Source organism: Chiloscyllium plagiosum, unplaced genomic scaffold (genome assembly GCF_037043375.1).
Source record: "Chiloscyllium plagiosum isolate Xiang-an unplaced genomic scaffold, Cpla_swu_hap1 HiC_scaffold_42, whole genome shotgun sequence".
Taxonomy (NCBI): Eukaryota; Metazoa; Chordata; class Chondrichthyes; order Orectolobiformes; family Hemiscylliidae; genus Chiloscyllium; species Chiloscyllium plagiosum.
The window spans coordinates 44,664,081-44,804,550 of record NW_028270180.1 but is presented as its reverse complement, the minus strand read 5'-3'; the positions used below and the strand labels follow the sequence as shown (position 1 = coordinate 44,804,550).

The window sequence follows — 140,470 nt, the reverse complement described above, 5'->3', positions numbered from 1 at the left end:
ACATGAGCCACATGGATACCAACTGCGTTGGAAACCTATGTGGGAATCGACGACAAGCGACTCGATAAATTTTGTTAAATTCCATGGTGCTTTTTAGAAATGCAGTTTCTGTTCACCTCAATCAAAACGGCAGTTTCTGAACATAGTAACAGAAGTCACAAGGTAATTACCTCACCGCACCCCCCACTCCGGAAGAGGTGCTAACTGCCCTTGAGTGCTTTTTGTTCTCGATGTGAAGAGCTTTCACGCCTGAGTCACCTTCACGTCTCTGGTTGCTGAGTGAATCACAAAGAAGGAATTTCACCAGAGCTGCAACTGCCTCACTTCTCCACTCGCCCTCCCCGTTTACATTTTCCTGCTCGTCAGTAATTTAAAGAAAACCAAATGGATGCGATGTCATTCTGTAGCCTCTCTGTCGATTCCTCCGTTTCAGTTCCAACATGACTTAGATCTCGGGGCGGACCTTAATACTAGCGACGCTATGAATGCGCAAGTCGAAAGGTTCCTCTGAGAGTGCAATTTCTTTCATTGCTGTTGCTGATTGAATGAGCCACTAACGTGCGAATTGCTCCAAAACATGATTCAGGATATCTGGTGCCAATTCTCGCACGTTGAATCACGATTGACAGCTTCCAAATGAGGTCTTTCTGAGACGACCTTGGGGTACATTTGACAAACAGACAAGTTCAGGAATTCGTGGTGCGCTGTGACACCAGAGCATCTGCTTCTTTCCTGTCTTTGAACCGAGCCGCCTGCGCAAGGAAGGCAAATGCGGTACTGCTTTTCGTGGAAGGATCAGAAGGCGGTAACTACACTCTCCAACAGAATGGCATATGATCAGAACCAGGTTGGAGAAAAACTTAACAACGCTTTGCACTGGAATGAAATGGAATTGCATTACATTTCACTACCAGAGCAGATTTGTTCAAGGAAATTCGAAGGCAGGTTTGCAGATGGGAAAGCATGCAAGAAAGCTCAGCTCTTTTCCATGTAAAAGGCTGCAGTTGAAGAACAAAGCAGTTTCTGCCCAGTTTCGAACTGGGGACCTTTCGCGTGTGAGGCGAACGTGATGACCACTACACTACAGAAACAAGCCGGAGTCGGCAATGCTGCGACTCTATGGCGTCCAACACTGAAAGTTGAATCCGTTCTACGTTTCACCTTTTTGTTTCCAATAGCTCGTTGTTGTCCAGCGTAATTGACATCTTGAAAACGTAAAAAAAAAGACACGTTAAATTGATGACAAAATATAGACAAAGCTGTCGTCGATGTTTGTACCGTAGGGCGAGGTGGAATAGGCTGGGACGACTTTCCCTGCAGCGTAACAGCTGCAACATGACCTTATGGAAGGGTGGTTAACTGAGTTTTACCCAAGTTGGTGTGAGTTGAAAACTCGAGAGCATAGCTTTAAGGTGATTGGGCTGAAAGTGACAAAGGACCTGAGGCACATTTCCCACAAAGAAGGTTGTGCGTGTTTGGAATGATCTACCAGAGGAAGTGGAGGAGGCTATTACACTCAGAAAATTGCAAAGGTAATCGGGTGAGTTTCTGGATATGATGCGTTTAGAGGGATTGGGGCCAAATGCTGGGGAACGGGACTTGTTTAATTTTGGCGATGTGGTGAGCACGGATGAGGTCCACCGAAGTATCTTTTTCCACGATGTACCCCAATTACGTCATGTTACCGGCTTTAAAGGATTATTTTTTAGCGGAGTTTGCCATCGCAGTCTGTGGCACAAACATTTAGTCTGTTCGACTGCTCACGGGAGAGGTAGTATTGTGAAACACTGCAGAAACGAACGACTTCCTTACTTTAGCTCCGACTGACCATACTCTGCGAAATTTTCCCAGATCCTCTGCTGAGAATTTTTGCTGCTGGAAGTTACCTCAGAAACCCTGTTAAATCGAAATGTATTGAGCGAATCGCAAAACAGAAAGCATTTAACACGGAACACAAACAAACTGGCATATCTCATGCATTTTCAGACACAGAGATGCATGAATGCTAAATGTGATACAGTCCGAGGGCATGAGTCATAAAGTAATCTCACAACTAACAACAGGGCATTTCCAAACGACTCTTTCAAAAAGCTCAACTTGCCTGGGATGGCAGAACTGTTTGCGATTTTCCGAGCGGGAGGCGAACACGATCATGACAGTAGAGACATTTTGAAATATTTGGCAGTATCCCACACCACAGTTAGTTCCCTGGGAAGCAAACCCCTTTTACTTTTGTTTTCAACATCAATATACAGTGGGCACCGAAACAGCATTTTAACAAGCTGCAGCGTTGGAGTTGATCAGCAGAAATGGCAGTGGTGGGATTCGAACCCACGCCCCTTTCGAGACTGGAACCTGGATCCAGCGCCTTAGACCGCTCGGCCACACTACCAGCCGGCTGCGCCTTCTTATTTTCTTGTATTTCCAATTGTGCTCCTGCATAACAACAGATGCAAAGTCACATGATAAGGGTTCCATGATTCCTCTCGGACTCGCACAGCTGCTGGGATGTCCTCTCGGACTGGCACAGCTACAATGTCAATTTCGCAGCAGATATTGATAGCCCATCAATCCAGACAAAAATCAATGGTAAACTGAGTCTATCTTCTCAGACTCTTTTCAGCTACAAATGTATCTGTGAGTGCTTAAGAATATGGGTTCGCTTATGATTTGGTCAAATAACCATGAGCTGCTTGACATTACTGCAATTTCGAATCTCGCTTTGCTAAATTATTTCACCCATTGCTCGAAACAGGACGACTTTCACGTTTACACGGAACACCAAACACACCGGACTACAGGGAAAATGCACAAACCTGAGCAGGCCGTAATCCACATCATACCGTGCAGCATAGTTTCAGTCACTGTGTCTGTTTTTTTTTTCAGAATAAGAGTCCCAAAGAATGTTCTCCACCCGAAAACCGGAGGTAACATTACAATCCGAGAACGACAGATCACATTGTGAGGATGCTCTGACCTCGGAGCCAGTTCTAGAAGCGACTTTCCTTGCCTTTTACCTTAACCGTGCAATGTGCTGCAGAGATGTTCACACCTGGACATGAGCCACATGGATACCAACTGCGTTGGAAACCTATGTGGGAATCGACGACAAGCGACTCGATAAATTTTGTTAAATTCCATGGTGCTTTTTAGAAATGCAGTTTCTGTTCACCTCAATCAAAACGGCAGTTTCTGAACATAGTAACAGAAGTCACAAGGTAATTACCTCACCGCACCCCCCACTCCGGAAGAGGTGCTAACTGCCCTTGAGTGCTTTTTGTTCTCGATGTGAAGAGCTTTCACGCCTGAGTCACCTTCACGTCTCTGGTTGCTGAGTGAATCACAAAGAAGGAATTTCACCAGAGCTGCAACTGCCTCACTTCTCCACTCGCCCTCCCCGTTTACATTTTCCTGCTCGTCAGTAATTTAAAGAAAACCAAATGGATGCGATGTCATTCTGTAGCCTCTCTGTCGATTCCTCCGTTTCAGTTCCAACATGACTTAGATCTCGGGGCGGACCTTAATACTAGCGACGCTATGAATGCGCAAGTCGAAAGGTTCCTCTGAGAGTGCAATTTCTTTCATTGCTGTTGCTGATTGAATGAGCCACTAACGTGCGAATTGCTCCAAAACATGATTCAGGATATCTGGTGCCAATTCTCGCACGTTGAATCACGATTGACAGCTTCCAAATGAGGTCTTTCTGAGACGACCTTGGGGTACATTTGACAAACAGACAAGTTCAGGAATTCGTGGTGCGCTGTGACACCAGAGCATCTGCTTCTTTCCTGTCTTTGAACCGAGCCGCCTGCGCAAGGAAGGCAAATGCGGTACTGCTTTTCGTGGAAGGATCAGAAGGCGGTAACTACACTCTCCAACAGAATGGCATATGATCAGAACCAGGTTGGAGAAAAACTTAACAACGCTTTGCACTGGAATGAAATGGAATTGCATTACATTTCACTACCACAGCAGATTTGTTCAAGGAAATTCGAAGGCAGGTTTGCAGATGGGAAAGCATGCAAGAAAGCTCAGCTCTTGTCCATGTAAAAGGCTGCAGTTGAAGAACAAAGCAGTTTCGGCCCAGTTTCGAACTGGGGACCTTTCGCGTGTGAGGCGAACGTGATGACCACTACACTACAGAAACAAGTCGGAATCGGCAGTGCTGCGACTCTATGGCGTCCAACACTGAAAGTTGAATCCGTTCTACGTTTCACCTTTTTGTTTCCAATAGCTCGTTGTTGTCCAGCGTAATTGACATCTTGAAAACGTAAAAAAAAAAGACACGTTAAATTGATGACAAAATATAGACAAAGCTGTCGTCGATGTTTGTACCGTAGGGCGAGGTGGAATAGGCTGGGACGACTTTCCCTGCAGCGTAACAGCTGCAACATGACCTTATGGAAGGGTGGTTAACTGAGTTTTACCCAAGTTGGTGTGAGTTGAAAACTCGAGAGCATAGCTTTAAGGTGATTGGGCTGAAAGTGACAAAGGACCTGAGGCACATTTCCCACAAAGAAGGTTGTGCGTGTTTGGAATGATCTACCAGAGGAAGTGGAGGAGGCTATTACACTCAGAAAATTGCAAAGGTAATCGGGTGAGTTTCTGGATATGATGCGTTTAGAGGGATTGGGGCCAAATGCTGGGGAACGGGACTTGTTTAATTTTGGCGATGTGGTGAGCACGGATGAGGTCCACCGAAGTATCTTTTTCCACGATGTACCCCAATTACGTCATGTTACCGGCTTTAAAGGATTACTTTTTAGCGGAGTTTGCCATCGCAGTCTGTGGCACAAACATTTAGTCTGTTCGACTGCTCACGGGAGAGGTAGTATTGTGAAACACTGCAGAAACGAACGACTTCCTTACTTTAGCTCCGACTGACCATACTCTGCGAAATTTTCCCAGATCCTCTGCTGAGAATTTTTGCTGCTGGAAGTTACCTCAGAAACCCTGTTAAATCGAAATGTATTGAGCGAATCGCAAAACAGAAAGCATTTAACACGGAACACAAACAAACTGGCATATCTCATGCATTTTCAGACACAGAGATGCATGAATGCTAAATGTGATACAGTCCGAGGGCATGAGTCATAAAGTAATCTCACAACTAACAACAGGGCATTTCCAAACGACTCTTTCAAAAAGCTCAACTTGCCTGGGATGGCAGAACTGTTTGCGATTTTCCGAGCGGGAGGCGAACACGATCATGACAGTAGAGACATTTTGAAATATTTGGCAGTATCCCACACCACAGTTAGTTCCCTGGGAAGCAAACCCCTTTTACTTTTGTTTTCAACATCAATATACAGTGGGCACCGAAACAGCATTTTAACAAGCTGCAGCGTTGGAGTTGATCAGCAGAAATGGCAGTGGTGGGATTCGAACCCACGCCCCTTTCGAGACTGGAACCTGGATCCAGCGCCTTAGACCGCTCGGCCACACTACCAGCCGGCTGCGCCTTCTTATTTTCTTGTATTTCCAATTGTGCTCCTGCATAACAACAGATGCAAAGTCACATGATAAGGGTTCCATGATTCCTCTCGGACTCGCACAGCTGCTGGGATGTCCTCTCGGACTGGCACAGCTACAATGTCAATTTCGCAGCAGATATTGATAGCCCATCAATCCAGACAAAAATCAATGGTAAACTGAGTCTATCTTCTCAGACTCTTTTCAGCTACAAATGTATCTGTGAGTGCTTAAGAATATGGGTTCGCTTATGATTTGGTCAAATAACCATGAGCTGCTTGACATTACTGCAATTTCGAATCTCGCTTTGCTAAATTATTTCACCCATTGCTCGAAACAGGACGACTTTCACGTTTACACGGAACACCAAACACACCGGACTACAGGGAAAATGCACAAACCTGAGCAGGCCGTAATCCACATCATACCGTGCAGCATAGTTTCAGTCACTGTGTCTGTTTTTTTTTTCAGAATAAGAGTCCCAAAGAATGTTCTCCACCCGAAAACCGGAGGTAACATTACAATCCGAGAACGACAGATCACATTGTGAGGATGCTCTGACCTCGGAGCCAGTTCTAGAAGCGACTTTCCTTGCCTTTTACCTTAACCGTGCAATGTGCTGCAGAGATGTTCACACCTGGACATGAGCCACATGGATACCAACTGCGTTGGAAACCTATGTGGGAATCGACGACAAGCGACTCGATAAATTTTGTTAAATTCCATGGTGCTTTTTAGAAATGCAGTTTCTGTTCACCTCAATCAAAACGGCAGTTTCTGAACATAGTAACAGAAGTCACAAGGTAATTACCTCACCGCACCCCCCACTCCGGAAGAGGTGCTAACTGCCCTTGAGTGCTTTTTGTTCTCGATGTGAAGAGCTTTCACGCCTGAGTCACCTTCACGTCTCTGGTTGCTGAGTGAATCACAAAGAAGGAATTTCACCAGAGCTGCAACTGCCTCACTTCTCCACTCGCCCTCCCCGTTTACATTTTCCTGCTCTTCAGTAATTTAAAGAAAACCAAATGGATGCGATGTCATTCTGTAGCCTCTCTGTCGATTCCTCCGTTTCAGTTCCAACATGACTTAGATCTCGGGGCGGACCTTAATACTAGCGACGCTATGAATGCGCAAGTCGAAAGGTTCCTCTGAGAGTGCAATTTCTTTCATTGCTGTTGCTGATTGAATGAGCCACTAACGTGCGAATTGCTCCAAAACATGATTCAGGATATCTGGTGCCAATTCTCGCACGTTGAATCACGATTGACAGCTTCCAAATGAGGTCTTTCTGAGACGACCTTGGGGTACATTTGACAAACAGACAAGTTCAGGAATTCGTGGTGCGCTGTGACACCAGAGCATCTGCTTCTTTCCTGTCTTTGAACCGAGCCGCCTGCGCAAGGAAGGCAAATGCGGTACTGCTTTTCGTGGAAGGATCAGAAGGCGGTAACTACACTCTCCAACAGAATGGCATATGATCAGAACCAGGTTGGAGAAAAACTTAACAACGCTTTGCACTGGAATGAAATGGAATTGCATTACATTTCACTACCAGAGCAGATTTGTTCAAGGAAATTCGAAGACAGGTTTGCAGATGGGAAAGCATGCAAGAAAGCTCAGCTCTTGTCCATGTAAAAGGCTGCAGTTGAAGAACAAAGCAGTTTCGGCCCAGTTTCGAACTGGGGACCTTTCGCGTGTGAGGCGAACGTGATGACCACTACACTACAGAAACAAGTCGGAGTCGGCAGTGCTGCGACTCTATGGCGTCCAACACTGAAAGTTGAATCCGTTCTACGTTTCACCTTTTTGTTTCCAATAGCTCGTTGTTGTCCAGCGTAATTGACATCTTGAAAACGTAAAAAAAAAAGACACGTTAAATTGATGACAAAATATAGACAAAGCTGTCGTCGATGTTTGTACCGTAGGGCGAGGTGGAATAGGCTGGGACGACTTTCCCTGCAGCGTAACAGCTGCAACATGACCTTATGGAAGGGTGGTTAACTGAGTTTTACCCAAGTTGGTGTGAGTTGAAAACTCGAGAGCATAGCTTTAAGGTGATTGGGCTGAAAGTGACAAAGGACCTGAGGCACATTTCCCACAAAGAAGGTTGTGCGTGTTTGGAATGATCTACCAGAGGAAGTGGAGGAGGCTATTACACTCAGAAAATTGCAAAGGTAATCGGGTGAGTTTCTGGATATGATGCGTTTAGAGGGATTGGGGCCAAATGCTGGGGAACGGGACTTGTTTAATTTTGGCGATGTGGTGAGCACGGATGAGGTCCACCGAAGTATCTTTTTCCACGATGTACCCCAATTACGTCATGTTACCGGCTTTAAAGGATTACTTTTTAGCGGAGTTTGCCATCGCAGTCTGTGGCACAAACATTTAGTCTGTTCGACTGCTCACGGGAGAGGTAGTATTGTGAAACACTGCAGAAACGAACGACTTCCTTACTTTAGCTCCGACTGACCATACTCTGCGAAATTTTCCCAGATCCTCTGCTGAGAATTTTTGCTGCTGGAAGTTACCTCAGAAACCCTGTTAAATCGAAATGTATTGAGCGAATCGCAAAACAGAAAGCATTTAACACGGAACACAAACAAACTGGCATATCTCATGCATTTTCAGACACAGAGATGCATGAATGCTAAATGTGATACAGTCCGAGGGCATGAGTCATAAAGTAATCTCACAACTAACAACAGGGCATTTCCAAACGACTCTTTCAAAAAGCTCAACTTGCCTGGGATGGCAGAACTGTTTGCGATTTTCCGAGCGGGAGGCGAACACGATCATGACAGTAGAGACATTTTGAAATATTTGGCAGTATCCCACACCACAGTTAGTTCCCTGGGAAGCAAACCCCTTTTACTTTTGTTTTCAACATCAATATACAGTGGGCACCGAAACAGCATTTTAACAAGCTGCAGCGTTGGAATTGATCAGCAGAAATGGCAGTGGTGGAATTCGAACCCACGCCCCTTTCGAGACTGGAACCTGGATCCAGCGCCTTAGACCGCTCGGCCACACTACCAGCCGGCTGCGCCTTCTTATTCTCTTGTATTTCCAATTGTGCTCCTGCATAACAACAGATGCAAAGTCACATGATAAGGGTTCCATGATTCCTCTCGGACTCGCACAGCTGCTGGGATGTCCTCTCGGACTGGCACAGCTACAATGTCAATTTCGCAGCAGATATTGATAGCCCATCAATCCAGACAAAAATCAATGGTAAACTGAGTCTATCTTCTCAGACTCTTTTCAGCTACAAATGTATCTGTGAGTGCTTAAGAATATGGGTTCGCTTATGATTTGGTCAAATAACCATGAGCTGCTTGACATTACTGCAATTTCGAATCTCGCTTTGCTAAATTATTTCACCCATTGCTCGAAACAGGACGACTTTCACGTTTACACGGAACACCAAACACACCGGACTACAGGGAAAATGCACAAACCTGAGCAGGCCGTAATCCACATCATACCGTGCAGCATAGTTTCAGTCACTGTGTCTGTTTTTTTTTTCAGAATAAGAGTCCCAAAGAATGTTCTCCACCCGAAAACCGGAGGTAACATTACAATCCGAGAACGACAGATCACATTGTGAGGATGCTCTGACCTCGGAGCCAGTTCTAGAAGCGACTTTCCTTGCCTTTTACCTTAACCGTGCAATGTGCTGCAGAGATGTTCACACCTGGACATGAGCCACATGGATACCAACTGCGTTGGAAACCTATGTGGGAATCGACGACAAGCGACTCGATAAATTTTGTTAAATTCCATGGTGCTTTTTAGAAATGCAGTTTCTGTTCACCTCAATCAAAACGGCAGTTTCTGAACATAGTAACAGAAGTCACAAGGTAATTACCTCACCGCACCCCCCACTCCGGAAGAGGTGCTAACTGCCCTTGAGTGCTTTTTGTTCTCGATGTGAAGAGCTTTCACGCCTGAGTCACCTTCACGTCTCTGGTTGCTGAGTGAATCACAAAGAAGGAATTTCACCAGAGCTGCAACTGCCTCACTTCTCCACTCGCCCTCCCCGTTTACATTTTCCTGCTCTTCAGTAATTTAAAGAAAACCAAATGGATGCGATGTCATTCTGTAGCCTCTCTGTCGATTCCTCCGTTTCAGTTCCAACATGACTTAGATCTCGGGGCGGACCTTAATACTAGCGACGCTATGAATGCGCAAGTCGAAAGGTTCCTCTGAGAGTGCAATTTCTTTCATTGCTGTTGCTGATTGAATGAGCCACTAACGTGCGAATTGCTCCAAAACATGATTCAGGATATCTGGTGCCAATTCTCGCACGTTGAATCACGATTGACAGCTTCCAAATGAGGTCTTTCTGAGACGACCTTGGGGTACATTTGACAAACAGACAAGTTCAGGAATTCGTGGTGCGCTGTGACACCAGAGCATCTGCTTCTTTCCTGTCTTTGAACCGAGCCGCCTGCGCAAGGAAGGCAAATGCGGTACTGCTTTTCGTGGAAGGATCAGAAGGCGGTAACTACACTCTCCAACAGAATGGCATATGATCAGAACCAGGTTGGAGAAAAACTTAACAACGCTTTGCACTGGAATGAAATGGAATTGCATTACATTTCACTACCAGAGCAGATTTGTTCAAGGAAATTCGAAGGCAGGTTTGCAGATGGGAAAGCATGCAAGAAAGCTCAGCTCTTTTCCATGTAAAAGGCTGCAGTTGAAGAACAAAGCAGTTTCTACCCAGTTTCGAACTGGGGACCTTTCGCGTGTGAGGCGAACGTGATGACCACTACACTACAGAAACAAGCCGGAGTCGGCAGTGCTGCGACTCAATGGCGTCCAACACTGAAAGTTGAATCCGTTCTACGTTTCACCTTTTTGTTTCCAATAGCTCGTTGTTGTCCAGCGTAATTGACATCTTGAAAACGTAAAAAAAAAAGACACGTTAAATTGATGACAAAATATAGACAAAGCTGTCGTCGATGTTTGTACCGTAGGGCGAGGTGGAATAGGCTGGGACGACTTTCCCTGCAGCGTAACAGCTGCAACATGACCTTATGGAAGGGTGGTTAACTGAGTTTTACCCAGGTTGGTGTGAGTTGAAAACTCGAGAGCATAGCTTTAAGGTGATTGGGCTGAAAGTGACAAAGGACCTGAGGCACATTTCCCACAAAGAAGGTTGTGCGTGTTTGGAATGATCTACCAGAGGAAGTGGAGGAGGCTATTACACTCAGAAAATTGCAAAGGTAATCGGGTGAGTTTCTGGATATGATGCGTTTAGAGGGATTGGGGCCAAATGCTGGGGAACGGGACTTGTTTAATTTTGGCGATGTGGTGAGCACGGATGAGGTCCACCGAAGTATCTTTTTCCACGATGTACCCCAATTACGTCATGTTACCGGCTTTAAAGGATTACTTTTTAGCGGAGTTTGCCATCGCAGTCTGTGGCACAAACATTTAGTCTGTTCGACTGCTCACGGGAGAGGTAGTATTGTGAAACACTGCAGAAACGAACGACTTCCTTACTTTAGCTCCGACTGACCATACTCTGCGAAATTTTCCCAGATCCTCTGCTGAGAATTTTTGCTGCTGGAAGTTACCTCAGAAACCCTGTTAAATCGAAATGTATTGAGCGAATCGCAAAACAGAAAGCATTTAACACGGAACACAAACAAACTGGCATATCTCATGCATTTTCAGACACAGAGATGCATGAATGCTAAATGTGATACAGTCCGAGGGCATGAGTCATAAAGTAATCTCACAACTAACAACAGGGCATTTCCAAACGACTCTTTCAAAAAGCTCAACTTGCCTGGGATGGCAGAACTGTTTGCGATTTTCCGAGCGGGAGGCGAACACGATCATGACAGTAGAGACATTTTGAAATATTTGGCAGTTTCCCACACCACAGTTAGTTCCCTGGGAAGCAAACCCCTTTTACTTTTGTTTTCAACATCAATATACAGTGGGCACCGAAACAGCATTTTAACAAGCTGCAGCGTTGGAGTTGATCAGCAGAAATGGCAGTGGTGGGATTCGAACCCACGCCCCTTTCGAGACTGGAACCTGGATCCAGCGCCTTAGACCGCTCGGCCACACTACCAGCCGGCTGCGCCTTCTTATTCTCTTGTATTTCCAATTGTGCTCCTGCATAACAACAGATGCAAAGTCACATGATAAGGGTTCCATGATTCCTCTCGGACTCGCACAGCTGCTGGGATGTCCTCTCGGACTGGCACAGCTACAATGTCAATTTCGCAGCAGATATTGATAGCCCAACAATCCAGACAAAAATCAATGGTAAACTGAGTCTATCTTCTCAGACTCTTTTCAGCTACAAATGTATCTGTGAGTGCTTAAGAATATGGGTTCGCTTATGATTTGGTCAAATAACCATGAGCTGCTTGACATTACTGCAATTTCGAATCTCGCTTTGCTAAATTATTTCACCCATTGCTCGAAACAGGACGACTTTCACGTTTACACGGAACACCAAACACACCGGACTACAGGGAAAATGCACAAACCTGAGCAGGCCGTAATCCACATCATACCGTGCAGCATAGTTTCAGTCACTGTGTCTGTTTTTTTTTTCAGAATAAGAGTCCCAAAGAATGTTCTCCACCCGAAAACCGGAGGTAACATTACAATCCGAGAACGACAGATCACATTGTGAGGATGCTCTGACCTCGGAGCCAGTTCTAGAAGCGACTTTCCTTGCCTTTTACCTTAACCGTGCAATGTGCTGCAGAGATGTTCACACCTGGACATGAGCCACATGGATACCAACTGCGTTGGAAACCTATGTGGGAATCGACGACAAGCGACTCGATAAATTTTGTTAAATTCCATGGTGCTTTTTAGAAATGCAGTTTCTGTTCACCTCAATCAAAACGGCAGTTTCTGAACATAGTAACAGAAGTCACAAGGTAATTACCTCACCGCACCCCCCACTCCGGAAGAGGTGCTAACTGCCCTTGAGTGCTTTTTGTTCTCGATGTGAAGAGCTTTCACGCCTGAGTCACCTTCACGTCTCTGGTTGCTGAGTGAATCACAAAGAAGGAATTTCACCAGAGCTGCAACTGCCTCACTTCTCCACTCGCCCTCCCCGTTTACATTTTCCTGCTCTTCAGTAATTTAAAGAAAACCAAATGGATGCGATGTCATTCTGTAGCCTCTCTGTCGATTCCTCCGTTTCAGTTCCAACATGACTTAGATCTCGGGGCGGACCTTAATACTAGCGACGCTATGAATGCGCAAGTCGAAAGGTTCCTCTGAGAGTGCAATTTCTTTCATTGCTGTTGCTGATTGAATGAGCCACTAACGTGCGAATTGCTCCAAAACATGATTCAGGATATCTGGTGCCAATTCTCGCACGTTGAATCACGATTGACAGCTTCCAAATGAGGTCTTTCTGAGACGACCTTGGGGTACATTTGACAAACAGACAAGTTCAGGAATTCGTGGTGCGCTGTGACACCAGAGCATCTGCTTCTTTCCTGTCTTTGAACCGAGCCGCCTGCGCAAGGAAGGCAAATGCGGTACTGCTTTTCGTGGAAGGATCAGAAGGCGGTAACTACACTCTCCAACAGAATGGCATATGATCAGAACCAGGTTGGAGAAAAACTTAACAACGCTTTGCACTGGAATGAAATGGAATTGCATTACATTTCACTACCAGAGCAGATTTGTTCAAGGAAATTCGAAGGCAGGTTTGCAGATGGGAAAGCATGCAAGAAAGCTCAGCTCTTTTCCATGTAAAAGGCTGCAGTTGAAGAACAAAGCAGTTTCTACCCAGTTTCGAACTGGGGACCTTTCGCGTGTGAGGCGAACGTGATGACCACTACACTACAGAAACAAGCCGGAGTCGGCAGTGCTGCGACTCAATGGCGTCCAACACTGAAAGTTGAATCCGTTCTACGTTTCACCTTTTTGTTTCCAATAGCTTGTTGTTGTCCAGCGTAATTGACATCTTGAAAACGTAAAAAAAAAAGACACGTTAAATTGATGACAAAATATAGACAAAGCTGTCGTCGATGTTTGTACCGTAGGGCGAGGTGGAATAGGCTGGGACGACTTTCCCTGCAGCGTAACAGCTGCAACATGACCTTATGGAAGGGTGGTTAACTGAGTTTTACCCAAGTTGGTGTGAGTTGAAAACTCGAGAGCATAGCTTTAAGGTGATTGGGCTGAAAGTGACAAAGGACCTGAGGCACATTTCCCACAAAGAAGGTTGTGCGTGTTTGGAATGATCTACCAGAGGAAGTGGAGGAGGCTATTACACTCAGAAAATTGCAAAGGTAATCGGGTGAGTTTCTGGATATGATGCGTTTAGAGGGATTGGGGCCAAATGCTGGGGAACGGGACTTGTTTAATTTTGGCGATGTGGTGAGCACGGATGAGGTCCACCGAAGTATCTTTTTCCACGATGTACCCCAATTACGTCATGTTACCGGCTTTAAAGGATTACTTTTTAGCGGAGTTTGCCATCGCAGTCTGTGGCACAAACATTTAGTCTGTTCGACTGCTCACGGGAGAGGTAGTATTGTGAAACACTGCAGAAACGAACGACTTCCTTACTTTAGCTCCGACTGACCATACTCTGCGAAATTTTCCCAGATCCTCTGCTGAGAATTTTTGCTGCTGGAAGTTACCTCAGAAACCCTGTTAAATCGAAATGTATTGAGCGAATCGCAAAACAGAAAGCATTTAACACGGAACACAAACAAACTGGCATATCTCATGCATTTTCAGACACAGAGATGCATGAATGCTAAATGTGATACAGTCCGAGGGCATGAGTCATAAAGTAATCTCACAACTAACAACAGGGCATTTCCAAACGACTCTTTCAAAAAGCTCAACTTGCCTGGGATGGCAGAACTGTTTGCGATTTTCCGAGCGGGAGGCGAACACGATCATGACAGTAGAGACATTTTGAAATATTTGGCAGTTTCCCACACCACAGTTAGTTCCCTGGGAAGCAAACCCCTTTTACTTTTGTTTTCAACATCAATATACAGTGGGCACCGAAACAGCATTTTAACAAGCTGCAGCGTTGGAGTTGATCAGCAGAAATGGCAGTGGTGGGATTCGAACCCACGCCCCTTTCGAGACTGGAACCTGGATCCAGCGCCTGAGACCGCTCGGCCACACTACCAGCCGGCTGCGCCTTCTTATTCTCTTGTATTTCCAATTGTGCTCCTGCATAACAACAGATGCAAAGTCACATGATAAGGGTTCCATGATTCCTCTCGGACTCGCACAGCTGCTGGGATGTCCTCTCGGACTGGCACAGCTACAATGTCAATTTCGCAGCAGATATTGATAGCCCATCAATCCAGACAAAAATCAATGGTAAACTGAGTCTATCTTCTCAGACTCTTTTCAGCTACAAATGTATCTGTGAGTGCTTAAGAATATGGGTTCGCTTATGATTTGGTCAAATAACCATGAGCTGCTTGACATTACTGCAATTTCGAATCTCGCTTTGCTAAATGATTTCACCCATTGCTCGAAACAGGACGACTTTCACGTTTACACGGAACACCAAACACACCGGACTACAGGGAAAATGCACAAACCTGAGCAGGCCGTAATCCACATCATACCGTGCAGCATAGTTTCAGTCACTGTGTCTGTTTTTTTTTTTCAGAATAAGAGTCCCAAAGAATGTTCTCCACCCGAAAACCGGAGGTAACATTACAATCCGAGAACGACAGATCACATTGTGAGGATGCTCTGACCTCGGAGCCAGTTCTAGAAGCGACTTTCCTTGCCTTTTACCTTAACCGTGCAATGTGCTGCAGAGATGTTCACACCTGGACATGAGCCACATGGATACCAACTGCGTTGGAAACCTATGTGGGAATCGACGACAAGCGACTCGATAAATTTTGTTAAATTCCATGGTGCTTTTTAGAAATGCAGTTTCTGTTCACCTCAATCAAAACGGCAGTTTCTGAACATAGTAACAGAAGTCACAAGGTAATTACCTCACCGCACCCCCCACTCCGGAAGAGGTGCTAACTGCCCTTGAGTGCTTTTTGTTCTCGATGTGAAGAGCTTTCACGCCTGAGTCACCTTCACGTCTCTGGTTGCTGAGTGAATCACAAAGAAGGAATTTCACCAGAGCTGCAACTGCCTCACTTCTCCACTCGCCCTCCCCGTTTACATTTTCCTGCTCGTCAGTAATTTAAAGAAAACCAAATGGATGCGATGTCATTCTGTAGCCTCTCTGTCGATTCCTCCGTTTCAGTTCCAACATGACTTAGATCTCGGGGCGGACCTTAATACTAGCGACGCTATGAATGCGCAAGTCGAAAGGTTCCTCTGAGAGTGCAATTTCTTTCATTGCTGTTGCTGATTGAATGAGCCACTAACGTGCGAATTGCTCCAAAACATGATTCAGGATATCTGGTGCCAATTCTCGCACGTTGAATCACGATTGACAGCTTCCAAATGAGGTCTTTCTGAGACGACCTTGGGGTACATTTGACAAACAGACAAGTTCAGGAATTCGTGGTGCGCTGTGACACCAGAGCATCTGCTTCTTTCCTGTCTTTGAACCGAGCCGCCTGCGCAAGGAAGGCAAATGCGGTACTGCTTTTCGTGGAAGGATCAGAAGGCGGTAACTACACTCTCCAACAGAATGGCATATGATCAGAACCAGGTTGGAGAAAAACTTAACAACGCTTTGCACTGGAATGAAATGGAATTGCATTACATTTCACTACCAGAGCAGATTTGTTCAAGGAAATTCGAAGGCAGGTTTGCAGATGGGAAAGCATGCAAGAAAGCTCAGCTCTTTTCCATGTAAAAGGCTGCAGTTGAAGAACAAAGCAGTTTCTACCCAGTTTCGAACTGGGGACCTTTCGCGTGTGAGGCGAACGTGATGACCACTACACTACAGAAACAAGCCGGAGTCGGCAGTGCTGCGACTCAATGGCGTCCAACACTGAAAGTTGAATCCGTTCTACGTTTCACCTTTTTGTTTCCAATAGCTCGTTGTTGTCCAGCGTAATTGACATCTTGAAAACGTAAAAAAAAAAGACACGTTAAATTGATGACAAAATATAGACAAAGCTGTCGTCGATGTTTGTACCGTAGGGCGAGGTGGAATAGGCTGGGACGACTTTCCCTGCAGCGTAACAGCTGCAACATGACCTTATGGAAGGGTGGTTAACTGAGTTTTACCCAAGTTGGTGTGAGTTGAAAACTCGAGAGCATAGCTTTAAGGTGATTGGGCTGAAAGTGACAAAGGACCTGAGGCACATTTCCCACAAAGAAGGTTGTGCGTGTTTGGAATGATCTACCAGAGGAAGTGGAGGAGGCTATTACACTCAGAAAATTGCAAAGGTAATCGGGTGAGTTTCTGGATATGATGCGTTTAGAGGGATTGGGGCCAAATGCTGGGGAACGGGACTTGTTTAATTTTGGCGATGTGGTGAGCACGGATGAGGTCCACCGAAGTATCTTTTTCCACGATGTACCCCAATTACGTCATGTTACCGGCTTTAAAGGATTACTTTTTAGCGGAGTTTGCCATCGCAGTCTGTGGCACAAACATTTAGTCTGTTCGATTGCTCACGGGAGAGGTAGTATTGTGAAACACTGCAGAAACGAACGACTTCCTTACTTTAGCTCCGACTGACCATACTCTGCGAAATTTTCCCAGGTCCTCTGCTGAGAATTTTTGCTGCTGGAAGTTACCTCAGAAACCCTGTTAAATCGAAATGTATTGAGCGAATCGCAAAACAGAAAGCATTTAACACGGAACACAAACAAACTGGCATATCTCATGCATTTTCAGACACAGAGATGCATGAATGCTAAATGTGATACAGTCCGAGGGCATGAGTCATAAAGTAATCTCACAACTAACAACAGGGCATTTCCAAACGACTCTTTCAAAAAGCTCAACTTGCCTGGGATGGCAGAACTGTTTGCGATTTTCCGAGCGGGAGGCGAACACGATCATGACAGTAGAGACATTTTGAAATATTTGGCAGTATCCCACACCACAGTTAGTTCCCTGGGAAGCAAACCCCTTTTACTTTTGTTTTCAACATCAATATACAGTGGGCACCGAAACAGCATTTTAACAAGCTGCAGCGTTGGAGTTGATCAGCAGAAATGGCAGTGGTGGGATTCGAACCCACGCCCCTTTTGAGACTGGAACCTGGATCCAGCGCCTTAGACCGCTCGGCCACACTACCAGCCGGCTGCGCCTTCTTATTTTCTTGTATTTCCAATTGTGCTCCTGCATAACAACAGATGCAAAGTCACATGATAAGGGTTCCATGATTCCTCTCGGACTCGCACAGCTGCTGGGATGTCCTCTCGGACTGGCACAGCTACAATGTCAATTTCGCAGCAGATATTGATAGCCCATCAATCCAGACAAAAATCAATGGTAAACTGAGTCTATCTTCTCAGACTCTTTTCAGCTACAAATGTATCTGTGAGTGCTTAAGAATATGGGTTCGCTTATGATTTGGTCAAATAACCATGAGCTGCTTGACATTACTGCAATTTCGAATCTCGCTTTGCTAAATGATTTCACCCATTGCTCGAAACAGGACGACTTTCACGTTTACACGGAACACCAAACACACCGGACTACAGGGAAAATGCACAAACCTGAGCAGGCCGTAATCCACATCATACCGTGCAGCATAGTTTCAGTCACTGTGTCTGTTTTTTTTTTCAGAATAAGAGTCCCAAAGAATGTTCTCCACCCGAAAACCGGAGGTAACATTACAATCCGAGAACGACAGATCACATTGTGAGGATGCTCTGACCTCGGAGCCAGTTCTAGAAGCGACTTTCCTTGCCTTTTACCTTAACCGTGCAATGTGCTGCAGAGATGTTCACACCTGGACATGAGCCACATGGATACCAACTGCGTTGGAAACCTATGTGGGAATCGACGACAAGCGACTCGATAAATTTTGTTAAATTCCATGGTGCTTTTTAGAAATGCAGTTTCTGTTCACCTCAATCAAAACGGCAGTTTCTGAACATAGTAACAGAAGTCACAAGGTAATTACCTCACCGCACCCCCCACTCCGGAAGAGGTGCTAACTGCCCTTGAGTGCTTTTTGTTCTCGATGTGAAGAGCTTTCACGCCTGAGTCACCTTCACGTCTCTGGTTGCTGAGTGAATCACAAAGAAGGAATTTCACCAGAGCTGCAACTGCCTCACTTCTCCACTCGCCCTCCCCGTTTACATTTTCCTGCTCGTCAGTAATTTAAAGAAAACCAAATGGATGCGATGTCATTCTGTAGCCTCTCTGTCGATTCCTCCGTTTCAGTTCCAACATGACTTAGATCTCGGGGCGGACCTTAATACTAGCGACGCTATGAATGCGCAAGTCGAAAGGTTCCTCTGAGAGTGCAATTTCTTTCATTGCTGTTGCTGATTGAATGAGCCACTAACGTGCGAATTGCTCCAAAACATGATTCAGGATATCTGGTGCCAATTCTCGCACGTTGAATCACGATTGACAGCTTCCAAATGAGGTCTTTCTGAGACGACCTTGGGGTACATTTGACAAACAGACAAGTTCAGGAATTCGTGGTGCGCTGTGACACCAGAGCATCTGCTTCTTTCCTGTCTTTGAACCGAGCCGCCTGCGCAAGGAAGGCAAATGCGGTACTGCTTTTCGTGGAAGGATCAGAAGGCGGTAACTACACTCTCCAACAGAATGGCATATGATCAGAACCAGGTTGGAGAAAAACTTAACAACGCTTTGCACTGGAATGAAATGGAATTGCATTACATTTCACTACCAGAGCAGATTTGTTCAAGGAAATTCGAAGGCAGGTTTGCAGATGGGAAAGCATGCAAGAAAGCTCAGCTCTTTTCCATGTAAAAGGCTGCAGTTGAAGAACAAAGCAGGTTCTGCCCAGTTTCGAACTGGGGACCTTTCGCGTGTGAGGCGAACGTGATGACCACTACACTACAGAAACAAGCCGGAGTCGGCAGTGCTGCGACTCAATGGCGTCCAACACTGAAAGTTGAATCCGTTCTACGTTTCACCTTTTTGTTTCCAATAGCTCGTTGTTGTCCAGCGTAATTGACATCTTGAAAACGTAAAAAAAAATGACACGTTAAATTGATGACAAAATATAGACAAAGCTGTCGTCGATGTTTGTACCGTAGGGCGAGGTGGAATAGGCTGGGACGACTTTCCCTGCAGCGTAACAGCTGCAACATGACCTTATGGAAGGGTGGTTAACTGAGTTTTACCCAAGTTGGTGTGAGTTGAAAACTCGAGAGCATAGCTTTAAGGTGATTGGGCTGAAAGTGACAAAGGACCTGAGGCACATTTCCCACAAAGAAGGTTGTGCGTGTTTGGAATGATCTACCAGAGGAAGTGGAGGAGGCTATTACACTCAGAAAATTGCAAAGGTAATCGGGTGAGTTTCTGGATATGATGCGTTTAGAGGGATTGGGGCCAAATGCTGGGGAACGGGACTTGTTTAATTTTGGCGATGTGGTGAGCACGGATGAGGTCCACCGAAGTATCTTTTTCCACGATGTACCCCAATTACGTCATGTTACCGGCTTTAAAGGATTACTTTTTAGCGGAGTTTGCCATCGCAGTCTGTGGCACAAACATTTAGTCTGTTCGATTGCTCACGGGAGAGGTAGTATTGTGAAACACTGCAGAAACGAACGACTTCCTTACTTTAGCTCCGACTGACCATACTCTGCGAAATTTTCCCAGGTCCTCTGCTGAGAATTTTTGCTGCTGGAAGTTACCTCAGAAACCCTGTTAAATCGAAATGTATTGAGCGAATCGCAAAACAGAAAGCATTTAACACGGAACACAAACAAACTGGCATATCTCATGCATTTTCAGACACAGAGATGCATGAATGCTAAATGTGATACAGTCCGAGGGCATGAGTCATAAAGTAATCTCACAACTAACAACAGGGCATTTCCAAACGACTCTTTCAAAAAGCTCAACTTGCCTGGGATGGCAGAACTGTTTGCGATTTTCCGAGCGGGAGGCGAACACGATCATGACAGTAGAGACATTTTGAAATATTTGGCAGTATCCCACACCACAGTTAGTTCCCTGGGAAGCAAACCCCTTTTACTTTTGTTTTCAACATCAATATACAGTGGGCACCGAAACAGCATTTTAACAAGCTGCAGCGTTGGAGTTGATCAGCAGAAATGGCAGTGGTGGGATTCGAACCCACGCCCCTTTTGAGACTGGAACCTGGATCCAGCGCCTTAGACCGCTCGGCCACACTACCAGCCGGCTGCGCCTTCTTATTTTCTTGTATTTCCAATTGTGCTCCTGCATAACAACAGATGCAAAGTCACATGATAAGGGTTCCATGATTCCTCTCGGACTCGCACAGCTGCTGGGATGTCCTCTCGGACTGGCACAGCTACAATGTCAATTTCGCAGCAGATATTGATAGCCCATCAATCCAGACAAAAATCAATGGTAAACTGAGTCTATCTTCTCAGACTCTTTTCAGCTACAAATGTATCTGTGAGTGCTTAAGAATATGGGTTCGCTTATGATTTGGTCAAATAACCATGAGCTGCTTGACATTACTGCAATTTCGAATCTCGCTTTGCTAAATGATTTCACCCATTGCTCGAAACAGGACGACTTTCACGTTTACACGGAACACCAAACACACCGGACTACAGGGAAAATGCACAAACCTGAGCAGGCCGTAATCCACATCATACCGTGCAGCATAGTTTCAGTCACTGTGTCTGTTTTTTTTTTCAGAATAAGAGTCCCAAAGAATGTTCTCCACCCGAAAACCGGAGGTAACATTACAATCCGAGAACGACAGATCACATTGTGAGGATGCTCTGACCTCGGAGCCAGTTCTAGAAGCGACTTTCCTTGCCTTTTACCTTAACCGTGCAATGTGCTGCAGAGATGTTCACACCTGGACATGAGCCACATGGATACCAACTGCGTTGGAAACCTATGTGGGAATCGACGACAAGCGACTCGATAAATTTTGTTAAATTCCATGGTGCTTTTTAGAAATGCAGTTTCTGTTCACCTCAATCAAAACGGCAGTTTCTGAACATAGTAACAGAAGTCACAAGGTAATTACCTCACCGCACCCCCCACTCCGGAAGAGGTGCTAACTGCCCTTGAGTGCTTTTTGTTCTCGATGTGAAGAGCTTTCACGCCTGAGTCACCTTCACGTCTCTGGTTGCTGAGTGAATCACAAAGAAGGAATTTCACCAGAGCTGCAACTGCCTCACTTCTCCACTCGCCCTCCCCGTTTACATTTTCCTGCTCGTCAGTAATTTAAAGAAAACCAAATGGATGCGATGTCATTCTGTAGCCTCTCTGTCGATTCCTCCGTTTCAGTTCCAACATGACTTAGATCTCGGGGCGGACCTTAATACTAGCGACGCTATGAATGCGCAAGTCGAAAGGTTCCTCTGAGAGTGCAATTTCTTTCATTGCTGTTGCTGATTGAATGAGCCACTAACGTGCGAATTGCTCCAAAACATGATTCAGGATATCTGGTGCCAATTCTCGCACGTTGAATCACGATTGACAGCTTCCAAATGAGGTCTTTCTGAGACGACCTTGGGGTACATTTGACAAACAGACAAGTTCAGGAATTCGTGGTGCGCTGTGACACCAGAGCATCTGCTTCTTTCCTGTCTTTGAACCGAGCCGCCTGCGCAAGGAAGGCAAATGCGGTACTGCTTTTCGTGGAAGGATCAGAAGGCGGTAACTACACTCTCCAACAGAATGGCATATGATCAGAACCAGGTTGGAGAAAAACTTAACAACGCTTTGCACTGGAATGAAATGGAATTGCATTACATTTCACTACCAGAGCAGATTTGTTCAAGGAAATTCGAAGGCAGGTTTGCAGATGGGAAAGCATGCAAGAAAGCTCAGCTCTTTTCCATGTAAAAGGCTGCAGTTGAAGAACAAAGCAGTTTCTACCCAGTTTCGAACTGGGGACCTTTCGCGTGTGAGGCGAACGTGATGACCACTACACTACAGAAACAAGCCGGAGTCGGCAGTGCTGCGACTCAATGGCGTCCAACACTGAAAGTTGAATCCGTTCTACGTTTCACCTTTTTGTTTCCAATAGCTTGTTGTTGTCCAGCGTAATTGACATCTTGAAAACGTAAAAAAAAAAGACACGTTAAATTGATGACAAAATATAGACAAAGCTGTCGTCGATGTTTGTACCGTAGGGCGAGGTGGAATAGGCTGGGACGACTTTCCCTGCAGCGTAACAGCTGCAACATGACCTTATGGAAGGGTGGTTAACTGAGTTTTACCCAAGTTGGTGTGAGTTGAAAACTCGAGAGCATAGCTTTAAGGTGATTGGGCTGAAAGTGACAAAGGACCTGAGGCACATTTCCCACAAAGAAGGTTGTGCGTGTTTGGAATGATCTACCAGAGGAAGTGGAGGAGGCTATTACACTCAGAAAATTGCAAAGGTAATCGGGTGAGTTTCTGGATATGATGCGTTTAGAGGGATTGGGGCCAAATGCTGGGGAACGGGACTTGTTTAATTTTGGCGATGTGGTGAGCACGGATGAGGTCCACCGAAGTATCTTTTTCCACGATGTACCCCAATTACGTCATGTTACCGGCTTTAAAGGATTACTTTTTAGCGGAGTTTGCCATCGCAGTCTGTGGCACAAACATTTAGTCTGTTCGATTGCTCACGGGAGAGGTAGTATTGTGAAACACTGCAGAAACGAACGACTTCCTTACTTTAGCTCCGACTGACCATACTCTGCGAAATTTTCCCAGGTCCTCTGCTGAGAATTTTTGCTGCTGGAAGTTACCTCAGAAACCCTGTTAAATCGAAATGTATTGAGCGAATCGCAAAACAGAAAGCATTTAACACGGAACACAAACAAACTGGCATATCTCATGCATTTTCAGACACAGAGATGCATGAATGCTAAATGTGATACAGTCCGAGGGCATGAGTCATAAAGTAATCTCACAACTAACAACAGGGCATTTCCAAACGACTCTTTCAAAAAGCTCAACTTGCCTGGGATGGCAGAACTGTTTGCGATTTTCCGAGCGGGAGGCGAACACGATCATGACAGTAGAGACATTTTGAAATATTTGGCAGTATCCCACACCACAGTTAGTTCCCTGGGAAGCAAACCCCTTTTACTTTTGTTTTCAACATCAATATACAGTGGGCACCGAAACAGCATTTTAACAAGCTTCAGCGTTGGAGTTGATCAGCAGAAATGGCAGTGGTGGGATTCGAACCCACGCCCCTTTCGAGACTGGAACCTGGATCCAGCGCCTTAGACCGCTCGGCCACACTACCAGCCGGCCGCGCCTTCTTATTTTCTTGTATTTCCAATTGTGCTCCTGCATAACAACAGATGCAAAGTCACATGATAAGGGTTCCATGATTCCTCTCGGACTCGCACAGCTGCTGGGATGTCCTCTCGGACTGGCACAGCTACAATGTCAATTTCGCAGCAGATATTGATAGCCCATCAATCCAGACAAAAATCAATGGTAAACTGAGTCTATCTTCTCAGACTCTTTTCAGCTACAAATGTATCTGTGAGTGCTTAAGAATATGGGTTCGCTTATGATTTGGTCAAATAACCATGAGCTGCTTGACATTACTGCAATTTCGAATCTCGCTTTGCTAAATTATTTCACCCATTGCTCGAAACAGGACGACTTTCACGTTTACACGGAACACCAAACACACCGGACTACAGGGAAAATGCACAAACCTGAGCAGGCCGTAATCCACATCATACCGTGCAGCATAGTTTCAGTCACTGTGTCTGTTTTTTTTTTCAGAATAAGAGTCCCAAAGAATGTTCTCCACCCGAAAACCGGAGGTAACATTACAATCCGAGAACGACAGATCACATTGTGAGGATGCTCTGACCTCGGAGCCAGTTCTAGAAGCGACTTTCCTTGCCTTTTACCTTAACCGTGCAATGTGCTGCAGAGATGTTCACACCTGGACATGAGCCACATGGATACCAACTGCGTTGGAAACCTATGTGGGAATCGACGACAAGCGACTCGATAAATTTTGTTAAATTCCATGGTGCTTTTTAGAAATGCAGTTTCTGTTCACCTCAATCAAAACGGCAGTTTCTGAACATAGTAACAGAAGTCACAAGGTAATTACCTCACCGCACCCCCCACTCCGGAAGAGGTGCTAACTGCCCTTGAGTGCTTTTTGTTCTCGATGTGAAGAGCTTTCACGCCTGAGTCACCTTCACGTCTCTGGTTGCTGAGTGAATCACAAAGAAGGAATTTCACCAGAGCTGCAACTGCCTCACTTCTCCACTCGCCCTCCCCGTTTACATTTTCCTGCTCGTCAGTAATTTAAAGAAAACCAAATGGATGCGATGTCATTCTGTAGCCTCTCTGTCGATTCCTCCGTTTCAGTTCCAACATGACTTAGATCTCGGGGCGGACCTTAATACTAGCGACGCTATGAATGCGCAAGTCGAAAGGTTCCTCTGAGAGTGCAATTTCTTTCATTGCTGTTGCTGATTGAATGAGCCACTAACGTGCGAATTGCTCCAAAACATGATTCAGGATATCTGGTGCCAATTCTCGCACGTTGAATCACGATTGACAGCTTCCAAATGAGGTCTTTCTGAGACGACCTTGGGGTACATTTGACAAACAGACAAGTTCAGGAATTCGTGGTGCGCTGTGACACCAGAGCATCTGCTTCTTTCCTGTCTTTGAACCGAGCCGCCTGCGCAAGGAAGGCAAATGCGGTACTGCTTTTCGTGGAAGGATCAGAAGGCGGTAACTACACTCTCCAACAGAATGGCATATGATCAGAACCAGGTTGGAGAAAAACTTAACAACGCTTTGCACTGGAATGAAATGGAATTGCATTACATTTCACTACCAGAGCAGATTTGTTCAAGGAAATTCGAAGGCAGGTTTGCAGATGGGAAAGCATGCAAGAAAGCTCAGCTCTTTTCCATGTAAAAGGCTGCAGTTGAAGAACAAAGCAGTTTCTACCCAGTTTCGAACTGGGGACCTTTCGCGTGTGAGGCGAACGTGATGACCACTACACTACAGAAACAAGCCGGAGTCGGCAGTGCTGCGACTCAATGGCGTCCAACACTGAAAGTTGAATCCGTTCTACGTTTCACCTTTTTGTTTCCAATAGCTTGTTGTTGTCCAGCGTAATTGACATCTTGAAAACGTAAAAAAAAAAGACACGTTAAATTGATGACAAAATATAGACAAAGCTGTCGTCGATGTTTGTACCGTAGGGCGAGGTGGAATAGGCTGGGACGACTTTCCCTGCAGCGTAACAGCTGCAACATGACCTTATGGAAGGGTGGTTAACTGAGTTTTACCCAAGTTGGTGTGAGTTGAAAACTCGAGAGCATAGCTTTAAGGTGATTGGGCTGAAAGTGACAAAGGACCTGAGGCACATTTCCCACAAAGAAGGTTGTGCGTGTTTGGAATGATCTACCAGAGGAAGTGGAGGAGGCTATTACACTCAGAAAATTGCAAAGGTAATCGGGTGAGTTTCTGGATATGATGCGTTTAGAGGGATTGGGGCCAAATGCTGGGGAACGGGACTTGTTTAATTTTGGCGATGTGGTGAGCACGGATGAGGTCCACCGAAGTATCTTTTTCCACGATGTACCCCAATTACGTCATGTTACCGGCTTTAAAGGATTACTTTTTAGCGGAGTTTGCCATCGCAGTCTGTGGCACAAACATTTAGTCTGTTCGATTGCTCACGGGAGAGGTAGTATTGTGAAACACTGCAGAAACGAACGACTTCCTTACTTTAGCTCCGACTGACCATACTCTGCGAAATTTTCCCAGGTCCTCTGCTGAGAATTTTTGCTGCTGGAAGTTACCTCAGAAACCCTGTTAAATCGAAATGTATTGAGCGAATCGCAAAACAGAAAGCATTTAACACGGAACACAAACAAACTGGCATATCTCATGCATTTTCAGACACAGAGATGCATGAATGCTAAATGTGATACAGTCCGAGGGCATGAGTCATAAAGTAATCTCACAACTAACAACAGGGCATTTCCAAACGACTCTTTCAAAAAGCTCAACTTGCCTGGGATGGCAGAACTGTTTGCGATTTTCCGAGCGGGAGGCGAACACGATCATGACAGTAGAGACATTTTGAAATATTTGGCAGTATCCCACACCACAGTTAGTTCCCTGGGAAGCAAACCCCTTTTACTTTTGTTTTCAACATCAATATACAGTGGGCACCGAAACAGCATTTTAACAAGCTTCAGCGTTGGAGTTGATCAGCAGAAATGGCAGTGGTGGGATTCGAACCCACGCCCCTTTTGAGACTGGAACCTGGATCCAGCGCCTTAGACCGCTCGGCCACACTACCAGCCGGCTGCGCCTTCTTATTTTCTTGTATTTCCAATTGTGCTCCTGCATAACAACAGATGCAAAGTCACATGATAAGGGTTCCATGATTCCTCTCGGACTCGCACAGCTGCTGGGATGTCCTCTCGGACTGGCACAGCTACAATGTCAATTTCGCAGCAGATATTGATAGCCCATCAATCCAGACAAAAATCAATGGTAAACTGAGTCTATCTTCTCAGACTCTTTTCAGCTACAAATGTATCTGTGAGTGCTTAAGAATATGGGTTCGCTTATGATTTGGTCAAATAACCATGAGCTGCTTGACATTACTGCAATTTCGAATCTCGCTTTGCTAAATTATTTCACCCATTGCTCGAAACAGGACGACTTTCACGTTTACACGGAACACCAAACACACCGGACTACAGGGAAAATGCACAAACCTGAGCAGGCCGTAATCCACATCATACCGTGCAGCATAGTTTCAGTCACTGTGTCTGTTTTTTTTTTCAGAATAAGAGTCCCAAAGAATGTTCTCCACCCGAAAACCGGAGGTAACATTACAATCCGAGAACGACAGATCACATTGTGAGGATGCTCTGACCTCGGAGCCAGTTCTAGAAGCGACTTTCCTTGCCTTTTACCTTAACCGTGCAATGTGCTGCAGAGATGTTCACACCTGGACATGAGCCACATGGATACCAACTGCGTTGGAAACCTATGTGGGAATCGACGACAAGCGACTCGATAAATTTTGTTAAATTCCATGGTGCTTTTTAGAAATGCAGTTTCTGTTCACCTCAATCAAAACGGCAGTTTCTGAACATAGTAACAGAAGTCACAAGGTAATTACCTCACCGCACCCCCCACTCCGGAAGAGGTGCTAACTGCCCTTGAGTGCTTTTTGTTCTCGATGTGAAGAGCTTTCACGCCTGAGTCACCTTCACGTCTCTGGTTGCTGAGTGAATCACAAAGAAGGAATTTCACCAGAGCTGCAACTGCCTCACTTCTCCACTCGCCCTCCCCGTTTACATTTTCCTGCTCGTCAGTAATTTAAAGAAAACCAAATGGATGCGATGTCATTCTGTAGCCTCTCTGTCGATTCCTCCGTTTCAGTTCCAACATGACTTAGATCTCGGGGCGGACCTTAATACTAGCGACGCTATGAATGCGCAAGTCGAAAGGTTCCTCTGAGAGTGCAATTTCTTTCATTGCTGTTGCTGATTGAATGAGCCACTAACGTGCGAATTGCTCCAAAACATGATTCAGGATATCTGGTGCCAATTCTCGCACGTTGAATCACGATTGACAGCTTCCAAATGAGGTCTTTCTGAGACGACCTTGGGGTACATTTGACAAACAGACAAGTTCAGGAATTCGTGGTGCGCTGTGACACCAGAGCATCTGCTTCTTTCCTGTCTTTGAACCGAGCCGCCTGCGCAAGGAAGGCAAATGCGGTACTGCTTTTCGTGGAAGGATCAGAAGGCGGTAACTACACTCTCCAACAGAATGGCATATGATCAGAACCAGGTTGGAGAAAAACTTAACAACGCTTTGCACTGGAATGAAATGGAATTGCATTACATTTCACTACCAGAGCAGATTTGTTCAAGGAAATTCGAAGGCAGGTTTGCAGATGGGAAAGCATGCAAGAAAGCTCAGCTCTTTTCCATGTAAAAGGCTGCAGTTGAAGAACAAAGCAGTTTCTACCCAGTTTCGAACTGGGGACCTTTCGCGTGTGAGGCGAACGTGATGACCACTACACTACAGAAACAAGCCGGAGTCGGCAGTGCTGCGACTCAATGGCGTCCAACACTGAAAGTTGAATCCGTTCTACGTTTCACCTTTTTGTTTCCAATAGCTTGTTGTTGTCCAGCGTAATTGACATCTTGAAAACGTAAAAAAAAAAGACACGTTAAATTGATGACAAAATATAGACAAAGCTGTCGTCGATGTTTGTACCGTAGGGCGAGGTGGAATAGGCTGGGACGACTTTCCCTGCAGCGTAACAGCTGCAACATGACCTTATGGAAGGGTGGTTAACTGAGTTTTACCCAAGTTGGTGTGAGTTGAAAACTCGAGAGCATAGCTTTAAGGTGATTGGGCTGAAAGTGACAAAGGACCTGAGGCACATTTCCCACAAAGAAGGTTGTGCGTGTTTGGAATGATCTACCAGAGGAAGTGGAGGAGGCTATTACACTCAGAAAATTGCAAAGGTAATCGGGTGAGTTTCTGGATATGATGCGTTTAGAGGGATTGGGGCCAAATGCTGGGGAACGGGACTTGTTTAATTTTGGCGATGTGGTGAGCACGGATGAGGTCCACCGAAGTATCTTTTTCCACGATGTACCCCAATTACGTCATGTTACCGGCTTTAAAGGATTACTTTTTAGCGGAGTTTGCCATCGCAGTCTGTGGCACAAACATTTAGTCTGTTCGATTGCTCACGGGAGAGGTAGTATTGTGAAACACTGCAGAAACGAACGACTTCCTTACTTTAGCTCCGACTGACCATACTCTGCGAAATTTTCCCAGGTCCTCTGCTGAGAATTTTTGCTGCTGGAAGTTACCTCAGAAACCCTGTTAAATCGAAATGTATTGAGCGAATCGCAAAACAGAAAGCATTTAACACGGAACACAAACAAACTGGCATATCTCATGCATTTTCAGACACAGAGATGCATGAATGCTAAATGTGATACAGTCCGAGGGCATGAGTCATAAAGTAATCTCACAACTAACAACAGGGCATTTCCAAACGACTCTTTCAAAAAGCTCAACTTGCCTGGGATGGCAGAACTGTTTGCGATTTTCCGAGCGGGAGGCGAACACGATCATGACAGTAGAGACATTTTGAAATATTTGGCAGTATCCCACACCACAGTTAGTTCCCTGGGAAGCAAACCCCTTTTACTTTTGTTTTCAACATCAATATACAGTGGGCACCGAAACAGCATTTTAACAAGCTGCAGCGTTGGAGTTGATCAGCAGAAATGGCAGTGGTGGGATTCGAACCCACGCCCCTTTTGAGACTGGAACCTGGATCCAGCGCCTTAGACCGCTCGGCCACACTACCAGCCGGCTGCGCCTTCTTATTTTCTTGTATTTCCAATTGTGCTCCTGCATAACAACAGATGCAAAGTCACATGATAAGGGTTCCATGATTCCTCTCGGACTCGCACAGCTGCTGGGATGTCCTCTCGGACTGGCACAGCTACAATGTCAATTTCGCAGCAGATATTGATAGCCCATCAATCCAGACAAAAATCAATGGTAAACTGAGTCTATCTTCTCAGACTCTTTTCAGCTACAAATGTATCTGTGAGTGCTTAAGAATATGGGTTCGCTTATGATTTGGTCAAATAACCATGAGCTGCTTGACATTACTGCAATTTCGAATCTCGCTTTGCTAAATGATTTCACCCATTGCTCGAAACAGGACGACTTTCACGTTTACACGGAACACCAAACACACCGGACTACAGGGAAAATGCACAAACCTGAGCAGGCCGTAATCCACATCATACCGTGCAGCATAGTTTCAGTCACTGTGTCTGTTTTTTTTTTCAGAATAAGAGTCCCAAAGAATGTTCTCCACCCGAAAACCGGAGGTAACATTACAATCCGAGAACGACAGATCACATTGTGAGGATGCTCTGACCTCGGAGCCAGTTCTAGAAGCGACTTTCCTTGCCTTTTACCTTAACCGTGCAATGTGCTGCAGCGATGTTCACACCTGGACATGAGCCACATGGATACCAACTGCGTTGGAAACCTATGTGGGAATCGACGACAAGCGACTCGATAAATTTTGTTAAATTCCATGGTGCTTTTTAGAAATGCAGTTTCTGTTCACCTCAATCAAAACGGCAGTTTCTGAACATAGTAACAGAAGTCACAAGGTAATTACCTCACCGCACCCCCCACTCCGGAAGAGGTGCTAACTGCCCTTGAGTGCTTTTTGTTCTCGATGTGAAGAGCTTTCACGCCTGAGTCACCTTCACGTCTCTGGTTGCTGAGTGAATCACAAAGAAGGAATTTCACCAGAGCTGCAACTGCCTTACTTCTCCACTCGCCTTCCCCGTTTACATTTTCCTGCTCGTCAGTAATTTAAAGAAAACCAAATGGATGCGATGTCATTCTGTAGCCTCTCTGTCGATTCCTCCGTTTCAGTTCCAACATGACTTAGATCTCGGGGCGGACCTTAATACTAGCGACGCTATGAATGCGCAAGTCGAAAGGTTCCTCTGAGAGTGCAATTTCTTTCATTGCTGTTGCTGATTGAATGAGCCACTAACGTGCGAATTGCTCCAAAACATGATTCAGGATATCTGGTGCCAATTCTCGCACGTTGAATCACGATTGACAGCTTCCAAATGAGGTCTTTCTGAGACGACCTTGGGGTACATTTGACAAACAGACAAGTTCAGGAATTCGTGGTGCGCTGTGACACCAGAGCATCTGCTTCTTTCCTGTCTTTGAACCGAGCCGCCTGCGCAAGGAAGGCAAATGCGGTACTGCTTTTCGTGGAAGGATCAGAAGGCGGTAACTACACTCTCCAACAGAATGGCATATGATCAGAACCAGGTTGGAGAAAAACTTAACAACGCTTTGCACTGTAATTAAATGGAATTGCATTACATTTCACTCCCAGAGCAGATTTGTTCAAGCAAATTCGAAGGCTGGTTTGCAGATGGGAAAGCATGCAAGAAAGCTCAGTTCTTGTCCATGTAAAAGGCTGCAGTTGAAGAACAAAGCAGTTTCTGCCCAGTTTCGAACTGGGGACCTTTCGCGTGTGAGGCGAACGTGATGACCACTACACTACAGAAACAAGCCGGAGTTGGCAGTGCTGCGACTCAATGGCGTCCAACACTGAAAGTTGAATCCGTTCTACGTTTCACCTTTTTGTTTCCAATAGCTCGTTGTTGTCCAGCGTAATTGACATCTTGAAAACGTAAAAAAAAAAGACACGTTAAATTGATGACAAAATATAGACAAAGCTGTCGTCGATGTTTGTACCGTAGGGCGAGGTGGAATAGGCTGGGACGACTTTCCCTGCAGCGTAACAGCTGCAACATGACCTTATGGAAGGGTGGTTAACTGAGTTTTACCCAAGTTGGTGTGAGTTGAAAACTCGAGAGCATAGCTTTAAGGTGATTGGGCTGAAAGTGACAAAGGACCTGAGGCACATTTCCCACAAAGAAGGTTGTGCGTGTTTGGAATGATCTACCAGAGGAAGTGGAGGAGGCTATTACACTCAGAAAATTGCAAAGGTAATCGGGTGAGTTTCTGGATATGATGCGTTTAGAGGGATTGGGGCCAAATGCTGGGGAACGGGACTTGTTTAATTTTGGCGATGTGGTGAGCACGGATGAGGTCCACCGAAGTATCTTTTTCCACGATGTACCCCAATTACGTCATGTTACCGGCTTTAAAGGATTACTTTTTAGCGGAGTTTGCCATCGCAGTCTGTGGCACAAACATTTAGTCTGTTCGATTGCTCACGGGAGAGGTAGTATTGTGAAACACTGCAGAAACGAACGACTTCCTTACTTTAGCTCCGACTGACCATACTCTGCGAAATTTTCCCAGGTCCTCTGCTGAGAATTTTTGCTGCTGGAAGTTACCTCAGAAACCCTGTTAAATCGAAATGTATTGAGCGAATCGCAAAACAGAAAGCATTTAACACGGAACACAAACAAACTGGCATATCTCATGCATTTTCAGACACAGAGATGCATGAATGCTAAATGTGATACAGTCCGAGGGCATGAGTCATAAAGTAATCTCACAACTAACAACAGGGCATTTCCAAACGACTCTTTCAAAAAGCTCAACTTGCCTGGGATGGCAGAACTGTTTGCGATTTTCCGAGCGGGAGGCGAACACGATCATGACAGTAGAGACATTTTGAAATATTTGGCAGTATCCCACACCACAGTTAGTTCCCTGGGAAGCAAACCCCTTTTACTTTTGTTTTCAACATCAATATACAGTGGGCACCGAAACAGCATTTTAACAAGCTGCAGCGTTGGAGTTGATCAGCAGAAATGGCAGTGGTGGGATTCGAACCCACGCCCCTTTCGAGACTGGAACCTGGATCCAGCGCCTTAGACCGCTCGGCCACACTACCAGCCGGCCGCGCCTTCTTATTTTCTTGTATTTCCAATTGTGCTCCTGCATAACAACAGATGCAAAGTCACATGATAAGGGTTCCATGATTCCTCTCGGACTCGCACAGCTGCTGGGATGTCCTCTCGGACTGGCACAGCTACAATGTCAATTTCGCAGCAGATATTGATAGCCCATCAATCCAGACAAAAATCAATGGTAAACTGAGTCTATCTTCTCAGACTCTTTTCAGCTACAAATGTATCTGTGAGTGCTTAAGAATATGGGTTCGCTTATGATTTGGTCAAATAACCATGAGCTGCTTGACATTACTGCAATTTCGAATCTCGCTTTGCTAAATGATTTCACCCATTGCTCGAAACAGGACGACTTTCACGTTTACACGGAACACCAAACACACCGGACTACAGGGAAAATGCACAAACCTGAGCAGGCCGTAATCCACATCATACCGTGCAGCATAGTTTCAGTCACTGTGTCTGTTTTTTTTTCAGAATAAGAGTCCCAAAGAATGTTCTCCACCCGAAAACCGGAGGTAACATTACAATCCGAGAACGACAGATCACATTGTGAGGATGCTCTGACCTCGGAGCCAGTTCTAGAAGCGACTTTCCTTGCCTTTTACCTTAACCGTGCAATGTGCTGCAGAGATGTTCACACCTGGACATGAGCCACATGGATACCAACTGCGTTGGAAACCTATGTGGGAATCGACGACAAGCGACTCGATAAATTTTGTTAAATTCCATGGTGCTTTTTAGAAATGCAGTTTCTGTTCACCTCAATCAAAACGGCAGTTTCTGAACATCGTAACAGAAGTCACAAGGTAATTACCTCACCGCACCCCCCACTCCGGAAGAGGTGCTAACTGCCCTTGAGTGCTTTTTGTTCTCGATGTGAAGAGCTTTCACGCCTGAGTCACCTTCACGTCTCTGGTTGCTGAGTGAATCACAAAGAAGGAATTTCACCAGAGCTGCAACTGCCTCACTTCTCCACTCGCCCTCCCCGTTTACATTTTCCTGCTCGTCAGTAATTTAAAGAAAACCAAATGGATGCGATGTCATTCTGTAGCCTCTCTGTCGATTCCTCCGTTTCAGTTCCAACATGACTTAGATCTCGGGGCGGACCTTAATACTAGCGACGCTATGAATGCGCAAGTCGAAAGGTTCCTCTGAGAGTGCAATTTCTTTCATTGCTGTTGCTGATTGAATGAGCCACTAACGTGCGAATTGCTCCAAAACATGATTCAGGATATCTGGTGCCAATTCTCGCACGTTGAATCACGATTGACAGCTTCCAAATGAGGTCTTTCTGAGACGACCTTGGGGTACATTTGACAAACAGACAAGTTCAGGAATTCGTGGTGCGCTGTGACACCAGAGCATCTGCTTCTTTCCTGTCTTTGAACCGAGCCGCCTGCGCAAGGAAGGCAAATGCGGTACTGCTTTTCGTGGAAGGATCAGAAGGCGGTAACTACACTCTCCAACAGAATGGCATATGATCAGAACCAGGTTGGAGAAAAACTTAACAACGCTTTGCACTGTAATTAAATGGAATTGCATTACATTTCACTCCCAGAGCAGATTTGTTCAAGCAAATTCGAAGGCTGGTTTGCAGATGGGAAAGCATGCAAGAAAGCTCAGCTCTTGTCCATGTAAAAGGCTGCAGTTGAAGAACAAAGCAGTTTCTGCCCAGTTTCGAACTGGGGACCTTTCGCGTGTGAGGCGAACGGGACGACCACTACACTACAGAAACAAGCCGGAGTTGGCAGTGCTGCGACTCAATGGCGTCCAACACTGAAAGTTGAATCCGTTCTACGTTTCACCTTTTTGTTTCCAATAGCTCGTTGTTGTCCAGCGTAATTGACATCTTGAAAACGTAAAAAAAAAGACACGTTAAATTGATGACAAAATATAGACAAAGCTGTCGTCGATGTTTGTACCGTAGGGCGAGGTGGAATAGGCTGGGACGACTTTCCCTGCAGCGTAACAGCTGCAACATGACCTTATGGAAGGGTGGTTAACTGAGTTTTACCCAAGTTGGTGTGAGTTGAAAACTCGAGAGCATAGCTTTAAGGTGATTGGGCTGAAAGTGACAAAGGACCTGAGGCACATTTCCCACAAAGAAGGTTGTGCGTGTTTGGAATGATCTACCAGAGGAAGTGGAGGAGGCTATTACACTCAGAAAATTGCAAAGGTAATCGGGTGAGTTTCTGGATATGATGCGTTTAGAGGGATTGGGGCCAAATGCTGGGGAACGGGACTTGTTTAATTTTGGCGATGTGGTGAGCACGGATGAGGTCCACCGAAGTATCTTTTTCAACGATGTACCCCAATTACGTCATGTTACCGGCTTTAAAGGATTACTTTTTAGCGGAGTTTGCCATCGCAGTCTGTGGCACAAACATTTAGTCTGTTCGATTGCTCTCGGGAGAGGTAGTATTGTGAAACACTGCAGAAACGAACGACTTCCTTACTTTAGCTCCGACTGACCATACTCTGTGAAATTTTCCCAGATCCTCTGCTGAGACTTTTTGCTGCTGGAAGTTACCTCAGAAACCCTGTTAAATCGAAATGTATTGAGCGAATCGCAAAACAGAAAGCATTTAACACGGAACACAAACAAACTGGCATATCTCATGCATTTTCAGACACAGAGATGCATGAATGCTAAATGTGATACAGTCCGAGGGCATGAGTCATAAAGTAATCTCACAACTAACAACAGGACATTTCCAAACGACTCTTTCAAAAAGCTCAACTTGCCTGGGATGGCAGAACTGTTTGCGATTTTCCGAGCGGGAGGCGAACACGATCATGACAGTAGAGACATTTTGAAATATTTGGCAGTATCCCACACCACAGTTAGTTCCCTGGGAAGCAAACCCCTTTTACTTTTGTTTTCAACATCAATAGACAGTGGGCACCGAAACAGCATTTTAACAAGCTGCAGCGTTGGAGTTGATCAGCAGAAATGGCAGTGGTGGGATTCGAACCCACGCCCCTTTCGAGACTGGAACCTGGATCCAGCGCCTTAGACCGCTCGGCCACACTACCAACCGGCCGCGCCTTCTTATTTTCTTGTATTTCCAATTGTGCTCCTGCATAACAACAGATGCAAAGTCACATGATAAGGGTTCCATGATTCCTCTCGGACTCGCACAGCTGCTGGGATGTCCTCTCGGACTGGCACAGCTACAATGTCAATTTCGCAGCAGATATTGATAGCCCATCAATCCAGACAAAAATCAATGGTAAACTGAGTCTATCTTCTCAGACTCTTTTCAGCTACAAATGTATCTGTGAGTGCTTAAGAATATGGGTTCGCTTATGATTTGGTCAAATAACCATGAGCTGCTTGACATTACTGCAATTTCGAATCTCGCTTTGCTAAATGATTTCACCCATTGCTCGAAACAGGACGACTTTCACGTTTACACGGAACACCAAACACACCGGACTACAGGGAAAATGCACAAACCTGAGCAGGCCGTAATCCACATCATACCGTGCAGCATAGTTTCAGTCACTGTGTCTTTTTTTTTTTTCAGAATAAGAGTCCCAAAGAATGTTCTCCACCCGAAAACCGGAGGTAACATTACAATCCGAGAACGACAGATCACATTGTGAGGATGCTCTGACCTCGGAGCCAGTTCTAGAAGCGACTTTCCTTGCCTTTTACCTTAACCGTGCAATGTGCTGCAGAGATGTTCACACCTGGACATGAGCCACATGGATACCAACTGCGTTGGAAACCTATGTGGGAATCGACGACAAGCGACTCGATAAATTTTGTTAAATTCCATGGTGCTTTTTAGAAATGCAGTTTCTGTTCACCTCAATCAAAACGGCAGTTTCTGAACATAGTAACAGAAGTCACAAGGTAATTACCTCACCGCACCCCCCACTCCGGAAGAGGTGCTAACTGCCCTTGAGTGCTTTTTGTTCTCGATGTGAAGAGCTTTCACGCCTGAGTCACCTTCACGTCTCTGGTTGCTGAGTGAATCACAAAGAAGGAATTTCACCAGAGCTGCAACTGCCTCACTTCTCCACTCGCCCTCCCCGTTTACATTTTCCTGCTCGTCAGTAATTTAAAGAAAACCAAATGGATGCGATGTCATTCTGTAGCCTCTCTGTCGATTCCTCCGTTTCAGTTCCAACATGACTTAGATCTCGGGGCGGACCTTAATACTAGCGACGCTATGAATGCGCAAGTCGAAAGGTTCCTCTGAGAGTGCAATTTCTTTCATTGCTGTTGCTGATTGAATGAGCCACTAACGTGCGAATTGCTCCAAAACATGATTCAGGATATCTGGTGCCAATTCTCGCACGTTGAATCACGATTGACAGCTTCCAAATGAGGTCTTTCTGAGACGACCTTGGGGTACATTTGACAAACAGACAAGTTCAGGAATTCGTGGTGCGCTGTGACACCAGAGCATCTGCTTCTTTCCTGTCTTTGAACCGAGCCGCCTGCGCAAGGAAGGCAAATGCGGTACTGCTTTTCGTGGAAGGATCAGAAGGCGGTAACTACACTCTCCAACAGAATGGCATATGATCAGAACCAGGTTGGAGAAAAACTTAACAACGCTTTGTACTGTAATGAAATGGAATTGCATTACATTTCACTACCAGAGCAGATTTGTTCAAGGAAATTCGAAGGCAGGTTTGCAGATGGGAAAGCATGCAAGAAAGCTCAGCTCTTGTCCATGTAAAAGGCTGCAGTTGAAGAACAAAGCAGTTTCTGCCCAGTTTCGAACTGGGGACCTTTCGCGTGTGAGGCGAACGTGATGACCACTACACTACAGAAACAAGCCGGAGTCGGCAGTGCTGCGACTCAATGGCGTCCAACACTGAAAGTTGAATCCGTTCTACGTTTCACCTTTTTGTTTCCAATAGCTCGTTGTTGTCCAGCGTAATTGACATCTTGAAAACGTAAAAAAAAAGACACGTTAAATTGATGACAAAATATAGACAAAGCTGTCGTCGATGTTTGTACCGTAGGGCGAGGTGGAATAGGCTTGGACGACTTTCCCTGCAGCGTAACAGCTGCAACATGACCTTATGGAAGGGTGGTTAACTGAGTTTTACCCAAGTTGGTGTGAGTTGAAAACTCGAGAGCATAGCTTTAAGGTGATTGGGCTGAAAGTGACAAAAGACCTGAGGCACATTTCCCACAAAGAAGGTTGTGCGTGTTTGGAATGATCTACCAGAGGAAGTGGAGGAGGCTATTACACTCAGAAAATTGCAAAGGTAATCGGGTGAGTTTCTGGATATGATGCGTTTAGAGGGATTGGGGCCAAATGCTGGGGAACGGGACTTGTTTAATTTTGGCGATGTGGTGAGCACGGATGAGGTCCACCGAAGTATCTTTTTCCACGATGTACCCCAATTACGTCATGTTACCGGCTTTAAAGGATTACTTTTTAGCGGAGTTTGCCATCGCAGTCTGTGGCACAAACATTTAGTCTGTTCGATTGCTCACGGGAGAGGTAGTATTGTGAAACACTGCAGAAACGAACGACTTCCTTACTTTAGCTCCGACTGACCATACTCTGCGAAATTTTCCCAGATCCTCTGCTGAGAATTTTTGCTGCTGGAAGTTACCTCAGAAACCCTGTTAAATCGAAATGTATTGAGCGAATCGCAAAACAGAAAGCATTTAACACGGAACACAAACAAACTGGCATATCTCATGCATTTTCAGACACAGAGATGCATGAATGCTAAATGTGATACAGTCCGAGGGCATGAGTCATAAAGTAATCTCACAACTAACAACAGGGCATTTCCAAACGACTCTTTCAAAAAGCTCAACTTGCCTGGGATGGCAGAACTGTTTGCGATTTTCCGAGCGGGAGGCGAACACGATCATGACAGTAGAGACATTTTGAAATATTGGGCAGTATCCCACACCACAGTTAGTTCCCTGGGAAGCAAACCCCTTTTACTTTTGTTTTCAACATCAATATACAGTGGGCACCGAAACAGCATTTTAACAAGCTGCAGCGTTGGAGTTGATCAGCAGAAATGGCAGTGGTGGGATTCGAACCCACGCCCCTTTCGAGACTGGAACCTGGATCCAGCGCCTTAGACCGCTCGGCCACACCACCAGCCGGCCGCGCCTTCTTATTTTCTTGTATTTCCAATTGTGCTCCTGCATAACAACAGATGCAAAGTCACATGATAAGGGTTCCATGATTCCTCTCGGACTCGCACAGCTGCTGGGATGTCCTCTCGGACTGGCACAGCTACAATGTCAATTTCGCAGCAGATATTGATAGCCCATCAATCCAGACAAAAATCAATGGTAAACTGAGTCTATCTTCTCAGACTCTTTTCAGCTACAAATGTATCTGTGAGTGCTTAAGAATATGGGTTCGCTTATGATTTGGTCAAATAACCATGAGCTGCTTGACATTACTGCAATTTCGAATCTCGCTTTGCTAAATGATTTCACCCATTGCTCGAAACAGGACGACTTTCACGTTTACACGGAACACCAAACACACCGGACTACAGGGAAAATGCACAAACCTGAGCAGGCCGTAATCCACATCATACCGTGCAGCATAGTTTCAGTCACTGTGTCTGTTTTTTTTTTTCAGAATAAGAGTCCCAAAGAATGTTCTCCACCCGAAAACCGGAGGTAACATTACAATCCGAGAACGACAGATCACATTGTGAGGATGCTCTGACCTCGGAGCCAGTTCTAGAAGCGACTTTCCTTGCCTTTTACCTTAACCGTGCAATGTGCTGCAGAGATGTTCACACCTGGACATGAGCCACATGGATACCAACTGCGTTGGAAACCTATGTGGGAATCGACGACAAGCGACTCGATAAATTTTGTTAAATTCCATGGTGCTTTTTAGAAATGCAGTTTCTGTTCACCTCAATCAAAACGGCAGTTTCTGAACATCGTAACAGAAGTCACAAGGTAATTACCTCACCGCACCCCCCACTCCGGAAGAGGTGCTAACTGCCCTTGAGTGCTTTTTGTTCTCGATGTGAAGAGCTTTCACGCCTGAGTCACCTTCACGTCTCTGGTTGCTGAGTGAATCACAAAGAAGGAATTTCACCAGAGCTGCAACTGCCTCACTTCTCCACTCGCCCTCCCCGTTTACATTTTCCTGCTCGTCAGTAATTTAAAGAAAACCAAATGGATGCGATGTCATTCTGTAGCCTCTCTGTCGATTCCTCCGTTTCAGTTCCAACATGACTTAGATCTCGGGGCGGACCTTAATACTAGCGACGCCAGGAATGCGCAAGTCGAAAGGTTCCTCTGAGAGTGCAATTTCTTTCATTGCTGTTGCTGATTGAATGAGCCACTAACGTGCGAATTGCTCCAAAACATGATTCAGGATATCTGGTGCCAATTCTCGCACGTTGAATCACGATTGACAGCTTCCAAATGAGGTCTTTCTGAGACGACCTTGGGGTACATTTGACAAACAGACAAGTTCAGGAATTCGTGGTGCGCTGTGACACCAGAGCATCTGCTTCTTTCCTGTCTTTGAACCGAGCCGCCTGCGCAAGGAAGGCAAATGCGGTACTGCTTTTCGTGGAAGGATCAGAAGGCGGTAACTACACTCTCCAACAGAATGGCATATGATCAGAACCAGGTTGGAGAAAAACTTAACAACGCTTTGCACTGTAATGAAATGGAATTGCATTACATTTCACTACCAGAGCAGATTTGTTCAAGGAAATTCGAAGGCAGGTTTGCAGATGGGAAAGCATGCAAGAAAGCTCAGCTCTTGTCCATGTAAAAGGCTGCAGTTGAAGAACAAAGCAGTTTCTGCCCAGTTTCGAACTGGGGACCTTTCGCGTGTGAGGCGAACGTGATGACCACTACACTACAGAAACAAGCCGGAGTCGGCAGTGCTGCGACTCAATGGCGTCCAACACTGAAAGTTGAATCCGTTCTACGTTTCACCTTTTTGTTTCCAATAGCTCGTTGTTGTCCAGCGTAATTGACATCTTGAAAACGTAAAAAAAAAGACACGTTAAATTGATGACAAAATATAGACAAAGCTGTCGTCGATGTTTGTACCGTAGGGCGAGGTGGAATAGGCTTGGACGACTTTCCCTGCAGCGTAACAGCTGCAACATGACCTTATGGAAGGGTGGTTAACTGAGTTTTACCCAAGTTGGTGTGAGTTGAAAACTCGAGAGCATAGCTTTAAGGTGATTGGGCTGAAAGTGACAAAGGACCTGAGGCACATTTCCCACAAAGAAGGTTGTGCGTGTTTGGAATGATCTACCAGAGGAAGTGGAGGAGGCTATTACACTCAGAAAATTGCAAAGGTAATTGGGTGAGTTTCTGGATATGATGCGTTTAGAGGGATTGGGGCCAAATGCTGGGGAACGGGACTTGTTTAATTTTGGCGATGTGGTGAGCACGGATGAGGTCCACCGAAGTATCTTTTTCCACGATGTACCCCAATTACGTCATGTTACCGGCTTTAAAGGATTACTTTTTAGCGGAGTTTGCCATCGCAGTCTGTGGCACAAACATTTAGTCTGTTCGATTGCTCTCGGGAGAGGTAGTATTGTGAAACACTGCAGAAACGAACGACTTCCTTACTTTAGCTCCGACTGACCATACTCTGCGAAATTTTCCCAGGTCCTCTGCTGAGAATTTTTGCTGCTGGAAGTTACCTCAGAAACCCTGTTAAATCGAAATGTATTGAGCGAATCGCAAAACAGAAAGCATTTAACACGGAACACAAACAAACTGGCATATCTCATGCATTTTCAGACACAGAGATGCATGAATGCTAAATGTGATACAGTCCGAGGGCATGAGTCATAAAGTAATCTCACAACTAACAACAGGGCATTTCCAAACGACTCTTTCAAAAAGCTCAACTTGCCTGGGATGGCAGAACTGTTTGCGATTTTCCGAGCGGGAGGCGAACACGATCATGACAGTAGAGACATTTTGAAATATTGGGCAGTATCCCACACCACAGTTAGTTCCCTGGGAAGCAAACCCCTTTTACTTTTGTTTTCAACATCAATAGACAGTGGGCACCGAAACAGCATTTTAACAAGCTGCAGCGTTGGAGTTGATCAGCAGAAATGGCAGTGGTGGGATTCGAACCCACGCCCCTTTCGAGACTGGAACCTGGATCCAGCGCCTTAGACCGCTCGGCCACACTACCAGCCGGCCGCGCCTTCTTATTTTCTTGTATTTCCAATTGTGCTCCTGCATAACAACAGATGCAAAGTCACATGATAAGGGTTCCATGATTCCTCTCGGACTCGCACAGCTGCTGGGATGTCCTCTCGGACTGGCACAGCTACAATGTCAATTTCGCAGCAGATATTGATAGCCCATCAATCCAGACAAAAATCAATGGTAAACTGAGTCTATCTTCTCAGACTCTTTTCAGCTACAAATGTATCTGTGAGTGCTTAAGAATATGGGTTCGCTTATGATTTGGTCAAATAACCATGAGCTGCTTGACATTACTGCAATTTCGAATCTCGCTTTGCTAAATGATTTCACCCATTGCTCGAAACAGGACGACTTTCACGTTTACACGGAACACCAAACACACCGGACTACAGGGAAAATGCACAAACCTGAGCAGGCCGTAATCCACATCATACCGTGCAGCATAGTTTCAGTCACTGTGTCTTTTTTTTTTTCAGAATAAGAGTCCCAAAGAATGTTCTCCACCCGAAAACCGGAGGTAACATTACAATCCGAGAACGACAGATCACATTGTGAGGATGCTCTGACCTCGGAGCCAGTTCTAGAAGCGACTTTCCTTGCCTTTTACCTTAACCGTGCAATGTGCTGCAGAGATGTTCACACCTGGACATGAGCCACATGGATACCAACTGCGTTGGAAACCTATGTGGGAATCGACGACAAGCGACTCGATAAATTTTGTTAAATTCCATGGTGCTTTTTAGAAATGCAGTTTCTGTTCACCTCAATCAAAACGGCAGTTTCTGAACATAGTAACAGAAGTCACAAGGTAATTACCTCACCGCACCCCCCACTCCGGAAGAGGTGCTAACTGCCCTTGAGTGCTTTTTGTTCTCGATGTGAAGAGCTTTCACGCCTGAGTCACCTTCACGTCTCTGGTTGCTGAGTGAATCACAAAGAAGGAATTTCACCAGAGCTGCAACTGCCTCACTTCTCCACTCGCCCTCCCCGTTTACATTTTCCTGCTCGTCAGTAATTTAAAGAAAACCAAATGGATGCGATGTCATTCTGTAGCCTCTCTGTCGATTCCTCCGTTTCAGTTCCAACATGACTTAGATCTCGGGGCGGACCTTAATACTAGCGACGCTATGAATGCGCAAATCGAAAGGTTCCTCTGAGAGTGCAATTTCTTTCATTGCTGTTGCTGATTGAATGAGCCACTAACGTGCGAATTGCTCCAAAACATGATTCAGGATATCTGGTGCCAATTCTCGCACGTTGAATCACGATTGACAGCTTCCAAATGAGGTCTTTCTGAGACGACCTTGGGGTACATTTGACAAACAGACAAGTTCAGGAATTCGTGGTGCGCTGTGACACCAGAGCATCTGCTTCTTTCCTGTCTTTGAACCGAGCCGCCTGCGCAAGGAAGGCAAATGCGGTACTGCTTTTCGTGGAAGGATCAGAAGGCGGTAACTACACTCTCCAACAGAATGGCATATGATCAGAACCAGGTTGGAGAAAAACTTAACAACGCTTTGTACTGTAATGAAATGGAATTGCATTACATTTCACTACCAGAGCAGATTTGTTCAAGGAAATTCGAAGGCAGGTTTGCAGATGGGAAAGCATGCAAGAAAGCTCAGCTCTTGTCCATGTAAAAGGCTGCAGTTGAAGAACAAAGCAGTTTCTGCCCAGTTTCGAACTGGGGACCTTTCGCGTGTGAGGCGAACGTGATGACCACTACACTACAGAAACAAGCCGGAGTCGGCAGTGCTGCGACTCAATGGCGTCCAACACTGAAAGTTGAATCCGTTCTACGTTTCACCTTTTTGTTTCCAATAGCTCGTTGTTGTCCAGCGTAATTGACATCTTGAAAACGTAAAAAAAAAGACACGTTAAATTGATGACAAAATATAGACAAAGCTGTCGTCGATGTTTGTACCGTAGGGCGAGGTGGAATAGGCTTGGACGACTTTCCCTGCAGCGTAACAGCTGCAACATGACCTTATGGAAGGGTGGTTAACTGAGTTTTACCCAAGTTGGTGTGAGTTGAAAACTCGAGAGCATAGCTTTAAGGTGATTGGGCTGAAAGTGACAAAGGACCTGAGGCACATTTCCCACAAAGAAGGTTGTGCGTGTTTGGAATGATCTACCAGAGGAAGTGGAGGAGGCTATTACACTCAGAAAATTGCAAAGGTAATCGGGTGAGTTTCTGGATATGATGCGTTTAGAGGGATTGGGGCCAAATGCTGGGGAACGGGACTTGTTTAATTTTGGCGATGTGGTGAGCACGGATGAGGTCCACCGAAGTATCTTTTTCCACGATGTACCCCAATTACGTCATGTTACCGGCTTTAAAGGATTACTTTTTAGCGGAGTTTGCCATCGCAGTCTGTGGCACAAACATTTAGTCTGTTCGATTGCTCACGGGAGAGGTAGTATTGTGAAACACTGCAGAAACGAACGACTTCCTTACTTTAGCTCCGACTGACCATACTCTGCGAAATTTTCCCAGATCCTCTGCTGAGAATTTTTGCTGCTGGAAGTTACCTCAGAAACCCTGTTAAATCGAAATGTATTGAGCGAATCGCAAAACAGAAAGCATTTAACACGGAACACAAACAAACTGGCATATCTCATGCATTTTCAGACACAGAGATGCATGAATGCTAAATGTGATACAGTCCGAGGGCATGAGTCATAAAGTAATCTCACAACTAACAACAGGGCATTTCCAAACGACTCTTTCAAAAAGCTCAACTTGCCTGGGATGGCAGAACTGTTTGCGATTTTCCGAGCGGGAGGCGAACACGATCATGACAGTAGAGACATTTTGAAATATTGGGCAGTATCCCACACCACAGTTAGTTCCCTGGGAAGCAAACCCCTTTTACTTTTGTTTTCAACATCAATATACAGTGGGCACCGAAACAGCATTTTAACAAGCTGCAGCGTTGGAGTTGATCAGCAGAAATGGCAGTGGTGGGATTCGAACCCACGCCCCTTTCGAGACTGGAACCTGGATCCAGCGCCTTAGACCGCTCGGCCACACCACCAGCCGGCCGCGCCTTCTTATTTTCTTGTATTTCCAATTGTGCTCCTGCATAACAACAGATGCAAAGTCACATGATAAGGGTTCCATGATTCCTCTCGGACTCGCACAGCTGCTGGGATGTCCTCTCGGACTGGCACAGCTACAATGTCAATTTCGCAGCAGATATTGATAGCCCATCAATCCAGACAAAAATCAATGGTAAACTGAGTCTATCTTCTCAGACTCTTTTCAGCTACAAATGTATCTGTGAGTGCTTAAGAATATGGGTTCGCTTATGATTTGGTCAAATAACCATGAGCTGCTTGACATTACTGCAATTTCGAATCTCGCTTTGCTAAATGATTTCACCCATTGCTCGAAACAGGACGACTTTCACGTTTACACGGAACACCAAACACACCGGACTACAGGGAAAATGCACAAACCTGAGCAGGCCGTAATCCACATCATACCGTGCAGCATAGTTTCAGTCACTGTGTCTGTTTTTTTTTTTCAGAATAAGAGTCCCAAAGAATGTTCTCCACCCGAAAACCGGAGGTAACATTACAATCCGAGAACGACAGATCACATTGTGAGGATGCTCTGACCTCGGAGCCAGTTCTAGAAGCGACTTTCCTTGCCTTTTACCTTAACCGTGCAATGTGCTGCAGAGATGTTCACACCTGGACATGAGCCACATGGATACCAACTGCGTTGGAAACCTATGTGGGAATCGACGACAAGCGACTCGATAAATTTTGTTAAATTCCATGGTGCTTTTTAGAAATGCAGTTTCTGTTCACCTCAATCAAAACGGCAGTTTCTGAACATCGTAACAGAAGTCACAAGGTAATTACCTCACCGCACCCCCCACTCCGGAAGAGGTGCTAACTGCCCTTGAGTGCTTTTTGTTCTCGATGTGAAGAGCTTTCACGCCTGAGTCACCTTCACGTCTCTGGTTGCTGAGTGAATCACAAAGAAGGAATTTCACCAGAGCTGCAACTGCCTCACTTCTCCACTCGCCCTCCCCGTTTACATTTTCCTGCTCGTCAGTAATTTAAAGAAAACCAAATGGATGCGATGTCATTCTGTAGCCTCTCTGTCGATTCCTCCGTTTCAGTTCCAACATGACTTAGATCTCGGGGCGGACCTTAATACTAGCGACGCCAGGAATGCGCAAGTCGAAAGGTTCCTCTGAGAGTGCAATTTCTTTCATTGCTGTTGCTGATTGAATGAGCCACTAACGTGCGAATTGCTCCAAAACATGATTCAGGATATCTGGTGCCAATTCTCGCACGTTGAATCACGATTGACAGCTTCCAAATGAGGTCTTTCTGAGACGACCTTGGGGTACATTTGACAAACAGACAAGTTCAGGAATTCGTGGTGCGCTGTGACACCAGAGCATCTGCTTCTTTCCTGTCTTTGAACCGAGCCGCCTGCGCAAGGAAGGCAAATGCGGTACTGCTTTTCGTGGAAGGATCAGAAGGCGGTAACTACACTCTCCAACAGAATGGCATATGATCAGAACCAGGTTGGAGAAAAACTTAACAACGCTTTGCACTGTAATGAAATGGAATTGCATTACATTTCACTACCAGAGCAGATTTGTTCAAGGAAATTCGAAGGCAGGTTTGCAGATGGGAAAGCATGCAAGAAAGCTCAGCTCTTGTCCATGTAAAAGGCTGCAGTTGAAGAACAAAGCAGTTTCTGCCCAGTTTCGAACTGGGGACCTTTCGCGTGTGAGGCGAACGTGATGACCACTACACTACAGAAACAAGCCGGAGTCGGCAGTGCTGCGACTCAATGGCGTCCAACACTGAAAGTTGAATCCGTTCTACGTTTCACCTTTTTGTTTCCAATAGCTCGTTGTTGTCCAGCGTAATTGACATCTTGAAAACGTAAAAAAAAAGACACGTTAAATTGATGACAAAATATAGACAAAGCTGTCGTCGATGTTTGTACCGTAGGGCGAGGTGGAATAGGCTTGGACGACTTTCCCTGCAGCGTAACAGCTGCAACATGACCTTATGGAAGGGTGGTTAACTGAGTTTTACCCAAGTTGGTGTGAGTTGAAAACTCGAGAGCATAGCTTTAAGGTGATTGGGCTGAAAGTGACAAAGGACCTGAGGCACATTTCCCACAAAGAAGGTTGTGCGTGTTTGGAATGATCTACCAGAGGAAGTGGAGGAGGCTATTACACTCAGAAAATTGCAAAGGTAATTGGGTGAGTTTCTGGATATGATGCGTTTAGAGGGATTGGGGCCAAATGCTGGGGAACGGGACTTGTTTAATTTTGGCGATGTGGTGAGCACGGATGAGGTCCACCGAAGTATCTTTTTCCACGATGTACCCCAATTACGTCATGTTACCGGCTTTAAAGGATTACTTTTTAGCGGAGTTTGCCATCGCAGTCTGTGGCACAAACATTTAGTCTGTTCGATTGCTCTCGGGAGAGGTAGTATTGTGAAACACTGCAGAAACGAACGACTTCCTTACTTTAGCTCCGACTGACCATACTCTGCGAAATTTTCCCAGGTCCTCTGCTGAGAATTTTTGCTGCTGGAAGTTACCTCAGAAACCCTGTTAAATCGAAATGTATTGAGCGAATCGCAAAACAGAAAGCATTTAACACGGAACACAAACAAACTGGCATATCTCATGCATTTTCAGACACAGAGATGCATGAATGCTAAATGTGATACAGTCCGAGGGCATGAGTCATAAAGTAATCTCACAACTAACAACAGGGCATTTCCAAACGACTCTTTCAAAAAGCTCAACTTGCCTGGGATGGCAGAACTGTTTGCGATTTTCCGAGCGGGAGGCGAACACGATCATGACAGTAGAGACATTTTGAAATATTTGGCAGTATCCCACACCACAGTTAGTTCCCTGGGAAGCAAACCCCTTTTACTTTTGTTTTCAACATCAATAGACAGTGGGCACCGAAACAGCATTTTAACAAGCTGCAGCGTTGGAGTTGATCAGCAGAAATGGCAGTGGTGGGATTCGAACCCACGCCCCTTTCGAGACTGGAACCTGGATCCAGCGCCTTAGACCGCTCGGCCACACTACCAGCCGGCCGCGCCTTCTTATTTTCTTGTATTTCCAATTGTGCTCCTGCATAACAACAGATGCAAAGTCACATGATAAGGGTTCCATGATTCCTCTCGGACTCGCACAGCTGCTGGGATGTCCTCTCGGACTGGCACAGCTACAATGTCAATTTCGCAGCAGATATTGATAGCCCATCAATCCAGACAAAAATCAATGGTAAACTGAGTCTATCTTCTCAGACTCTTTTCAGCTACAAATGTATCTGTGAGTGCTTAAGAATATGGGTTCGCTTATGATTTGGTCAAATAACCATGAGCTGCTTGACATTACTGCAATTTCGAATCTCGCTTTGCTAAATGATTTCACCCATTGCTCGAAACAGGACGACTTTCACGTTTACACGGAACACCAAACACACCGGACTACAGGGAAAATGCACAAACCTGAGCAGGCCGTAATCCACATCATACCGTGCAGCATAGTTTCAGTCACTGTGTCTGTTTTTTTTTTCAGAATAAGAGTCCCAAAGAATGTTCTCCACCCGAAAACCGGAGGTAACATTACAATCCGAGAACGACAGATCACATTGTGAGGATGCTCTGACCTCGGAGCCAGTTCTAGAAGCGACTTTCCTTGCCTTTTACCTTAACCGTGCAATGTGCTGCAGAGATGTTCACACCTGGACATGAGCCACATGGATACCAACTGCGTTGGAAACCTATGTGGGAATCGACGACAAGCGACTCGATAAATTTTGTTAAATTCCATGGTGCTTTTTAGAAATGCAGTTTCTGTTCACCTCAATCAAAACGGCAGTTTCTGAACATAGTAACAGAAGTCACAAGGTAATTACCTCACCGCACCCCCCACTCCGGAAGAGGTGCTAACTGCCCTTGAGTGCTTTTTGTTCTCGATGTGAAGAGCTTTCACGCCTGAGTCACCTTCACGTCTCTGGTTGCTGAGTGAATCACAAAGAAGGAATTTCACCAGAGCTGCAACTGCCTCACTTCTCCACTCGCCCTCCCCGTTTACATTTTCCTGCTCGTCAGTAATTTAAAGAAAACCAAATGGATGCGATGTCATTCTGTAGCCTCTCTGTCGATTCCTCCGTTTCAGTTCCAACATGACTTAGATCTCGGGGCGGACCTTAATACTAGCGACGCTATGAATGCGCAAATCGAAAGGTTCCTCTGAGAGTGCAATTTCTTTCATTGCTGTTGCTGATTGAATGAGCCACTAACGTGCGAATTGCTCCAAAACATGATTCAGGATATCTGGTGCCAATTCTCGCACGTTGAATCACGATTGACAGCTTCCAAATGAGGTCTTTCTGAGACGACCTTGGGGTACATTTGACAAACAGACAAGTTCAGGAATTCGTGGTGCGCTGTGACACCAGAGCATCTGCTTCTTTCCTGTCTTTGAACCGAGCCGCCTGCGCAAGGAAGGCAAATGCGGTACTGCTTTTCGTGGAAGGATCAGAAGGCGGTAACTACACTCTCCAACAGAATGGCATATGATCAGAACCAGGTTGGAGAAAAACTTAACAACGCTTTGCACTGTAATGAAATGGAATTGCATTACATTTCACTACCAGAGCAGATTTGTTCAAGGAAATTCGAAGGCAGGTTTGCAGATGGGAAAGCATGCAAGAAAGCTCAGCTCTTGTCCATGTAAAAGGCTGCAGTTGAAGAACAAAGCAGTTTCTGCCCAGTTTCGAACTGGGGACCTTTCGCGTGTGAGGCGAACGTGATGACCACTACACTACAGAAACAAGCCGGAGTCGGCAGTGCTGCGACTCAATGGCGTCCAACACTGAAAGTTGAATCCGTTCTACGTTTCACCTTTTTGTTTCCAATAGCTCGTTGTTGTCCAGCGTAATTGACATCTTGAAAACGTAAAAAAAAAGACACGTTAAATTGATGACAAAATATAGACAAAGCTGTCGTCGATGTTTGTACCGTAGGGCGAGGTGGAATAGGCTTGGACGACTTTCCCTGCAGCGTAACAGCTGCAACATGACCTTATGGAAGGGTGGTTAACTGAGTTTTACCCAAGTTGGTGTGAGTTGAAAACTCGAGAGCATAGCTTTAAGGTGATTGGGCTGAAAGTGACAAAGGACCTGAGGCACATTTCCCACAAAGAAGGTTGTGCGTGTTTGGAATGATCTACCAGAGGAAGTGGAGGAGGCTATTACACTCAGAAAATTGCAAAGGTAATTGGGTGAGTTTCTGGATATGATGCGTTTAGAGGGATTGGGGCCAAATGCTGGGGAACGGGACTTGTTTAATTTTGGCGATGTGGTGAGCACGGATGAGGTCCACCGAAGTATCTTTTTCCACGATGTACCCCAATTACGTCATGTTACCGGCTTTAAAGGATTACTTTTTAGCGGAGTTTGCCATCGCAGTCTGTGGCACAAACATTTAGTCTGTTCGATTGCTCTCGGGAGAGGTAGTATTGTGAAACACTGCAGAAACGAACGACTTCCTTACTTTAGCTCCGACTGACCATACTCTGCGAAATTTTCCCAGGTCCTCTGCTGAGAATTTTTGCTGCTGGAAGTTACCTCAGAAACCCTGTTAAATCGAAATGTATTGAGCGAATCGCAAAACAGAAAGCATTTAACACGGAACACAAACAAACTGGCATATCTCATGCATTTTCAGACACAGAGATGCATGAATGCTAAATGTGATACAGTCCGAGGGCATGAGTCATAAAGTAATCTCACAACTAACAACAGGGCATTTCCAAACGACTCTTTCAAAAAGCTCAACTTGCCTGGGATGGCAGAACTGTTTGCGATTTTCCGAGCGGGAGGCGAACACGATCATGACAGTAGAGACATTTTGAAATATTTGGCAGTATCCCACACCACAGTTAGTTCCCTGGGAAGCAAACCCCTTTTACTTTTGTTTTCAACATCAATAGACAGTGGGCACCGAAACAGCATTTTAACAAGCTGCAGCGTTGGAGTTGATCAGCAGAAATGGCAGTGGTGGGATTCGAACCCACGCCCCTTTCGAGACTGGAACCTGGATCCAGCGCCTTAGACCGCTCGGCCACACTACCAGCCGGCCGCGCCTTCTTATTTTCTTGTATTTCCAATTGTGCTCCTGCATAACAACAGATGCAAAGTCACATGATAAGGGTTCCATGATTCCTCTCGGACTCGCACAGCTGCTGGGATGTCCTCTCGGACTGGCACAGCTACAATGTCAATTTCGCAGCAGATATTGATAGCCCATCAATCCAGACAAAAATCAATGGTAAACTGAGTCTATCTTCTCAGACTCTTTTCAGCTACAAATGTATCTGTGAGTGCTTAAGAATATGGGTTCGCTTATGATTTGGTCAAATAACCATGAGCTGCTTGACATTACTGCAATTTCGAATCTCGCTTTGCTAAATGATTTCACCCATTGCTCGAAACAGGACGACTTTCACGTTTACACGGAACACCAAACACACCGGACTACAGGGAAAATGCACAAACCTGAGCAGGCCGTAATCCACATCATACCGTGCAGCATAGTTTCAGTCACTGTGTCTTTTTTTTTTTTCAGAATAAGAGTCCCAAAGAATGTTCTCCACCCGAAAACCGGAGGTAACATTACAATCCGAGAACGACAGATCACATTGTGAGGATGCTCTGACCTCGGAGCCAGTTCTAGAAGCGACTTTCCTTGCCTTTTACCTTAACCGTGCAATGTGCTGCAGAGATGTTCACACCTGGACATGAGCCACATGGATACCAACTGCGTTGGAAACCTATGTGGGAATCGACGACAAGCGACTCGATAAATTTTGTTAAATTCCATGGTGCTTTTTAGAAATGCAGTTTCTGTTCACCTCAATCAAAACGGCAGTTTCTGAACATAGTAACAGAAGTCACAAGGTAATTACCTCACCGCACCCCCCACTCCGGAAGAGGTGCTAACTGCCCTTGAGTGCTTTTTGTTCTCGATGTGAAGAGCTTTCACGCCTGAGTCACCTTCACGTCTCTGGTTGCTGAGTGAATCACAAAGAAGGAATTTCACCAGAGCTGCAACTGCCTCACTTCTCCACTCGCCCTCCCCGTTTACATTTTCCTGCTCGTCAGTAATTTAAAGAAAACCAAATGGATGCGATGTCATTCTGTAGCCTCTCTGTCGATTCCTCCGTTTCAGTTCCAACATGACTTAGATCTCGGGGCGGACCTTAATACTAGCGACGCTATGAATGCGCAAATCGAAAGGTTCCTCTGAGAGTGCAATTTCTTTCATTGCTGTTGCTGATTGAATGAGCCACTAACGTGCGAATTGCTCCAAAACATGATTCAGGATATCTGGTGCCAATTCTCGCACGTTGAATCACGATTGACAGCTTCCAAATGAGGTCTTTCTGAGACGACCTTGGGGTACATTTGACAAACAGACAAGTTCAGGAATTCGTGGTGCGCTGTGACACCAGAGCATCTGCTTCTTTCCTGTCTTTGAACCGAGCCGCCTGCGCAAGGAAGGCAAATGCGGTACTGCTTTTCGTGGAAGGATCAGAAGGCGGTAACTACACTCTCCAACAGAATGGCATATGATCAGAACCAGGTTGGAGAAAAACTTAACAACGCTTTGTACTGTAATGAAATGGAATTGCATTACATTTCACTACCAGAGCAGATTTGTTCAAGGAAATTCGAAGGCAGGTTTGCAGATGGGAAAGCATGCAAGAAAGCTCAGCTCTTGTCCATGTAAAAGGCTGCAGTTGAAGAACAAAGCAGTTTCTGCCCAGTTTCGAACTGGGGACCTTTCGCGTGTGAGGCGAACGTGATGACCACTACACTACAGAAACAAGCCGGAGTCGGCAGTGCTGCGACTCAATGGCGTCCAACACTGAAAGTTGAATCCGTTCTACGTTTCACCTTTTTGTTTCCAATAGCTCGTTGTTGTCCAGCGTAATTGACATCTTGAAAACGTAAAAAAAAAGACACGTTAAATTGATGACAAAATATAGACAAAGCTGTCGTCGATGTTTGTACCGTAGGGCGAGGTGGAATAGGCTTGGACGACTTTCCCTGCAGCGTAACAGCTGCAACATGACCTTATGGAAGGGTGGTTAACTGAGTTTTACCCAAGTTGGTGTGAGTTGAAAACTCGAGAGCATAGCTTTAAGGTGATTGGGCTGAAAGTGACAAAGGACCTGAGGCACATTTCCCACAAAGAAGGTTGTGCGTGTTTGGAATGATCTACCAGAGGAAGTGGAGGAGGCTATTACACTCAGAAAATTGCAAAGGTAATCGGGTGAGTTTCTGGATATGATGCGTTTAGAGGGATTGGGGCCAAATGCTGGGGAACGGGACTTGTTTAATTTTGGCGATGTGGTGAGCACGGATGAGGTCCACCGAAGTATCTTTTTCCACGATGTACCCCAATTACGTCATGTTACCGGCTTTAAAGGATTACTTTTTAGCGGAGTTTGCCATCGCAGTCTGTGGCACAAACATTTAGTCTGTTCGATTGCTCACGGGAGAGGTAGTATTGTGAAACACTGCAGAAACGAACGACTTCCTTACTTTAGCTCCGACTGACCATACTCTGCGAAATTTTCCCAGATCCTCTGCTGAGAATTTTTGCTGCTGGAAGTTACCTCAGAAACCCTGTTAAATCGAAATGTATTGAGCGAATCGCAAAACAGAAAGCATTTAACACGGAACACAAACAAACTGGCATATCTCATGCATTTTCAGACACAGAGATGCATGAATGCTAAATGTGATACAGTCCGAGGGCATGAGTCATAAAGTAATCTCACAACTAACAACAGGGCATTTCCAAACGACTCTTTCAAAAAGCTCAACTTGCCTGGGATGGCAGAACTGTTTGCGATTTTCCGAGCGGGAGGCGAACACGATCATGACAGTAGAGACATTTTGAAATATTGGGCAGTATCCCACACCACAGTTAGTTCCCTGGGAAGCAAACCCCTTTTACTTTTGTTTTCAACATCAATATACAGTGGGCACCGAAACAGCATTTTAACAAGCTGCAGCGTTGGAGTTGATCAGCAGAAATGGCAGTGGTGGGATTCGAACCCACGCCCCTTTCGAGACTGGAACCTGGATCCAGCGCCTTAGACCGCTCGGCCACACCACCAGCCGGCCGCGCCTTCTTATTTTCTTGTATTTCCAATTGTGCTCCTGCATAACAACAGATGCAAAGTCACATGATAAGGGTTCCATGATTCCTCTCGGACTCGCACAGCTGCTGGGATGTCCTCTCGGACTGGCACAGCTACAATGTCAATTTCGCAGCAGATATTGATAGCCCATCAATCCAGACAAAAATCAATGGTAAACTGAGTCTATCTTCTCAGACTCTTTTCAGCTACAAATGTATCTGTGAGTGCTTAAGAATATGGGTTCGCTTATGATTTGGTCAAATAACCATGAGCTGCTTGACATTACTGCAATTTCGAATCTCGCTTTGCTAAATGATTTCACCCATTGCTCGAAACAGGACGACTTTCACGTTTACACGGAACACCAAACACACCGGACTACAGGGAAAATGCACAAACCTGAGCAGGCCGTAATCCACATCATACCGTGCAGCATAGTTTCAGTCACTGTGTCTGTTTTTTTTTTTCAGAATAAGAGTCCCAAAGAATGTTCTCCACCCGAAAACCGGAGGTAACATTACAATCCGAGAACGACAGATCACATTGTGAGGATGCTCTGACCTCGGAGCCAGTTCTAGAAGCGACTTTCCTTGCCTTTTACCTTAACCGTGCAATGTGCTGCAGAGATGTTCACACCTGGACATGAGCCACATGGATACCAACTGCGTTGGAAACCTATGTGGGAATCGACGACAAGCGACTCGATAAATTTTGTTAAATTCCATGGTGCTTTTTAGAAATGCAGTTTCTGTTCACCTCAATCAAAACGGCAGTTTCTGAACATCGTAACAGAAGTCACAAGGTAATTACCTCACCGCACCCCCCACTCCGGAAGAGGTGCTAACTGCCCTTGAGTGCTTTTTGTTCTCGATGTGAAGAGCTTTCACGCCTGAGTCACCTTCACGTCTCTGGTTGCTGAGTGAATCACAAAGAAGGAATTTCACCAGAGCTGCAACTGCCTCACTTCTCCACTCGCCCTCCCCGTTTACATTTTCCTGCTCGTCAGTAATTTAAAGAAAACCAAATGGATGCGATGTCATTCTGTAGCCTCTCTGTCGATTCCTCCGTTTCAGTTCCAACATGACTTAGATCTCGGGGCGGACCTTAATACTAGCGACGCCAGGAATGCGCAAGTCGAAAGGTTCCTCTGAGAGTGCAATTTCTTTCATTGCTGTTGCTGATTGAATGAGCCACTAACGTGCGAATTGCTCCAAAACATGATTCAGGATATCTGGTGCCAATTCTCGCACGTTGAATCACGATTGACAGCTTCCAAATGAGGTCTTTCTGAGACGACCTTGGGGTACATTTGACAAACAGACAAGTTCAGGAATTCGTGGTGCGCTGTGACACCAGAGCATCTGCTTCTTTCCTGTCTTTGAACCGAGCCGCCTGCGCAAGGAAGGCAAATGCGGTACTGCTTTTCGTGGAAGGATCAGAAGGCGGTAACTACACTCTCCAACAGAATGGCATATGATCAGAACCAGGTTGGAGAAAAACTTAACAACGCTTTGCACTGTAATGAAATGGAATTGCATTACATTTCACTACCAGAGCAGATTTGTTCAAGGAAATTCGAAGGCAGGTTTGCAGATGGGAAAGCATGCAAGAAAGCTCAGCTCTTGTCCATGTAAAAGGCTGCAGTTGAAGAACAAAGCAGTTTCTGCCCAGTTTCGAACTGGGGACCTTTCGCGTGTGAGGCGAACGTGATGACCACTACACTACAGAAACAAGCCGGAGTCGGCAGTGCTGCGACTCAATGGCGTCCAACACTGAAAGTTGAATCCGTTCTACGTTTCACCTTTTTGTTTCCAATAGCTCGTTGTTGTCCAGCGTAATTGACATCTTGAAAACGTAAAAAAAAAGACACGTTAAATTGATAACAAAATATAGACAAAGCTGTCGTCGATGTTTGTACCGTAGGGCGAGGTGGAATAGGCTTGGACGACTTTCCCTGCAGCGTAACAGCTGCAACATGACCTTATGGAAGGGTGGTTAACTGAGTTTTACCCAAGTTGGTGTGAGTTGAAAACTCGAGAGCATAGCTTTAAGGTGATTGGGCTGAAAGTGACAAAGGACCTGAGGCACATTTCCCACAAAGAAGGTTGTGCGTGTTTGGAATGATCTACCAGAGGAAGTGGAGGAGGCTATTACACTCAGAAAATTGCAAAGGTAATTGGGTGAGTTTCTGGATATGATGCGTTTAGAGGGATTGGGGCCAAATGCTGGGGAACGGGACTTGTTTAATTTTGGCGATGTGGTGAGCACGGATGAGGTCCACCGAAGTATCTTTTTCCACGATGTACCCCAATTACGTCATGTTACCGGCTTTAAAGGATTACTTTTTAGCGGAGTTTGCCATCGCAGTCTGTGGCACAAACATTTAGTCTGTTCGATTGCTCACGGGAGAGGTAGTATTGTGAAACACTGCAGAAACGAACGACTTCCTTACTTTAGCTCCGACTGACCATACTCTGCGAAATTTTCCCAGATCCTCTGCTGAGAATTTTTGCTGCTGGAAGTTACCTCAGAAACCCTGTTAAATCGAAATTTATTGAGCGAATCGCAAAACAGAAAGCATTTAACACGGAACACAAACAAACTGGCATATCTCATGCATTTTCAGACACAGAGATGCATGAATGCTAAATGTGATACAGTCCGAGGGCATGAGTCATAAAGTAATCTCACAACTAACAACAGGGCATTTCCAAACGACTCTTTCAAAAAGCTCAACTTGCCTGGGATGGCAGAACTGTTTGCGATTTTCCGAGCGGGAGGCGAACACGATCATGACAGTAGAGACATTTTGAAATATTTGGCAGTATCCCACACCACAGTTAGTTCCCTGGGAAGCAAACCCCTTTTACTTTTGTTTTCAACATCAATATACAGTGGGCACCGAAACAGCATTTTAACAAGCTGCAGCGTTGGAGTTGATCAGCAGAAATGGCAGTGGTGGGATTCGAACCCACGCCCCTTTCGAGACTGGAACCTGGATCCAGCGCCTTAGACCGCTCGGCCACACTACCAGCCGGCCGCGCATTCTTATTTTCTTGTATTTCCAATTGTGCTCCTGCATAACAACAGATGCAAAGTCACATGATAAGGGTTCCATGATTCCTCTCGGACTCGCACAGCTGCTGGGATGTCCTCTCGGACTGGCACAGCTACAATGTCAATTTCGCAGCAGATATTGATAGCCCATCAATCCAGACAAAAATCAATGGTAAACTGAGTCTATCTTCTCAGACTCTTTTCAGCTACAAATGTATCTGTGAGTGCTTAAGAATATGGGTTCGCTTATGATTTGGTCAAATAACCATGAGCTGCTTGACATTACTGCAATTTCGAATCTCGCTTTGCTAAATGATTTCACCCATTGCTCGAAACAGGACGACTTTCACGTTTACACGGAACACCAAACACACCGGACTACAGGGAAAATGCACAAACCTGAGCAGGCCGTAATCCACATCATACCGTGCAGCATAGTTTCAGTCACTGTGTCTGTTTTTTTTTCAGAATAAGAGTCCCAAAGAATGTTCTCCACCCGAAAACCGGAGGTAACATTACAATCCGAGAACGACAGATCACATTGTGAGGATGCTCTGACCTCGGAGCCAGTTCTAGAAGCGACTTTCCTTGCCTTTTACCTTAACCGTGCAATGTGCTGCAGAGATGTTCACACCTGGACATGAGCCACATGGATACCAACTGCGTTGGAAACCTATGTGGGAATCGACGACAAGCGACTCGATAAATTTTGTTAAATTCCATGGTGCTTTTTAGAAATGCAGTTTCTGTTCACCTCAATCAAAACGGCAGTTTCTGAACATAGTAACAGAAGTCACAAGGTAATTACCTCACCGCACCCCCCACTCCGGAAGAGGTGCTAACTGCCCTTGAGTGCTTTTTGTTTTCGATGTGAAGAGCTTTCACGCCTGAGTCACCTTCACGTCTCTGGTTGCTGAGTGAATCACAAAGAAGGAATTTCACCAGAGCTGCAACTGCCTCACTTCTCCACTCGCCCTCCCCGTTTACATTTTCCTGCTCGTCAGTAATTTAAAGAAAACCAAATGGATGCGATGTCATTCTGTAGCCTCTCTGTCGATTCCTCCGTTTCAGTTCCAACATGACTTAGATCTCGGGGCGGACCTTAATACTAGCGACGCTATGAATGCGCAAGTCGAAAGGTTCCTCTGAGAGTGCAATTTCTTTCATTGCTGTTGCTGATTGAATGAGCCACTAACGTGCGAATTGCTCCAAAACATGATTCAGGATATCTGGTGCCAATTCTCGCACGTTGAATCACGATTGACAGCTTCCAAATGAGGTCTTTCTGAGACGACCTTGGGGTACATTTGACAAACAGACAAGTTCAGGAATTCGTGGTGCGCTGTGACACCAGAGCATCTGCTTCTTTCCTGTCTTTGAACCGAGCCGCCTGCGCAAGGAAGGCAAATGCGGTACTGCTTTTCGTGGAAGGATCAGAAGGCGGTAACTACACTCTCCAACAGAATGGCATATGATCAGAACCAGGTTGGAGAAAAACTTAACAACGCTTTGCACTGTAATGAAATGGAATTGCATTACATTTCACTACCAGAGCAGATTTGTTCAAGGAAATTCGAAGGCAGGTTTGCAGATGGGAAAGCATGCAAGAAAGCTCAGCTCTTGTCCATGTAAAAGGCTGCAGTTGAAGAACAAAGCAGTTTCTGCCCAGTTTCGAACTGGGGACCTTTCGCGTGTGAGGCGAACGTGATGACCACTACACTACAGAAACAAGCCGGAGTCGGCAGTGCTGCGACTCAATGGCGTCCAACACTGAAAGTTGAATCCGTTCTACGTTTCACCTTTTTGTTTCCAATAGCTCGTTGTTGTCCAGCGTAATTGACATCTTGAAAACGTAAAAAAAAAGACACGTTAAATTGATGACAAAATATAGACAAAGCTGTCGTCGATGTTTGTACCGTAGGGCGAGGTGGAATAGGCTTGGACGACTTTCCCTGCAGCGTAACAGCTGCAACATGACCTTATGGAAGGGTGGTTAACTGAGTTTTACCCAAGTTGGTGTGAGTTGAAAACTCGAGAGCATAGCTTTAAGGTGATTGGGCTGAAAGTGACAAAGGACCTGAGGCACATTTCCCACAAAGAAGGTTGTGCGTGTTTGGAATGATCTACCAGAGGAAGTGGAGGAGGCTATTACACTCAGAAAATTGCAAAGGTAATCGGGTGAGTTTCTGGATATGATGCGTTTAGAGGGATTGGGGCCAAATGCTGGGGAACGGGACTTGTTTAATTTTGGCGATGTGGTGAGCACGGATGAGGTCCACCGAAGTATCTTTTTCCACGATGTACCCCAATTACGTCATGTTACCGGCTTTAAAGGATTACTTTTTAGCGGAGTTTGCCATCGCAGTCTGTGGCACAAACATTTAGTCTGTTCGATTGCTCACGGGAGAGGTAGTATTGTGAAACACTGCAGAAACGAACGACTTCCTTACTTTAGCTCCGACTGACCATACTCTGCGAAATTTTCCCAGATCCTCTGCTGAGAATTTTTGCTGCTGGAAGTTACCTCAGAAACCCTGTTAAATCGAAATGTATTGAGCGAATCGCAAAACAGAAAGCATTTAACACGGAACACAAACAAACTGGCATATCTCATGCATTTTCAGACACAGAGATGCATGAATGCTAAATGTGATACAGTCCGAGGGCATGAGTCATAAAGTAATCTCACAACTAACAACAGGGCATTTCCAAACGACTCTTTCAAAAAGCTCAACTTGCCTGGGATGGCAGAACTGTTTGCGATTTTCCGAGCGGGAGGCGAACACGATCATGACAGTAGAGACATTTTGAAATATTTGGCAGTATCCCACACCACAGTTAGTTCCCTGGGAAGCAAACCCCTTTTACTTTTGTTTTCAACATCAATATACAGTGGGCACCGAAACAGCATTTTAACAAGCTGCAGCGTTGGAGTTGATCAGCAGAAATGGCAGCGGTGGGATTCGAACCCACGCCCCTTTCGAGACTGGAACCTGGATCCAGCGCCTTAGACCGCTCGGCCACACTACCAGCCGGCCGCGCCTTCTTATTTTCTTGTATTTCCAATTGTGCTCCTGCATAACAACAGATGCAAAGTCACATGATAAGGGTTCCATGATTCCTCTCGGACTCGCACAGCTGCTGGGATGTCCTCTCGGACTGGCACAGCTACAATGTCAATTTCGCAGCAGATATTGATAGCCCATCAATCCAGACAAAAATCAATGGTAAACTGAGTCTATCTTCTCAGACTCTTTTCAGCTACAAATGTATCTGTGAGTGCTTAAGAATATGGGTTCGCTTATGATTTGGTCAAATATCCATGAGCTGCTTGACATTACTGCAATTTCGAATCTCGCTTTGCTAAATGATTTCACCCATTGCTCGAAACAGGACGACTTTCACGTTTACACGGAACACCAAACACACCGGACTACAGGGAAAATGCACAAACCTGAGCAGGCCGTAATCCACATCATACCGTGCAGCATAGTTTCAGTCACTGTGTCTGTTTTTTTTTTTCAGAATAAGAGTCCCAAAGAATGTTCTCCACCCGAAAACCGGAGGTAACATTACAATCCGAGAACGACAGATCACATTGTGAGGATGCTCTGACCTCGGAGCCAGTTCTAGAAGCGACTTTCCTTGCCTTTTACCTTAACCGTGCAATGTGATGCAGAGATAGCCCTAGTAACTATAGGCCGGTGAGTCTCACTTCTGTTGTGGGCAAAGTCTTAGAGAGAATTGTAAGGGATAGGATTTATGCACATCTGGATAGGAATAATGTGATCAAGGATAGTCAGCATGGTTTTGTGAAGGGCAAGTCGTGCCTCACAAACCTTATTGAATTCTTTGAAAAGGTGACGAAGGATGTTGAAACAGGACGACTTTTAGTAAGGCGTTTGATAAGGTTCCCCATGGTAGGCTACTGCAGAAAATACGGAGATATGGCATTGAGGGTGAGTTGGAGGTTTGGATTAGGAATTGGCTGGATGGAAGAAGACAGAGGGTAGTAGTTGATGGCAAAGTTTCTTCATGGAGTGCCGTCACTAGCGGTGTTCCGCAAGGATCTGTTTTGGGACCATTGCTGTTTGTCATTTTTATAAATGACCTGGAAGAGGGGTTAGAAGGTTGGCTGAGCAAGTTTGCGGATGACACGAAAGTCGGAGGAGTTGTTGACAGTGAGGAAGCATGTGGCAGGTTACAGCAGGATATAGAGAAGCTGCAGAGCTGGGCAGAAAGGTGGCAGATGGAATTCAATGTAGCTAAGTGCGAGGTGATTCACTTTGGGAAGAATAACAAAAAGATGGGGTACTGGGCTAATGGTCGGATACTTGGTAGTGTGGATGAGCAGAGGGATCTTGGTGTCCATGTACACAGATCTCTGAAAGTTGCCACCCAGGTAAATAGTGCGGTGAGGAAGGCATATGGCGTACTGGCTTTTATTGGTAGAGGAATTGAGTTCCGGAGTCCTGAGGTCATGATGCAGTTGTATAAGACTCTGGTACGGCCGCATCTGGAATATTGTGTGCAGTTTTGGTCGCCATACTATAGGAAGGATGTGGAGGCATTGGAACGGGTGCAAAGGAGGTTTACCAGGATGTTGCCTGGTATGGAAGGAAAATCGTATGAGGAAAGACTGAGGCACTTGGGGCTGTTTTCACTAGAGAAAAGAAGGTTTAGGGGTGACTTGATTGAGGTGTACAAGATGATTAGGGGGTTAGATAGGGCGACAGTATGAACCTTTTCCCGCGTATTGAGTCGGGTATTACAAGGGGGCATAGCTTTAAATTAAGGGGGGGTAGATATAGGACTGATGTTAGGGGTAGGTTCTTCACTCAGCGAGTCGTTAGTTCATGGAATGCCCTGCCAGTAACAGTGGTGGACTCTCCCTCTTTATGGGCATTTAAGAGGGCATTGGATAGGTATATGGAGGATAGTGGGTTAGTGTAGTTTAGGTGGGCTTGGATCGGCGCAACATCGAGGGCCCAAGGGCCTGTACTGCGCTGTATTCTTCTATGTTCTATGTTCTACCTGGACATGAGCCACATGGATACCAACTGCGTTGGAAACCTATGTGGGAATCGACGACAAGCGACTCGATAAATTTTGTTAAATTCCATGGTGCTTTTTAGAAATGCAGTTTCTGTTCACCTCAATCAAAACGGCAGTTTCTGAACATAGTAACAGAAGTCACAAGGTAATTACCTCACCGCACCCCCCACTCCGGAAGAGGTGCTAACTGCCCTTGAGTGCTTTTTGTTCTCGATGTGAAGAGCTTTCACGCCTGAGTCACCTTCACGTCTCTGGTTGCTGAGTGAATCACAAAGAAGGAATTTCACCAGAGCTGCAACTGCCTCACTTCTCCACTCGCCCTCCCCGTTTACATTTTCCTGCTCGTCAGTAATTTAAAGAAAACCAAATGGATGCGATGTCATTCTGTAGCCTCTCTGTCGATTCCTCCGTTTCAGTTCCAACATGACTTAGATCTCGGGGCGGACCTTAATACTAGCGACGCCAGGAATGCGCAAGTCGAAAGGTTCCTCTGAGAGTGCAATTTCTTTCATTGCTGTTGCTGATTGAATGAGCCACTAACGTGCGAATTGCTCCAAAACATGATTCAGGATATCTGGTGCCAATTCTCGCACGTTGAATCACGATTGACAGCTTCCAAATGAGGTCTTTCTGAGACGACCTTGGGGTACATTTGACAAACAGACAAGTTCAGGAATTCGTGGTGCGCTGTGACACCAGAGCATCTGCTTCTTTCCTGTCTTTGAACCGAGCCGCCTGCGCAAGGAAGGCAAATGCGGTACTGCTTTTCGTGGAAGGATCAGAAGGCGGTAACTACACTCTCCAACAGAATGGCATATGATCAGAACCAGGTTGGAGAAAAACTTAACAACGCTTTGCACTGTAATGAAATGGAATTGCATTACATTTCACTACCAGAGCAGATTTGTTCAAGGAAATTCGAAGGCAGGTTTGCAGATGGGAAAGCATGCAAGAAAGCTCAGCTCTTGTCCATGTAAAAGGCTGCAGTTGAAGAACAAAGCAGTTTCTGCCCAGTTTCGAACTGGGGACCTTTCGCGTGTGAGGCGAACGTGATGACCACTACACTACAGAAACAAGCCGGAGTCGGCAGTGCTGCGACTCAATGGCGTCCAACACTGAAAGTTGAATCCGTTCTACGTTTCACCTTTTTGTTTCCAATAGCTCGTTGTTGTCCAGCGTAATTGACATCTTGAAAACGTAAAAAAAAAGACACGTTAAATTGATGACAAAATATAGACAAAGCTGTCGTCGATGTTTGTACCGTAGGGCGAGGTGGAATAGGCTTGGACGACTTTCCCTGCAGCGTAACAGCTGCAACATGACCTTATGGAAGGGTGGTTAACTGAGTTTTACCCAAGTTGGTGTGAGTTGAAAACTCGAGAGCATAGCTTTAAGGTGATTGGGCTGAAAGTGACAAAGGACCTGAGGCACATTTCCCACAAAGAAGGTTGTGCGTGTTTGGAATGATCTACCAGAGGAAGTGGAGGAGGCTATTACACTCAGAAAATTGCAAAGGTAATCGGGTGAGTTTCTGGATATGATGCGTTTAGAGGGATTGGGGCCAAATGCTGGGGAACGGGACTTGTTTAATTTTGGCGATGTGGTGAGCACGGATGAGGTCCACCGAAGTATCTTTTTCCACGATGTACCCCAATTACGTCATGTTACCGGCTTTAAAGGATTACTTTTTAGCGGAGTTTGCCATCGCAGTCTGTGGCACAAACATTTAGTCTGTTCGATTGCTCTCGGGAGAGGTAGTATTGTGAAACACTGCAGAAACGAACGACTTCCTTACTTTAGCTCCGACTGACCATACTCTGCGAAATTTTCCCAGGTCCTCTGCTGAGAATTTTTGCTGCTGGAAGTTACCTCAGAAACCCTGTTAAATCGAAATGTATTGAGCGAATCGCAAAACAGAAAGCATTTAACACGGAACACAAACAAACTGGCATATCTCATGCATTTTCAGACACAGAGATGCATGAATGCTAAATGTGATACAGTCCGAGGGCATGAGTCATAAAGTAATCTCACAACTAACAACAGGGCATTTCCAAACGACTCTTTCAAAAAGCTCAACTTGCCTGGGATGGCAGAACTGTTTGCGATTTTCCGAGCGGGAGGCGAACACGATCATGACAGTAGAGACATTTTGAAATATTTGGCAGTATCCCACACCACAGTTAGTTCCCTGGGAAGCAAACCCCTTTTACTTTTGTTTTCAACATCAATAGACAGTGGGCACCGAAACAGCATTTTAACAAGCTGCAGCGTTGGAGTTGATCAGCAGAAATGGCAGTGGTGGGATTCGAACCCACGCCCCTTTCGAGACTGGAACCTGGATCCAGCGCCTTAGACCGCTCGGCCACACTACCAACCGGCCGCGCCTTCTTATTTTCTTGTATTTCCAATTGTGCTCCTGCATAACAACAGATGCAAAGTCACATGATAAGGGTTCCATGATTCCTCTCGGACTCGCACAGCTGCTGGGATGTCCTCTCGGACTGGCACAGCTACAATGTCAATTTCGCAGCAGATATTGATAGCCCATCAATCCAGACAAAAATCAATGGTAAACTGAGTCTATCTTCTCAGACTCTTTTCAGCTACAAATGTATCTGTGAGTGCTTAAGAATATGGGTTCGCTTATGATTTGGTCAAATAACCATGAGCTGCTTGACATTACTGCAATTTCGAATCTCGCTTTGCTAAATGATTTCACCCATTGCTCGAAACAGGACGACTTTCACGTTTACACGGAACACCAAACACACCGGACTACAGGGAAAATGCACAAACCTGAGCAGGCCGTAATCCACATCATACCGTGCAGCATAGTTTCAGTCACTGTGTCTTTTTTTTTTTCAGAATAAGAGTCCCAAAGAATGTTCTCCACCCGAAAACCGGAGGTAACATTACAATCCGAGAACGACAGATCACATTGTGAGGATGCTCTGACCTCGGAGCCAGTTCTAGAAGCGACTTTCCTTGCCTTTTACCTTAACCGTGCAATGTGCTGCAGAGATGTTCACACCTGGACATGAGCCACATGGATACCAACTGCGTTGGAAACCTATGTGGGAATCGACGACAAGCGACTCGATAAATTTTGTTAAATTCCATGGTGCTTTTTAGAAATGCAGTTTCTGTTCACCTCAATCAAAACGGCAGTTTCTGAACATCGTAACAGAAGTCACAAGGTAATTACCTCACCGCACCCCCCACTCCGGAAGAGGTGCTGACTGCCCTTGAGTGCTTTTTGTTCTCGATGTGAAGAGCTTTCACGCCTGAGTCACCTTCACGTCTCTGGTTGCTGAGTGAATCACAAAGAAGGAATTTCACCAGAGCTGCAACTGCCTCACTTCTCCACTCGCCCTCCCCGTTTACATTTTCCTGCTCGTCAGTAATTTAAAGAAAACCAAATGGATGCGATGTCATTCTGTAGCCTCTCTGTCGATTCCTCCGTTTCAGTTCCAACATGACTTAGATCTCGGGGCGGACCTTAATACTAGCGACGCTATGAATGCGCAAGTCGAAAGGTTCCTCTGAGAGTGCAATTTCTTTCATTGCTGTTGCTGATTGAATGAGCCACTAACGTGCGAATTGCTCCAAAACATGATTCAGGATATCTGGTGCCAATTCTCGCACGTTGAATCACGATTGACAGCTTCCAAATGAGGTCTTTCTGAGACGACCTTGGGGTACATTTGACAAACAGACAAGTTCAGGAATTCGTGGTGCGCTGTGACACCAGAGCATCTGCTTCTTTCCTGTCTTTGAACCGAGCCGCCTGCGCAAGGAAAGCAAATGCGGTACTGCTTTTCGTGGAAGGATCAGAAGGCGGTAACTACACTCTCCAACAGAATGGCATATGATCAGAACCAGGTTGGAGAAAAACTTAACAACGCTTTGCACTGTAATGAAATGGAATTGCATTACATTTCACGACCAGAGCAGATTTGTTCAAGGAAATTCGAAGGCAGGTTTGCAGATGGGAAAGCATGCAAGAAAGCTCAGCTCTTGTCCATGTAAAAGGCTGCAGTTGAAGAACAAAGCAGTTTCTGCCCAGTTTCGAACTGGGGACCTTTCGCGTGTGAGGCGAACGTGATGACCACTACACTACAGAAACAAGCCGGAGTCGGCAGTGCTGCGACTCAATGGCGTCCAACACTGAAAGTTGAATCCGTTCTACGTTTCACCTTTTTGTTTCCAATAGCTCGTTGTTGTCCAGCGTAATTGACATCTTGAAAACGTAAAAAAAAAGACACGTTAAATTGATGACAAAATATAGACAAAGCTGTCGTCGATGTTTGTACCGTAGGGCGAGGTGGAATAGGCTTGGACGACTTTCCCTGCAGCGTAACAGCTGCAACATGACCTTATGGAAGGGTGGTTAACTGAGTTTTACCCAAGTTGGTGTGAGTTGAAAACTCGAGAGCATAGCTTTAAGGTGATTGGGCTGAAAGTGACAAAGGACCTGAGGCACATTTCCCACAAAGAAGGTTGTGCGTGTTTGGAATGATCTACCAGAGGAAGTGGAGGAGGCTATTACACTCAGAAAATTGCAAAGGTAATCGGGTGAGTTTCTGGATATGATGCGTTTAGAGGGATTGGGGCCAAATGCTGGGGAACGGGACTTGTTTAATTTTGGCGATGTGGTGAGCACGGATGAGGTCCACCGAAGTATCTTTTTCCACGATGTACCCCAATTACGTCATGTTACCGGCTTTAAAGGATTACTTTTTAGCGGAGTTTGCCATCGCAGTCTGTGGCACAAACATTTAGTCTGTTCGATTGCTCACGGGAGAGGTAGTATTGTGAAACACTGCAGAAACGAACGACTTCCTTACTTTAGCTCCGACTGACCATACTCTGCGAAATTTTCCCAGATCCTCTGCTGAGAATTTTTGCTGCTGGAAGTTACCTCAGAAACCCTGTTAAATCGAAATGTATTGAGCGAATCGCAAAACAGAAAGCATTTAACACGGAACACAAACAAACTGGCATATCTCATGCATTTTCAGACACAGAGATGCATGAATGCTAAATGTGATACAGTCCGAGGGCATGAGTCATAAAGTAATCTCACAACTAACAACAGGGCATTTCCAAACGACTCTTTCAAAAAGCTCAACTTCACTGGGATGGCAGAACTGTTTGCGATTTTCCGAGCGGGAGGCGAACACGATCATGACAGTAGAGACATTTTGAAATATTGGGCAGTATCCCACACCACAGTTAGTTCCCTGGGAAGCAAACCCCTTTTACTTTTGTTTTCAACATCAATATACAGTGGGCACCGAAACAGCATTTTAACAAGCTGCAGCGTTGGAGTTGATCAGCAGAAATGGCAGTGGTGGGATTCGAACCCACGCCCCTTTCGAGACTGGAACCTGGATCCAGCGCCTTAGACCGCTCGGCCACACTACCAGCCGGCCGCGCCTTCTTATTTTCTTGTATTTCCAATTGTGCTCCTGCATAACAACAGATGCAAAGTCACATGATAAGGGTTCCATGATTCCTCTCGGACTCGCACAGCTGCTGGGATGTCCTCTCGGACTGGCACAGCTACAATGTCAATTTCGCAGCAGATATTGATAGCCCATCAATCCAGACAAAAATCAATGGTAAACTGAGTCTATCTTCTCAGACTCTTTTCAGCTACAAATGTATCTGTGAGTGCTTAAGAATATGGGTTCGCTTATGATTTGGTCAAATAACCATGAGCTGCTTGACATTACTGCAATTTCGAATCTCGCTTTGCTAAATGATTTCACCCATTGCTCGAAACAGGACGACTTTCACGTTTACACGGAACACCAAACACACCGGACTACAGGGAAAATGCACAAACCTGAGCAGGCCGTAATCCACATCATACCGTGCAGCATAGTTTCAGTCACTGTGTCTTTTTTTTTTTCAGAATAAGAGTCCCAAAGAATGTTCTCCACCCGAAAACCGGAGGTAACATTACAATCCGAGAACGACAGATCACATTGTGAGGATGCTCTGACCTCGGAGCCAGTTCTAGAAGCGACTTTCCTTGCCTTTTACCTTAACCGTGCAATGTGCTGCAGAGATGTTCACACCTGGACATGAGCCACATGGATACCAACTGCGTTGGAAACCTATGTGGGAATCGACGACAAGCGACTCGATAAATTTTGTTAAATTCCATGGTGCTTTTTAGAAATGCAGTTTCTGTTCACCTCAATCAAAACGGCAGTTTCTGAACATCGTAACAGAAGTCACAAGGTAATTACCTCACCGCACCCCCCACTCCGGAAGAGGTGCTAACTGCCCTTGAGTGCTTTTTGTTCTCGATGTGAAGAGCTTTCACGCCTGAGTGACCTTCACGTCTCTGGTTGCTGAGTGAATCAAAAAGAAGGAATTTCACCAGAGCTGCAACTGCCTCACTTCTCCACTCGCCCTCCCCGTTTACATTTTCCTGCTCGTCAGTAATTTAAAGAAAACCAAATGGATGCGATGTCATTCTGTAGCCTCTCTGTCGATTCCTCCGTTTCAGTTCCAACATGACTTAGATCTCGGGGCGGACCTTAATACTAGCGACGCTATGAATGCGCAAGTCGAAAGGTTCCTCTGAGAGTGCAATTTCTTTCATTGCTGTTGCTGATTGAATGAGCCACTAACGTGCGAATTGCTCCAAAACATGATTCAGGATATCTGGTGCCAATTCTCGCACGTTGAATCACGATTGACAGCTTCCAAATGAGGTCTTTCTGAGACGACCTTGGGGTACATTTGACAAACAGACAAGTTCAGGAATTCGTGGTGCGCTGTGACACCAGAGCATCTGCTTCTTTCCTGTCTTTGAACCGAGCCGCCTGCGCAAGGAAAGCAAATGCGGTACTGCTTTTCGTGGAAGGATCAGAAGGCGGTAACTACACTCTCCAACAGAATGGCATATGATCAGAACCAGGTTGGAGAAAAACTTAACAACGCTTTGCACTGTAATGAAATGGAATTGCATTACATTTCACGACCAGAGCAGATTTGTTCAAGGAAATTCGAAGGCAGGTTTGCAGATGGGAAAGCATGCAAGAAAGCTCAGCTCTTGTCCATGTAAAAGGCTGCAGTTGAAGAACAAAGCAGTTTCTGCCCAGTTTCGAACTGGGGACCTTTCGCGTGTGAGGCGAACGTGATGACCACTACACTACAGAAACAAGCCGGAGTCGGCAGTGCTGCGACTCAATGGCGTCCAACACTGAAAGTTGAATCCGTTCTACGTTTCACCTTTTTGTTTCCAATAGCTCGTTGTTGTCCAGCGTAATTGACATCTTGAAAACGTAAAAAAAATGACACGTTAAATTGATGACAAAATATAGACAAAGCTGTCGTCGATGTTTGTACCGTAGGGCGAGGTGGAATAGGCTTGGACGACTTTCCCTGCAGCGTAACAGCTGCAACATGACCTTATGGAAGGGTGGTTAACTGAGTTTTACCCAAGTTGGTGTGAGTTGAAAACTCGAGAGCATAGCTTTAAGGTGATTGGGCTGAAAGTGACAAAGGACCTGAGGCACATTTCCCACAAAGAAGGTTGTGCGTGTTTGGAATGATCTACCAGAGGAAGTGGAGGAGGCTATTACACTCAGAAAATTGCAAAGGTAATCGGGTGAGTTTCTGGATATGATGCGTTTAGAGGGATTGGGGCCAAATGCTGGGGAACGGGACTTGTTTAATTTTGGCGATGTGGTGAGCACGGATGAGGTCCACCGAAGTATCTTTTTCCACGATGTACCCCAATTACTTCATGTTACCGGCTTTAAAGGATTACTTTTTAGCGGAGTTTGCCATCGCAGTCTGTGGCACAAACATTTAGTCTGTTCGATTGCTCACGGGAGAGGTAGTATTGTGAAACACTGCAGAAACGAACGACTTCCTTACTTTAGCTCCGACTGACCATACTCTGCGAAATTTTCCCAGATCCTCTGCTGAGAATTTTTGCTGCTGGAAGTTACCTCAGAAACCCTGTTAAATCGAAATGTATTGAGCGAATCGCAAAACAGAAAGCATTTAACACGGAACACAAACAAACTGGCATATCTCATGCATTTTCAGACACAGAGATGCATGAATGCTAAATGTGATACAGTCCGAGGGCATGAGTCATAAAGTAATCTCACAACTAACAACAGGGCATTTCCAAACGACTCTTTCAAAAAGCTCAACTTGCCTGGGATGGCAGAACTGTTTGCGATTTTCCGAGCGGGAGGCGAACACGATCATGACAGTAGAGACATTTTGAAATATTGGGCAGTATCCCACACCACAGTTAGTTCCCTGGGAAGCAAACCCCTTTTACTTTTGTTTTCAACATCAATATACAGTGGGCACCGAAACAGCATTTTAACAAGCTGCAGCGTTGGAGTTGATCAACAGAAATGGCAGTGGTGGGATTCGAACCCACGCCCCTTTCGAGACTGGAACCTGGATCCAGCGCCTTAGACCGCTCGGCCACACTACCAGCCGGCCGCGCCTTCTTATTTTCTTGTATTTCCAATTGTGCTCCTGCATAACAACAGATGCAAAGTCACATGATAAGGGTTCCATGATTCCTCTCGGACTCGCACAGCTGCTGGGATGTCCTCTCGGACTGGCACAGCTACAATGTCAATTTCGCAGCAGATATTGATAGCCCATCAATCCAGACAAAAATCAATGGTAAACTGAGTCTATCTTCTCAGACTCTTTTCAGCTACAAATGTATCTGTGAGTGCTTAAGAATATGGGTTCGCTTATGATTTGGTCAAATAACCATGAGCTGCTTGACATTACTGCAATTTCGAATCTCGCTTTGCTAAATGATTTCACCCATTGCTCGAAACAGGACGACTTTCACGTTTACACGGAACACCAAACACACCGGACTACAGGGAAAATGCACAAACCTGAGCAGGCCGTAATCCACATCATACCGTGCAGCATAGTTTCAGTCACTGTGTCTGTTTTTTTTTTCAGAATAAGTGTCCCAAAGAATGTTCTCCACCCGAAAACCGGAGGTAACATTACAATCCGAGAACGACAGATCACATTGTGAGGATGCTCTGACCTCGGAGCCAGTTCTAGAAGCGACTTTCCTTGCCTTTTACCTTAACCGTGCAATGTGCTGCAGAGATGTTCACACCTGGACATGAGCCACATGGATACCAACTGCGTTGGAAACCTATGTGGGAATCGACGACAAGCGACTCGATAAATTTTGTTAAATTCCATGGTGCTTTTTAGAAATGCAGTTTCTGTTCACCTCAATCAAAACGGCAGTTTCTGAACATAGTAACAGAAGTCACAAGGTAATTACCTCACCGCACCCCCCACTCCGGAAGAGGTGCTAACTGCCCTTGAGTGCTTTTTGTTCTCGATGTGAAGAGCTTTCACGCCTGAGTCACCTTCACGTCTCTGGTTGCTGAGTGAATCACAAAGAAGGAATTTCACCAGAGCTGCAACTGCCTCACTTCTCCACTCGCCCTCCCCGTTTACATTTTCCTGCTCGTCAGTAATTTAAAGAAAACCAAATGGATGCGATGTCATTCTGTAGCCTCTCTGTCGATTCCTCCGTTTCAGTTCCAACATGACTTAGATCTCGGGGCGGACCTTAATACTAGCGACGCTATGAATGCGCAAGTCGAAAGGTTCCTCTGAGAGTGCAATTTCTTTCATTGCTGTTGCTGATTGAATGAGCCACTAACGTGCGAATTGCTCCAAAACATGATTCAGGATATCTGGTGCCAATTCTCGCACGTTGAATCACGATTGACAGCTTCCAAATGAGGTCTTTCTGAGACGACCTTGGGGTACATTTGACAAACAGACAAGTTCAGGAATTCGTGGTGCGCTGTGACACCAGAGCATCTGCTTCTTTCCTGTCTTTGAACCGAGCCGCCTGCGCAAGGAAGGCAAATGCGGTACTGCTTTTCGTGGAAGGATCAGAAGGCGGTAACTACACTCTCCAACAGAATGGCATATGATCAGAACCAGGTTGGAGAAAAACTTAACAACGCTTTGCACTGTAATGAAATGGAATTGCATTACATTTCACTACCAGAGCAGATTTGTTCAAGGAAATTCGAAGGCAGGTTTGCAGATGGGAAAGCATGCAAGAAAGCTCAGCTCTTGTCCATGTAAAAGGCTGCAGTTGAAGAACAAAGCAGTTTCTGCCCAGTTTCGAACTGGGGACCTTTCGCGTGTGAGGCGAACGTGATGACCACTACACTACAGAAACAAGCCGGAGTCGGCAGTGCTGCGACTCAATGGCGTCCAACACTGAAAGTTGAATCCGTTCTACGTTTCACCTTTTTGTTTCCAATAGCTCGTTGTTGTCCAGCGTAATTGACATCTTGAAAACGTAAAAAAAAAGACACATTAAATTGATGACAAAATATAGACAAAGCTGTCGTCGATGTTTGTACCGTAGGGCGAGGTGGAATAGGCTTGGACGACTTTCCCTGCAGCGTAACAGCTGCAACATGACCTTATGGAAGGGTGGTTAACTGAGTTTTACCCAAGTTGGTGTGAGTTGAAAACTCGAGAGCATAGCTTTAAGGTGATTGGGCTGAAAGTGACAAAAGACCTGAGGCACATTTCCCACAAAGAAGGTTGTGCGTGTTTGGAATGATCTACCAGAGGAAGTGGAGGAGGCTATTACACTCAGAAAATTGCAAAGGTAATCGGGTGAGTTTCTGGATATGATGCGTTTAGAGGGATTGGGGCCAAATGCTGGGGAACGGGACTTGTTTAATTTTGGCGATGTGGTGAGCACGGATGAGGTCCACCGAAGTATCTTTTTCCACGATGTACCCCAATTACGTCATGTTACCGGCTTTAAAGGATTACTTTTTAGCGGAGTTTGCCATCGCAGTCTGTGGCACAAACATTTAGTCTGTTCGATTGCTCACGGGAGAGGTAGTATTGTGAAACACTGCAGAAACGAACGACTTCCTTACTTTAGCTCCGACTGACCATACTCTGCGAAATTTTCCCAGATCCTCTGCTGAGAATTTTTGCTGCTGGAAGTTACCTCAGAAACCCTGTTAAATCGAAATGTATTGAGCGAATCGCAAAACAGAAAGCATTTAACACGGAACACAAACAAACTGGCATATCTCATGCATTTTCAGACACAGAGATGCATGAATGCTAAATGTGATACAGTCCGAGGGCATGAGTCATAAAGTAATCTCACAACTAACAACAGGGCATTTCCAAACGACTCTTTCAAAAAGCTCAACTTGCCTGGGATGGCAGAACTGTTTGCGATTTTCCGAGCGGGAGGCGAACACGATCATGACAGTAGAGACATTTTGAAATATTGGGCAGTATCCCACACCACAGTTAGTTCCCTGGGAAGCAAACCCCTTTTACTTTTGTTTTCAACATCAATATACAGTGGGCACCGAAACAGCATTTTAACAAGCTGCAGCGTTGGAGTGGATCAGCAGAAATGGCAGTGGTGGGATTCGAACCCACGCCCCTTTCGAGACTGGAACCTGGATCCAGCGCCTTAGACCGCTCGGCCACACTACCAGCCGGCCGCGCCTTCTTATTTTCTTGTATTTCCAATTGTGCTCCTGCATAACAACAGATGCAAAGTCACATGATAAGGGTTCCATGATTCCTCTCGGACTCGCACAGCTGCTGGGATGTCCTCTCGGACTGGCACAGCTACAATGTCAATTTCGCAGCAGATATTGATAGCCCATCAATCCAGACAAAAATCAATGGTAAACTGAGTCTATCTTCTCAGACTCTTTTCAGCTACAAATGTATCTGTGAGTGCTTAAGAATATGGGTTCGCTTATGATTTGGTCAAATAACCATGAGCTGCTTGACATTACTGCAATTTCGAATCTCGCTTTGCTAAATGATTTCACCCATTGCTCGAAACAGGACGACTTTCACGTTTACACGGAACACCAAACACACCGGACTACAGGGAAAATGCACAAACCTGAGCAGGCCGTAATCCACATCATACCGTGCAGCATAGTTTCAGTCACTGTGTCTGTTTTTTTTTTCAGAATAAGAGTCCCAAAGAATGTTCTCCACCCGAAAACCGGAGGTAACATTACAATCCGAGAACGACAGATCACATTGTGAGGATGCTCTGACCTCGGAGCCAGTTCTAGAAGCGACTTTCCTTGCCTTTTACCTTAACCGTGCAATGTGCTGCAGAGATGTTCACACCTGGACATGAGCCACATGGATACCAACTGCGTTGGAAACCTATGTGGGAATCGACGACAAGCGACTCGATAAATTTTGTTAAATTCCATGGTGCTTTTTAGAAATGCAGTTTCTGTTCACCTCAATCAAAACGGCAGTTTCTGAACATAGTAACAGAAGTCACAAGGTAATTACCTCACCGCACCCCCCACTCCGGAAGAGGTGCTAACTGCCCTTGAGTGCTTTTTGTTCTCGATGTGAAGAGCTTTCACGCCTGAGTCACCTTCACGTCTCTGGTTGCTGAGTGAATCACAAAGAAGGAATTTCACCAGAGCTGCAACTGCCTCACTTCTCCACTCGCCCTCCCCGTTTACATTTTCCTGCTCGTCAGTAATTTAAAGAAAACCAAATGGATGCGATGTCATTCTGTAGCCTCTCTGTCGATTCCTCCGTTTCAGTTCCAACATGACTTAGATCTCGGGGCGGACCTTAATACTAGCGACGCTATGAATGCGCAAGTCGAAAGGTTCCTCTGAGAGTGCAATTTCTTTCATTGCTGTTGCTGATTGAATGAGCCACTAACGTGCGAATTGCTCCAAAACATGATTCAGGATATCTGGTGCCAATTCTCGCACGTTGAATCACGATTGACAGCTTCCAAATGAGGTCTTTCTGAGACGACCTTGGGGTACATTTGACAAACAGACAAGTTCAGGAATTCGTGGTGCGCTGTGACACCAGAGCATCTGCTTCTTTCCTGTCTTTGAACCGAGCCGCCTGCGCAAGGAAGGCAAATGCGGTACTGCTTTTCGTGGAAGGATCAGAAGGCGGTAACTACACTCTCCAACAGAATGGCATATGATCAGAACCAGGTTGGAGAAAAACTTAACAACGCTTTGCACTGTAAGGAAATGGAATTGCATTACATTTCACTACCAGAGCAGATTTGTTCAAGGAAATTCGAAGGCAGGTTTGCAGATGGGAAAGCATGCAAGAAAGCTCAGCTCTTGTCCATGTAAAAGGCTGCAGTTGAAGAACAAAGCAGTTTCTGCCCAGTTTCGAACTGGGGACCTTTCGCGTGTGAGGCGAACGTGATGACCACTACACTACAGAAACAAGCCGGAGTCGGCAGTGCTGCGACTCAATGGCGTCCAACACTGAAAGTTGAATCCGTTCTACGTTTCACCTTTTTGTTTCCAATAGCTCGTTGTTGTCCAGCGTAATTGACATCTTGAAAACGTAAAAAAAAAGACACGTTAAATTGATGACAAAATATAGACAAAGCTGTCGTCGATGTTTGTACCGTAGGGCGAGGTGGAATAGGCTTGGACGACTTTCCCTGCAGCGTAACAGCTGCAACATGACCTTATGGAAGGGTGGTTAACTGAGTTTTACCCAAGTTGGTGTGAGTTGAAAACTCGAGAGCATAGCTTTAAGGTGATTGGGCTGAAAGTGACAAAAGACCTGAGGCACATTTCCCACAAAGAAGGTTGTGCGTGTTTGGAATGATCTACCAGAGGAAGTGGAGGAGGCTATTACACTCAGAAAATTGCAAAGGTAATCGGGTGAGTTTCTGGATATGATGCGTTTAGAGGGATTGGGGCCAAATGCTGGGGAACGGGACTTGTTTAATTTTGGCGATGTGGTGAGCACGGATGAGGTCCACCGAAGTATCTTTTTCCACGATGTACCCCAATTACGTCATGTTACCGGCTTTAAAGGATTACTTTTTAGCGGAGTTTGCCATCGCAGTCTGTGGCACAAACATTTAGTCTGTTCGATTGCTCACGGGAGAGGTAGTATTGTGAAACACTGCAGAAACGAACGACTTCCTTACTTTAGCTCCGACTGACCATACTCTGCGAAATTTTCCCAGATCCTCTGCTGAGAATTTTTGCTGCTGGAAGTTACCTCAGAAACCCTGTTAAATCGAAATGTATTGAGCGAATCGCAAAACAGAAAGCATTTAACACGGAACACAAACAAACTGGCATATCTCATGCATTTTCAGACACAGAGATGCATGAATGCTAAATGTGATACAGTCCGAGGGCATGCGTCATAAAGTAATCTCACAACTAACAACAGGGCATTTCCAAACGACTCTTTCAAAAAGCTCAACTTGCCTGGGATGGCAGAACTGTTTGCGATTTTCCGAGCGGGAGGCGAACACGATCATGACAGTAGAGACATTTTGAAATATTGGGCAGTATCCCACACCACAGTTAGTTCCCTGGGAAGCAAACCCCTTTTACTTTTGTTTTCAACATCAATATACAGTGGGCACCGAAACAGCATTTTAACAAGCTGCAGCGTTGGAGTTGATCAGCAGAAATGGCAGTGGTGGGATTCGAACCCACGCCCCTTTCGAGACTGGAACCTGGATCCAGCGCCTTAGACCGCTCGGCCACACTACCAGCCGGCCGCGCCTTCTTATTTTCTTGTATTTCCAATTGTGCTCCTGCATAACAACAGATGCAAAGTCACATGATAAGGGTTCCATGATTCCTCTCGGACTCGCACAGCTGCTGGGATGTCCTCTCGGACTGGCACAGCTACAATGTCAATTTCGCAGCAGATATTGATAGCCCATCAATCCAGACAAAAATCAATGGTAAACTGAGTCTATCTTCTCAGACTCTTTTCAGCTACAAATGTATCTGTGAGTGCTTAAGAATATGGGTTCGCTTATGATTTGGTCAAATAACCATGAGCTGCTTGACATTACTGCAATTTCGAATCTCGCTTTGCTAAATGATTTCACCCATTGCTCGAAACAGGACGACTTTCACGTTTACACGGAACACCAAACACACCGGACTACAGGGAAAATGCACAAACCTGAGCAGGCCGTAATCCACATCATACCGTGCAGCATAGTTTCAGTCACTGTGTCTGTTTTTTTTTTCAGAATAAGAGTCCCAAAGAATGTTCTCCACCCGAAAACCGGAGGTAACATTACAATCCGAGAACGACAGATCACATTGTGAGGATGCTCTGACCTCGGAGCCAGTTCTAGAAGCGACTTTCCTTGCCTTTTACCTTAACCGTGCAATGTGCTGCAGAGATGTTCACACCTGGACATGAGCCACATGGATACCAACTGCGTTGGAAACCTATGTGGGAATCGACGACAAGCGACTCGATAAATTTTGTTAAATTCCATGGTGCTTTTTAGAAATGCAGTTTCTGTTCACCTCAATCAAAACGGCAGTTTCTGAACATCGTAACAGAAGTCACAAGGTAATTACCTCACCGCACCCCCCACTCCGGAAGAGGTGCTAACTGCCCTTGAGTGCTTTTTGTTCTCGATGTGAAGAGCTTTCACGCCTGAGTCACCTTCACGTCTCTGGTTGCTGAGTGAATCACAAAGAAGGAATTTCACCAGAGCTGCAACTGCCTCACTTCTCCACTCGCCCTCCCCGTTTACATTTTCCTGCTCGTCAGTAATTTAAAGAAAACCAAATGGATGCGATGTCATTCTGTAGCCTCTCTGTCGATTCCTCCGTTTCAGTTCCAACATGACTTAGATCTCGGGGCGGACCTTAATACTAGCGACGCTATGAATGCGCAAGTCGAAAGGTTCCTCTGAGAGTGCAATTTCTTTCATTGCTGTTGCTGATTGAATGAGCCACTAACGTGCGAATTGCTCCAAAACATGATTCAGGATATCTGGTGCCAATTCTCGCACGTTGAATCACGATTGACAGCTTCCAAATGAGGTCTTTCTGAGACGACCTTGGGGTACATTTGACAAACAGACAAGTTCAGGAATTCGTGGTGCGCTGTGACACCAGAGCATCTGCTTCTTTCCTGTCTTTGAACCGAGCCGCCTGCGCAAGGAAGGCAAATGCGGTACTGCTTTTCGTGGAAGGATCAGAAGGCGGTAACTACACTCTCCAACAGAATGGCATATGATCAGAACCAGGTTGGAGAAAAACTTAACAACGCTTTGCACTGTAATGAAATGGAATTGCATTACATTTCACGACCAGAGCAGATTTGTTCAAGGAAATTCGAAGGCAGGTTTGCAGATGGGAAAGCATGCAAGAAAGCTCAGCTCTTGTCCATGTAAAAGGCTGCAGTTGAAGAACAAAGCAGTTTCTGCCCAGTTTCGAACTGGGGACCTTTCGCGTGTGAGGCGAACGTGATGACCACTACACTACAGAAACAAGCCGGAGTCGGCAGTGCTGCGACTCAATGGCGTCCAACACTGAAAGTTGAATCCGTTCTACGTTTCACCTTTTTGTTTCCAATAGCTCGTTGTTGTCCAGCGTAATTGACATCTTGAAAACGTAAAAAAAAAGACACGTTAAATTGATGACAAAATATAGACAAAGCTGTCGTCGATGTTTGTACCGTAGGGCGAGGTGGAATAGGCTGGGACGACTTTCCCTGCAGCGTAACAGCTGCAACATGACCTTATGGAAGGGTGGTTAACTGAGTTTTACCCAAGTTGGTGTGAGTTGAAAACTCGAGAGCATAGCTTTAAGGTGATTGGGCTGAAAGTGACAAAGGACCTGAGGCACATTTCCCACAAAGAAGGTTGTGCGTGTTTGGAATGATCTACCAGAGGAAGTGGAGGAGGCTATTACACTCAGAAAATTGCAAAGGTAATCGGGTGAGTTTCTGGATATGATGCGTTTAGAGGGATTGGGGCCAAATGCTGGGGAACGGGACTTGTTTAATTTTGGCGATGTGGTGAGCACGGATGAGGTCCACCGAAGTATCTTTTTCCACGATGTACCCCAATTACGTCATGTTACCGGCTTTAAAGGATTACTTTTTAGCGGAGTTTGCCATCGCAGTCTGTGGCACAAACATTTAGTCTGTTCGATTGCTCACGGGAGAGGTAGTATTGTGAAACACTGCAGAAACGAACGACTTCCTTACTTTAGCTCCGACTGACCATACTCTGCGAAATTTTCCCAGATCCTCTGCTGAGAATTTTTGCTGCTGGAAGTTACCTCAGAAACCCTGTTAAATCGAAATGTATTGAGCGAATCGCAAAACAGAAAGCATTTAACACGGAACACAAACAAACTGGCATATCTCATGCATTTTCAGACACAGAGATGCATGAATGCTAAATGTGATACAGTCCGAGGGCATGAGTCATAAAGTAATCTCACAACTAACAACAGGGCATTTCCAAACGACTCTTTCAAAAAGCTCAACTTGCCTGGGATGGCAGAACTGTTTGCGATTTTCCGAGCGGGAGGCGAACACGATCATGACAGTAGAGACATTTTGAAATATTTGGCAGTATCCCACACCACAGTTAGTTCCCTGGGAAGCAAACCCCTTTTACTTTTGTTTTCAACATCAATATACAGTGGGCACCGAAACAGCATTTTAACAAGCTGCAGCGTTGGAGTTGATCAGCAGAAATGGCAGTGGTGGGATTCGAACCCACGCCCCTTTCGAGACTGGAACCTGGATCCAGCGCCTTAGACCGCTCGGCCACACTACCAGCCGGCCGCGCCTTCTTATTTTCTTGTATTTCCAATTGTGCTCCTGCATAACAACAGATGCAAAGTCACATGATAAGGGTTCCATGATTCCTCTCGGACTCGCACAGCTGCTGGGATGTCCTCTCGGACTGGCACAGCTACAATGTCAATTTCGCAGCAGATATTGATAGCCCATCAATCCAGACAAAAATCAATGGTAAACTGAGTCTATCTTCTCAGACTCTTTTCAGCTACAAATGTATCTGTGAGTGCTTAAGAATATGGGTTCGCTTATGATTTGGTCAAATAACCATGAGCTGCTTGACATTACTGCAATTTCGAATCTCGCTTTGCTAAATGATTTCACCCATTGCTCGAAACAGGACGACTTTCACGTTTACACGGAACACCAAACACACCGGACTACAGGGAAAATGCATAAACCTGAGCAGGCCGTAATCCACATCATACCGTGCAGCATAGTTTCAGTCACTGTGTCTGTGTTTTTTTTCAGAATAAGAGTCCCAAAGAATGTTCTCCACCCGAAAACCGGAGGTAACATTACAATCCGAGAACGACAGATCACATTGTGAGGATGCTCTGATCTCGGAGCCAGTTCTAGAAGCGACTTTCCTTGCCTTTTACCTTAACCGTGCAATGTGCTGCAGAGATGTTCACACCTGGACATGAGCCACATGGATACCAACTGCGTTGGAAACCTATGTGGGAATCGACGACAAGCGACTCGATAAATTTTGTTAAATTCCATGGTGCTTTTTAGAAATGCAGTTTCTGTTCACCTCAATCAAAACGGCAGTTTCTGAACATCGTAACAGAAGTCACAAGGTAATTACCTCACCGCACCCCCCACTCCGGAAGAGGTGCTAACTGCCCTTGAGTGCTTTTTGTTCTCGATGTGAAGAGCTTTCACGCCTGAGTCACCTTCACGTCTCTGGTTGCTGAGTGAATCACAAAGAAGGAATTTCACCAGAGCTGCAACTGCCTCACTTCTCCACTCGCCCTCCCCGTTTACATTTTCCTGCTCGTCAGTAATTTAAAGAAAACCAAATGGATGCGATGTCATTCTGTAGCCTCTCTGTCGATTCCTCCGTTTCAGTTCCAACATGACTTAGATCTCGGGGCGGACCTTAATACTAGCGACGCTATGAATGCGCAAGTCGAAAGGTTCCTCTGAGAGTGCAATTTCTTTCATTGCTGTTGCTGATTGAATGAGCCACTAACGTGCGAATTGCTCCAAAACATGATTCAGGATATCTGGTGCCAATTCTCGCACGTTGAATCACGATTGACAGCTTCCAAATGAGGTCTTTCTGAGACGACCTTGGGGTACATTTGACAAACAGACAAGTTCAGGAATTCGTGGTGCGCTGTGACACCAGAGCATCTGCTTCTTTCCTGTCTTTGAACCGAGCCGCCTGCGCAAGGAAGGCAAATGCGGTACTGCTTTTCGTGGAAGGATCAGAAGGCGGTAACTACACTCTCCAACAGAATGGCATATGATCAGAACCAGGTTGGAGAAAAACTTAACAACGCTTTGCACTGTAATGAAATGGAATTGCATTACATTTCACGACCAGAGCAGATTTGTTCAAGGAAATTCGAAGGCAGGTTTGCAGATGGGAAAGCATGCAAGAAAGCTCAGCTCTTGTCCATGTAAAAGGCTGCAGTTGAAGAACAAAGCAGTTTCTGCCCAGTTTCGAACTGGGGACCTTTCGCGTGTGAGGCGAACGTGATGACCACTACACTACAGAAACAAGCCGGAGTCGGCAGTGCTGCGACTCAATGGCGTCCAACACTGAAAGTTGAATCCGTTCTACGTTTCACCTTTTTGTTTCCAATAGCTCGTTGTTGTCCAGCGTAATTGACATCTTGAAAACGTAAAAAAAAAGACACGTTAAATTGATGACAAAATATAGACAAAGCTGTCGTCGATGTTTGTACCGTAGGGCGAGGTGGAATAGGCTGGGACGACTTTCCCTGCAGCGTAACAGCTGCAACATGACCTTATGGAAGGGTGGTTAACTGAGTTTTACCCAAGTTGGTGTGAGTTGAAAACTCGAGAGCATAGCTTTAAGGTGATTGGGCTGAAAGTGACAAAGGACCTGAGGCACATTTCCCACAAAGAAGGTTGTGCGTGTTTGGAATGATCTACCAGAGGAAGTGGAGGAGGCTATTACACTCAGAAAATTGCAAAGGTAATCGGGTGAGTTTCTGGATATGATGCGTTTAGAGGGATTGGGGCCAAATGCTGGGGAACGGGACTTGTTTAATTTTGGCGATGTGGTGAGCACGGATGAGGTCCACCGAAGTATCTTTTTCCACGATGTACCCCAATTACGTCATGTTACCGGCTTTAAAGGATTACTTTTTAGCGGAGTTTGCCATCGCAGTCTGTGGCACAAACATTTAGTCTGTTCGATTGCTCACGGGAGAGGTAGTATTGTGAAACACTGCAGAAACGAACGACTTCCTTACTTTAGCTCCGACTGACCATACTCTGCGAAATTTTCCCAGATCCTCTGCTGAGAATTTTTGCTGCTGGAAGTTACCTCAGAAACCCTGTTAAATCGAAATGTATTGAGCGAATCGCAAAACAGAAAGCATTTAACACGGAACACAAACAAACTGGCATATCTCATGCATTTTCAGACACAGAGATGCATGAATGCTAAATGTGATACAGTCCGAGGGCATGAGTCATAAAGTAATCTCACAACTAACAACAGGGCATTTCCAAACGACTCTTTCAAAAAGCTCAACTTGCCTGGGATGGCAGAACTGTTTGCGATTTTCCGTGCGGGAGGCGAACACGATCATGACAGTAGAGACATTTTGAAATATTTGGCAGTATCCCACACCACAGTTAGTTCCCTGGGAAGCAAACCCCTTTTACTTTTGTTTTCAACATCAATATACAGTGGGCACCGAAACAGCATTTTAACAAGCTGCAGCGTTGGAGTTGATCAGCAGAAATGGCAGTGGTGGGATTCGAACCCACGCCCCTTTCGAGACTGGAACCTGGATCCAGCGCCTTAGACCGCTCGGCCACACTACCAGCCGGCCGCGCCTTCTTATTTTCTTGTATTTCCAATTGTGCTCCTGCATAACAACAGATGCAAAGTCACATGATAAGGGTTCCATGATTCCTCTCGGACTCGCACAGCTGCTGGGATGTCCTCTCGGACTGGCACAGCTACAATGTCAATTTCGCAGCAGATATTGATAGCCCATCAATCCAGACAAAAATCAATGGTAAACTGAGTCTATCTTCTCAGACTCTTTTCAGCTACAAATGTATCTGTGAGTGCTTAAGAATATGGGTTCGCTTATGATTTGGTCAAATAACCATGAGCTGCTTGACATTACTGCAATTTCGAATCTCGCTTTGCTAAATGATTTCACCCATTGCTCGAAACAGGACGACTTTCACGTTTACACGGAACACCAAACACACCGGACTACAGGGAAAATGCACAAACCTGAGCAGGCCGTAATCCACATCATACCGTGCAGCATAGTTTCAGTCACTGTGTCTGTGTTTTTTTTCAGAATAAGAGTCCCAAAGAATGTTCTCCACCCGAAAACCGGAGGTAACATTACAATCCGAGAACGACAGATCACATTGTGAGGATGCTCTGACCTCGGAGCCAGTTCTAGAAGCGACTTTCCTTGCCTTTTACCTTAACCGTGCAATGTGCTGCAGAGATGTTCACACCTGGACATGAGCCACATGGATACCAACTGCGTTGGAAACCTATGTGGGAATCGACGACAAGCGACTCGATAAATTTTGTTAAATTCCATGGTGCTTTTTAGAAATGCAGTTTCTGTTCACCTCAATCAAAACGGCAGTTTCTGAACATCGTAACAGAAGTCACAAGGTAATTACCTCACCGCACCCCCCACTCCGGAAGAGGTGCTAACTGCCCTTGAGTGCTTTTTGTTCTCGATGTGAAGAGCTTTCACGCCTGAGTCACCTTCACGTCTCTGGTTGCTGAGTGAATCACAAAGAAGGAATTTCACCAGAGCTGCAACTGCCTCACTTCTCCACTCGCCCTCCCCGTTTACATTTTCCTGCTCGTCAGTAATTTAAAGAAAACCAAATGGATGCGATGTCATTCTGTAGCCTCTCTGTCGATTCCTCCGTTTCAGTTCCAACATGACTTAGATCTCGGGGCGGACCTTAATACTAGCGACGCTATGAATGCGCAAGTCGAAAGGTTCCTCTGAGAGTGCAATTTCTTTCATTGCTGTTGCTGATTGAATGAGCCACTAACGTGCGAATTGCTCCAAAACATGATTCAGGATATCTGGTGCCAATTCTCGCACGTTGAATCACGATTGACAGCTTCCAAATGAGGTCTTTCTGAGACGACCTTGGGGTACATTTGACAAACAGACAAGTTCAGGAATTCGTGGTGCGCTGTGACACCAGAGCATCTGCTTCTTTCCTGTCTTTGAACCGAGCCGCCTGCGCAAGGAAGGCAAATGCGGTACTGCTTTTCGTGGAAGGATCAGAAGGCGGTAACTACACTCTCCAACAGAATGGCATATGATCAGAACCAGGTTGGAGAAAAACTTAACAACGCTTTGCACTGTAATGAAATGGAATTGCATTACATTTCACGACCAGAGCAGATTTGTTCAAGGAAATTCGAAGGCAGGTTTGCAGATGGGAAAGCATGCAAGAAAGCTCAGCTCTTGTCCATGTAAAAGGCTGCAGTTGAAGAACAAAGCAGTTTCTGCCCAGTTTCGAACTGGGGACCTTTCGCGTGTGAGGCGAACGTGATGACCACTACACTACAGAAACAAGCCGGAGTCGGCAGTGCTGCGACTCAATGGCGTCCAACACTGAAAGTTGAATCCGTTCTACGTTTCACCTTTTTGTTTCCAATAGCTCGTTGTTGTCCAGCGTAATTGACATCTTGAAAACGTAAAAAAAAAGACACGTTAAATTGATGACAAAATATAGACAAAGCTGTCGTCGATGTTTGTACCGTAGGGCGAGGTGGAATAGGCTGGGACGACTTTCCCTGCAGCGTAACAGCTGCAACATGACCTTATGGAAGGGTGGTTAACTGAGTTTTACCCAAGTTGGTGTGAGTTGAAAACTCGAGAGCATAGCTTTAAGGTGATTGGGCTGAAAGTGACAAAGGACCTGAGGCACATTTCCCACAAAGAAGGTTGTGCGTGTTTGGAATGATCTACCAGAGGAAGTGGAGGAGGCTATTACACTCAGAAAATTGCAAAGGTAATCGGGTGAGTTTCTGGATATGATGCGTTTAGAGGGATTGGGGCCAAATGCTGGGGAACGGGACTTGTTTAATTTTGGCGATGTGGTGAGCACGGATGAGGTCCACCGAAGTATCTTTTTCCACGATGTACCCCAATTACGTCATGTTACCGGCTTTAAAGGATTACTTTTTAGCGGAGTTTGCCATCGCAGTCTGTGGCACAAACATTTAGTCTGTTCGATTGCTCACGGGAGAGGTAGTATTGTGAAACACTGCAGAAACGAACGACTTCCTTACTTTAGCTCCGACTGACCATACTCTGCGAAATTTTCCCAGATCCTCTGCTGAGAATTTTTGCTGCTGGAAGTTACCTCAGAAACCCTGTTAAATCGAAATGTATTGAGCGAATCGCAAAACAGAAAGCATTTAACACGGAACACAAACAAACTGGCATATCTCATGCATTTTCAGACACAGAGATGCATGAATGCTAAATGTGATACAGTCCGAGGGCATGAGTCATAAAGTAATCTCACAACTAACAACAGGGCATTTCCAAACGACTCTTTCAAAAAGCTCAACTTGCCTGGGATGGCAGAACTGTTTGCGATTTTCCGAGCGGGAGGCGAACACGATCATGACAGTAGAGACATTTTGAAATATTTGGCAGTATCCCACACCACAGTTAGTTCCCTGGGAAGCAAACCCCTTTTACTTTTGTTTTCAACATCAATATACAGTGGGCACCGAAACAGCATTTTAACAAGCTGCAGCGTTGGAGTTGATCAGCAGAAATGGCAGTGGTGGGATTCGAACCCACGCCCCTTTCGAGACTGGAACCTGGATCCAGCGCCTTAGACCGCTCGGCCACACTACCAGCCGGCCGCGCCTTCTTATTTTCTTGTATTTCCAATTGTGCTCCTGCATAACAACAGATGCAAAGTCACATGATAAGGGTTCCATGATTCCTCTCGGACTCGCACAGCTGCTGGGATGTCCTCTCGGACTGGCACAGCTACAATGTCAATTTCGCAGCAGATATTGATAACCCATCAATCCAGACAAAAATCAATGGTAAACTGAGTCTATCTTCTCAGACTCTTTTCAGCTACAAATGTATCTGTGAGTGCTTAAGAATATGGGTTCGCTTATGATTTGGTCAAATAACCATGAGCTGCTTGACATTACTGCAATTTCGAATCTCGCTTTGCTAAATGATTTCACCCATTGCTCGAAACAGGACGACTTTCACGTTTACACGGAACACCAAACACACCGGACTACAGGGAAAATGCACAAACCTGAGCAGGCCGTAATCCACATCATACCGTGCAGCATAGTTTCAGTCACTGTGTCTGTTTTTTTTTCAGAATAAGAGTCCCAAAGAATGTTCTCCACCCGAAAACCGGAGGTAACATTACAATCCGAGAACGACAGATCACATTGTGAGGATGCTCTGACCTCGGAGCCAGTTCTAGAAGCGACTTTCCTTGCCTTTTACCTTAACCGTGCAATGTGCTGCAGAGATGTTCACACCTGGACATGAGCCACATGGATACCAACTGCGTTGGAAACCTATGTGGGAATCGACGACAAGCGACTCGATAAATTTTGTTAAATTCCATGGTGCTTTTTAGAAATGCAGTTTCTGTTCACCTCAATCAAAACGGCAGTTTCTGAACATCGTAACAGAAGTCACAAGGTAATTACCTCACCGCACCCCCCACTCCGGAAGAGGTGCTAACTGCCCTTGAGTGCTTTTTGTTCTCGATGTGAAGAGCTTTCACGCCTGAGTCACCTTCACGTCTCTGGTTGCTGAGTGAATCACAAAGAAGGAATTTCACCAGAGCTGCAACTGCCTCACTTCTCCACTCGCCCTCCCCGTTTACATTTTCCTGCTCGTCAGTAATTTAAAGAAAACCAAATGGATGCGATGTCATTCTGTAGCCTCTCTGTCGATTCCTCCGTTTCAGTTCCAACATGACTTAGATCTCGGGGCGGACCTTAATACTAGCGACGCTATGAATGCGCAAGTCGAAAGGTTCCTCTGAGAGTGCAATTTCTTTCATTGCTGTTGCTGATTGAATGAGCCACTAACGTGCGAATTGCTCCAAAACATGATTCAGGATATCTGGTGCCAATTCTCGCACGTTGAATCACGATTGACAGCTTCCAAATGAGGTCTTTCTGAGACGACCTTGGGGTACATTTGACAAACAGACAAGTTCAGGAATTCGTGGTGCGCTGTGACACCAGAGCATCTGCTTCTTTCCTGTCTTTGAACCGAGCCGCCTGCGCAAGGAAGGCAAATGCGGTACTGCTTTTCGTGGAAGGATCAGAAGGCGGTAACTACACTCTCCAACAGAATGGCATATGATCAGAACCAGGTTGGAGAAAAACTTAACAACGCTTTGCACTGTAATGAAATGGAATTGCATTACATTTCACGACCAGAGCAGATTTGTTCAAGGAAATTCGAAGGCAGGTTTGCAGATGGGAAAGCATGCAAGAAAGCTCAGCTCTTGTCCATGTAAAAGGCTGCAGTTGAAGAACAAAGCAGTTTCTGCCCAGTTTCGAACTGGGGACCTTTCGCGTGTGAGGCGAACGTGATGACCACTACACTACAGAAACAAGCCGGAGTCGGCAGTGCTGCGACTCAATGGCGTCCAACACTGAAAGTTGAATCCGTTCTACGTTTCACCTTTTTGTTTCCAATAGCTCGTTGTTGTCCAGCGTAATTGACATCTTGAAAACGTAAAAAAAAAGACACGTTAAATTGATGACAAAATATAGACAAAGCTGTCGTCGATGTTTGTACCGTAGGGCGAGGTGGAATAGGCTGGGACGACTTTCCCTGCAGCGTAACAGCTGCAACATGACCTTATGGAAGGGTGGTTAACTGAGTTTTACCCAAGTTGGTGTGAGTTGAAAACTCGAGAGCATAGCTTTAAGGTGATTGGGCTGAAAGTGACAAAGGACCTGAGGCACATTTCCCACAAAGAAGGTTGTGCGTGTTTGGAATGATCTACCAGAGGAAGTGGAGGAGGCTATTACACTCAGAAAATTGCAAAGGTAATCGGGTGAGTTTCTGGATATGATGCGTTTAGAGGGATTGGGGCCAAATGCTGGGGAACGGGACTTGTTTAATTTTGGCGATGTGGTGAGCACGGATGAGGTCCACCGAAGTATCTTTTTCCACGATGTACCCCAATTACGTCATGTTACCGGCTTTAAAGGATTACTTTTTAGCGGAGTTTGCCATCGCAGTCTGTGGCACAAACATTTAGTCTGTTCGATTGCTCACGGGAGAGGTAGTATTGTGAAACACTGCAGAAACGAACGACTTCCTTACTTTAGCTCCGACTGACCATACTCTGCGAAATTTTCCCAGATCCTCTGCTGAGAATTTTTGCTGCTAGAAGTTACCTCAGAAACCCTGTTAAATCGAAATGTATTGAGCGAATCGCAAAACAGAAAGCATTTAACACGGAACACAAACAAACTGGCATATCTCATGCATTTTCAGACACAGAGATGCATGAATGCTAAATGTGATACAGTCCGAGGGCATGAGTCATAAAGTAATCTCACAACTAACAACAGGGCATTTCCAAACGACTCTTTCAAAAAGCTCAACTTGCCTGGGATGGCAGAACTGTTTGCGATTTTCCGAGCGGGAGGCGAACACGATCATGACAGTAGAGACATTTTGAAATATTTGGCAGTATCCCACACCACAGTTAGTTCCCTGGGAAGCAAACCCCTTTTACTTTTGTTTTCAACATCAATATACAGTGGGCACCGAAACAGCATTTTAACAAGCTGCAGCGTTGGAGTTGATCAGCAGAAATGGCAGTGGTGGGATTCGAACCCACGCCCCTTTCGAGACTGGAACCTGGATCCAGCGCCTTAGACCGCTCGGCCACACTACCAGCCGGCCGCGCCTTCTTATTTTCTTGTATTTCCAATTGTGCTCCTGCATAACAACAGATGCAAAGTCACATGATAAGGGTTCCATGATTCCTCTCGGACTCGCACAGCTGCTGGGATGTCCTCTCGGACTGGCACAGCTACAATGTCAATTTCGCAGCAGATATTGATAACCCATCAATCCAGACAAAAATCAATGGTAAACTGAGTCTATCTTCTCAGACTCTTTTCAGCTACAAATGTATCTGTGAGTGCTTAAGAATATGGGTTCGCTTATGATTTGGTCAAATAACCATGAGCTGCTTGACATTACTGCAATTTCGAATCTCGCTTTGCTAAATGATTTCACCCATTGCTCGAAACAGGACGACTTTCACGTTTACACGGAACACCAAACACACCGGACTACAGGGAAAATGCACAAACCTGAGCAGGCCGTAATCCACATCATACCGTGCAGCATAGTTTCAGTCACTGTGTCTGTTTTTTTTTCAGAATAAGAGTCCCAAAGAATGTTCTCCACCCGAAAACCGGAGGTAACATTACAATCCGAGAACGACAGATCACATTGTGAGGATGCTCTGACCTCGGAGCCAGTTCTAGAAGCGACTTTCCTTGCCTTTTACCTTAACCGTGCAATGTGCTGCAGAGATGTTCACACCTGGACATGAGCCACATGGATACCAACTGCGTTGGAAACCTATGTGGGAATCGACGACAAGCGACTCGATAAATTTTGTTAAATTCCATGGTGCTTTTTAGAAATGCAGTTTCTGTTCACCTCAATCAAAACGGCAGTTTCTGAACATCGTAACAGAAGTCACAAGGTAATTACCTCACCGCACCCCCCACTCCGGAAGAGGTGCTAACTGCCCTTGAGTGCTTTTTGTTCTCGATGTGAAGAGCTTTCACGCCTGAGTCACCTTCACGTCTCTGGTTGCTGAGTGAATCACAAAGAAGGAATTTCACCAGAGCTGCAACTGCCTCACTTCTCCACTCGCCCTCCCCGTTTACATTTTCCTGCTCGTCAGTAATTTAAAGAAAACCAAATGGATGCGATGTCATTCTGTAGCCTCTCTGTCGATTCCTCCGTTTCAGTTCCAACATGACTTAGATCTCGGGGCGGACCTTAATACTAGCGACGCTATGAATGCGCAAGTCGAAAGGTTCCTCTGAGAGTGCAATTTCTTTCATTGCTGTTGCTGATTGAATGAGCCACTAACGTGCGAATTGCTCCAAAACATGATTCAGGATATCTGGTGCCAATTCTCGCACGTTGAATCACGATTGACAGCTTCCAAATGAGGTCTTTCTGAGACGACCTTGGGGTACATTTGACAAACAGACAAGTTCAGGAATTCGTGGTGCGCTGTGACACCAGAGCATCTGCTTCTTTCCTGTCTTTGAACCGAGCCGCCTGCGCAAGGAAGGCAAATGCGGTACTGCTTTTCGTGGAAGGATCAGAAGGCGGTAACTACACTCTCCAACAGAATGGCATATGATCAGAACCAGGTTGGAGAAAAACTTAACAACGCTTTGCACTGTAATGAAATGGAATTGCATTACATTTCACGACCAGAGCAGATTTGTTCAAGGAAATTCGAAGGCAGGTTTGCAGATGGGAAAGCATGCAAGAAAGCTCAGCTCTTGTCCATGTAAAAGGCTGCAGTTGAAGAACAAAGCAGTTTCTGCCCAGTTTCGAACTGGGGACCTTTCGCGTGTGAGGCGAACGTGATGACCACTACACTACAGAAACAAGCCGGAGTCGGCAGTGCTGCGACTCAATGGCGTCCAACACTGAAAGTTGAATCCGTTCTACGTTTCACCTTTTTGTTTCCAATAGCTCGTTGTTGTCCAGCGTAATTGACATCTTGAAAACGTAAAAAAAAAGACACGTTAAATTGATGACAAAATATAGACAAAGCTGTCGTCGATGTTTGTACCGTAGGGCGAGGTGGAATAGGCTGGGACGACTTTCCCTGCAGCGTAACAGCTGCAACATGACCTTATGGAAGGGTGGTTAACTGAGTTTTACCCAAGTTGGTGTGAGTTGAAAACTCGAGAGCATAGCTTTAAGGTGATTGGGCTGAAAGTGACAAAGGACCTGAGGCACATTTCCCACAAAGAAGGTTGTGCGTGTTTGGAATGATCTACCAGAGGAAGTGGAGGAGGCTATTACACTCAGAAAATTGCAAAGGTAATCGGGTGAGTTTCTGGATATGATGCGTTTAGAGGGATTGGGGCCAAATGCTGGGGAACGGGACTTGTTTAATTTTGGCGATGTGGTGAGCACGGATGAGGTCCACCGAAGTATCTTTTTCCACGATGTACCCCAATTACGTCATGTTACCGGCTTTAAAGGATTACTTTTTAGCGGAGTTTGCCATCGCAGTCTGTGGCACAAACATTTAGTCTGTTCGATTGCTCACGGGAGAGGTAGTATTGTGAAACACTGCAGAAACGAACGACTTCCTTACTTTAGCTCCGACTGACCATACTCTGCGAAATTTTCCCAGATCCTCTGCTGAGAATTTTTGCTGCTGGAAGTTACCTCAGAAACCCTGTTAAATCGAAATGTATTGAGCGAATCGCAAAACAGAAAGCATTTAACACGGAACACAAACAAACTGGCATATCTCATGCATTTTCAGACACAGAGATGCATGAATGCTAAATGTGATACAGTCCGAGGGCATGAGTCATAAAGTAATCTCACAACTAACAACAGGGCATTTCCAAACGACTCTTTCAAAAAGCTCAACTTGCCTGGGATGGCAGAACTGTTTGCGATTTTCCGAGCGGGAGGCGAACACGATCATGACAGTAGAGACATTTTGAAATATTTGGCAGTATCCCACACCACAGTTAGTTCCCTGGGAAGCAAACCCCTTTTACTTTTGTTTTCAACATCAATATACAGTGGGCACCGAAACAGCATTTTAACAAGCTGCAGCGTTGGAGTTGATCAGCAGAAATGGCAGTGGTGGGATTCGAACACACGCCCCTTTCGAGACTGGAACCTGGATCCAGCGCCTTAGACCGCTCGGCCACACTACCAGCCGGCCGCGCCTTCTTATTTTCTTGTATTTCCAATTGTGCTCCTGCATAACAACAGATGCAAAGTCACATGATAAGGGTTCCATGATTCCTCTCGGACTCGCACAGCTGCTGGGATGTCCTCTCGGACTGGCACAGCTACAATGTCAATTTCGCAGCAGATATTGATAGCCCATCAATCCAGACAAAAATCAATGGTAAACTGAGTCTATCTTCTCAGACTCTTTTCAGCTACAAATGTATCTGTGAGTGCTTAAGAATATGGGTTCGCTTATGATTTGGTCAAATAACCATGAGCTGCTTGACATTACTGCAATTTCGAATCTCGCTTTGCTAAATGATTTCACCCATTGCTCGAAACAGGACGACTTTCACGTTTACACGGAACACCAAACACACCGGACTACAGGGAAAATGCACAAACCTGAGCAGGCCGTAATCCACATCATACCGTGCAGCATAGTTTCAGTCACTGTGTCTGTTTTTTTTCAGAATAAGAGTCCCAAAGAATGTTCTCCACCCGAAAACCGGAGGTAACATTACAATCCGAGAACGACAGATCACATTGTGAGGATGCTCTGACCTCGGAGCCAGTTCTAGAAGCGACTTTCCTTGCCTTTTACCTTAACCGTGCAATGTGCTGCAGAGATGTTCACACCTGGACATGAGCCACATGGATACCAACTGCGTTGGAAACCTATGTGGGAATCGACGACAAGCGACTCGATAAATTTTGTTAAATTCCATGGTGCTTTTTAGAAATGCAGTTTCTGTTCACCTCAATCAAAACGGCAGTTTCTGAACATAGTAACAGAAGTCACAAGGTAATTACCTCACCGCACCCCCCACTCCGGAAGAGGTGCTAACTGCCCTTGAGTGCTTTTTGTTCTCGATGTGAAGAGCTTTCACGCCTGAGTCACCTTCACGTCTCTGGTTGCTGAGTGAATCACAAAGAAGGAATTTCACCAGAGCTGCAACTGCCTCACTTCTCCACTCGCCCTCCCCGTTTACATTTTCCTGCTCGTCAGTAATTTAAAGAAAACCAAATGGATGCGATGTCATTCTGTAGCCTCTCTGTCGATTCCTCCGTTTCAGTTCCAACATGACTTAGATCTCGGGGCGGACCTTAATACTAGCGACGCTATGAATGCGCAAGTCGAAAGGTTCCTCTGAGAGTGCAATTTCTTTCATTGCTGTTGCTGATTGAATGAGCCACTAACGTGCGAATTGCTCCAAAACATGATTCAGGATATCTGGTGCCAATTCTCGCACGTTGAATCACGATTGACAGCTTCCAAATGAGGTCTTTCTGAGACGACCTTGGGGTACATTTGACAAACAGACAAGTTCAGGAATTCGTGGTGCGCTGTGACACCAGAGCATCTGCTTCTTTCCTGTCTTTGAACCGAGCCGCCTGCGCAAGGAAGGCAAATGCGGTACTGCTTTTCGTGGAAGGATCAGAAGGCGGTAACTACACTCTCCAACAGAATGGCATATGATCAGAACCAGGTTGGAGAAAAACTTAACAACGCTTTGCACTGTAATGAAATGGAATTGCATTACATTTCACGACCAGAGCAGATTTGTTCAAGGAAATTCGAAGGCAGGTTTGCAGATGGGAAAGCATGCAAGAAAGCTCAGCTCTTGTCCATGTAAAAGGCTGCAGTTGAAGAACAAAGCAGTTTCTGCCCAGTTTAGAACTGGGGATCTTTCGCGTGTGAGGCGAACGTGATGACCACTACACTACAGAAACAAGCCGGAGTCGGCAGTGCTGCGACTCAATGGCGTCCAACACTGAAAGTTGAATCCGTTCTACGTTTCACCTTTTTGTTTCCAATAGCTCGTTGTTGTCCAGCGTAATTGACATCTTGAAAACGTAAAAAAAAAGACACGTTAAATTGATGACAAAATATAGACAAAGCTGTCGTCGATGTTTGTACCGTAGGGCGAGGTGGAATAGGCTGGGACGACTTTCCCTGCAGCGTAACAGCTGCAACATGACCTTATGGAAGGGTGGTTAACTGAGTTTTACCCAAGTTGGTGTGAGTTGAAAACTCGAGAGCATAGCTTTAAGGTGATTGGGCTGAAAGTGACAAAGGACCTGAGGCACATTTCCCACAAAGAAGGTTGTGCGTGTTTGGAATGATCTACCAGAGGAAGTGGAGGAGGCTATTACACTCAGAAAATTGCAAAGGTAATCGGGTGAGTTTCTGGATATGATGCGTTTAGAGGGATTGGGGCCAAATGCTGGGGAACGGGACTTGTTTAATTTTGGCGATGTGGTGAGCACGGATGAGGTCCACCGAAGTATCTTTTTCCACGATGTACCCCAATTACGTCATGTTACCGGCTTTAAAGGATTACTTTTTAGCGGAGTTTGCCATCGCAGTCTGTGGCACAAACATTTAGTCTGTTCGATTGCTCACGGGAGAGGTAGTATTGTGAAACACTGCAGAAACGAACGACTTCCTTACTTTAGCTCCGACTGACCATACTCTGCGAAATTTTCCCAGATCCTCTGCTGAGAATTTTTGCTGCTGGAAGTTACCTCAGAAACCCTGTTAAATCGAAATGTATTGAGCGAATCGCAAAACAGAAAGCATTTAACACGGAACACAAACAAACTGGCATATCTCATGCATTTTCAGACACAGAGATGCATGAATGCTAAATGTGATACAGTCCGAGGGCATGAGTCATAAAGTAATCTCACAACTAACAACAGGGCATTTCCAAACGACTCTTTCAAAAAGCTCAACTTGCCTGGGATGGCAGAACTGTTTGCGATTTTCCGAGCGGGAGGCGAACACGATCATGACAGTAGAGACATTTTGAAATATTTGGCAGTATCCCACACCACAGTTAGTTCCCTGGGAAGCAAACCCCTTTTACTTTTGTTTTCAACATCAATATACAGTGGGCACCGAAACAGCATTTTAACAAGCTGCAGCGTTGGAGTTGATCAGCAGAAATGGCAGTGGTGGGATTCGAACCCACGCCCCTTTCGAGACTCGAGACTGGAACCTGGATCCAGCGCCTTAGACCGCTCGGCCACACTACCAGCCGGCCGGGTCTTCTTATTTTCTTGTATTTCCAATTGTGCTCCTGCATAACAACAGATGCAAAGTCACATGATAATGTTCCATGATTCCTCTCGGACTCGCACAGCTGCTGGGATGTCCTCTCGGACTGGCACAGCTACAATGTCAATTTCGCAGCAGATATTGATAGCCCATCAATCCAGACAAAAATCAATGGTAAACTGAGTCTATCTTCTCAGACTCTTTTCAGCTACAAATGTATCTGTGAGTGCTTAAGAATATGGGTTCGCTTATGATTTGGTCAAATAACCATGAGCTGCTTGACATTACTGCAATTTCGAATCTCGCTTTGCTAAATGATTTCACCCATTGCTCGAAACAGGACGACTTTCACGTTTACACGGAACACCAAACACACCGGACTACAGGGAAAATGCACAAACCTGAGCAGGCCGTAATCCACATCATACCGTGCAGCATAGTTTCAGTCACTGTGTCTGTTTTTTTTTCAGAATAAGAGTCCCAAAGAATGTTCTCCACCCGAAAACCGGAGGTAACATTACAATCCGAGAACGACAGATCACATTGTGAGGATGCTCTGACCTCGGAGCCAGTTCTAGAAGCGACTTTCCTTGCCTTTTACCTTAACCGTGCAATGTGCTGCAGAGATGTTCACACCTGGACATGAGCCACATGGATACCAACTGCGTTGGAAACCTATGTGGGAATCGACGACAAGCGACTCGATAAATTTTGTTAAATTCCATGGTGCTTTTTAGAAATGCAGTTTCTGTTCACCTCAATCAAAACGGCAGTTTCTGAACATCGTAACAGAAGTCACAAGGTAATTACCTCACCGCACCCCCCACTCCGGAAGAGGTGCTAACTGCCCTTGAGTGCTTTTTGTTCTCGATGTGAAGAGCTTTCACGCCTGAGTCACCTTCACGTCTCTGGTTGCTGAGTGAATCACAAAGAAGGAATTTCACCAGAGCTGCAACTGCCTCACTTCTCCACTCGCCCTCCCCGTTTACATTTTCCTGCTCGTCAGTAATTTAAAGAAAACCAAATGGATGCGATGTCATTCTGTAGCCTCTCTGTCGATTCCTCCGTTTCAGTTCCAACATGACTTAGATCTCGGGGCGGACCTTAATACTAGCGACGCTATGAATGCGCAAGTTGAAAGGTTCCTCTGAGAGTGCAATTTCTTTCATTGCTGTTGCTGATTGAATGAGCCACTAACGTGCGAATTGCTCCAAAACATGATTCAGGATATCTGGTGCCAATTCTCGCACGTTGAATCACGATTGACAGCTTCCAAATGAGGTCTTTCTGAGACGACCTTGGGGTACATTTGACAAACAGACAAGTTCAGGAATTCGTGGTGCGCTGTGACACCAGAGCATCTGCTTCTTTCCTGTCTTTGAACCGAGCCGCCTGCGCAAGGAAGGCAAATGCGGTACTGCTTTTCGTGGAAGGATCAGAAGGCGGTAACTACACTCTCCAACAGAATGGCATATGATCAGAACCAGGTTGGAGAAAAACGTAACAACGCTTTGCACTGTAATGAAATGGAATTGCATTACATTTCACTACCAGAGCAGATTTGTTCAAGGAAATTCGAAGGCAGGTTTGCAGATGGGAAAGCATGCAAGAAAGCTCAGCTCTTGTCCATGAAAAAGGCTGCAGTTGAAGAACAAAGCAGTTTCTGCCCAGTTTCGAACTGGGGACCTTTCGCGTGTGAGGCGAACGTGATGACCACTACACTACAGAAACAAGCCGGAGTCGGCAGTGCTGCGACTCAATGGCGTCCAACACTGAAAGTTGAATCCGTTCTACGTTTCACCTTTTTGGTTCCAATAGCTCGTTGTTGTCCAGCGTAATTGACATCTTGAAAACGTAAAAAAAAAGACACGTTAAATTGATGACAAAATATAGACAAAGCTGTCGTCGATGTTTGTACCGTAGGGCGAGGTGGAATAGGCTGGGACGACTTTCCCTGCAGCGTAACAGCTGCAACATGACCTTATGGAAGGGTGGTTAACTGAGTTTTACCCAAGTTGGTGTGAGTTGAAAACTCGAGAGCATAGCTTTAAGGTGATTGGGCTGAAAGTGACAAAGGACCTGAGGCACATTTCCCACAAAGAAGGTTGTGCGTGTTTGGAATGATCTACCAGAGGAAGTGGAGGAGGCTATTACACTCAGAAAATTGCAAAGGTAATCGGGTGAGTTTCTGGATATGATGCGTTTAGAGGGATTGGGGCCAAATGCTGGGGAACGGGACTTGTTTAATTTTGGCGATGTGGTGAGCACGGATGAGGTCCACCGAAGTATCTTTTTCCACGATGTACCCCAATTACGTCATGTTACCGGCTTTAAAGGATTACTTTTTAGCGGAGTTTGCCATCGCAGTCTGTGGCACAAACATTTAGTCTGTTCGATTGCTCACGGGAGAGGTAGTATTGTGAAACACTGCAGAAACGAACGACTTCCTTACTTTAGCTCCGACTGACCATACTCTGCGAAATTTTCCCAGGTCCTCTGCTGAGAATTTTTGCTGCTGGAAGTTACCTCAGAAACCCTATTAAATCGAAATGTATTGAGCGAATCGCAAAACAGAAAGCATTTAACACGGAACACAAACAAACTGGCATATCTCATGCATTTTCAGACACAGAGATGCATGAATGCTAAATGTGATACAGTCCGAGGGCATGAGTCATAAAGTAATCTCACAACTAACAACAGGGCATTTCCAAACGACTCTTTCAAAAAGCTCAACTTGCCTGGGATGGCAGAACTGTTTGCGATTTTCCGAGCGGGAGGCGAACACGATCATGACAGTAGAGACATTTTGAAATATTTGGCAGTATCCCACACCACAGTTAGTTCCCTGGGAAGCAAACCCCTTTTACTTTTGTTTTCAACATCAATATACAGTGGGCACCGAAACAGCATTTTAACAAGCTGCAGCGTTGGAGTTGATCAGCAGAAATGGCAGTGGTGGGATTCGAACACACGCCCCTTTCGAGACTCGAGACTGGAACCTGGATCCAGCGCCTTAGACCGCTCGGCCACACTACCAGCCGGCCGCGCCTTCTTATTTTCTTGTATTTCCAATTGTGCTCCTGCATAACAACAGATGCAAAGTCACATGATAAGGGTTCCATGATTCCTCTCGGACTCGCACAGCTGCTGGGATGTCCTCTCGGACTGGCACAGCTACAATGTCAATTTCGCAGCAGATATTGATAGCCCATCAATCCAGACAAAAATCAATGGTAAACTGAGTCTATCTTCTCAGACTCTTTTCAGCTACAAATGTATCTGTGAGTGCTTAAGAATATGGGTTCGCTTATGATTTGGTCAAATAACCATGAGCTGCTTGACATTACTGCAATTTCGAATCTCGCTTTGCTAAATGATTTCACCCATTGCTCGAAACAGGACGACTTTCACGTTTACACGGAACACCAAACACACCGGACTACAGGGAAAATGCACAAACCTGAGCAGGCCGTAATCCACATCATACCGTGCAGCATAGTTTCAGTCACTGTGTCTGTTTTTTTTTTCAGAATAAGAGTCCCAAAGAATGTTCTCCACCCGAAAACCGGAGGTAACATTACAATCCGAGAACGACAGATCACATTGTGAGGATGCTCTGACCTCGGAGCCAGTTCTAGAAGCGACTTTCCTTGCCTTTTACCTTAACCGTGCAATGTGCTGCAGAGATGTTCACACCTGGACATGAGCCACATGGATACCAACTGCGTTGGAAACCTATGTGGGAATCGACGACAAGCGACTCGATAAATTTTGTTAAATTCCATGGTGCTTTTTAGAAATGCAGTTTCTGTTCACCTCAATCAAAACGGCAGTTTCTGAACATCGTAACAGAAGTCACAAGGTAATTACCTCACCGCACCCCCCACTCCGGAAGAGGTGCTAACTGCCCTTGAGTGCTTTTTGTTCTCGATGTGAAGAGCTTTCACGCCTGAGTCACCTTCACGTCTCTGGTTGCTGAGTGAATCACAAAGAAGGAATTTCACCAGAGCTGCAACTGCCTCACTTCTCCACTCGCCCTCCCCGTTTACATTTTCCTGCTCGTCAGTAATTTAAAGAAAACCAAATGGATGCGATGTCATTCTGTAGCCTCTCTGTCGATTCCTCCGTTTCAGTTCCAACATGACTTAGATCTCGGGGCGGACCTTAATACTAGCGACGCTATGAATGCGCAAGTCGAAAGGTTCCTCTGAGAGTGCAATTTCTTTCATTGCTGTTGCTGATTGAATGAGCCACTAACGTGCGAATTGCTCCAAAACATGATTCAGGATATCTGGTGCCAATTCTCGCACGTTGAATCACGATTGACAGCTTCCAAATGAGGTCTTTCTGAGACGACCTTGGGGTACATTTGACAAACAGACAAGTTCAGGAATTCGTGGTGCGCTGTGACACCAGAGCATCTGCTTCTTTCCTGTCTTTGAACCGAGCCGCCTGCGCAAGGAAGGCAAATGCGGTACTGCTTTTCGTGGAAGGATCAGAAGGCGGTAACTACACTCTCCAACAGAATGGCATATGATCAGAACCAGGTTGGAGAAAAACGTAACAACGCTTTGCACTGTAATGAAATGGAATTGCATTACATTTCACTACCAGAGCAGATTTGTTCAAGGAAATTCGAAGGCAGGTTTGCAGATGGGAAAGCATGCAAGAAAGCTCAGCTCTTGTCCATGAAAAAGGCTGCAGTTGAAGAACAAAGCAGTTTCTGCCCAGTTTCGAACTGGGGACCTTTCGCGTGTGAGGCGAACGTGATGACCACTACACTACGGAAACAAGCCGGAGTCGGCAGTGCTGCGACTCAATGGCGTCCAACACTGAAAGTTGAATCCGTTCTACGTTTCACCTTTTTGTTTCCAATAGCTCGTTGTTGTCCAGCGTAATTGACATCTTGAAAACGTAAAAAAAAAGACACGTTAAATTGATGACAAAATATAGACAAAGCTGTCGTCGATGTTTGTACCGTAGGGCGAGGTGGAATAGGCTGGGACGACTTTCCCTGCAGCGTAACAGCTGCAACATGACCTTATGGAAGGGTGGTTAACTGAGTTTTACCCAAGTTGGTGTGAGTTGAAAACTCGAGAGCATAGCTTTAAGGTGATTGAGCTGAAAGTGACAAAGGACCTGAGGCACATTTCCCACAAAGAAGGTTGTGCGTGTTTGGAATGATCTACCAGAGGAAGTGGAGGAGGCTATTACACTCAGAAAATTGCAAAGGTAATCGGGTGAGTTTCTGGATATGATGCGTTTAGAGGGATTGGGGCCAAATGCTGGGGAACGGGACTTGTTTAATTTTGGCGATGTGGTGAGCACGGATGAGGTCCACCGAAGTATCTTTTTCCACGATGTACCCCAATTACGTCATGTTACCGGCTTTAAAGGATTACTTTTTAGCGGAGTTTGCCATCGCAGTCTGTGGCACAAACATTTAGTCTGTTCGATTGCTCACGGGAGAGGTAGTATTGTGAAACACTGCAGAAACGAACGACTTCCTTACTTTAGCTCCGACTGACCATACTCTGCGAAATTTTCCCAGGTCCTCTGCTGAGAATTTTTGCTGCTGGAAGTTACCTCAGAAACCCTATTAAATCGAAATGTATTGAGCGAATCGCAAAACAGAAAGCATTTAACACGGAACACAAACAAACTGGCATATCTCATGCATTTTCAGACACAGAGATGCATGAATGCTAAATGTGATACAGTCCGAGGGCATGAGTCATAAAGTAATCTCACAACTAACAACAGGGCATTTCCAAACGACTCTTTCAAAAAGCTCAACTTGCCTGGGATGGCAGAACTGTTTGCGATTTTCCGAGCGGGAGGCGAACACGATCATGACAGTAGAGACATTTTGAAATATTTGGCAGTATCCCACACCACAGTTAGTTCCCTGGGAAGCAAACCCCTTTTACTTTTGTTTTCAACATCAATATACAGTGGGCACCGAAACAGCATTTTAACAAGCTGCAGCGTTGGAGTTGATCAGCAGAAATGGCAGTGGTGGGATTCGAACCCACGCCCCTTTCGAGACTCGAGACTGGAACCTGGATCCAGCGCCTTAGACCGCTCGGCCACACTACCAGCCGGCCGCGCCTTCTTATTTTCTTGTATTTCCAATTGTGCTCCTGCATAACAACAGATGCAAAGTCACATGATAAGGGTTCCATGATTCCTCTCGGACTCGCACAGCTGCTGGGATGTCCTCTCGGACTGGCACAGCTACAATGTCAATTTCGCAGCAGATATTGATAGCCCATCAATCCAGACAAAAATCAATGGTAAACTGAGTCTATCTTCTCAGACTCTTTTCAGCTACAAATGTATCTGTGAGTGCTTAAGAATATGGGTTCGCTTATGATTTGGTCAAATAACCATGAGCTGCTTGACATTACTGCAATTTCGAATCTCGCTTTGCTAAATGATTTCACCCATTGCTCGAAACAGGACGACTTTCACGTTTACACGGAACACCAAACACACCGGACTACAGGGAAAATGCACAAACCTGAGCAGGCCGTAATCCACATCATACCGTGCAGCATAGTTTCAGTCACTGTGTCTGTTTTTTTTTTCAGAATAAGAGTCCCAAAGAATGTTCTCCACCCGAAAACCGGAGGTAACATTACAATCCGAGAACGACAGATCACATTGTGAGGATGCTCTGACCTCGGAGCCAGTTCTAGAAGCGACTTTCCTTGCCTTTTACCTTAACCGTGCAATGTGCTGCAGAGATGTTCACACCTGGACATGAGCCACATGGATACCAACTGCGTTGGAAACCTATGTGGGAATCGACGACAAGCGACTCGATAAATTTTGTTAAATTCCATGGTGCTTTTTAGAAATGCAGTTTCTGTTCACCTCAATCAAAACGGCAGTTTCTGAACATCGTAACAGAAGTCACAAGGTAATTACCTCACCGCACCCCCCACTCCGGAAGAGGTGCTAACTGCCCTTGAGTGCTTTTTGTTCTCGATGTGAAGAGCTTTCACGCCTGAGTCACCTTCACGTCTCTGGTTGCTGAGTGAATCACAAAGAAGGAATTTCACCAGAGCTGCAACTGCCTCACTTCTCCACTCGCCCTCCCCGTTTACATTTTCCTGCTCGTCAGTAATTTAAAGAAAACCAAATGGATGCGATGTCATTCTGTAGCCTCTCTGTCGATTCCTCCGTTTCAGTTCCAACATGACTTAGATCTCGGGGCGGACCTTAATACTAGCGACGCTATGAATGCGCAAGTCGAAAGGTTCCTCTGAGAGTGCAATTTCTTTCATTGCTGTTGCTGATTGAATGAGCCACTAACGTGCGAATTGCTCCAAAACATGATTCAGGATATCTGGTGCCAATTCTCGCACGTTGAATCACGATTGACAGCTTCCAAATGAGGTCTTTCTGAGACGACCTTGGGGTACATTTGACAAACAGACAAGTTCAGGAATTCGTGGTGCGCTGTGACACCAGAGCATCTGCTTCTTTCCTGTCTTTGAACCGAGCCGCCTGCGCAAGGAAGGCAAATGCGGTACTGCTTTTCGTGGAAGGATCAGAAGGCGGTAACTACACTCTCCAACAGAATGGCATATGATCAGAACCAGGTTGGAGAAAAACGTAACAACGCTTTGCACTGTAATGAAATGGAATTGCATTACATTTCACTACCAGAGCAGATTTGTTCAAGGAAATTCGAAGGCAGGTTTGCAGATGGGAAAGCATGCAAGAAAGCTCAGCTCTTGTCCATGAAAAAGGCTGCAGTTGAAGAACAAAGCAGTTTCTGCCCAGTTTCGAACTGGGGACCTTTCGCGTGTGAGGCGAACGTGATGACCACTACACTACAGAAACAAGCCGGAGTCGGCAGTGCTGCGACTCAATGGCGTCCAACACTGAAAGTTGAATCCGTTCTACGTTTCACCTTTTTGTTTCCAATAGCTCGTTGTTGTCCAGCGTAATTGACATCTTGAAAACGTAAAAAAAAAGACACGTTAAATTGATGACAAAATATAGACAAAGCTGTCGTCGATGTTTGTACCGTAGGGCGAGGTGGAATAGGCTGGGACGACTTTCCCTGCAGCGTAACAGCTGCAACATGACCTTATGGAAGGGTGGTTAACTGAGTTTTACCCAAGTTGGTGTGAGTTGAAAACTCGAGAGCATAGCTTTAAGGTGATTGAGCTGAAAGTGACAAAGGACCTGAGGCACATTTCCCACAAAGAAGGTTGTGCGTGTTTGGAATGATCTACCAGAGGAAGTGGAGGAGGCTATTACACTCAGAAAATTGCAAAGGTAATCGGGTGAGTTTCTGGATATGATGCGTTTAGAGGGATTGGGGCCAAATGCTGGGGAACGGGACTTGTTTAATTTTGGCGATGTGGTGAGCACGGATGAGGTCCACCGAAGTATCTTTTTCCACGATGTACCCCAATTACGTCATGTTACCGGCTTTAAAGGATTACTTTTTAGCGGAGTTTGCCATCGCAGTCTGTGGCACAAACATTTAGTCTGTTCGATTGCTCACGGGAGAGGTAGTATTGTGAAACACTGCAGAAACGAACGACTTCCTTACTTTAGCTCCGACTGACCATACTCTGCGAAATTTTCCCAGGTCCTCTGCTGAGAATTTTTGCTGCTGGAAGTTACCTCAGAAACCCTATTAAATCGAAATGTATTGAGCGAATCGCAAAACAGAAAGCATTTAACACGGAACACAAACAAACTGGCATATCTCATGCATTTTCAGACACAGAGATGCATGAATGCTAAATGTGATACAGTCCGAGGGCATGAGTCATAAAGTAATCTCACAACTAACAACAGGGCATTTCCAAACGACTCTTTCAAAAAGCTCAACTTGCCTGGGATGGCAGAACTGTTTGCGATTTTCCGAGCGGGAGGCGAACACGATCATGACAGTAGAGACATTTTGAAATATTTGGCAGTATCCCACACCACAGTTAGTTCCCTGGGAAGCAAACCCCTTTTACTTTTGTTTTCAACATCAATATACAGTGGGCACCGAAACAGCATTTTAACAAGCTGCAGCGTTGGAGTTGATCAGCAGAAATGGCAGTGGTGGGATTCGAACCCACGCCCCTTTCGAGACTCGAGACTGGAACCTGGATCCAGCGCCTTAGACCGCTCGGCCACACTACCAGCCGGCCGCGCCTTCTTATTTTCTTGTATTTCCAATTGTGCTCCTGCATAACAACAGATGCAAAGTCACATGATAAGGGTTCCATGATTCCTCTCGGACTCGCACAGCTGCTGGGATGTCCTCTCGGACTGGCACAGCTACAATGTCAATTTCGCAGCAGATATTGATAGCCCATCAATCCAGACAAAAATCAATGGTAAACTGAGTCTATCTTCTCAGACTCTTTTCAGCTACAAATGTATCTGTGAGTGCTTAAGAATATGGGTTCGCTTATGATTTGGTCAAATAACCATGAGCTGCTTGACATTACTGCAATTTCGAATCTCGCTTTGCTAAATGATTTCACCCATTGCTCGAAACAGGACGACTTTCACGTTTACACGGAACACCAAACACACCGGACTACAGGGAAAATGCACAAACCTGAGCAGGCCGTAATCCACATCATACCGTGCAGCATAGTTTCAGTCACTGTGTCTGTTTTTTTTTTCAGAATAAGAGTCCCAAAGAATGTTCTCCACCCGAAAACCGGAGGTAACATTACAATCCGAGAACGACAGATCACATTGTGAGGATGCTCTGACCTCGGAGCCAGTTCTAGAAGCGACTTTCCTTGCCTTTTACCTTAACCGTGCAATGTGCTGCAGAGATGTTCACACCTGGACATGAGCCACATGGATACCAACTGCGTTGGAAACCTATGTGGGAATCGACGACAAGCGACTCGATAAATTTTGTTAAATTCCATGGTGCTTTTTAGAAATGCAGTTTCTGTTCACCTCAATCAAAACGGCAGTTTCTGAACATCGTAACAGAAGTCACAAGGTAATTACCTCACCGCACCCCCCACTCCGGAAGAGGTGCTAACTGCCCTTGAGTGCTTTTTGTTCTCGATGTGAAGAGCTTTCACGCCTGAGTCACCTTCACGTCTCTGGTTGCTGAGTGAATCACAAAGAAGGAATTTCACCAGAGCTGCAACTGCCTCACTTCTCCACTCGCCCTCCCCGTTTACATTTTCCTGCTCGTCAGTAATTTAAAGAAAACCAAATGGATGCGATGTCATTCTGTAGCCTCTCTGTCGATTCCTCCGTTTCAGTTCCAACATGACTTAGATCTCGGGGCGGACCTTAATACTAGCGACGCTATGAATGCGCAAGTCGAAAGGTTCCTCTGAGAGTGCAATTTCTTTCATTGCTGTTGCTGATTGAATGAGCCACTAACGTGCGAATTGCTCCAAAACATGATTCAGGATATCTGGTGCCAATTCTCGCACGTTGAATCACGATTGACAGCTTCCAAATGAGGTCTTTCTGAGACGACCTTGGGGTACATTTGACAAACAGACAAGTTCAGGAATTCGTGGTGCGCTGTGACACCAGAGCATCTGCTTCTTTCCTGTCTTTGAACCGAGCCGCCTGCGCAAGGAAGGCAAATGCGGTACTGCTTTTCGTGGAAGGATCAGAAGGCGGTAACTACACTCTCCAACAGAATGGCATATGATCAGAACCAGGTTGGAGAAAAACGTAACAACGCTTTGCACTGTAATGAAATGGAATTGCATTACATTTCACTACCAGAGCAGATTTGTTCAAGGAAATTCGAAGGCAGGTTTGCAGATGGGAAAGCATGCAAGAAAGCTCAGCTCTTGTCCATGAAAAAGGCTGCAGTTGAAGAACAAAGCAGTTTCTGCCCAGTTTCGAACTGGGGACCTTTCGCGTGTGAGGCGAACGTGATGACCACTACACTACAGAAACAAGCCGGAGTCGGCAGTGCTGCGACTCAATGGCGTCCAACACTGAAAGTTGAATCCGTTCTACGTTTCACCTTTTTGTTTCCAATAGCTCGTTGTTGTCCAGCGTAATTGACATCTTGAAAACGTAAAAAAAAAGACACGTTAAATTGATGACAAAATATAGACAAAGCTGTCGTCGATGTTTGTACCGTAGGGCGAGGTGGAATAGGCTGGGACGACTTTCCCTGCAGCGTAACAGCTGCAACATGACCTTATGGAAGGGTGGTTAACTGAGTTTTACCCAAGTTGGTGTGAGTTGAAAACTCGAGAGCATAGCTTTAAGGTGATTGAGCTGAAAGTGACAAAGGACCTGAGGCACATTTCCCACAAAGAAGGTTGTGCGTGTTTGGAATGATCTACCAGAGGAAGTGGAGGAGGCTATTACACTCAGAAAATTGCAAAGGTAATCGGGTGAGTTTCTGGATATGATGCGTTTAGAGGGATTGGGGCCAAATGCTGGGGAACGGGACTTGTTTAATTTTGGCGATGTGGTGAGCACGGATGAGGTCCACCGAAGTATCTTTTTCCACGATGTACCCCAATTACGTCATGTTACCGGCTTTAAAGGATTACTTTTTAGCGGAGTTTGCCATCGCAGTCTGTGGCACAAACATTTAGTCTGTTCGATTGCTCACGGGAGAGGTAGTATTGTGAAACACTGCAGAAACGAACGACTTCCTTACTTTAGCTCCGACTGACCATACTCTGCGAAATTTTCCCAGGTCCTCTGCTGAGAATTTTTGCTGCTGGAAGTTACCTCAGAAACCCTATTAAATCGAAATGTATTGAGCGAATCGCAAAACAGAAAGCATTTAACACGGAACACAAACAAACTGGCATATCTCATGCATTTTCAGACACAGAGATGCATGAATGCTAAATGTGATACAGTCCGAGGGCATGAGTCATAAAGTAATCTCACAACTAACAACAGGGCATTTCCAAACGACTCTTTCAAAAAGCTCAACTTGCCTGGGATGGCAGAACTGTTTGCGATTTTCCGAGCGGGAGGCGAACACGATCATGACAGTAGAGACATTTTGAAATATTTGGCAGTATCCCACACCACAGTTAGTTCCCTGGGAAGCAAACCCCTTTTACTTTTGTTTTCAACATCAATATACAGTGGGCACCGAAACAGCATTTTAACAAGCTGCAGCGTTGGAGTTGATCAGCAGAAATGGCAGTGGTGGGATTCGAACCCACGCCCCTTTCGAGACTCGAGACTGGAACCTGGATCCAGCGCCTTAGACCGCTCGGCCACACTACCAGCCGGCCGCGCCTTCTTATTTTCTTGTATTTCCAATTGTGCTCCTGCATAACAACAGATGCAAAGTCACATGATAAGGGTTCCATGATTCCTCTCGGACTCGCACAGCTGCTGGGATGTCCTCTCGGACTGGCACAGCTACAATGTCAATTTCGCAGCAGATATTGATAGCCCATCAATCCAGACAAAAATCAATGGTAAACTGAGTCTATCTTCTCAGACTCTTTTCAGCTACAAATGTATCTGTGAGTGCTTAAGAATATGGGTTCGCTTATGATTTGGTCAAATAACCATGAGCTGCTTGACATTACTGCAATTTCGAATCTCGCTTTGCTAAATGATTTCACCCATTGCTCGAAACAGGACGACTTTCACGTTTACACGGAACACCAAACACACCGGACTACAGGGAAAATGCACAAACCTGAGCAGGCCGTAATCCACATCATACCGTGCAGCATAGTTTCAGTCACTGTGTCTGTTTTTTTTTTCAGAATAAGAGTCCCAAAGAATGTTCTCCACCCGAAAACCGGAGGTAACATTACAATCCGAGAACGACAGATCACATTGTGAGGATGCTCTGACCTCGGAGCCAGTTCTAGAAGCGACTTTCCTTGCCTTTTACCTTAACCGTGCAATGTGCTGCAGAGATGTTCACACCTGGACATGAGCCACATGGATACCAACTGCGTTGGAAACCTATGTGGGAATCGACGACAAGCGACTCGATAAATTTTGTTAAATTCCATGGTGCTTTTTAGAAATGCAGTTTCTGTTCACCTCAATCAAAACGGCAGTTTCTGAACATCGTAACAGAAGTCACAAGGTAATTACCTCACCGCACCCCCCACTCCGGAAGAGGTGCTAACTGCCCTTGAGTGCTTTTTGTTCTCGATGTGAAGAGCTTTCACGCCTGAGTCACCTTCACGTCTCTGGTTGCTGAGTGAATCACAAAGAAGGAATTTCACCAGAGCTGCAACTGCCTCACTTCTCCACTCGCCCTCCCCGTTTACATTTTCCTGCTCGTCAGTAATTTAAAGAAAACCAAATGGATGCGATGTCATTCTGTAGCCTCTCTGTCGATTCCTCCGTTTCAGTTCCAACATGACTTAGATCTCGGGGCGGACCTTAATACTAGCGACGCTATGAATGCGCAAGTCGAAAGGTTCCTCTGAGAGTGCAATTTCTTTCATTGCTGTTGCTGATTGAATGAGCCACTAACGTGCGAATTGCTCCAAAACATGATTCAGGATATCTGGTGCCAATTCTCGCACGTTGAATCACGATTGACAGCTTCCAAATGAGGTCTTTCTGAGACGACCTTGGGGTACATTTGACAAACAGACAAGTTCAGGAATTCGTGGTGCGCTGTGACACCAGAGCATCTGCTTCTTTCCTGTCTTTGAACCGAGCCGCCTGCGCAAGGAAGGCAAATGCGGTACTGCTTTTCGTGGAAGGATCAGAAGGCGGTAACTACACTCTCCAACAGAATGGCATATGATCAGAACCAGGTTGGAGAAAAACGTAACAACGCTTTGCACTGTAATGAAATGGAATTGCATTACATTTCACTACCAGAGCAGATTTGTTCAAGGAAATTCGAAGGCAGGTTTGCAGATGGGAAAGCATGCAAGAAAGCTCAGCTCTTGTCCATGAAAAAGGCTGCAGTTGAAGAACAAAGCAGTTTCTGCCCAGTTTCGAACTGGGGACCTTTCGCGTGTGAGGCGAACGTGATGACCACTACACTACGGAAACAAGCCGGAGTCGGCAGTGCTGCGACTCAATGGCGTCCAACACTGAAAGTTGAATCCGTTCTACGTTTCACCTTTTTGTTTCCAATAGCTCGTTGTTGTCCAGCGTAATTGACATCTTGAAAACGTAAAAAAAAAGACACGTTAAATTGATGACAAAATATAGACAAAGCTGTCGTCGATGTTTGTACCGTAGGGCGAGGTGGAATAGGCTGGGACGACTTTCCCTGCAGCGTAACAGCTGCAACATGACCTTATGGAAGGGTGGTTAACTGAGTTTTACCCAAGTTGGTGTGAGTTGAAAACTCGAGAGCATAGCTTTAAGGTGATTGAGCTGAAAGTGACAAAGGACCTGAGGCACATTTCCCACAAAGAAGGTTGTGCGTGTTTGGAATGATCTACCAGAGGAAGTGGAGGAGGCTATTACACTCAGAAAATTGCAAAGGTAATCGGGTGAGTTTCTGGATATGATGCGTTTAGAGGGATTGGGGCCAAATGCTGGGGAACGGGACTTGTTTAATTTTGGCGATGTGGTGAGCACGGATGAGGTCCACCGAAGTATCTTTTTCCACGATGTACCCCAATTACGTCATGTTACCGGCTTTAAAGGATTACTTTTTAGCGGAGTTTGCCATCGCAGTCTGTGGCACAAACATTTAGTCTGTTCGATTGCTCACGGGAGAGGTAGTATTGTGAAACACTGCAGAAACGAACGACTTCCTTACTTTAGCTCCGACTGACCATACTCTGCGAAATTTTCCCAGGTCCTCTGCTGAGAATTTTTGCTGCTGGAAGTTACCTCAGAAACCCTATTAAATCGAAATGTATTGAGCGAATCGCAAAACAGAAAGCATTTAACACGGAACACAAACAAACTGGCATATCTCATGCATTTTCAGACACAGAGATGCATGAATGCTAAATGTGATACAGTCCGAGGGCATGAGTCATAAAGTAATCTCACAACTAACAACAGGGCATTTCCAAACGACTCTTTCAAAAAGCTCAACTTGCCTGGGATGGCAGAACTGTTTGCGATTTTCCGAGCGGGAGGCGAACACGATCATGACAGTAGAGACATTTTGAAATATTTGGCAGTATCCCACACCACAGTTAGTTCCCTGGGAAGCAAACCCCTTTTACTTTTGTTTTCAACATCAATATACAGTGGGCACCGAAACAGCATTTTAACAAGCTGCAGCGTTGGAGTTGATCAGCAGAAATGGCAGTGGTGGGATTCGAACCCACGCCCCTTTCGAGACTGGAACCTGGATCCAGCGCCTTAGACCGCTCGGCCACACTACCAGCCGGCCGCGCCTTCTTATTTTCTTGTATTTCCAATTGTGCTCCTGCATAACAACAGATGCAAAGTCACATGATAAGGGTTCCATGATTCCTCTCGGACTCGCACAGCTGCTGGGATGTCCTCTCGGACTGGCACAGCTACAATGTCAATTTCGCAGCAGATATTGATAGCCCATCAATCCAGACAAAAATCAATGGTAAACTGAGTCTATCTTCTCAGACTCTTTTCAGCTACAAATGTATCTGTGAGTGCTTAAGAATATGGGTTCGCTTATGATTTGGTCAAATAACCATGAGCTGCTTGACATTACTGCAATTTCGAATCTCGCTTTGCTAAATGATTTCACCCATTGCTCGAAACAGGACGACTTTCACGTTTACACGGAACACCAAACACACCGGACTACAGGGAAAATGCACAAACCTGAGCAGGCCGTAATCCACATCATACCGTGCAGCATAGTTTCAGTCACTGTGTCTGTTTTTTTTTTCAGAATAAGAGTCCCAAAGAATGTTCTCCACCCGAAAACCGGAGGTAACATTACAATCCGAGAACGACAGATCACATTGTGAGGATGCTCTGACCTCGGAGCCAGTTCTAGAAGCGACTTTCCTTGCCTTTTACCTTAACCGTGCAATGTGCTGCAGAGATGTTCACACCTGGACATGAGCCACATGGATACCAACTGCGTTGGAAACCTATGTGGGAATCGACGACAAGCGACTCGATAAATTTTGTTAAATTCCATGGTGCTTTTTAGAAATGCAGTTTCTGTTCACCTCAATCAAAACGGCAGTTTCTGAACATCGTAACAGAAGTCACAAGGTAATTACCTCACCGCACCCCCCACTCCGGAAGAGGTGCTAACTGCCCTTGAGTGCTTTTTGTTCTCGATGTGAAGAGCTTTCACGCCTGAGTCACCTTCACGTCTCTGGTTGCTGAGTGAATCACAAAGAAGGAATTTCACCAGAGCTGCAACTGCCTCACTTCTCCACTCGCCCTCCCCGTTTACATTTTCCTGCTCGTCAGTAATTTAAAGAAAACCAAATGGATGCGATGTCATTCTGTAGCCTCTCTGTCGATTCCTCCGTTTCAGTTCCAACATGACTTAGATCTCGGGGCGGACCTTAATACTAGCGACGCTATGAATGCGCAAGTCGAAAGGTTCCTCTGAGAGTGCAATTTCTTTCATTGCTGTTGCTGATTGAATGAGCCACTAACGTGCGAATTGCTCCAAAACATGATTCAGGATATCTGGTGCCAATTCTCGCACGTTGAATCACGATTGACAGCTTCCAAATGAGGTCTTTCTGAGACGACCTTGGGGTACATTTGACAAACAGACAAGTTCAGGAATTCGTGGTGCGCTGTGACACCAGAGCATCTGCTTCTTTCCTGTCTTTGAACCGAGCCGCCTGCGCAAGGAAGGCAAATGCGGTACTGCTTTTCGTGGAAGGATCAGAAGGCGGTAACTACACTCTCCAACAGAATGGCATATGATCAGAACCAGGTTGGAGAAAAACGTAACAACGCTTTGCACTGTAATGAAATGGAATTGCATTACATTTCACTACCAGAGCAGATTTGTTCAAGGAAATTCGAAGGCAGGTTTGCAGATGGGAAAGCATGCAAGAAAGCTCAGCTCTTGTCCATGAAAAAGGCTGCAGTTGAAGAACAAAGCAGTTTCTGCCCAGTTTCGAACTGGGGACCTTTCGCGTGTGAGGCGAACGTGATGACCACTACACTACAGAAACAAGCCGGAGTCGGCAGTGCTGCGACTCAATGGCGTCCAACACTGAAAGTTGAATCCGTTCTACGTTTCACCTTTTTGTTTCCAATAGCTCGTTGTTGTCCAGCGTAATTGACATCTTGAAAACGTAAAAAAAAAGACACGTTAAATTGATGACAAAATATAGACAAAGCTGTCGTCGATGTTTGTACCGTAGGGCGAGGTGGAATAGGCTGGGACGACTTTCCCTGCAGCGTAACAGCTGCAACATGACCTTATGGAAGGGTGGTTAACTGAGTTTTACCCAAGTTGGTGTGAGTTGAAAACTCGAGAGCATAGCTTTAAGGTGATTGAGCTGAAAGTGACAAAGGACCTGAGGCACATTTCCCACAAAGAAGGTTGTGCGTGTTTGGAATGATCTACCAGAGGAAGTGGAGGAGGCTATTACACTCAGAAAATTGCAAAGGTAATCGGGTGAGTTTCTGGATATGATGCGTTTAGAGGGATTGGGGCCAAATGCTGGGGAACGGGACTTGTTTAATTTTGGCGATGTGGTGAGCACGGATGAGGTCCACCGAAGTATCTTTTTCCACGATGTACCCCAATTACGTCATGTTACCGGCTTTAAAGGATTACTTTTTAGCGGAGTTTGCCATCGCAGTCTGTGGCACAAACATTTAGTCTGTTCGATTGCTCACGGGAGAGGTAGTATTGTGAAACACTGCAGAAACGAACGACTTCCTTACTTTAGCTCCGACTGACCATACTCTGCGAAATTTTCCCAGGTCCTCTGCTGAGAATTTTTGCTGCTGGAAGTTACCTCAGAAACCCTATTAAATCGAAATGTATTGAGCGAATCGCAAAACAGAAAGCATTTAACACGGAACACAAACAAACTGGCATATCTCATGCATTTTCAGACACAGAGATGCATGAATGCTAAATGTGATACAGTCCGAGGGCATGAGTCATAAAGTAATCTCACAACTAACAACAGGGCATTTCCAAACGACTCTTTCAAAAAGCTCAACTTGCCTGGGATGGCAGAACTGTTTGCGATTTTCCGAGCGGGAGGCGAACACGATCATGACAGTAGAGACATTTTGAAATATTTGGCAGTATCCCACACCACAGTTAGTTCCCTGGGAAGCAAACCCCTTTTACTTTTGTTTTCAACATCAATATACAGTGGGCACCGAAACAGCATTTTAACAAGCTGCAGAGTTGGAGTTGATCAGCAGAAATGGCAGTGGTGGGATTCGAACCCACGCCCCTTTCGAGACTGGAACCTGGATCCAGCGCCTTAGACCGCTCGGCCACACTACCAGCCGGCCGCGCCTTCTTATTTTCTTGTATTTCCAATTGTGCTCCTGCATAACAACAGATGCAAAGTCACATGATAAGGGTTCCATGATTCCTCTCGGACTCGCACAGCTGCTGGGATGTCCTCTCGGACTGGCACAGCTACAATGTCAATTTCGCAGCAGATATTGATAGCCCATCAATCCAGACAAAAATCAATGGTAAACTGAGTCTATCTTCTCAGACTCTTTTCAGCTACAAATGTATCTGTGAGTGCTTAAGAATATGGGTTCGCTTATGATTTGGTCAAATAACCATGAGCTGCTTGACATTACTGCAATTTCGAATCTCGCTTTGCTAAATGATTTCACCCATTGCTCGAAACAGGACGACTTTCACGTTTACACGGAACACCAAACACACCGGACTACAGGGAAAATGCACAAACCTGAGCAGGCCGTAATCCACATCATACCGTGCAGCATAGTTTCAGTCACTGTGTCTGTTTTTTTTTTCAGAATAAGAGTCCCAAAGAATGTTCTCCACCCGAAAACCGGAGGTAACATTACAATCCGAGAACGACAGATCACATTGTGAGGATGCTCTGACCTCGGAGCCAGTTCTAGAAGCGACTTTCCTTGCCTTTTACCTTAACCGTGCAATGTGCTGCAGAGATGTTCACACCTGGACATGAGCCACATGGATACCAACTGCGTTGGAAACCTATGTGGGAATCGACGACAAGCGACTCGATAAATTTTGTTAAATTCCATGGTGCTTTTTAGAAATGCAGTTTCTGTTCACCTCAATCAAAACGGCAGTTTCTGAACATAGTAACAGAAGTCACAAGGTAATTACCTCACCGCACCCCCCACTCCGGAAGAGGTGCTAACTGCCCTTGAGTGCTTTTTGTTCTCGATGTGAAGAGCTTTCACGCCTGAGTCACCTTCACGTCTCTGGTTGCTGAGTGAATCACAAAGAAGGAATTTCACCAGAGCTGCAACTGCCTCACTTCTCCACTCGCCCTCCCCGTTTACATTTTCCTGCTCGTCAGTAATTTAAAGAAAACCAAATGGATGCGATGTCATTCTGTAGCCTCTCTGTCGATTCCTCCGTTTCAGTTCCAACATGACTTAGATCTCGGGGCGGACCTTAATACTAGCGACGCTATGAATGCGCAAGTCGAAAGGTTCCTCTGAGAGTGCAATTTCTTTCATTGCTGTTGCTGATTGAATGAGCCACTAACGTGCGAATTGCTCCAAAACATGATTCAGGATATCTGGTGCCAATTCTCGCACGTTGAATCACGATTGACAGCTTCCAAATGAGGTCTTTCTGAGACGACCTTGGGGTACATTTGACAAACAGACAAGTTCAGGAATTCGTGGTGCGCTGTGACACCAGAGCATCTGCTTCTTTCCTGTCTTTGAACCGAGCCGCCTGCGCAAGGAAGGCAAATGCGGTACTGCTTTTCGTGGAAGGATCAGAAGGCGGTAACTACACTCTCCAACAGAATGGCATATGATCAGAACCAGGTTGGAGAAAAACTTAACAACGCTTTGCACTGTAATGAAATGGAATTGCATTACATTTCACTACCAGAGCAGATTTGTTCAAGGAAATTCGAAGGCAGGTTTGCAGATGGGAAAGCATGCAAGAAAGCTCAGCTCTTGTCCATGTAAAAGGCTGCAGTTGAAGAACAAAGCAGTTTCTGCCCAGTTTCGAACTGGGGACCTTTCGCGTGTGAGGCGAACGTGATGACCACTACACTACAGAAACAAGCCGGAGTCGGCAGTGCTGCGACTCAATGGCGTCCAACACTGAAAGTTGAATCCGTTCTACGTTTCACCTTTTTGTTTCCAATAGCTCGTTGTTGTCCAGCGTAATTTACATCTTGAAAACGTAAAAAAAAAGACACGTTAAATTGATGACAAAATATAGACAAAGCTGTCGTCGATGTTTGTACCGTAGGGCGAGGTGGAATAGGCTGGGACGACTTTCCCTGCAGCGTAACAGCTGCAACATGACCTTATGGAAGGGTGGTTAACTGAGTTTTACCCAAGTTGGTGTGAGTTGAAAACTCGAGAGCATAGCTTTAAGGTGATTGAGCTGAAAGTGACAAAGGACCTGAGGCACATTTCCCACAAAGAAGGTTGTGCGTGTTTGGAATGATCTACCAGAGGAAGTGGAGGAGGCTATTACACTCAGAAAATTGCAAAGGTAATCGGGTGAGTTTCTGGATATGATGCGTTTAGAGGGATTGGGGCCAAATGCTGGGGAACGGGACTTGTTTAATTTTGGCGATGTGGTGAGCACGGATGAGGTCCACCGAAGTATCTTTTTCCACGATGTACCCCAATTACGTCATGTTACCGGCTTTAAAGGATTACTTTTTAGCGGAGTTTGCCATCGGAGTCTGTGGCACAAACATTTAGTCTGTTCGATTGCTCACGGGAGAGGTAGTATTGTGAAACACTGCAGAAACGAACGACTTCCTTACTTTAGCTCCGACTGACCATACTCTGCGAAATTTTCCCAGGTCCTCTGCTGAGAATTTTTGCTGCTGGAAGTTACCTCAGAAACCCTATTAAATCGAAATGTATTGAGCGAATCGCAAAACAGAAAGCATTTAACACGGAACACAAACAAACTGGCATATCTCATGCATTTTCAGACACAGAGATGCATGAATGCTAAATGTGATACAGTCCGAGGGCATGAGTCATAAAGTAATCTCACAACTAACAACAGGGCATTTCCAAACGACTCTTTCAAAAAGCTCAACTTGCCTGGGATGGCAGAACTGTTTGCGATTTTCCGAGCGGGAGGCGAACACGATCATGACAGTAGAGACATTTTGAAATATTTGGCAGTATCCCACACCACAGTTAGTTCCCTGGGAAGCAAACCCCTTTTACTTTTGTTTTCAACATCAATATACAGTGGGCACCGAAACAGCATTTTAACAAGCTGCAGCGTTGGAGTTGATCAGCAGAAATGGCAGTGGTGGGATTCGAACCCACGCCCCTTTCGAGACTGGAACCTGGATCCAGCGCCTTAGACCGCTCGGCCACACTACCAGCCGGCCGCGCCTTCTTATTTTCTTGTATTTCCAATTGTGCTCCTGCATAACAACAGATGCAAAGTCACATGATAAGGGTTCCATGATTCCTCTCGGACTCGCACAGCTGCTGGGATGTCCTCTCGGACTGGCACAGCTACAATGTCAATTTCGCAGCAGATATTGATAGCCCATCAATCCAGACAAAAATCAATGGTAAACTGAGTCTATCTTCTCAGACTCTTTTCAGCTACAAATGTATCTGTGAGTGCTTAAGAATATGGGTTCGCTTATGATTTGGTCAAATAACCATGAGCTGCTTGACATTACTGCAATTTCGAATCTCGCTTTGCTAAATGATTTCACCCATTGCTCGAAACAGGACGACTTTCACGTTTACACGGAACACCAAACACACCGGACTACAGGGAAAATGCACAAACCTGAGCAGGCCGTAATCCACATCATACCGTGCAGCATAGTTTCAGTCACTGTGTCTGTTTTTTTTTTCAGAATAAGAGTCCCAAAGAATGTTCTCCACCCGAAAACCGGAGGTAACATTACAATCCGAGAACGACAGATCACATTGTGAGGATGCTCTGACCTCGGAGCCAGTTCTAGAAGCGACTTTCCTTGCCTTTTACCTTAACCGTGCAATGTGCTGCAGAGATGTTCACACCTGGACATGAGCCACATGGATACCAACTGCGTTGGAAACCTATGTGGGAATCGACGACAAGCGACTCGATAAATTTTGTTAAATTCCATGGTGCTTTTTAGAAATGCAGTTTCTGTTCACCTCAATCAAAACGGCAGTTTCTGAACATCGTAACAGAAGTCACAAGGTAATTACCTCACCGCACCCCCCACTCCGGAAGAGGTGCTAACTGCCCTTGAGTGCTTTTTGTTCTCGATGTGAAGAGCTTTCACGCCTGAGTCACCTTCACGTCTCTGGTTGCTGAGTGAATCACAAAGAAGGAATTTCACCAGAGCTGCAACTGCCTCACTTCTCCACTCGCCCTCCCCGTTTACATTTTCCTGCTCGTCAGTAATTTAAAGAAAACCAAATGGATGCGATGTCATTCTGTAGCCTCTCTGTCGATTCCTCCGTTTCAGTTCCAACATGACTTAGATCTCGGGGCGGACCTTAATACTAGCGACGCTATGAATGCGCAAGTCGAAAGGTTCCTCTGAGAGTGCAATTTCTTTCATTGCTGTTGCTGATTGAATGAGCCACTAACGTGCGAATTGCTCCAAAACATGATTCAGGATATCTGGTGCCAATTCTCGCACGTTGAATCACGATTGACAGCTTCCAAATGAGGTCTTTCTGAGACGACCTTGGGGTACATTTGACAAACAGACAAGTTCAGGAATTCGTGGTGCGCTGTGACACCAGAGCATCTGCTTCTTTCCTGTCTTTGAACCGAGCCGCCTGCGCAAGGAAGGCAAATGCGGTACTGCTTTTCGTGGAAGGATCAGAAGGCGGTAACTACACTCTCCAACAGAATGGCATATGATCAGAACCAGGTTGGAGAAAAACGTAACAACGCTTTGCACTGTAATGAAATGGAATTGCATTACATTTCACTACCAGAGCAGATTTGTTCAAGGAAATTCGAAGGCAGGTTTGCAGATGGGAAAGCATGCAAGAAAGCTCAGCTCTTGTCCATGAAAAAGGCTGCAGTTGAAGAACAAAGCAGTTTCTGCCCAGTTTCGAACTGGGGACCTTTCGCGTGTGAGGCGAACGTGATGACCACTACACTACAGAAACAAGCCGGAGTCGGCAGTGCTGCGACTCAATGGCGTCCAACACTGAAAGTTGAATCCGTTCTACGTTTCACCTTTTTGTTTCCAATAGCTCGTTGTTGTCCAGCGTAATTGACATCTTGAAAACGTAAAAAAAAAGACACGTTAAATTGATGACAAAATATAGACAAAGCTGTCGTCGATGTTTGTACCGTAGGGCGAGGTGGAATAGGCTGGGACGACTTTCCCTGCAGCGTAACAGCTGCAACATGACCTTATGGAAGGGTGGTTAACTGAGTTTTACCCAAGTTGGTGTGAGTTGAAAACTCGAGAGCATAGCTTTAAGGTGATTGGGCTGAAAGTGACAAAGGACCTGAGGCACATTTCCCACAAAGAAGGTTGTGCGTGTTTGGTATGATCTACCAGAGGAAGTGGAGGAGGCTATTACACTCAGAAAATTGCAAAGGTAATCGGGTGAGTTTCTGGATATGATGCGTTTAGAGGGATTGGGGCCAAATGCTGGGGAACGGGACTTGTTTAATTTTGGCGATGTGGTGAGCACGGATGAGGTCCACCGAAGTATCTTTTTCCACGATGTACCCCAATTACGTCATGTTACCGGCTTTAAAGGATTACTTTTTAGCGGAGTTTGCCATCGCAGTCTGTGGCACAAACATTTAGTCTGTTCGATTGCTCACGGGAGAGGTAGTATTGTGAAACACTGCAGAAACGAACGACTTCCTTACTTTAGCTCCGACTGACCATACTCTGCGAAATTTTCCCAGATCCTCTGCTGAGAATTTTTGCTGCTGGAAGTTACCTCAGAAACCCTGTTAAATCGAAATGTATTGAGCGAATCGCAAAACAGAAAGCATTTAACACGGAACACAAACAAACTGGCATATCTCATGCATTTTCAGACACAGAGATGCATGAATGCTAAATGTGATACAGTCCGAGGGCATGAGTCATAAAGTAATCTCACAACTAACAACAGGGCATTTCCAAACGACTCTTTCAAAAAGCTCAACTTGCCTGGGATGGCAGAACTGTTTGCGATTTTCCGAGCGGGAGGCGAACACGATCATGACAGTAGAGACATTTTGAAATATTTGGCAGTATCCCACACCACAGTTAGTTCCCTGGGAAGCAAACCCCTTTTACTTTTGTTTTCAACATCAATATACAGTGGGCACCGAAACAGCATTTTAACAAGCTTCAGCGTTGGAGTTGATCAGCAGAAATGGCAGTGGTGGGATTCGAACCCACGCCCCTTTCGAGACTGGAACCTGGATCCAGCGCCTTAGACCGCTCGGCCACACTACCAGCCGGCCGCGCCTTCTTATTTTCTTGTATTTCCAATTGTGCTCCTGCATAACAACAGATGCAAAGTCACATGATAAGGGTTCCATGATTCCTCTCGGACTCGCACAGCTGCTGGGATGTCCTCTCGGACTGGCACAGCTACAATGTCAATTTCGCAGCAGATATTGATAGCCCATCAATCCAGACAAAAATCAATGGTAAACTGAGTCTATCTTCTCAGACTCTTTTCAGCTACAAATGTATCTGTGAGTGCTTAAGAATATGGGTTCGCTTATGATTTGGTCAAATAACCATGAGCTGCTTGACATTACTGCAATTTCGAATCTCGCTTTGCTAAATGATTTCACCCATTGCTCGAAACAGGACGACTTTCACGTTTACACGGAACACCGAACACACCGGACTACAGGGAAAATGCACAAACCTGAGCAGGCCGTAATCCACATCATACCGTGCAGCATAGTTTCAGTCACTGTGTCTGTTTTTTTTTTTCAGAATAAGAGTCCCAAAGAATGTTCTCCACCCGAAAACCGGAGGTAACATTACAATCCGAGAACGACAGATCACATTGTGAGGATGCTCTGACCTCGGAGCCAGTTCTAGAAGCGACTTTCCTTGCCTTTTACCTTAACCGTGCAATGTGCTGCAGAGATGTTCACACCTGGACATGAGCCACATGGATACCAACTGCGTTGGAAACCTATGTGGGAATCGACGACAAGCGACTCGATAAATTTTGTTAAATTCCATGGTGCTTTTTAGAAATGCAGTTTCTGTTCACCTCAATCAAAACGGCAGTTTCTGAACATCGTAACAGAAGTCACAAGGTAATTACCTCACCGCACCCCCCACTCCGGAAGAGGTGCTAACTGCCCTTGAGTGCTTTTTGTTCTCGATGTGAAGAGCTTTCACGCCTGAGTCACCTTCACGTCTCTGGTTGCTGAGTGAATCACAAAGAAGGAATTTCACCAGAGCTGCAACTGCCTCACTTCTCCACTCGCCCTCCCCGTTTACATTTTCCTGCTCGTCAGTAATTTAAAGAAAACCAAATGGATGCGATGTCATTCTGTAGCCTCTCTGTCGATTCCTCCGTTTCAGTTCCAACATGACTTAGATCTCGGGGCGGACCTTAATACTAGCGACGCTATGAATGCGCAAGTCGAAAGGTTCCTCTGAGAGTGCAATTTCTTTCATTGCTGTTGCTGATTGAATGAGCCACTAACGTGCGAATTGCTCCAAAACATGATTCAGGATATCTGGTGCCAATTCTCGCACGTTGAATCACGATTGACAGCTTCCAAATGAGGTCTTTCTGAGACGACCTTGGGGTACATTTGACAAACAGACAAGTTCAGGAATTCGTGGTGCGCTGTGACACCAGAGCATCTGCTTCTTTCCTGTCTTTGAACCGAGCCGCCTGCGCAAGGAAGGCAAATGCGGTACTGCTTTTCGTGGAAGGATCAGAAGGCGGTAACTACACTCTCCAACAGAATGGCATATGATCAGAACCAGGTTGGAGAAAAACTTAACAACGCTTTGCACTGTAATGAAATGGAATTGCATTACATTTCACTACCAGAGCAGATTTGTTCAAGGAAATTCGAAGGCAGGTTTGCAGATGGGAAAGCATGCAAGAAAGCTCAGCTCTTGTCCATGTAAAAGGCTGCAGTTGAAGAACAAAGCAGTTTCTGCCCAGTTTCGAACTGGGGACCTTTCGCGTGTGAGGCGAACGTGATGACCACTACACTACAGAAACAAGCCGGAGTCGGCAGTGCTGCGACTCAATGGCGTCCAACACTGAAAGTTGAATCCGTTCTACGTTTCACCTTTTTGTTTCCAATAGCTCGTTGTTGTCCAGCGTAATTGACATCTTGAAAACGTAAAAAAAAAGACACGTTAAATTGATGACAAAATATAGACAAAGCTGTCGTCGATGTTTGTACCGTAGGGCGAGGTGGAATAGGCTTGGACGACTTTCCCTGCAGCGTAACAGCTGCAACATGACCTTATGGAAGGGTGGTTAACTGAGTTTTACCCAAGTTGGTGTGAGTTGAAAACTCGAGAGCATAGCTTTAAGGTGATTGGGCTGAAAGTGACAAAGGACCTGAGGCACATTTCCCACAAAGAAGGTTGTGCGTGTTTGGTATGATCTACCAGAGGAAGTGGAGGAGGCTATTACACTCAGAAAATTGCAAAGGTAATCGGGTGAGTTTCTGGATATGATGCGTTTAGAGGGATTGGGGCCAAATGCTGGGGAACGGGACTTGTTTAATTTTGGCGATGTGGTGAGCACGGATGAGGTCCACCGAAGTATCTTTTTCCACGATGTACCCCAATTACGTCATGTTACCGGCTTTAAAGGATTACTTTTTAGCGGAGTTTGCCATCGCAGTCTGTAGCACAAACATTTAGTCTGTTCGATTGCTCACGGGAGAGGTAGTATTGTGAAACACTGCAGAAACGAACGACTTCCTTACTTTAGCTCCGACTGACCATACTCTGCGAAATTTTCCCAGATCCTCTGCTGAGAATTTTTGCTGCTGGAAGTTACCTCAGAAACCCTGTTAAATCGAAATGTATTGAGCGAATCGCAAAACAGAAAGCATTTAACACGGAACACAAACAAACTGGCATATCTCATGCATTTTCAGACACAGAGATGCATGAATGCTAAATGTGATACAGTCCGAGGGCATGAGTCATAAAGTAATCTCACAACTAACAACAGGGCATTTCCAAACGACTCTTTCAAAAAGCTCAACTTGCCTGGGATGGCAGAACTGTTTGCGATTTTCCGAGCGGGAGGCGAACACGATCATGACAGTAGAGACATTTTGAAATATTTGGCAGTATCCCACACCACAGTTAGTTCCCTGGGAAGCAAACCCCTTTTACTTTTGTTTTCAACATCAATATACAGTGGGCACCGAAACAGCATTTTAACAAGCTGCAGCGTTGGGGTTGATCAGCAGAAATGGCAGTGGTGGGATTCGAACCCACGCCCCTTTCGAGACTGGAACCTGGATCCAGCGCCTTAGACCGCTCGGCCACACTACCAGCCGACCGCGCCTTCTTATTTTCTTGTATTTCCAATTGTGCTCCTGCATAACAACAGATGCAAAGTCACATGATAAGGGTTCCATGATTCCTCTCGGACTCGCACAGCTGCTGGGATGTCCTCTCGGACTGGCACAGCTACAATGTCAATTTCGCAGCAGATATTGATAGCCCATCAATCCAGACAAAAATCAATGGTAAACTGAGTCTATCTTCTCAGACTCTTTTCAGCTACAAATGTATCTGTGAGTGCTTAAGAATATGGGTTCGCTTATGATTTGGTCAAATAACCATGAGCTGCTTGACATTACTGCAATTTCGAATCTCGCTTTGCTAAATGATTTCACCCATTGCTCGAAACAGGACGACTTTCACGTTTACACGGAACACCAAACACACCGGACTACAGGGAAAATGCACAAACCTGAGCAGGCCGTAATCCACATCATACCGTGCAGCATAGTTTCAGTCACTGTGTCTTTTTTTTTTCAGAATAAGAGTCCCAAAGAATGTTCTCCACCCGAAAACCGGAGGTAACATTACAATCCGAGAACGACAGATCACATTGTGAGGATGCTCTGACCTCGGAGCCAGTTCTAGAAGCGACTTTCCTTGCCTTTTACCTTAACCGTGCAATGTGCTGCAGAGATGTTCACACCTGGACATGAGCCACATGGATACCAACTGCGTTGGAAACCTATGTGGGAATCGACGACAAGCGACTCGATAAATTTTGTTAAATTCCATGGTGCTTTTTAGAAATGCAGTTTCTGTTCACCTCAATCAAAACGACAGTTTCTGAACATAGTAACAGAAGTCACAAGGTAATTACCTCACCGCACCCCCCACTCCGGAAGAGGTGCTAACTGCCCTTGAGTGCTTTTTGTTCTCGATGTGAAGAGCTTTCACGCCTGAGTCACCTTCACGTCTCTGGTTGCTGAGTGAATCACAAAGAAGGAATTTCACCAGAGCTGCAACTGCCTCACTTCTCCACTCGCCCTCCCCGTTTACATTTTCCTGCTCGTCAGTAATTTAAAGAAAACCAAATGGATGCGATGTCATTCTGTAGCCTCTCTGTCGATTCCTCCGTTTCAGTTCCAACATGACTTAGATCTCGGGGCGGACCTTAATACTAGCGACGCTATGAATGCGCAAGTCGAAAGGTTCCTCTGAGAGTGCAATTTCTTTCATTGCTGTTGCTGATTGAATGAGCCACTAACGTGCGAATTGCTCCAAAACATGATTCAGGATATCTGGTGCCAATTCTCGCACGTTGAATCACGATTGACAGCTTCCAAATGAGATCTTTCTGAGACGACCTTGGGGTACATTTGACAAACAGACAAGTTCAGGAATTCGTGGTGCGCTGTGACACCAGAGCATCTGCTTCTTTCCTGTCTTTGAACCGAGCCGCCTGCGCAAGGAAGGCAAATGCGGTACTGCTTTTCGTGGAAGGATCAGAAGGCGGTAACTACACTCTCCAACAGAATGGCATATGATCAGAACCAGGTTGGAGAAAAACTTAACAACGCTTTGCACTGTAATTAAATGGAATTGCATTACATTTCACTCCCAGAGCAGATTTGTTCAAGCAAATTCGAAGGCTGGTTTGCAGATGGGAAAGCATGCAAGAAAGCTCAGCTCTTGTCCATGTAAAAGGCTGCAGTTGAAGAACAAAGCAGTTTCTGCCCAGTTTCGAACTGGGGACCTTTCGCGTGTGAGGCGAACGTGATGACCACTACACTACAGAAACAAGCCGGAGTCGGCAGTGCTGCGACTCAATGGCGTCCAACACTGAAAGTTGAATCCGTTCTACGTTTCACCTTTTTGTTTCCAATAGCTCGTTGTTGTCCAGCGTAATTGACATCTTGAAAACGTAAAAAAAAAAGACACGTTAAATTGATGACAAAATATAGACAAAGCTGTCGTCGATGTTTGTACCGTAGGGCGAGGTGGAATAGGCTTGGACGACTTTCCCTGCAGCGTAACAGCTGCAACATGACCTCATGGAAGGGTGGTTAACTGAGTTTTACCCAAGTTGGTGTGAGTTGAAAACTCGAGAGCATAGCTTTAAGGTGATTGGGCTGAAAGTGACAAAGGACCTGAGGCACATTTCCCACAAAGAAGGTTGTGCGTGTTTGGAATGATCTACCAGAGGAAGTGGAGGAGGCTATTACACTCAGAAAATTGCAAAGGTAATCGGGTGAGTTTCTGGATATGATGCGTTTAGAGGGATTGGGGCCAAATGTTGGGGAACGGGACTTGTTTAATTTTGGCGATGTGGTGAGCACGGATGAGGTCCACCGAAGTATCTTTTTCCACGATGTACCCCAATTACGTCATGTTACCGGCTTTAAAGGATTACTTTTTAGCGGAGTTTGCCATCGCAGTCTGTGGCACAAACATTTAGTCTGTTCGATTGCTCACGGGAGAGGTAGTATTGTGAAACACTGCAGAAACGAACGACTTCCTTACTTTAGCTCCGACTGACCATACTCTGCGAAATTTTCCCAGATCCTCTGCTGAGAATTTTTGCTGCTGGAAGTTACCTCAGAAACCCTGTTAAATCGAAATGTATTGAGCGAATCGCAAAACAGAAAGCATTTAACACGGAACACAAACAAACTGGCATATCTCATGCATTTTCAGACACAGAGATGCATGAATGCTAAATGTGATACAGTCCGAGGGCATGAGTCATAAAGTAATCTCACAACTAACAACAGGGCATTTCCTGTTGTTGAAATGTATTTGAAATATTTGGCAGTATCCCACACCACAGTTAGTTCCCTGGGAAGCAAACCCCTTTTACTTTTGTTTTCAACATCAATATACAGTGGGCACCGAAACAGCATTTTAACAAGCTTCAGCGTTGGAGTTGATCAGCAGAAATGGCAGTGGTGGGATTCGAACCCACGCCCCTTTCGAGACTGGAACCTGGATCCAGCGCCTTAGACCGCTCGGCCACACTACCAGCCGGCCGCGCCTTCTTATTTTCTTGTATTTCCAATTGTGCTCCTGCATAACAACAGATGCAAAGTCACATGATAAGGGTTCCATGATTCCTCTCGGACTCGCACAGCTGCTGGGATGTCCTCTCGGACTGGCACAGCTACAATGTCAATTTCGCAGCAGATATTGATAGCCCATCAATCCAGACAAAAATCAATGGTAAACTGAGTCTATCTTCTCAGACTCTTTTCAGCTACAAATGTATCTGTGAGTGCTTAAGAATATGGGTTCGCTTATGATTTGGTCAAATAACCATGAGCTGCTTGACATTACTGCAATTTCGAATCTCGCTTTGCTAAATGATTTCACCCATTGCTCGAAACAGGACGACTTTCACGTTTACACGGAACACCAAACACACCGGACTACAGGGAAAATGCACAAACCTGAGCAGGCCGTAATCCACATCATACCGTGCAGCATAGTTTCAGTCACTGTGTCTGTTTTTTTTTTCAGAATAAGAGTCCCAAAGAATGTTCTCCACCCGAAAACCGGAGGTAACATTACAATCCGAGAACGACAGATCACATTGTGAGGATGCTCTGACCTCGGAGCCAGTTCTAGAAGCGACTTTCCTTGCCTTTTACCTTAACCGTGCAATGTGCTGCAGAGATGTTCACACCTGGACATGAGCCACATGGATACCAACTGCGTTGGAAACCTATGTGGGAATCGACGACAAGCGACTCGATAAATTTTGTTAAATTCCATGGTGCTTTTTAGAAATGCAGTTTCTGTTCACCTCAATCAAAACGGCAGTTTCTGAACATCGTAACAGAAGTCACAAGGTAATTACCTCACCGCACCCCCCACTCCGGAAGAGGTGCTAACTGCCCTTGAGTGCTTTTTGTTCTCGATGTGAAGAGCTTTCACGCCTGAGTCACCTTCACGTCTCTGGTTGCTGAGTGAATCACAAAGAAGGAATTTCACCAGAGCTGCAACTGCCTCACTTCTCCACTCGCCCTCCCCGTTTACATTTTCCTGCTCGTCAGTAATTTAAAGAAAACCAAATGGATGCGATGTCATTCTGTAGCCTCTCTGTCGATTCCTCCGTTTCAGTTCCAACATGACTTAGATCTCGGGGCGGACCTTAATACTAGCGACGCTATGAATGCGCAAGTCGAAAGGTTCCTCTGAGAGTGCAATTTCTTTCATTGCTGTTGCTGATTGAATGAGCCACTAACGTGCGAATTGCTCCAAAACATGATTCAGGATATCTGGTGCCAATTCTCGCACGTTGAATCACGATTGACAGCTTCCAAATGAGGTCTTTCTGAGACGACCTTGGGGTACATTTGACAAACAGACAAGTTCAGGAATTCGTGGTGCGCTGTGACACCAGAGCATCTGCTTCTTTCCTGTCTTTGAACCGAGCCGCCTGCGCAAGGAAGGCAAATGCGGTACTGCTTTTCGTGGAAGGATCAGAAGGCGGTAACTACACTCTCCAACAGAATGGCATATGATCAGAACCAGGTTGGAGAAAAACTTAACAACGCTTTGCACTGTAATGAAATGGAATTGCATTACATTTCACGACCAGAGCAGATTTGTTCAAGGAAATTCGAAGGCAGGTTTGCAGATGGGAAAGCATGCAAGAAAGCTCAGCTCTTGTCCATGTAAAAGGCTGCAGTTGAAGAACAAAGCAGTTTCTGCCCAGTTTCGAACTGGGGACCTTTCGCGTGTGAGGCGAACGTGATGACCACTACACTACAGAAACAAGCCGGAGTCGGCAGTGCTGCGACTCAATGGCGTCCAACACTGAAAGTTGAATCCGTTCTACGTTTCACCTTTTTGTTTCCAATAGCTCGTTGTTGTCCAGCGTAATTGACATCTTGAAAACGTAAAAAAAAAGACACGTTAAATTGATGACAAAATATAGACAAAGCTGTCGTCGATGTTTGTACCGTAGGGCGAGGTGGAATAGGCTTGGACGACTTTCCCTGCAGCGTAACAGCTGCAACATGACCTTATGGAAGGGTGGTTAACTGAGTTTTACCCAAGTTGGTGTGAGTTGAAAACTCGAGAGCATAGCTTTAAGGTGATTGGGCTGAAAGTGACAAAGGACCTGAGGCACATTTCCCACAAAGAAGGTTGTGCGTGTTTGGAATGATCTACCAGAGGAAGTGGAGGAGGCTATTACACTCAGAAAATTGCAAAGGTAATCGGGTGAGTTTCTGGATATGATGCGTTTAGAGGGATTGGGGCCAAATGCTGGGGAACGGGACTTGTTTAATTTTGGCGATGTGGTGAGCACGGATGAGGTCCACCGAAGTATCTTTTTCCACGATGTACCCCAATTACGTCATGTTACCGGCTTTAAAGGATTACTTTTTAGCGGAGTTTGCCATCGCAGTCTGTGGCACAAACATTTAGTCTGTTCGATTGCTCACGGGAGAGGTAGTATTGTGAAACACTGCAGAAACGAACGACTTCCTTACTTTAGCTCCGACTGACCATACTCTGCGAAATTTTCCCAGGTCCTCTGCTGAGAATTTTTGCTGCTGGAAGTTACCTCAGAAACCCTGTTAAATCGAAATGTATTGAGCGAATCGCAAAACAGAAAGCATTTAACACGGAACACAAACAAACTGGCATATCTCATGCATTTTCAGACACAGAGATGCATGAATGCTAAATGTGATACAGTCCGAGGGCATGAGTCATAAAGTAATCTCACAACTAACAACAGGGCATTTCCAAACGACTCTTTCAAAAAGCTCAACTTGCCTGGGATGGCAGAACTGTTTGCGATTTTCCGAGCGGGAGGCGAACACGATCATGACAGTAGAGACATTTTGAAATATTTGGCAGTATCCCACACCACAGTTAGTTCCCTGGGAAGCAAACCCCTTTTACTTTTGTTTTCAACATCAATATACAGTGGGCACCGAAACAGCATTTTAACAAGCTGCAGCGTTGGAGTTGATCAGCAGAAATGGCAGTGGTGGGATTCGAACCCACGCCCCTTTCGAGACTCGAGACTGGAACCTGGATCCAGCGCCTTAGACCGCTCGGCCACACTACCAGCCGGCCGCGCCTTCTTATTTTCTTGTATTTCCAATTGTGCTCCTGCATAACAACAGATGCAAAGTCACATGATAAGGGTTCCATGATTCCTCTCGGACTCGCACAGCTGCTGGGATGTCCTCTCGGACTGGCACAGCTACAATGTCAATTTCGCAGCAGATATTGATAGCCCATCAATCCAGACAAAAATCAATGGTAAACTGAGTCTATCTTCTCAGACTCTTTTCAGCTACAAATGTATCTGTGAGTGCTTAAGAATATGGGTTCGCTTATGATTTGGTCAAATAACCATGAGCTGCTTGACATTACTGCAATTTCGAATCTCGCTTTGCTAAATGATTTCACCCATTGCTCGAAACAGGACGACTTTCACGTTTACACGGAACACCAAACACACCGGACTACAGGGAAAATGCACAAACCTGAGCAGGCCGTAATCCACATCATACCGTGCAGCATAGTTTCAGTCACTGTGTCTGTTTTTTTTTTCAGAATAAGAGTCCCAAAGAATGTTCTCCACCCGAAAACCGGAGGTAACATTACAATCCGAGAACGACAGATCACATTGTGAGGATGCTCTGACCTCGGAGCCAGTTCTAGAAGCGACTTTCCTTGCCTTTTACCTTAACCGTGCAATGTGCTGCAGAGATGTTCACACCTGGACATGAGCCACATGGATACCAACTGCGTTGGAAACCTATGTGGGAATCGACGACAAGCGACTCGATAAATTTTGTTAAATTCCATGGTGCTTTTTAGAAATGCAGTTTCTGTTCACCTCAATCAAAACGGCAGTTTCTGAACATCGTAACAGAAGTCACAAGGTAATTACCTCACCGCACCCCCCACTCCGGAAGAGGTGCTAACTGCCCTTGAGTGCTTTTTGTTCTCGATGTGAAGAGCTTTCACGCCTGAGTCACCTTCACGTCTCTGGTTGCTGAGTGAATCACAAAGAAGGAATTTCACCAGAGCTGCAACTGCCTCACTTCTCCACTCGCCCTCCCCGTTTACATTTTCCTGCTCGTCAGTAATTTAAAGAAAACCAAATGGATGCGATGTCATTCTGTAGCCTCTCTGTCGATTCCTCCGTTTCAGTTCCAACATGACTTAGATCTCGGGGCGGACCTTAATACTAGCGACGCTATGAATGCGCAAGTCGAAAGGTTCCTCTGAGAGTGCAATTTCTTTCATTGCTGTTGCTGATTGAATGAGCCACTAACGTGCGAATTGCTCCAAAACATGATTCAGGATATCTGGTGCCAATTCTCGCACGTTGAATCACGATTGACAGCTTCCAAATGAGGTCTTTCTGAGACGACCTTGGGGTACATTTGACAAACAGACAAGTTCAGGAATTCGTGGTGCGCTGTGACACCAGAGCATCTGCTTCTTTCCTGTCTTTGAACCGAGCCGCCTGCGCAAGGAAGGCAAATGCGGTACTGCTTTTCGTGGAAGGATCAGAAGGCGGTAACTACACTCTCCAACAGAATGGCATATGATCAGAACCAGGTTGGAGAAAAACTTAACAACGCTTTGCACTGGAATGAAATGGAATTGCATTACATTTCACTACCAGAGCAGATTTGTTCAAGGAAATTCGAAGGCAGGTTTGCAGATGGGAAAGCATGCAAGAAAGCTCAGCTCTTTTCCATGTAAAAGGCTGCAGTTGAAGAACAAAGCAGTTTCTACCCAGTTTCGAACTGGGGACCTTTCGCGTGTGAGGCGAACGTGATGACCACTACACTACAGAAACAAGCCGGAGTCGGCAGTGCTGCGACTCAATGGCGTCCAACACTGAAAGTTGAATCCGTTCTACGTTTCACCTTTTTGTTTCCAATAGCTCGTTGTTGTCCAGCGTAATTGACATCTTGAAAACGTAAAAAAAAAGACACGTTAAATTGATGACAAAATATAGACAAAGCTGTCGTCGATGTTTGTACCGTAGGGCGAGGTGGAATAGGCTTGGACGACTTTCCCTGCAGCGTAACAGCTGCAACATGACCTTATGGAAGGGTGGTTAACTGAGTTTTACCCAAGTTGGTGTGAGTTGAAAACTCGAGCGCATAGCTTTAAGGTGATTGGGCTGAAAGTGACAAAGGACCTGAGGCACATTTCCCACAAAGAAGGTTGTGCGTGTTTGGAATGATCTACCAGAGGAAGTGGAGGAGGCTATTACACTCAGAAAATTGCAAAGGTAATCGGGTGAGTTTCTGGATATGATGCGTTTAGAGGGATTGGGGCCAAATGCTGGGGAACGGGACTTGTTTAATTTTGGCGATGTGGTGAGCACGGATGAGGTCCACCGAAGTATCTTTTTCCACGATGTACCCCAATTACGTCATGTTACCGGCTTTAAAGGATTACTTTTTAGCGGAGTTTGCCATCGCAGTCTGTGGCACAAACATTTAGTCTGTTCGATTGCTCACGGGAGAGGTAGTATTGTGAAACACTGCAGAAACGAACGACTTCCTTACTTTAGCTCCGACTGACCATACTCTGCGAAATTTTCCCAGATCCTCTGCTGAGAATTTTTGCTGCTGGAAGTTACCTCAGAAACCCTGTTAAATCGAAATGTATTGAGCGAATCGCAAAACAGAAAGCATTTAACACGGAACACAAACAAACTGGCATATCTCATGCATTTTCAGACACAGACATGCATGAATGCTAAATGTGATACAGTCCGAGGGCATGAGTCATAAAGTAATCTCACAACTAACAACAGGGCATTTCCAAACGACTCTTTCAAAAAGCTCAACTTGCCTGGGATGGCAGAACTGTTTGCGATTTTCCGAGCGGGAGGCGAACACGATCATGACAGTAGAGACATTTGGCAGTATCCCACACCACAGTTAGTTCCCTGGGAAGCAAACCCCTTTTACTTTTGTTTTCAACATCAATTTTCAGTGGGCACCGAAACAGCATTTTAACAAGCTGCAGCGTTGGAGTTGATCAGCAGAAATGGCAGTGGTGGGATTCGAACCCACGCCCCTTTCGAGACTGGAACCTGGATTCAGCGCCTTAGACCGCTCGGCCACACTACCAGCCGGCCGCACCTCCTCATTTTCTTGTATTTCCAATTGTGCTCCTGCATAACAACAGATGCAAAGTCACATGATAAGGGTTCCATGATTCCTCTCGGACTCGCACAGCTGCTGGGATGTCCTCTCGGACTGGCACAGCTACAATGTCAATTTCGCAGCAGATATTGATAGCCCATCAATCCAGACAAAAATCAATGGTAAACTGAGTCTATCTTCTCAGACTCTTTTCAGCTACAAATGTATCTGTGAGTGCTCGAGAATATGGGTTCGCTTATGATTTGGTCAAATAACCATGAGCTGCTTGACATTACTGCAATTTCGAATCTCGCTTTGCTAAATGATTTCACCCATTGCTCGAAACAGGACGACTTTCACGTTTACACGGAACACCAAACACACCGGACTACAGGGAAAATGCACAAACCTGAGCAGGCCGTAATCCACATCATACCGTGCAGCATAGTTTCAGTCACTGTGTCTGTTTTTTTTTCAGAATAAGAGTCCCAAAGAATGTTCTCCACCCGAAAACCGGAGGTAACATTACAATCCGAGAACGACAGATCACATTGTGAGAATGCTCTGACCTCGGAGCCAGTTCTAGAAGCCACTTTCCTTGCCTTTTACCTTAACCGTGCAATGTGCTGCAGAGATGTTCACACCTGGACATGAGCCACATGGATACCAACTGCGTTGGAAACCTATGTGGGAATCGACGACAAGCGACTCGATAAATTTTGTTAAATTCCATGGTGCTTTTTAGAAATGCAGTTTCTGTTCACCTCAATCAAAACCGCAGTTTCTGAACATAGTAACAGAAGTCACAAGGTAATTACCTCACCGCACCATCCACTCTGGAAGAGGTGCTAACTGCCCTTGAGTGCTTTTTGTTCTCGATGTGAAGAGCTTTCACGCCTGAGTCACCTTCACGTCTCTGGTTGCTGAGTGAACTTTGGCGATCTGGTGAGCACGGATGAGGTCCACCGAAGTATCTTTTTCCACGATGTACCCCCATTACGTCATGTTGCTTCCACCGGCTTTAAAGGATTACTTTTTAGCGGAGCTTGCCGTCGCAGTCTGTGGCACTATCATTTAGTCTGTTCGACTGCTCACGGGAGAGGTAGTATTGTGAAACACTGCAGAAACGAACGACTTTCTTACTTTTGCTCCGACTGACCATACTCCGTGAAATTTTCCCAGATTCTCAGTTGAGAATTTTTGCTGCTGGAAGTTACCTCAGAAACCCTGTTACCTCGTAATGTTTTGAGCGAATCGCAAAACTGAAAGCATTTAACACGGAACAGAAACAAAACTGGCATACCTCATGCATTTTCAGACACAGAGATGCATGAATGCTAAATGTGAGACAGCCCGACGGCATGAGTTATAAAGTTATCTCACAACTAACAACAGGGCAATTCCAAACTACTCTTTCAAACATACTGCAGACTTCGTGCACCACCATTTCACAGACAATGCTGCAAAGAGAGAAAGAAAGAACCTAATAAGAATGGGCCATTAAAAGTGAATTTCACCACTTACAGTCTCGATTAGATCACAGACTCGACTGTCCCTTCCAGGACGGAAATGAAGGAAATGGGAGAAATTCAATAACATATAACACCGAAATTCTTCGGAACGATTTTTCCATTCGCCAGAAAACCAAATTAGGGCGAGTCGAGTCACCGCAGAACTTTGTTTCACAACAGCGATGAAATAACAGTCTGCATTCGGTTCCAGTACAAGCTTAACTTGCCTGGAACATAAAGCAGCAGTAGAGCTGCTTGCGGTTTTTTGTGCTGGAAGCGAGTACTACCATGACAGCACAGACACTTTGAGACAATCTGCACTCTCCCACACCACAGTTAACTCTCCAGGAATCGTACCCAATTTGTTAATACCTCAACTTGCCAGGAACGTAAAGCAGCTTGAGCCTACGATTTACCGTGTGGGAAGCGAACACGATCATGACAAGATGCACACTGTGCCCCGTCTCTGTAAAGCAAACTCCCAGTCCTGCTTTTTATTTGAACACGCCACAGCCACAGAAATTGCAGTGGGGGGACTCGAGCCTAAGCTTCTTTAGTAATTGAGTTCTGAAGCAGGCGCATCCGGCTCCTTGGGTCCCCTTCATCGGGCTGATTCGGTTCGAATAGTGAAATTTCCTGTGTCTGATCCGCAGGACATCCTGCTGTATTTTCAGACAGCGCCATCCTCCCTGTGCCATGTACCTGCTGGATAACCTTCTATTGTGTCATGTGTCCCGGCTTTGCCAATATCACCATTGTTTAACTCCCTACATCCTGTTGGTTGAACTGTGATTCCAGTCAGAATCACAAATGTGTAACAAAACACCTTAGCTGTGCTGGCTCTCTACAGAGATAAATGTGCTTCTCTTTTCGAATCATTCTCTTGCCTTCTCCCTGTAACTCTACACATTTTTGCTTTCAACATGAACATTGAAATAGTTTTTCAAGAACTCGATTGAAACTGCGTCTTTGTCAATGTCAGACCCTAACCACTACCGATGTGAAAACATTTCTCCTCATGTACATTTTCTTCTTTTACTAATATCTTTAAAACTCTGCCGAATCGTTCTCGATCCGTTCAAGCGTAAGGAGCATTCCCCCTTCCTTATTCCCCCTGTCTCACCTACTCATGTCTTGGAAAGATTGAACAAGGCCAGCTTTTGGCCTTCTGCTCTCCAAGGAGTCCTGCCCCAACTTTCCAAATGACCTTTATTGTTGATATTCCTCATATACCACACCATTCTCATCAACCTGTTCAGCGCTGTTTTCAATCATTTCACGTCCCCACTTCCTAAAGTTTCACACCCAGAACTATGCGAATATCCAGATGGTGGATTTACTCAGAGTGGGATTCTGTGGGTGAAAATCCTCTAACACTTGTTTGACTTCCACCACATGTGGTACTGTGCCATGCCCACTACAATGACACTTCTGACCCCAAAACTTAAAATTAGTTCAAAGGGTGCAACTTAATGATTTACATCTTTTTATCAGACAGTTGATAGGACGACCGTGCAAAAGTGAAGTCAAACAACCAAGGCTCGATGGCAACTTGAAGTAAGACATTCTCCCATGCCAGTATTAACACAAGCTGCTGAGCGAAGATCATGGCCTAGACAATCTTACATTGCCACACCAAACCTGCTGAGATTCGGTCAGGTCCAACTACATCCCAATTTGTTCTCAGATTTTTAAGCATCAAAGTGTTTTCAGAATATTGCCTTGACATTTTGCCTCCTTGTTCACAGAACAGTACTGTTTATCCCTTCTGCTTGGACTAAGTTGTCTCCATCGGCAGAGTATTCAGCTATTTCCCTCCACCGGCAAGTAGTGTGAGGAGAGGCAAGTGTGGTTACACTCTAAAGCTCGCTGTCATCGGCACGGCCAGTTCCATCAAGTGCTGCGAATCAGCAAATTTGATTGGGAGCTTCCTGTAAATATCATTTATCTGAGCCAACGATAAAGACGTTGAGCTGGTGGGTAAGACACAAATGTAATCCGGACTCTCCACCCTCAGGTAAAGTCATGTGAGGGCATGTTTGTGCAGCCCGATTGCTGTTCAAAATCCATCTTCACACAGCAATCCTGCAGAAAGGCTTTTGTAACACTAACATCGGCTTCTTTGCTGCAATCGGGCAGCAGTGAACATCTGATCCCCAACTTTCCTAGATAAAGACAATCCGATTGAAAGTCTCACTCACTGAGAGCCATCCCCACGTCCCTGAGCTGCAGGGACGTGGGGACAGTTTAACGCAGAAGATAGGGTTAACAATGAGACTTTGTTTCACCATCAGCCATTCTGGCCCAGAGACAGGAAGAGGGACAGCATCAATCCATGGCGTCAGTCACGCGCCGATAGAAGCTGTTCAGCCCATCGAGTCCCTAGCGACTCTCTGACGCTTGTATATCCCTGTGGTTATTCATAGTTGGTGATGTATGTCCTAATAATGCAGAGCTGTCCCTGTATCGCAATTCTGTCTCCAACAAATTGATCCAATTGTAATTCACAGCTTTTCATTTCACAGGAAGAACACTGCTGTGTGAAACGGCGTGGGGAATAACTGCAGGGCGTCATGCACATAGAGCACTCTACAACTGATGTATCTCACCTTCACCAGTTTATTCCCAGCTCTGGCAAGAGATTTTGCGAATCAGATCAGAGCACACCGACAGAGAACAGGAAAAGATGTTCCAGAACTTCACAAGTGTGTTTCCTCATTTGTGTAAATTTCCCCCGTGTATCGGTATGAAATATTCATTTCAGATACATTGAATGAAAGGAAGCAGAAATGACACAGCACGCAATGCGTAGAATGGAGATCTATTATAGAGAAACACTGGAGGGGGCAGTACACACACTGAAACATGGAATTGTCAACGAGTAGAGGATGTTTTCAATCCATTAATTTCATGGTTATGAGCCCAATACGCCCCACTGGGCGGCTCTGTTAGCGCTGACCACAGCAGTCTCACACAGTCTTCAGCTTTTCGGTCTGGCGTGTGGCTTGTACCTCAGAGAATGATTTCAAAAGGTCTTCACTATTATTGTGTGACACAATGTGGCGCAGATGTGTCCCGGCTGTGTCAATATAACCGGTGACTAACTTGCCATATTCTGTTGGTTTAACTGTTATTTCACTCAGAATCACAAAATATGTCACAGTGCAAAGTGAGGCTATGCAGCCCCCAAACAATAAGGAAATGTCTATATCGGTCGATTGATTGACTTTATTTGATTGATTGATTATCACATGAGCCTCAGTACAGTGAAAACTTTTGTCTGCGATTGGTAAAGGCAGATCATACTAATCAAGGACATGCAGATCACAGCATAAGTAAAACAAAATTTTGGACAGATTAAGGCTTTCAGGTTACTCCACACAGGACGTGCACTCGGCAAAATCCACATTAACAGGATCAGCATCATTTGAAGTTAGGGAATCCATTTCTCAGTCTTGTAACGACCTCGAAGAAGTTGCTTTTGTGTGTCTTTAAGCTTCGGTGCCTTGTTCTGAACTCGAGCCCATCAAAATTATACCTTCTGAGTCAAAAATAGAACCATATGCAAAACTCCAGTGCACAAGTGTGACTTCTCACACGTACATCACCCACCCGAGGCGATATCACAACCAAGACCAACAAACCGGAACCTTAACAGAAGCATGATCCATAAATCAGGTGAGTTTCCTTGTTTAAAAAATAGGGTATTTCTGTTGTTTCGGAGGGAAGGCCACACTGAGTTTTAATAGCAGATCCTTGCCATTCTGACTTCCGGTTCCCCGGAGGCTGTGCTAGCCACTTCCTTTGCGAGCGGACTCCCATAATTGGTAGCTGGACGAACTCATCTTCAATTTGCAATTAGTGTTGTGGGAGAGAAACATGAACACGCTTTTCAGCCCACTATCAAACACGGGGTTGTGGAGCGCGGGAGGGGGTTAGAGGTAGTGGGAGTTATGGAAATTCTGGAAAGCTGTACAAAAGAGAGATCGCGCATGCACAGGACTTAATAATCTTTAGGGAAACTTGTGCAAATAACGCCATCTGAGACAGATAGAAATGTGAAGAACTGCAGGGAAAGAGAGAATCTCTTCCAGTCATCTGTGTCTTTGTCCTTCTCGAAGTCATAGCGAGGGCTCTGCTGTCTGAATCAGCATGGAATGTTACTGCAGCGAGTCCTGTCGCTCAGGCACGTTGCACCTGATGTGCATACGTTTTATCACGTTATCGCCAGCTCAGAGAACAGATTTCACAGCTCGCATCATCCCGCAGTGACAGGGAACAGAAGAAAGCGATCCAGACCATCATCTTACCACCTGCTGGGCAGAAAACGGATGTGGGAGAGCAAATAGTCACGACCAGTGCATGTTCCCTGCATTTACAATCTTAGTCTGTGTGACAACAAAAGCAGGAACCAGGAACTGTTTATCTTGCTTCTTAAAAAAGGCGTGAACATTTGCAGAGCATAGATACATCTACATGCAGTTAGTGAAATGATGAAAAGCAGAGTACAGTTCACAGAGTATGGTCTAACCTCTGGGTTATGGGCTCAGCACGCTCCAACTGGGACCCTCTGCTCACCGGATTTGAACAAAAACAAAGAAATGACTCAGTGACAAAATCTGTTGAAACGGAACTCTGTGAGGAATTGAAAGCGATGGAATGAAAAGCCCCTTGAGAGCGGGATGTAACATTATCTGTGTTGGGATCGTTTTCCAGACTCGAGGAGAGTGCGCAGTGCTGTTTCCATGTTATTGTCGGGATCCCTGTCGCTTAGACACACTGCACCTTTTGTACAATGGCATAAAAGCACGGACGTTTTGTGTAGAGGGGACAACTTCAAAATCGTTAATGAGGCAAAATGCACAAATTATCAAAACAACAAAGCAACTACAGAAACTGGTGTTACGTGATGGGGTAAACCCCCTCTGCTAATGGAAACCAGCAAAGCAGAAAGGATTCACCCCGTGCTGTATTCTGTTAAAATTCCAGAGACAAAGAAACAACCCAAAAATCACTACTTAAAGTTAAACATAACAACGTTATTGCTTTTTATTGACAGAGAATGATCAACCTACAACTCCTTTCTCTAAACCTTCTGCCCTACAATACCTTCCCTCACTCTGATCCCAATAACTTTTACAAAAAAGTTCAAATTTAACAACCAGATCGTTGTCGAATGTTCTCTTTGTATCCTCCTCTGGAGATTTTTTCTCCAGGTCGGTGTTGATGCTTTTTTTCTGTACAATCTTTTTTCTCCAGATAGGCACCTCTTGGAGATTTTACTAGCATCCTCCATCTGTTGGTCTTTTAGCTGCTCTCTTTGCTGTTCTTTGTCGCTCTGGGCAACTGTTCCAAATGTCCGATATTTGTCCCACAAAACGTCGTACCATTTCATTGGTTTTAACATTGTAAAAATACCAAATTTAAACTTGATTGGGACATAATTTAAACTGATTGGCCGAATTCAAATTTGTTTTTTGTATCCATGTAACACAGTTCTTAGTGTTTTCATCAAATGTGATGTTGTTGCCTTGTTCTGGACTCCTTGTGCTAGCCAGCTATTTCAGCACCATTAAAAGTACGTTACACCCACAACTTCATAACACCGGCATTTGCCAAGACAGTTTATTTCTCTCAACATCGCTCTCTATCAATCTCATGTGCCTGAGATTTGAACAATCTCTGGTCAATGTTAATCAAAACTGCCCTCTTCTCATAACCTCAGATTTAACATGCCCCCTTACTTATGTCTAACAATATTAATTTATTTCGCACTGTGTTACGTCAGCACACGTTGAGAAGAAATAAAAATGAGACCAACAGTCACCTGTGTGACTGCGATTTGACCCAATGTTGCTGCAGCCAACAGATTCAGCTGTAAGTGAAATAGCCTTCATCTTTCCTGTAGCAGTAATGAGATTGCATAGCATTGTGGTAAGTTTTCATGAGTTGAATTAGACCCAGCATCATTTCTCGGGGCGAAATTTACTGATGAAATACACGGGGGTTGGGGGGTTCAATTTGGTTAGGAAGGATATGGTCAGAGTTCCCTTGATACAAAATCGTTAGAGACGATGGAAATGAGATTTACTGGGAGGTATAGCCACAAGAAAAGAAAACAAGGAATTTAATGCGGTGGTGGAATAGATGAAGATTCACGCGACATATATCAGGAATGACTGAGTTGTGTCCTAATGGAGGGTTTCCAGCGGATGCGAGGTTGGTAAGGGTAAATAAGAGGGAAATTACCTGGTTCAGGTGAGTGCATAACTAGAGGTTAGAGCTTCAAAACCAGGGAGGAACGACAACGAAGTTTGCAGCAGGTACTTTTTATTCTGAGATTTTGAAATCGGAGATTACTTTTCAGACAGAAAAAAAATAGAAGATGATTCCAGCATATTTCAAAGGCCAGTTGCAGACACACAATGAGCGAATTTGACAGGGGCACGGATTCTGGGCTGCCTGGATGGGGAGGCAAAAGTGACACACTCACAAATTGTTTAGCGTTCATCGGAAAGAAATTGCATAGAAATTGAACATGTTAAGTGTAAGAAGAGCTGGTGGTGTTGAAAGGTGTAGCAGCTGATTCGACGTGAACTACTACAAATTGTTAATGTACTGAGCTGTTTGTTTTAGCTTTGCATTAAATAGAAGCGGGTTAGCTCAGTCCGCTGGTTTATGGCATAGAGTGAGACTAACAACGTGGGATTAATTGCCGCACTCTCTCAGGTTGCCATTAGGATCATCATCTCCACTGCTCATGCGATCTGTAATGCAATTGTGACTCTAGTGAGTAAGAATGGACCTGTCAATGTCAAGCACAATTATCTTTGCCATCTGTTGCCTTGGACATTTGGTCACAATGATCAGGAACGGGACTGAGTCCATTTAATACTCATTGA

The 140,470-nt window shown here is 45.4% G+C and overlaps 54 non-coding genes across 54 annotated transcripts; all 54 read right to left on the bottom strand.

Annotated features, from left to right (window-relative positions):
* Nucleotides 1-1,018: 1,018 nt before the first annotated feature.
* trnav-cac (transfer RNA valine (anticodon CAC)) lies at nt 1,019-1,091 on the bottom strand. The gene has a single exon. It is a non-coding gene; the product is annotated as a tRNA-Val (tRNA).
* A 1,219-nt stretch (nt 1,092-2,310) lies between these two features.
* trnal-cag (transfer RNA leucine (anticodon CAG)) lies at nt 2,311-2,392 on the bottom strand. Its single transcript has one exon. It is a non-coding gene; the product is annotated as a tRNA-Leu (tRNA).
* A 2,975-nt stretch (nt 2,393-5,367) lies between these two features.
* On the bottom strand, nt 5,368-5,449 carry trnal-cag (transfer RNA leucine (anticodon CAG)). Its single transcript has one exon. It is a non-coding gene; the product is annotated as a tRNA-Leu (tRNA).
* A 6,032-nt stretch (nt 5,450-11,481) lies between these two features.
* Nucleotides 11,482-11,563, bottom strand: trnal-cag (transfer RNA leucine (anticodon CAG)). The gene has a single exon. It is a non-coding gene; the product is annotated as a tRNA-Leu (tRNA).
* A 12,147-nt stretch (nt 11,564-23,710) lies between these two features.
* Nucleotides 23,711-23,792, bottom strand: trnal-cag (transfer RNA leucine (anticodon CAG)). Its single transcript has one exon. It is a non-coding gene; the product is annotated as a tRNA-Leu (tRNA).
* Nucleotides 23,793-31,588: 7,796 nt separating this feature from the next.
* Nucleotides 31,589-31,661, bottom strand: trnav-cac (transfer RNA valine (anticodon CAC)). The gene has a single exon. It is a non-coding gene; the product is annotated as a tRNA-Val (tRNA).
* Nucleotides 31,662-32,881: 1,220 nt separating this feature from the next.
* trnal-cag (transfer RNA leucine (anticodon CAG)) lies at nt 32,882-32,963 on the bottom strand. Its single transcript has one exon. It is a non-coding gene; the product is annotated as a tRNA-Leu (tRNA).
* Nucleotides 32,964-35,936: 2,973 nt separating this feature from the next.
* trnal-cag (transfer RNA leucine (anticodon CAG)) lies at nt 35,937-36,018 on the bottom strand. Its single transcript has one exon. It is a non-coding gene; the product is annotated as a tRNA-Leu (tRNA).
* A 1,682-nt stretch (nt 36,019-37,700) lies between these two features.
* Nucleotides 37,701-37,773, bottom strand: trnav-cac (transfer RNA valine (anticodon CAC)). The gene has a single exon. It is a non-coding gene; the product is annotated as a tRNA-Val (tRNA).
* Nucleotides 37,774-40,757: 2,984 nt separating this feature from the next.
* On the bottom strand, nt 40,758-40,830 carry trnav-cac (transfer RNA valine (anticodon CAC)). Its single transcript has one exon. It is a non-coding gene; the product is annotated as a tRNA-Val (tRNA).
* A 1,219-nt stretch (nt 40,831-42,049) lies between these two features.
* On the bottom strand, nt 42,050-42,131 carry trnal-cag (transfer RNA leucine (anticodon CAG)). Its single transcript has one exon. It is a non-coding gene; the product is annotated as a tRNA-Leu (tRNA).
* Nucleotides 42,132-43,812: 1,681 nt separating this feature from the next.
* Nucleotides 43,813-43,885, bottom strand: trnav-cac (transfer RNA valine (anticodon CAC)). The gene has a single exon. It is a non-coding gene; the product is annotated as a tRNA-Val (tRNA).
* A 2,984-nt stretch (nt 43,886-46,869) lies between these two features.
* Nucleotides 46,870-46,942, bottom strand: trnav-cac (transfer RNA valine (anticodon CAC)). The gene has a single exon. It is a non-coding gene; the product is annotated as a tRNA-Val (tRNA).
* Nucleotides 46,943-48,161: 1,219 nt separating this feature from the next.
* trnal-cag (transfer RNA leucine (anticodon CAG)) lies at nt 48,162-48,243 on the bottom strand. The gene has a single exon. It is a non-coding gene; the product is annotated as a tRNA-Leu (tRNA).
* A 1,682-nt stretch (nt 48,244-49,925) lies between these two features.
* trnav-cac (transfer RNA valine (anticodon CAC)) lies at nt 49,926-49,998 on the bottom strand. Its single transcript has one exon. It is a non-coding gene; the product is annotated as a tRNA-Val (tRNA).
* A 1,219-nt stretch (nt 49,999-51,217) lies between these two features.
* On the bottom strand, nt 51,218-51,299 carry trnal-cag (transfer RNA leucine (anticodon CAG)). The gene has a single exon. It is a non-coding gene; the product is annotated as a tRNA-Leu (tRNA).
* Nucleotides 51,300-52,981: 1,682 nt separating this feature from the next.
* On the bottom strand, nt 52,982-53,054 carry trnav-cac (transfer RNA valine (anticodon CAC)). The gene has a single exon. It is a non-coding gene; the product is annotated as a tRNA-Val (tRNA).
* A 2,984-nt stretch (nt 53,055-56,038) lies between these two features.
* Nucleotides 56,039-56,111, bottom strand: trnav-cac (transfer RNA valine (anticodon CAC)). Its single transcript has one exon. It is a non-coding gene; the product is annotated as a tRNA-Val (tRNA).
* Nucleotides 56,112-57,330: 1,219 nt separating this feature from the next.
* trnal-cag (transfer RNA leucine (anticodon CAG)) lies at nt 57,331-57,412 on the bottom strand. Its single transcript has one exon. It is a non-coding gene; the product is annotated as a tRNA-Leu (tRNA).
* A 1,681-nt stretch (nt 57,413-59,093) lies between these two features.
* On the bottom strand, nt 59,094-59,166 carry trnav-cac (transfer RNA valine (anticodon CAC)). The gene has a single exon. It is a non-coding gene; the product is annotated as a tRNA-Val (tRNA).
* Nucleotides 59,167-63,493: 4,327 nt separating this feature from the next.
* Nucleotides 63,494-63,566, bottom strand: trnav-cac (transfer RNA valine (anticodon CAC)). The gene has a single exon. It is a non-coding gene; the product is annotated as a tRNA-Val (tRNA).
* Nucleotides 63,567-64,785: 1,219 nt separating this feature from the next.
* On the bottom strand, nt 64,786-64,867 carry trnal-cag (transfer RNA leucine (anticodon CAG)). Its single transcript has one exon. It is a non-coding gene; the product is annotated as a tRNA-Leu (tRNA).
* Nucleotides 64,868-66,548: 1,681 nt separating this feature from the next.
* Nucleotides 66,549-66,621, bottom strand: trnav-cac (transfer RNA valine (anticodon CAC)). Its single transcript has one exon. It is a non-coding gene; the product is annotated as a tRNA-Val (tRNA).
* A 1,219-nt stretch (nt 66,622-67,840) lies between these two features.
* trnal-cag (transfer RNA leucine (anticodon CAG)) lies at nt 67,841-67,922 on the bottom strand. Its single transcript has one exon. It is a non-coding gene; the product is annotated as a tRNA-Leu (tRNA).
* A 1,681-nt stretch (nt 67,923-69,603) lies between these two features.
* On the bottom strand, nt 69,604-69,676 carry trnav-cac (transfer RNA valine (anticodon CAC)). Its single transcript has one exon. It is a non-coding gene; the product is annotated as a tRNA-Val (tRNA).
* Nucleotides 69,677-70,895: 1,219 nt separating this feature from the next.
* Nucleotides 70,896-70,977, bottom strand: trnal-cag (transfer RNA leucine (anticodon CAG)). Its single transcript has one exon. It is a non-coding gene; the product is annotated as a tRNA-Leu (tRNA).
* A 1,682-nt stretch (nt 70,978-72,659) lies between these two features.
* On the bottom strand, nt 72,660-72,732 carry trnav-cac (transfer RNA valine (anticodon CAC)). The gene has a single exon. It is a non-coding gene; the product is annotated as a tRNA-Val (tRNA).
* Nucleotides 72,733-73,951: 1,219 nt separating this feature from the next.
* On the bottom strand, nt 73,952-74,033 carry trnal-cag (transfer RNA leucine (anticodon CAG)). The gene has a single exon. It is a non-coding gene; the product is annotated as a tRNA-Leu (tRNA).
* Nucleotides 74,034-75,715: 1,682 nt separating this feature from the next.
* trnav-cac (transfer RNA valine (anticodon CAC)) lies at nt 75,716-75,788 on the bottom strand. The gene has a single exon. It is a non-coding gene; the product is annotated as a tRNA-Val (tRNA).
* A 1,219-nt stretch (nt 75,789-77,007) lies between these two features.
* Nucleotides 77,008-77,089, bottom strand: trnal-cag (transfer RNA leucine (anticodon CAG)). The gene has a single exon. It is a non-coding gene; the product is annotated as a tRNA-Leu (tRNA).
* Nucleotides 77,090-78,771: 1,682 nt separating this feature from the next.
* On the bottom strand, nt 78,772-78,844 carry trnav-cac (transfer RNA valine (anticodon CAC)). Its single transcript has one exon. It is a non-coding gene; the product is annotated as a tRNA-Val (tRNA).
* Nucleotides 78,845-80,063: 1,219 nt separating this feature from the next.
* trnal-cag (transfer RNA leucine (anticodon CAG)) lies at nt 80,064-80,145 on the bottom strand. Its single transcript has one exon. It is a non-coding gene; the product is annotated as a tRNA-Leu (tRNA).
* Nucleotides 80,146-81,827: 1,682 nt separating this feature from the next.
* trnav-cac (transfer RNA valine (anticodon CAC)) lies at nt 81,828-81,900 on the bottom strand. The gene has a single exon. It is a non-coding gene; the product is annotated as a tRNA-Val (tRNA).
* Nucleotides 81,901-83,119: 1,219 nt separating this feature from the next.
* On the bottom strand, nt 83,120-83,201 carry trnal-cag (transfer RNA leucine (anticodon CAG)). Its single transcript has one exon. It is a non-coding gene; the product is annotated as a tRNA-Leu (tRNA).
* A 1,682-nt stretch (nt 83,202-84,883) lies between these two features.
* On the bottom strand, nt 84,884-84,956 carry trnav-cac (transfer RNA valine (anticodon CAC)). Its single transcript has one exon. It is a non-coding gene; the product is annotated as a tRNA-Val (tRNA).
* A 1,219-nt stretch (nt 84,957-86,175) lies between these two features.
* Nucleotides 86,176-86,257, bottom strand: trnal-cag (transfer RNA leucine (anticodon CAG)). The gene has a single exon. It is a non-coding gene; the product is annotated as a tRNA-Leu (tRNA).
* Nucleotides 86,258-87,938: 1,681 nt separating this feature from the next.
* On the bottom strand, nt 87,939-88,011 carry trnav-cac (transfer RNA valine (anticodon CAC)). Its single transcript has one exon. It is a non-coding gene; the product is annotated as a tRNA-Val (tRNA).
* Nucleotides 88,012-89,230: 1,219 nt separating this feature from the next.
* On the bottom strand, nt 89,231-89,312 carry trnal-cag (transfer RNA leucine (anticodon CAG)). The gene has a single exon. It is a non-coding gene; the product is annotated as a tRNA-Leu (tRNA).
* A 1,681-nt stretch (nt 89,313-90,993) lies between these two features.
* On the bottom strand, nt 90,994-91,066 carry trnav-cac (transfer RNA valine (anticodon CAC)). Its single transcript has one exon. It is a non-coding gene; the product is annotated as a tRNA-Val (tRNA).
* A 6,042-nt stretch (nt 91,067-97,108) lies between these two features.
* trnav-cac (transfer RNA valine (anticodon CAC)) lies at nt 97,109-97,181 on the bottom strand. Its single transcript has one exon. It is a non-coding gene; the product is annotated as a tRNA-Val (tRNA).
* Nucleotides 97,182-103,234: 6,053 nt separating this feature from the next.
* Nucleotides 103,235-103,307, bottom strand: trnav-cac (transfer RNA valine (anticodon CAC)). Its single transcript has one exon. It is a non-coding gene; the product is annotated as a tRNA-Val (tRNA).
* A 2,990-nt stretch (nt 103,308-106,297) lies between these two features.
* On the bottom strand, nt 106,298-106,370 carry trnav-cac (transfer RNA valine (anticodon CAC)). Its single transcript has one exon. It is a non-coding gene; the product is annotated as a tRNA-Val (tRNA).
* Nucleotides 106,371-110,652: 4,282 nt separating this feature from the next.
* On the bottom strand, nt 110,653-110,734 carry trnal-cag (transfer RNA leucine (anticodon CAG)). The gene has a single exon. It is a non-coding gene; the product is annotated as a tRNA-Leu (tRNA).
* A 1,682-nt stretch (nt 110,735-112,416) lies between these two features.
* trnav-cac (transfer RNA valine (anticodon CAC)) lies at nt 112,417-112,489 on the bottom strand. Its single transcript has one exon. It is a non-coding gene; the product is annotated as a tRNA-Val (tRNA).
* A 1,219-nt stretch (nt 112,490-113,708) lies between these two features.
* trnal-cag (transfer RNA leucine (anticodon CAG)) lies at nt 113,709-113,790 on the bottom strand. Its single transcript has one exon. It is a non-coding gene; the product is annotated as a tRNA-Leu (tRNA).
* A 1,682-nt stretch (nt 113,791-115,472) lies between these two features.
* On the bottom strand, nt 115,473-115,545 carry trnav-cac (transfer RNA valine (anticodon CAC)). Its single transcript has one exon. It is a non-coding gene; the product is annotated as a tRNA-Val (tRNA).
* Nucleotides 115,546-116,764: 1,219 nt separating this feature from the next.
* trnal-cag (transfer RNA leucine (anticodon CAG)) lies at nt 116,765-116,846 on the bottom strand. The gene has a single exon. It is a non-coding gene; the product is annotated as a tRNA-Leu (tRNA).
* A 1,682-nt stretch (nt 116,847-118,528) lies between these two features.
* Nucleotides 118,529-118,601, bottom strand: trnav-cac (transfer RNA valine (anticodon CAC)). Its single transcript has one exon. It is a non-coding gene; the product is annotated as a tRNA-Val (tRNA).
* A 1,219-nt stretch (nt 118,602-119,820) lies between these two features.
* Nucleotides 119,821-119,902, bottom strand: trnal-cag (transfer RNA leucine (anticodon CAG)). The gene has a single exon. It is a non-coding gene; the product is annotated as a tRNA-Leu (tRNA).
* Nucleotides 119,903-121,585: 1,683 nt separating this feature from the next.
* trnav-cac (transfer RNA valine (anticodon CAC)) lies at nt 121,586-121,658 on the bottom strand. Its single transcript has one exon. It is a non-coding gene; the product is annotated as a tRNA-Val (tRNA).
* A 1,219-nt stretch (nt 121,659-122,877) lies between these two features.
* trnal-cag (transfer RNA leucine (anticodon CAG)) lies at nt 122,878-122,959 on the bottom strand. Its single transcript has one exon. It is a non-coding gene; the product is annotated as a tRNA-Leu (tRNA).
* Nucleotides 122,960-124,639: 1,680 nt separating this feature from the next.
* Nucleotides 124,640-124,712, bottom strand: trnav-cac (transfer RNA valine (anticodon CAC)). Its single transcript has one exon. It is a non-coding gene; the product is annotated as a tRNA-Val (tRNA).
* Nucleotides 124,713-125,851: 1,139 nt separating this feature from the next.
* trnal-cag (transfer RNA leucine (anticodon CAG)) lies at nt 125,852-125,933 on the bottom strand. The gene has a single exon. It is a non-coding gene; the product is annotated as a tRNA-Leu (tRNA).
* Nucleotides 125,934-127,615: 1,682 nt separating this feature from the next.
* Nucleotides 127,616-127,688, bottom strand: trnav-cac (transfer RNA valine (anticodon CAC)). The gene has a single exon. It is a non-coding gene; the product is annotated as a tRNA-Val (tRNA).
* Nucleotides 127,689-140,470: the final 12,782 nt, after the last annotated feature.